We start from the raw sequence: 125,100 nt of genomic DNA, 5'->3' as shown, positions 1-125,100 counted from the left end.
CCCGCCGACTCAGCCGTGACTGGGGAGCGGTGACACAGTCTTGGTGGGGAGCCATAAAGCTGGCCAGGCCCTTAAAGACTGTTGCACTGCCTGGGATGTACATGCTGCTCGATCTACGCACATCCCCTGCTACCTTGCCCTCGGTACTGCGCCTTCTGCCACTAGCGCTGTCGGCTGGGAATTTTACCATCAGCTTGTCCGCAAGGGTCCTGTGGTATAGCAACACTCTCGAACCCCTTTCCTCTTCGGGAATCAGAGTGGGCAGGTTCTCCTTATACCGTGGATCGAGCAGTGTGTACACCCAGTAATCCGTAGTGGCCAGAATGCGTGCAACGCGAGGGTCATGAGAAAGGCATCCTAACATGAAGTCAGCCATGTGTGCCAGGGTACCTGTACGCAACACATGGCTGTCTTCACTAGGAAGATCACTTTCAGGATCCTCCTCCTCCTCCTCCTCCTCCTCAGGCCATACACGCTGAAAGGATGACAGGCAATCAGCCGGTGTACCGTCAGCAACGGCCCAAGCTGTCTCTTCCCCCTCCTCCTCATCCTCCTCATGCTCCTCCTCCTCCTCCTGTACGCGCTGAGAAATAGACAGGAGGGTGCCCTGACTATCCAGCGGCATACTGTCTTCCCCTGCCCCCGTTTCCGAGCGCAAAGCAGCTGCCTTTATGGTTTGCAGGGAATTTCTCAAGATGCATAGCAGAGGAATGGTGACGCTAATGATTGTAGCATCGCCGCTCACCACCTTGGTAGACTCCTCAAAATTACCAAGGACATGGCAGATGTCTGCCAACCAGGCCCACTCTTCTGAAAGGAATTGAGGAGGCTGACTCCCACTGCGCCGCCCATGTTGGAGTTGGTATTCGACTATAGCTCTACGTTGTTCATAGAGCCTGGCCAACATGTGGAGCGTAGAGTTCCACCGTGTGGGCACGTCGCACAGCAGTCGGTGCACTGGCAGCTTAAAGTGATGTTGCAGGGTGCGCAGGGTGGCAGCGTCCGTGTGGGACTTGCGGAAATGTGCGCAGAGCCGGCGTGCCTTTACGAGCAGGTCTGACAAGCGTGGGTAGCTTTTCAGAAAGCGCTGAACCACCAAATTAAAGACGTGGGCCAGGCATGGCACGTGCGTGAGGCTGCCAAGCTGCAGAGCCGCCACCAGGTTACGCCCGTTGTCACACACGACCATGCCCGGTTGGAGGCTCAGCGGCGCAAGCCAGCGGTCGGTCTGCTCTGTCAGACCCTGCAGCAGTTCGTGGGCCGTGTGCCTCTTATCGCCTAAGCTGAGTAGTTTCAGCACGGCCTGCTGACGCTTGCCCACCGCTGTGCTGCCACACCGCGCGACACCGACTGCTGGCGACATGCTGCTGCTAACACATCTTGATTGCGAGACAGAGGAGGAGGAGGAGGAGGGTGCTTTAGTGGAGGAAGCATACACCTCCGCAGATACCAGCACCGAGCTGGGGCCCGCAATTCTGGGGGTGGGTAGGACGTGAGCGGTCCCAGGCTCTGACTCTGTCCCAGCCTCCACTAAATTCACCCAATGTGCCGTCAGGGAGATGTAGTGGCCCTGCCCGCCTGTGCTTGTCCACGTGTCCGTAGTTAAGTGGACCGTGGCAGTAACCGCGTTGGTGAGGGCGCGCACAATGTTGCGGGAGACGTGGTCGTGCAGGGCTGGGACGGCACATCGGGAAAAGTAGTGGCGACTGGGAACTGAGTAGCGCGGGGCCGCCGCCTCCATGATACTTTTGAAGGACTCAGTTTCCACAACCCTATACGGCAGCATCTCAAGGCTGATGAATTTTGCTATGCGGACGGTTAACGTTTGAGCGTGCGGGTGCGTGGCGGCGTACTTGCGCTTGCGCTCGAACACTTGCGCAAGCGACGGCTGAACGGTGCGCTGAACTACACTGCTGGATGGGGCCGAGGACAGCGGAGATGAGGGTGTGGGTGCAGGCCATGAGGCGGTAGTGCCTGTGTCCTGAGAGGGGGGTTGCATCTCAGTGGCAGGTTGGGGCACAGGGGGAGAGGCAGGGGTGCAAACCGGAGGCGGTGAACGGCCTTCGTCCCACCTTGTGGGGTGCTTGGCCATCATATGTCTGCGCATGGTGGTGGTGGTGAGGCTGTTGGTGTTGGCTCCCCGGCTGAGCTTTGCGCAACAAAGGTTGCACACCACTGTTCGTCGGTCGTCAGGCGTCTCTGTGAAAAACTGCCAGACCTTAGAGCACCTCGGCCTCTGCAGGGTGGCATGGCGCGAGGGGGCGCTTTGGGAAACACTTGGTGGATTATTCGGTCTGGCCCTGCCTCTACCCCTGGCCCTGGCCACCGCACTGCCTCTTGCAACCTGCCCTGCTGATGCCCTTGACTCCCCCTCTGAAGACCTGTCCTCCTGAGTAAGCGTTGCACACCAGGTGGGGTCAGTCACCTCATCGTCCTGCTGCTCTTCCTCCGAATCCTCTGTGCGCTGCTCCCTTGGACTTACTGCCCTTACTACTACCTCACTGCAAGACAACTGTGTCTGATCGTCATCGTCCTCCTCACCCACAGAAAGTTGTTGAGACAGTTGGCGGAAGTCCCCAGCCTCTTCCCTCGGACCCCGGGAACTTTCGAATGGTTGGGCATCAGTGACGATAAACTCCTCTGGTGGGAGAGGAACCGCTGCTGCCCAATCTAAGCAGGGGCCCGAGAACAGTTCCTGGGAGTGTTCCCGCTCCTGAGCAGGTGTCATTGTAGTGGAGTGAGGAGGCTGGGAGGAAGGAGGAGCAGCAGACAGAGGATTCGGATTTGCAGCAGTGGACGGCGCAGAACTGCGTGTTGACGATAGGTTGCTCGAAGCACTTTCTGCCATCCAGGACAGGACCTGCTCACACTGCTCATTTTCTAATAACCGTCTCCCGCGTGGACCCATTAATTGGGCGATGAATGTGGGGACGCCAGAAACGTGCCTCTCTCCTAATCGCGCAGCAGTCGGCTGCGACACACCGGGATCAGGAGCTCGGCCTGTGCCCACACCCTGACTTGGCCCTCCGCGTCCTCGGCCGCGTCCACGTCCTCTAGGCCTACCCCTACCCCTCAGCATGCTGTATTACCAGTGATTTGATTTCACAGGCAGGAAATAAATTGGCGCAAGACTGCAGGCCAAATATAATTTTTTCCCTTTTTGGAAAACGAAAGGCCCCACTGCCTCTAGTGAATGAATAATCTAAGTTTAATAACTGTGCTGTGTCCCTGCTAATGTGTCACAGAACGTGAGGGTAGCAGAGTTATTATAACTCTGGCAGAGCAGGTATTTTTTTTCCCAATTAAGGAAAGCAAATGGCGAAGCCAGCAGTAAAGCGTAGCTGGCTGCGTATGATTTAGCACTGTTCTTCACGCAGCTCACACGTGTCCACCGCCCTTAGGACGGACAGAGGCTGGACAAATAGATTTGTTTCCACTTGTTTTTCCACCAAAAGGCAGCACTGCGTATATTCTATGAATAATAACTGTGTTGTGGCCCTGCCTATACAATTCTTTCCCTGCAGTATCAATGGAGGGTGGAATGCTCTGCAGAGGCGATTTTGAGAAGCCCAAAAAAAATGCAGCACAGCTAACAGCAGCCTGGACAGTACTGCACACGGATAAATATGGCCCTAGAAAGGACCGTTGAGGTTCTTGAAGGCTACACTCACTCCTAACACTCTCCCTGCCTATGCAGCACTTCTGTCCCTAATGCCAGGTGCAACGCTCTGCAGAGCCGATTTTGAGAAAAAAAAATGCCACTGCTAACAGCAGCCAACACACAGCTATCAGTGGCCCTAATAAGGACCTTTGGGGGGTCTTGAAGTCTACACTAACTACCAATTCTTTCCCTACAGCAGCTCCGGTATAAACAGCACTGTCCCTCATCTAACTCACCAGGCATCTGAGGCGAGCCGCGGGAGGGGCCGACTTTTATATTAGGCGAACACCTGATCTCGCCAGCCACTCACAGCAGGGGGGTGGTATAGGGCTTAAACGTTGCAGGGGGAAGTTGTAATGCCTTCCCTGTCTTTCAATTGGCCAGAAAAGCGCGCTAACGTCTCAGGGAAGGAAGTGAAAGTAACCAGAACACCGCATGGTGTTCGTTACGAATAACGAACATCCCGAACACCCTAATATTCGCACGAATATCAAGCTCGGACGAACGCGTTCGCTCATCTCTAATAAAATGTCATCGATAAAACGCCTATAAAACGAAATTCTCTCGTCATAAAAAACATTTTTTTCGAAAAAACCCATAAATAAATTAGCATAACTAGGGGCAAATTTTGTCCCCATTGCTGTGCCCCTAGTCTGCATATAAAATCCTTCATTATAAGTAAAATAGTTATTTTTAAGAAGAAAACAAATAGTTTCTAATAAAAAATTTTTGTGTAAAAGGCACGAGGGGATCACTCTCTAAAAAATATGATATCGCTTCTAGACCTAAATGGTGTAAAATATTGGAATAAAGGGAAGACACATCCAATGTCACCCAAATTGATGTGTCTCTCCAGGTGATATCTTTTAAAAGGGTTAAAACATGCCCCGTATCCTTAATATAAGACGGTAAATAACTTACGTATCTCTGCAGATATTTGTCAAGTTCTGGCACAGCAGAGTTTCTCAAAAAGGTACTAGGCCAGTCCTTTTCAATTCCACATGCTGTCATTTCTTAGGACTGACATCGGAAGTGTCACTTTGGAAGTCATGCTGAAATGGGTTGTTCTGTTTCCTCTGTCACACTCCTTTATTGTAAATTGTTAATCCAGTCCTTATTAGGGTAGCGTAAGAGATGGTCAATGGGTTAAATACACTAAGGAATTCCTATCTCGGGCTTAGGGCTCCTTCCCTCGTAATTCGCGGTGGAAATCCGCTGCGTTGCCCGGCCTTAGACTCCGGTTTACGGAGTGCGCCGAGGTCAGCTTTCTTTAGGTAAGGGGGAACTGTAGTGGCCCAGACTTGGGGCCCATACAGCACTGGTTTAGCTACCTCGTGTGATGTGTATATGTTTGTTTGCATTTCAATGTATGTCTAGGTGCATTAACTGTTGTCTTTGTGTGTTGGCCATAACAGGTCATTAAGCAGTTAATATCTGTGCCTGTTTTGTCTGTCTTTGCATGAGTTTGAAGAATTCCCCCTTCTGCCTGTCAATCACTCCAATACAGATATCTCTCCCATCTTCTATTTATAACCAGGACTGTAAAAGTAACAAGTGCCAGATTGGAGTCGGGAAATAATTTTTTCCCTTAAATGAGGAAAGTTGGCTTCTATCTAATATTTTTTTCCCCCAATGATCAACATGGGGGAATTAAAAGGCTAAACAGGATGGACATATTTTGCTATGTTACTATAGAATCATGAGCCAGAAGCATGTGTGCACAGAAGTACGTGATTGGCTAATGGAAGAATAAAAGTTGGGTTTTACATGGCCGCAAAGTGCTCTACTATTGGCTGTTAAAGCGTCAGATGCTTTCAGAAGTACGTCATGATGTACTCCACAGGAACAACATAAAAGCCTTGAGGAATCATTTGCTATTACGATCACCTGGAGAGTGCCACGTGACGCCGCTGGCCTGCAAGACGTTTCTACTGCTTCGAGGGATGCGTCGACATCTCTGCATGCCATAATGAGAAGTACTTGAAGTGCTGACCGCTTCTTCTAAGGAATATTCACAGGAGTGAGCGATTCACACTGTAAAGTTGAGTTGGCACGTTCTGCTATTTGATCCCTTTATAGCCTCCAGTAGCGCCCTGTATACCGTTGTCTTACCTCCTTGTTGTGGCACACAGACATGTTGAAGTATCCTTTGAAATAGCAAACAACAAATGTCTCGTAGGCGGTAGCGCCAAGCATCTCTCCGGAAGTCTCAATAGCGTATGATTCCTTGCAAAGTAAAGAGCCACGTGGCGCTGCCGCTAGTGAGACATCTTTTGCTCGTTACTTCAAGCAATACTTCAATATCTCTGTTCGCTGCTACAGTCTTCATAGCCTATAATACTCAATCCCCATTTTACTACTGCTTTATTAATTGTAAAGAAAGTGAAGTATCCCTTGAAGTTGCCCCAAAATATCTGTATGTGACCCCATCAGACACTTGGCAAACATCGGTGCGGTTCTGGATTAATATGTCGCAGTGCGCTGGGTCCACCTGTCCTTCTGCACAGACACCTCCCTCTGTCCTCCTTTATTTCCCATCCCCTACTTCCCCATCCTTGTAATCTCATCTGTAGTAATGGAATCTTAAAAGCTATGGACACTTTTGTGGTGCAAATTTTTTTCCCACTTAAATGCATGTGACAATCAGTTTTGTCGTAGGATTTATGTTTAATATATTTTTATTGGGATTTTCACACTTCTAAACACATTATATAACCAAAAAAAAAGAAAACATTCTGTTTATAGCATTACTCAGAGATAGAGGGAAAGAGACCTCTATGGTAGGCTCCATTTATAACTGTCTGGCCACGTCTGGATCACAACTCCACCCCCACTCCTCCTCTGAAAACCCGCTGCACTACCATCCCACCGCCAACTGAAACTGTGGCGAGTCGCGGTATACGTTCCACAGCGCCCAGGCTCAGCCACTCAACGATGATCCCTCAGAATCTTCGTCTCCCAGCTCCTCCATGTACATTAGCTGGTTCAGTTCCTGCACAAATTCCAGGATTGAGGAAGTGGCATTGCTCTGCCAGTGGCACAGGATCACTGCTCTGGCTGCAGTAAGGAAATGTCGCAAGAGACCCTTTTTGATAGTGGCAAATGAGCCAGGGATAAGTGACAGCAGTGACAGCAGTGCCAACTGCGGTGTGACCCCCGCCGTGCAATGTGATGCCCCCTCATATAGCTCAAATACTTTTTTCTAGAAAGGCTAGACGAGAGAGCAATCCCGCCAGATGTGCAGCATGGTACCACGCTGGGACCCACATCTCCAGCAATCCTCCGGGACTGAAGGAAATATTCGGTGAATCACGTCAGGGCATCTGTACTATCTGGAAAGGAGCTTAAATTTTTTTTCTCCTGCGCAGCGCAGGCCAAGGGTAGTTTATGCGTGAACGTGAAGGCTCTCTCCCAATCGGAGTCCTGCAACTCCACAGACAGATCCCTCTCCCAACCCCCGACATATTGTGGTAGGCCCTGAGTAAGCCTCTCTAGAATGATTCTATAGATCCAAGAAAGGACCCGGACCAGGGGGACGACTCTCAGAAACATTTCCTCGATGGGCTCAGGGGGGCTCCAGAAAGAGGTCAACTGAAGGTATTCCATCCATAGCAGTCTCTGCTCTGATTGAAACACATGTAATTCAATAAATGATGGGAGGCCCCCAGAGCCTGCGATCTGGCAACACCGTGTGTCCTCTTCCTCCCGCCAGCCCAAGAAGCTCCATCTTTCTTGCCCCGGTGGGAATGCCGGATTGTGGAATATGGGGGTCAGGGCTCCCCTGCGGATCGCTACATCCCCTCTGGTTGTCAATCTGTCCCATATGTCCATGCAGTTTAGTGTCAGTGGAGTATGTGGTAAGGCTGTCGGTCTATCCTCCCTCCGGATCCATGGCAGTAGTCGCAGATGAGGCCAGATCAGCGCCGGCCTCCATTCCCACCCACTGCTTTAAAGCTGCATGATGATGCCAGTCCACTATTCTGGTGAGGACAGCGGCTGAGTAATATATTTTGAGATCTGGGAGACCCCCTCCTCCCCTGGGTTTTAAGCGTGACATGGTCCAGTAACTGATACGGCTATTCTTCCCTCCCCACATGAATCTGCGGTACACTTGTTGGATCTGTTTAAAGTATTGTACCGGCAGCTTAATTGGCAGGGTCTGGAAAAGGTATAAAAATTTTGGAGTCACATCCATTTTTAATACATTTATTCTCCTGAACCAACTCAGCTGTTTAGCGGCGTACCCCTTTAGTTCCTTTGTCACTCTTTCCAGTAGGGGAACATAATGAAGGTGGTATAGTGACGAAACATCCGCCGCTATACGTACCCCAAGATATTGGATAGAGGCTGGACGCCATTTAAAATTGAATTGATCTGCTAGGTGGGCTACTTCACTGGGTGGAAGAGAGATATTCATGGCCTCCGATTTGTGCAAGTTAACTTTGAAGTTATTTAGATGACCAAAATTAGCAAATTCTTGCAAAATTGCTGGGAATGAGATGCGGGGCTGAGATACAAATAGGAGAAGGTTGTCTGCGTATAGGGCCGCCTTACAGAGCAGGCTCCCAACCTGTAAGCCCCGTACATCCGGGTTGCTCCTCAGTGCCACAGCCAAGTGCTCCATAACGATGGCGTATAAGAGAGGGGATAGGGAGCATCCCTGTCTCGTCCCGTTCCCAATAGGTACTGGGTCAGATAGAAGGCCGTTCACTCGAATCTGCGCCAACGGGTTCCCGTATAGCGCTAGAGTCCATTTCAAGAACGGTGGACCCAGGCCCAGGTGTGTCAGTGCGGCTCTCAGAAAATACAAGTTCAAGCGATCAAAGGCCTTCTCTGCGTCCACTGAGAGGGGACAGAATGGCTGCGACAGGTGTTGAGCATGACTTATCAGGAAGAGTGTCTTGTTGGTATTATCCCTAGCCTCCCTTCCTTTTATGAATCCCACTTGATTGTTGTGGATATGGGCCGGCAGTATGGAAGCCAGTCTGCCCGTTAGCACCTTGGAAAACAACTTAACATCTAGATTGAGAGGTGAAATAGGGTGATAGCTAGAGCATACCCCTGGATCCTTTCCTGGTTTGGGAAGCACTGTAATATGGGCCATAAGTGACTGAGGGGGGAAAAGGGCCGAGCGTGAAGGTTGGTTCAACGTCTCTTGTAGGATTGGAGTGAGGGTTTCCCGGAATTGTCTAAAGACCCGGGGGGTAAACCCGTCCGGGCCAGGGGCTTTCCCCGTCGGCGAGGTCTTAATAGCCTCATTTATTTCTTCAGCCGTGAACTCCCAGTCCAAGGACTCCATAGTCTCTCTTGAAATACCCGGGCGGGCCGTTTTCTGTATATAGGCATCGATCTTAGCTTTCCGGTTGGCGGGGGCCATGTCGGCCAACTGGCCCTGTATATTATAGAGGCCGTGATAGTAGGCCCTAAAAGCTTCTGTGATTTCCCTGCGGTCATGTCTTTTCTGGCCTGTACCGTCTGCTATGTGAGGTACGGATATGTAGTTAGATTTATTACGGAGGAAGCGAGCGTCCGCATTTATTAGTATGAGTAGCGTTTCATTCATCCCTGAACCGCAGGTATTTTTGGTCGAGGAGGTGTCTCAATTCCTCTCTAGTATTTAGCAGCTCGTTCTGTGTAGATGGGTTTAGTGAGTGGCAAAATAGTTTCTCTAGATTTGCTAATTTGTCTAGCAGAGAGATCATTTTGGCCACTTTCTCCCATTTTAGACGTGTCCCATGCTTGATGATGACCCCCTCAAGACACATTTAAGTGCTTCCCATTGTACCGGCTTAGAGGTTGTGTCAGCAGAGTGGTCAGCGAGGAAATTTTCAATAGTGCTGCGTTTATCCGCACTGCACAATGGATCATTCAGAAGGTTGTCGTTCAATCTCCATGACCAAGGCCTCTCTGGGGCACCTGGGATTGTCAAAGTGAGGAGAACCGGTACATGGTCTGACCAGAGTGCTGACCCAATAGATGCCTCCGGGTTCCAAGCTAGAGCGTGATGGCTCGTGACTATAAGATCAATTCGGCTGTGATATTGGTGTGCCGGGGAGAAATAAGAGTAGTCTCGCTCTGAGGGGTGAGTCACCCTTCAGACGTCCACCAATTGGAGCTGTCTAAGAGCCCTGTGGAACAGGCCGAGCTGCGAGGCTGAGACTGATGCCCGCCTCGATGAGCAATCCTGCCCAGGGTCTAGTGGGAAATTAAAGTCGCCCCCTAGCACTACCCCCCCCCCCCCTCCGCAAAATCCGCCAACTTGCCCAATATGGCCCTACCCACCTGCACAGGACTCTGATTGGGAAGGTACCACGCCGCGAGAGTGAGGAGCTCACACCACATTCGGACCTTCACGAAGACAAACCGCCCCTCTGGATCAGTCATTGCATCCAAGACCTCGTGCAGTACTGCTCTGTGTATCGCTATTCACACTCCTCTCGACTTGGTTGCCGGGTTCGTGCTGTGGTACCATGCCGCAAAACGCCGGTCCCTCAGGGCCGGAATGTGCCCTGTACGGAAATGCGTCTCCTGCAGGAATAAGATGTGATTTCAGTTTATGCATTTGATACAATATCTGACTTCTTTTTTGTGCCACATTGAGGCCCCTGACATTTAGGGAGCAGAAATTTAGTTAAGCCATAGTTAAAGAGAGCAGCAACAGCATGACGGAGGCTACCTACGATGTGCGGCGGGGGTCGCAGAAAAGTGGGAAGGAGGGGGGTCAGAGAGGCACTTACAGATAAGGCTTGACCCTTAGGGGCAGAGAGTATAGGTCACCACCGAAAGGTAACAGCCGCCTGAGTCTCATCTAGATAGGTGAAGGAAGAAGAAGCAGAGACAAGTAACTCTCTTAGGGAGAAAAGAAGAGAGAGGACAAAACCCCAAAAAAATAAAAAATGAGGGGGGGGGAGGAAAAATGGGAAGGAGGGAGAAAACAACAAACAGCAAATAATCCAAAAGATATCAAACACTGAAATGCAATTCTCTCAGCACTAGAGTATCGGCAGACCCCTCAATGGGGCGGGAGCCGCCGTACAGTCGGAGCGCACCCTTCGTTTAGCCAGTGTGAGTCTGGATAAGTCAGGCAATATTTGTAGCCGTGTCCCCTTGTGCTGTATGTCTGGTTGCTCTCGGGCTCCCCTCATTATGGCTTCCTTCAGTTGGAATTTGTGATTTCTGCACACTATGTCACGCGGTCGCCTGGATCCCTGGATCGTGGACCAAGGGCCCTGTGACATCTGTCCATTTCCAATGGGGCATCAGGTGGGACCCCTCGCAGGTTATTGAAAATGCTTCGCACGGTCGCCTCTAATTGAGGGGGCTCTATATCTTCTGAGAGACCTCTAATGCGAATGTTGTTCCTGCGACCCCTATTCTCGACGTCATCTAGCGAGTCCATTAGAAAGTGTAGCTGGTAAGATACAGTGGTCAGGGCAGCTTCATGGCACTCCATTCTGTCTGCGAGAGATGCCACGTCGCCCTCTGTCGTCAAGAAACTCTCTTCCAGATGGTGGACATCTTGATGGATGGAGCATATCTCGGCCTTGTATGCTGACTCTAGGCATGAGACATATGCTTCCATGTCCTCTCTAGTAGGAATACATTGTAATTGGGCTCTCAGTTCACAGAATTCAGTTATCGTATAGTCATGACTCGCTTGCCGAGGTGGGGACGCGTTGGAGACCCATGAACTGCCCGCTGTAGTGTCCTCTGTCTGTAGCATCCCCGTGCTTCGGCCACTCTGTGTGGCATTGTGTGGAGAAGGCTTGTTTGCATCTGGCGTTAGTGCCCTCTGTACGGGTTTATGATCCCCTCTGACTGAGATAGACAGGGCACCTCTGGGGTCTGTGCCCAGGCTTGCGGTGTGAGCAGATGCCGCAGCGGTGGGGACTAATGCAAGGCCTGCAGCCCCAACCTCTGTGGCTTGGTGGGCTAGTGAGGACAGACCCCTCGCGCAATTAGTGGACTGCTCCCCTTTTGGGGGTTGAGGGCGGACTTCCAGGTGCCTGTTGCTGGCGTGCTTGTCATCCGCATGGAGCTTGAACCCTCCAGCTGGGGTGGGAAATGTGTCCTTAATTGCCAGCTCTGCGCTTAAGGGCTGAGGAAGAGCCACCTGAATAAAGGATAGCTGAGAGCAGGGGCCGCCATTTTGTCCAGTGGCAGGGGTCAGGGGAGACAGTTCCTGCATGGGAGCGGGGGCCTGTTTCTCTACTAGGAGTTGGGAGCATTCTGCAGGGTGTCTGGCATAGGGACTCATAGGTAGCTGTGGTCTCCCCTCTGTCCCCTCCATCGTACCTCTGTTCCTGTGGTGTCCACTGCCAGAGAGCTGCGCTACACCTGCCCCTGTAATGGCTGCCCCTTGCCACGCGGGTCTTCCTGTGCTGGGGGAGCTGCCGCAGGTATCTCTTCTCTGCTCTGCGCTCTCCCCGCTGCCGCAGTCTTCTGTGAGTGCAGCGCTGGAGGAGCAGGGGGGCCTCTGTTTCCTGCATGCTGCTGTGGAGAAGCGCTGTGTCCCTGTGGCTCATCTTCCGGTCTGCCGCTGGCGCCATTTTCCTGCTCCCCACGGCCGGACTCCCTCCGCCGCCCGCTGAGGATGAAAGCTTCCAGTCCCCAGCCTGTGGGGGTTCGTGAGTGGGCTATAGGGCGTTGCTGGCTTCTGACCTTCTTGCTGCTGCCCATTGTGGTCTCCAGGTAAGTGTGTAGCCGCGCTGCTAGCCGCCGGCGCCTCCAGTGTCAGGAGCTCATAAAGGTTGCCTCCGACCTCCGCCATGGCCAGGCCACGCCCCCTTGTAGTAGGATTTAATTTAAAAAAAAAGGTTGTAATTAAATACGTTTGTCTTCTGCAGCTTCTACATATCACCGTATACATCATGCAATACGTATGGATGCGGCACTCTCTCAAACCACCCTATAAAGAGGGGAGCACTCATGGGCATAAATGCAAGCTTCAACGGATGAGGACCCACCATCCACAAATCATGTAGTAAAATTCAATAATGAAGCAGCATGTAGGGTACAAAAAATCTTCAGAAAGCAGCAGAGTTCATCTCACCAATCCTTGCTTTATTGCCAAGATATTGCATACAGCGGCAATGTTTCGACTGAACGCAGTCAGTCTTTCTCAAGCCTTGAGCCTTTAATGTGTTTTTCTTTATTGTAGTTCAAAAGTACAACAAAAAACATGAACACACCTATGGCCACTCTCACACCTGCATTCAGGAAACACAACTCAAAATTGTGGCATTTTTACTGCAATTTCAAGCGGTGGTTGCGAAAGCACTGTACAGCGATTTGTGATGCACCCCATCATTGTAATGGGTGAGGAGGCGCGTTACAAAACGCGAAAACGCAAAAATTGAGCAAACAGCTTTCAAAAATTGTGGCGTTAGAAACATCGCGTTTGAGCTCAGGTCAGGGAAACATGGTATATACACAATAAAGCAGTATTATATTGCAGAACAGCTGTATCATTTATAGATGTACAATATAGCGGCACTATTTCTGTACAGCATGTATATATTTATAGCTCCAAAACTAAACTTGTATTGTGTTTGTATGAATGGAAAATGGGCCCTCAGGATAAATTTCTCTGTTGAGCAGAGTGTACTCGGTCCAACCCTGATCACTATTGTCAACCTCACACCATTATAATCAAAGGCATAACTATGATCACCATAATTATCACCAATATCCCCATGATCTTCACAGTTATCCATATCATCACCATTATTATCATCACTCTCCCCCGTGTTTCATGTCAACGCCTATTAGAGGCCAGAAGAAAAGCCTTTCCCCAAAGACACAACTTTCATAATGTACCTTGTATCTGTTTAATCACTGGGACCTCCATGGCAATGGTCAGGCCTGTGCAATATTTGAATTTACCACCAGGAGGCAGTTAATTACAGCCTAGGTCAAGGCAGTGTAGTACTACCACTTACCACCAGGTGGCAGGACAATAAAAAAAAAAAAACAATGCTGCCTTCATCAACAGCTATCTATCTCACTTCACCATCAGGGAGCAGAATAACACAAAGTTAAGCTGCAGGCCGGATTCTGCTTTTACGATTTAACCATTTTTATTTTTTTGACCATTAGCTATATTAAAAGAAAAAAAAGTAGTGCTGAATTTCTCAACATTAGGCCGGCTGCACACGAACGGGTGGGATTCCACATGCTGGAGTCCGCAGCGCAATCCGTTCCTGTGCCCGTCCGGCGTCCATGCTTACCTGTATTTGATTCTGTGTTGTCGCTAATCAATGACACAAAATCTGCGACCTTTCCCAATGTCAATTGCGGAAGGGCCACAGGTCGGACAGCATTCATTAACTTCAATGTTAGCCGTCCGTGCAGAATCCGCATTAAAATAGAACTTTTTTCCTCTGCTTGCGGAAATCTCAATTCGATGCTGCGAGTGTGCAGGAAGGAGCTCTTTTCAATAGCATGTAATGAATGGTATTTGCTGCGGATCCGTGGTGCGGACGCCGACCGCAGATTCCGCAATGCAAATCCATTTGTGTGCAGCCGGCCTTACAGTCCACAGTGCAGGCTCTGTCTGCAGCGGGAATCTGCTACTACTTGTCAGTGATACAGGCGACTCCTACCAAGGGATACAAATTACCTATCCCCAAAAGTCTAATGAACAGGCATCAGTCATTAAAGAATTACTCTGTAATCATCGTCTTCACCATTATTACTTACAGTTTTATAGTTGTAACTGCATCTTCTTATTGTATAAGGGCAGACCTGCCACCGGGCTCCCTGTTGGCACGCCTCCATGACTTGCAAACACTGTGAATACAAATGAAAACTTTCACTTTGCCCAAAATTTGTTCTTAAGCGGGTTTCACATGGCCGAGAAACTTGCGTGAGATTTGTGTGTCATGAGTCCTTCTAGGTCATTAAATAATCTTTTCAGTCACTTCTGGATGACCACCAATATGGCTGCCGTTACATCTCTTACAATAGTTGATACCCAACTCTTTCAGTCTTTTTCATATCCGATCCACCAAGTCATGCAGTGATACATTAAAGGGGTTTCCAGTTGCAAACTATTGATGACCTATCCTTAGCTCAGGTCATCAATGGTAGATCAGGAGGAAGCAGACAGCTCCGTTCCTACGGCGGTGGCCGGACTATGAAGGCAGAGCACCGAAACGTGGCATTGACACTGATGAATACTCACATTCCCTGTCATCATCTACATGATTCGTGAAATGAAACTTCCCCAACTCAGCGGCTCCAAACGTGAGGAAATGTAGACCACCGCCACTTCAGACAATGCACTCGCCATTTATGAAAAAAAATTTTTTATAAAAAAGTCTCCAACAGGTGCTGCTGTAGCGGACCTGGTCTAGAGATTGAAGTTGATTTACTGTGAATCGGTGTTCAACAGTGAAAAATGTGGTTTTGCAAAAGGAGAGCATAGTTGAAAATCAAGGGAGACTAAATGAACATTTGTAGTATGATTTGCATAGCTAGAGCGCCACCTATTGGTGACTTTTTTTTACAAAAAAATAATTTTTTTTCATAAATGGCAAGCACATTTTCTGAAGTGGCTTTTGTCCACAGTTCTTCTTAGTTGGAGAAGTTTAATTTTGCCGACTCTTAAGCCTCTTTTTTAATTTTGTAAGATAGATAGATGAAATATGCAAATGTGTCTGGATGAGGCTACATTCACACGAGCGCGAATCTCATTGTGAGACGTACAAAACTCATACGAATATACACATGAGCGATTTTTTATTTTTGCCCCTTACAGTGATGCCGCAAGGTAAAAAAGTCGCTGCATATCCTATTTTTTCGCGTCCCTCAGAACGTATCACTCATTATTTTCAATGGAAGAGTCAAACACATCGCATGCCGTGCGATATGATGTGTCCCATTGAAGCAAGCGCCAGAGTATCGCAATTTCAGAGAAGTGATACAAGGCATTTTTGCATGAAAAACGCCTTGTATCTGCGGGTAAAAAGCACGCTGACAAGCGCGATATCTGACCGTGTTTCTTGGCCCGATATCACGCTTGCCCGTGTGAATGTAGCCTAAGTTGGTGGTTTGAACAGAAAAGTGTCAAATGAGGTTTAACAATGATAAATGTACGGTTCTGCACATGGGCCATAAAATACATGTCACCATTACACACTGAGGCCTCGGTCAGACGACCGTTTTTTGCCGCGATTTGCGGATGCGCATGCGATCTGCTCATATATAGAACCATTGCTTCGCAATGGGATCGGTCACATGGCCGCTTTTTATGCGGATGTCCGATAAATTATAGGACACGAGGAATTGCAGATCGCGCCTATCTACGTTCTGCGATTCCTTGTGTTCTATATATGCGCTCAATGGGGCCGGCGGCAGCAGCGCCGACCCCATTGAGAACATATACTATAAAGATCATTCTCCTCTGCCACAGCTGTAACAGCTGTGGCAGAGAAGAACGATGTTCGTCCATTGAAAGCAATGGGCTGCCGGCCAGCACGGCATGAATTTTCGGGAAGGGCTTAAAAATATAAGCCCTTCCCTGAAAAACATCCAAAAATGTGTAAAAATAAAAAATATATATATACTCACCTTGTCATTGCAGCCGGAGTTCAGCCGCGGCCGGCCGGCAGTTCTCTTGAACTGCTCTGTGTAGTATTCAGCAGGCGGGTATTTAAAATCCTTTAGCAACAGTGGTCTTCATAGTAATAGTAACCCCTGACAGTGGCCTCAGCAGTAATAGTAACTTCAACAGCAGCCCCAGAAGTAATAGTGACCCCCAACAGTGGTTTCCGTTGTAATAGTGTCCCTCACAGTTGCTCCAGTAGTTATAGTGACCCCCACTCCAGCTTCAACTGTAATAGTAACCCTCTATAGTAGCCCAAGTAGTATTAGTGACCCCCCACAGCAGCCCCAGTGGTAATAGTGTTCCACACATTGGTCTCCATAGTAATAGTGACCCCCACAGAAGCTTCAGCAGTAATAGTGACCCCCACAGCAGCCTCAGCAGTAAGCACTGTGGAACATGTTGGCACTATATATAAAAAAGATTATAGTGAGCCCCACAGCAGCCCTGTTAGTAACAGTGACCCTCCCACAGTAGCCCTAGCAGTAACAGTGACCCCCACAGTGGCCTTAGTGGTAATAGTGACCCCTACAGTAGCCCCAGCTGTAATAGTTACTCCCACATTGCCCAAGTAGTTATAGTGACCCCAACAGCAGCCTGAGCAGTAATAGTAACCCCCCCCCCCCCACAGTAGCCTAATTAGTAATAGTGACCCCCACAGAGGCCCTAGTAGTATTAGTGCTCCCCACAGTGGTCTCAGTAATAATAGTAACCCCCACAGAGGTCTCTGTAGTAACAGTGACCCCCACAGCAGTTTCAGCTGTTATAGTGACCCTCACAGCAGCCTCAGCAGCAATAGTAGCCCCCACAGCAGCCTCAGCAGTAAATGCTATGGAATATGTTGGCGCTAGACATATAAAAAAGATTATTATTATAGTGACCCCCACAGCAGCCCCATTAGCAACAGTGACCCTCCCACATTAGTCCCAGCAGTACAAGTGACCCCCCACTGTAGCCCCAGCAGTAATAGTGCCGGCACCTGAATCTTTTCTGACGAGCAGGCAGGTACTCGAAAAGGATGATACTCGCTCGAGTATTGTCCCTTAACAAGTATGCTCGCTCATCTCGAATAGTGACCCATACAGTGGCGCTAGTAGTAATAGTGTTCCTCACAGTGGTCTCAGTAGTAATAGTGACCCCCCCCCCCCCCCGCCACAGTGGTCTCCGTAGTAATAGTGACCCACACAATGGGCTTAGCAGTAATAGTGATCACCTCATCAGTAATAATGATGGAGTAGAGGTGACAGCGTAAATGGTGCAATAAAAATTTCTTTATTCCTCCAAACGTTTCAAAAACATACGTTTTGATTCAAAGGAGTCTATCTCCTTTGGAAACGTTGTATGTTTTTTAAAGGTTTGGAGGAATAAAGAAATAAGGAATTTTTTATTGCACCATGTATGCTGTCACCTCTACTGTGTTATTTGAATGATGAAGTGGGTCTATATTGAATCAGACCTGATATGGTGACTGTGCATGTGTATCCGTCCAGCCACATTTGGATAAGAAGTGTGCTGCTGAAATCTTTCTGCATTCTTTCCCCTCAGCAGTAATAGTGACCTCCACAGTGGTTTCAGTAGCAACAGTGTCCCCCACAGTTGCTCTAGTAGTTATAGAGGACCCCACAGCAGCCTCAGCAGTAATAGTGACCCCCCCACACACACACACACTAGCTCAGGTAGTAATAATGACCCCCACAATGGCCCCAGTAGTAATAGTGTTCCACACAGTGGTCCCAGTAGTAATAGTGACCCCCACAGTGGTTTCCATAGTAATAGTGACCCCCACAGGGATCTCAGTAGTAATAGTGACCCCATGAATAGTAATAATGAGCCCAACAGTGGTTTCAGTAGTAATAGTGTCCCCCACAGTGGCCCCAGTAGTAATAGAGACCCCTACAGCAGCCTCAGCAGAAAGTGCTGCAGAATATGTTGGCGCTATATGTAAGAAAAAAGATTATAGTGACCCCCACAGCAGCCCCAGTAGTAACAGTGACCCCACAGTAGCCCCAGTAGTAATAGTGACCCCCCCACTGTGGCTCTAGTAGTAATATTGACCTCCACAGTAGCATCAGCAGTAATAGTGACCCCCACAGTAGCCCCAGCAGTAATAGTGACTTCCACAGTAGCCTGAGTAGTAATAGTGACCCCAACAGTAGTTTCAGTAGTAAGTGTCCCCCACAGTTGTCCCAGTGGTAATAGTGACCCCACAGCAGCCCCAGTAGTAACAGTGACCCCATAGCAGCCCCAGTAGTATTAGGGACCCCGACAGTAGCCCCAGTAGTAGAAGTGACCACCCACAGTAGCCCCAGTAGCAATAGTGACCCCCCACAGTAGCTCCAGTAGTAATAGTGACCCCCACAGTGGACTCAGCAGTAATAGTGATCCCCACAGTAGCCTTAGTAGTAAAAATGTTCCCCACAGTCATCTAAGTGGTAACAGTAACCCCAATGTGGTCTCCATAGTAGTTGTACCCACCCACAGTGGCCCCAGTAATAATAGTGACCTCCACTACAGCCCCAGTAGTTATAGTGAGCCCCACAGTAGCCCCAGCAGTAACAGTGCCCCCCCCTCACAGTAGCCCAATTAGTTATATTGACCACCACAGTGGCCCCAGTAGTAATAGTGTTCCGAACAGTAGTGTCAGTAGCAATAGTGACCCCCACAGTGGTCTTCATAGTAATAGTAACCCCTGACAGTGGCCTCAGCAGTAATAGTAACTTCCACAGCAGTCCCAGACGTAATAGTGACCCCCAACAGTGATTTCCGTAGTAATAGTGTCCCTCACAGTTGCTCCAGTAGTTATAGTGACCCCCATAGCAGCTTCCACTGTAATAGTAACCCTCTATAGTAGCCCAAGTAGTATTAGTGACCCCCATAGCAGCCCCAGTGGTAATAGTGTTCCGCACATTGGTCTCCATAGTAATAGTGACCCCACCAGGGCCCTCAGTAGTAATAGTGACCCCCACAGCAGCCTCAGCAGTAAGCACTGTGGAACATGTTGGCACTAGAGATGAGCGAACGTACTCGGCCACGCCCCTTTTTCACTCGAGCACGGCGATTTTCGAGTACTTCTCTACTCGGGTGAAAAGATTCGGGGGGCGCCGTGGGTGAGCGGGGGGTTGCAGAGGGGAGTGGGGGGGAGAGTTAGAGAGAGAGAGCTCCCCCCTGTTCCCCACTGCTACCCCTCGCTCCACCACGTCATCCCCCGCTCCCCGGCGCCCCCCAAATCTTTGCACCCGAGTAGCCAGGTACTCGAAAATAGCGATGCTTGATCGAGTAATTACTCAAAACGAGTACGTTCACTCATCTCTAGTTGGCACTATATATAAAAAAAGATTATTATAGTGAACCCCACAGCGGCCCTATTAGTATCAGTGACCCTCCCACAGTAGCCCTAGCAGTAACAGTGACCCCCACAGTGGCCTTAGTAGTAATAATGACCCCCACAGTAGCCCCAGCAGTAATAGTTACTCCCACATTGCCCAAATAGTAATAGTGACCCCCACAGTGGTCTCAGTAGTAATAGTGACCCCCAAAGTGGCCCCAGTAGTAGTGATGCCTACAGTAGCCCTAGTTTTATTAGTGACCCCCCACAGTAGCACCAGCAGTAATAGTGACCCCCCACAGTAGCCCAATTAGTAATATTGACCCCCACAGTGGCCCTTAGTAGTAATAGTGTTCAAAACAGTAGTCTCAGTAGCAATAGTGACCCCAACAGTGGTCTTCATAGTAATAGTAACCCCCGACATTAGCCTCAGCAGTAATAGTAACTTCCACAGCAGCCCCAATAGTAATAGTGACAACAGTAGTTTCCATAGTAATAGTGTCCTCCACAGTTGCCCCAGTAGTTATAGTGACCCCCACAGCAGCCTTAACTGTAAAAGTTACCCCCTACAGTAGTCCAAGTAGTTTTAGTGACCCCCACAGTGGTCCCAGTGGTAATAGTATCCCCCACAGTGCTCTCAGTAGTAATAGTGTTCCCCACAGAAGCTTCAGCAGTAACATTGACCCCCACAGCAGCCTCAGCAGTAACCACTGTGGAATATGTTGGCATTATATATAAAAAAAGATTATTATTATTATAGTGACCCCCACAGTGCCCAAGTAGTAATATTGTCCCCCACAGTGGCCTCAGTAGTAATAGTGACCCCCCCATAGTAGCCACAGTAGTACAAGCAAAGCCCAAAGTAGCCCTAGTATTAATAGTAACCCCCAGAGTAGGTCCAGCAGTATTAGTGATCCTGACAGCGGCCCCAGTAGTGATAGTGACCCCCAAAGTAGCCCCAGCATTAATAGTGACCCCCACAGTGGCTCCAGGAGTAAAAGTGATCCCCACAGTGGCCTCAGCAGTAGTAGTGTCCTTCTCAGCAATAATAGTGACTTCCACAATAGCCCCAGTAGTACTAGTGACCCCCACAGTGGTTTCAGTAGTAATAGTGTCCCCACAGTTGCCCCAGTAGTTATGGTGACCCCCGCAGCAGCATCAGCACTAATAGTAACCCCCCATACAGTAACGTAAGTAGTAATAGTGACCCCCACAGTGGCCCCAGTAGTATAAGTGTTTCCCACAGTGGTCTCAGTAGTAATAGTGACCCCTACAGTGGTCTCCGTAGTAATAGTGACCTCCACAGCAGCTTCAGTAGTAATAATGTCCACCACAATTGCCCCAGTAGTTATAGTGACCCCCACAGCAGTATCAGCAATAATAGTGACCGCTCAAAGTAGCCCAATTAGTAATAAGTGACACCAGTAGTAATATTGTTACCCACAGTGGCCTAAGCAGTAATATTGACCTCCACAGTTGCCTCAACAGCAAAGTGACCTCCACAGTAGCCACAGTAGTAATAGAGACCCCTACATTGGCCTCAGTAGTTATAGTGACTCCCACAGTAGTCCTAGCGATAATAGTGACCCCCACAGATGCCCTAGTAGTAGTATTGATGCCCACAGTAGCCCCAATATTAATACTGACCCCTCAAAGTAGGCTCATCAGTAAAAGGGACCCAGACAGTGTTCCCAGTAGTAATAGTGACCAGGACAGCTGCCCCCGTAGTAATGGTGTCCCCCACAGTAGCCCTGGCAGTAGTAGTGACCCTCACAGCGGCCCCAGTAGTAAAAGTGATCCCCACAGTGGCTTCAGCAGTAATAGTGACCTCCACAGTAGCCCCAGGAGTAATACTTACCCCCACTGTGGTTTTAGTAGAAATATTGTCCCCCACAGTTTCCCCAGTAGTTATAGTGACCCCCACAGTATTCTGTGTAGTAATAGTGACCCACACAGTGGCTACAGCTGTAATATTTACCCCCACAGCAGCCTCAGCAGTAATAGTGACCCCCAGCGCAGCCTCAGCAGTAAGTGCTGTGGAATATGTTGGAGCTATATGTAAAAAAAAGATTATTATTGTTATAGTGAACCCAAAGCACCCGTATTAGTAACAGTAACCCAGTAGTAACAGTGGCTTCAGTATTAATAGTGACACCCACAGTGGCCCCAGTAGTTATAGTGACCCCCTCAGTAGTCATAGTGACCTCCACAGTAGCCCCAGTAGTAATAGTGACCTCACAGCGGGCCCATTACTAATAGTGTCCCCCACAGTGGCCTCAGTGGTAATAGTAACCACCCACAGTGGCCTCAATATTAATAGTGACCCCCCCCCCCCACACACAGTGGCCTCACTGGTAATAGTAACCCTCACAATAGCCCTAGCAGTAAAAGTGGCCCAGACAGCATTTCCAGTAGTAATAGTGACCCCCACAGCTTCCCCCGTAGTAATGGTGTCCCCCACAGTAGCCCTGGCAGTAATAGTGACCCTCACAGCGGCCCCAGTAGTAACAGTGATCCCGACAGTAGCTTCAGCAGTAATTGTGACCCCATCAGCAGTAATAGTGACCTCCACAATAGCCTCAGGAGTAATAGTGACCCCCACAGTGGTTTTAGTAGAAATATTGTCCCCCACAGTTGCCCCAGTAGTTATAGTGACCCCGACAGAAGCCTCAGCAGTAATATTGACCCCCAGCGCAGGCTCAGCAGTAAGTGCTGTGGAATATGTTGGAGCTATATGTAAAAAAGGTCATTATTATTATAGTGACCACCACAGAACCCGTATTAGTAACAGTGACCCAGTAGTAACAGTGGCTTCAGTAATAATAGTGACACCCACAGTGGCCTCAGTAGTTATAGTGACCCCCTCAGTAGTCATAGTAACCTCCCACAGCGGCCTCAATATTAATAGTGACACCACCCCACCCCCCCCACACACACACACACACACACACACAGTGGCCTCACTAGTAATAGTAACCCTCACAGTAGCCCTAGCAGTAATAGTGACCCCACAGTTGTCCCAGTAGTAGTATTGAAACCCACAGTAGTAATCGTGACCCCCTTACAGTAGCCCCAGTAGTAATAGTGACCCCACAGTGGCCCCAGTAGTAATAGTGACCTCCACAGTGGCCCCAGTAGTAATTTTGAGCCCCACAGTAGCCCAAGCTGTAATAGTGACCCCCACAGCAGCCCCAGTAGTAATAGTGACCCCCATTGTTGTTTCAGTAGTAAGTGTCCCCAATACTTGCCCCCCACAGCAGCCTAAGCAGTAATAGTGACCCTAACAGTAGCCCAAGTAGTAAAGTGACTATCGCAGTGGCCCCAGCAGTAATAGTGTTGCCCACAGTGGTCTCAGTAGTAACAGTGACCCCCCTACACACACACACGCACACTGGTCTCCATAGTAATAGGGAACCCATGAGTGTTTTCAGCAGTAATAATGACACCCTGAATAGTAATAGTGACTTCCACAGTAGCCCCAGTAGTAATAGTGACCCCAACAATGGTTTCAGTAATAAGAATGTGCCCCAAAGTGGCTACAGTAGTAAGAGTGACCTCACAGTGGCCCCAGTAGTAATAGTGACCCCCACAGTAGCCCCAGTAGGAATAGTGACCCCCATGGTGGTAGCCCCAGTAGTAATATTGACTCCCACAGTGGCCTCAGCAGTAATAGTGACCCCCACAGTGGCCTCAGTAGTAATAGTTTCCTCCACAGTGGCCTCAGTAATAAGTCACCCCCCCCCCCCTCAGAGGACTCAGCAGTAATAGCTACCCCCACAGCAGCCTCAGCAGTAAGCACTGCGAAATATGTTAGAACTATATAAATAAGGATTATTATTATAGTGACCCCCACAGTAGCCCTAGTAGTAATAGTGACCCCAAGAGCAGCCCTAGAAGTAATAATGACCCCCACAGTGGCCCCAGCAGAAATAGTGACCTCCACAGTAGCGCCAGTAGTAATAGCGACCCCAACAGTGGCCCCAGTAGTAATAGTGACCCCCACAGTTGACCCAGTAGTAATACTGACCCCCAAGCAGAACCAGTATTAATAGTGACCCCCCACAGTAGCCCCAGTTCTAATAGTGCTCCCCTACAGTAGTCCCAGTGGTAAAGGTGACCTCCCATAGTGGTCTCAGCAGTAATATTGCCCCCCACAGTAGCCCTAGCAGTAATAGTGACCTCCACAGTGGCCACAGTAGTAGTGACTCCAACGGTAGCCCCAGTAGTAATAGTGACCCCCACTGTAGCCCCAGCAGTAGTGACCCCCAAAGTTTCCCCAGTACTTATAGTGACCCCAGCAGTGGCTCCTGTAGTAATAGTGACCCCCACAGTAGTTCCAGCAGTAATAGTGACCCGCACAGTAGCCCCAACAGTAATTGTTTTCCCCACAGCGGCCCCAGTAGTAATATTGTTCCCCACAGTGGCCTCAGTAGTAATAGTGACCTCTCACAGTGGCCCCAGTAGTAATAGTGACCCCCACAGTAGCCCTAGCAGTAATAGTGACCTCCACAGTGACCCGGTATTCACTATCACAGTGAGCAGCCGCCGGCACATGTGCCAGCATAGAGTGCTATGTGTGCCACCACTGCCCTAGAAGGAGTTGTCATTTTTTTGCAAAACTCAGCATGCAGTTCCATCTCAGGCAGATATGTCAATGATTAGAGTTGTGGCGGGATTAGATGAATGGTTTTGTCACCTGAAGCCCTAAAGGTGGTTCCCACCTTGGCCTATAAAAGGCTCTCAGAGGCTCCTTGTGTGTAGTGACCTCTTCTTCCGCTTGTGTAAAGCTTGTCGATCACTAGACACCTCTACTACGCAGAGAAGAGAATTCACCCTGTTACCAGAGTCTGAGAGGGGTGCATTATTGAGATGTGAGAAGCTGGATGGTCATATCGACTAATTGCCACCACCTGGGCTTGTAGGAGGTGTTGGAACCAGTGGATATGTGAGGGCACACACTCAAGGCAACTGGGTTCAAGATGCCCTCGACAGACCACTAATAGTGAAGATCGTCTAATCGTCCGATAAGCACGAGCAGCTCCAACTGTTTCGGTGCCCTCCATCTAGAGACAGGTGGCACCATCGTTACAGGCCCTTGTGTCTGTCGGAACCATTTTCAGGTGCTTGGCTGAAAGACATTTATCTCACGGCACTCTATACTGTCTTTGACACCCAACGTCATCTCCATTTGAAGTGGTGTCATGAACTGGACTGCTGCGTAGTAGAACTGGGTTGTTTTCAGATATGAACCCAGGTTGAGTTTGGGCACTGACAACAGTTGTGTTTGTATCTGGAGACCAAGGGGTTAGCTCCTCAATAATGCTTTTGCTGTAGAGTGGCACATTGCCCAACTGCTGGTGTGATGGTCTGAGTGGCCATCATATACAACAGTCGTTCCCCCCTAGTAGTGGTATGGGGGACAATGACAGCTCAGCAATATGTTCTGGACATCCTGCAGCCACATGTGTTCCTCTCTTGGCGGCTTTCAAGAGGCAGCAGGATAATGCTTGGCCGCACAAAAAAGGTTGCCACAGAAATGCCTCCACAACATTGTCACACTTCCATGGCTGACCGGTCTCTAGATTTATTGCCAATAGAACACGTATGGGACCATCTGGGATGCTAACTTCTACAGACTACGAGTTTAAATGATCTAGGGGCTCAGTTACAGTAAATGTGAAGCAATATGCCGAAGGATACTATATGGAACCTGTATGCCTGCATTTCCACACATATCACATCTTGTATCCAAGCTAGAGGTGACCCAACAGGGTACTAGAGCCTCCATGTTCCTCCGTATCACATTTTGTATCCAAGCTAGAGGTGGCCCAACAGAGTGCCATTGCCTCCATGCTCCCCCCCCCCCCCATTCCCCCACATAACATCTTGCATCCAAGCTTGAGGTGGTACAACAGGGTACTGGAGCCTCCATGCCTGCCTGCCTCACATTTTGTATCCAAGCTAGAGGCGGTACAACAGGGTGCTAGAGACTCACTTCAAGGGGTCAGTTTTCTGCCATAAATGATCCTTTTGCTCTGATATTGTAATCACTTATATCAGTATTACAATCACACAGAGAAAGTTTCATTCCACCTGACAACTTCTATGAGAGGGATTTTTTTTACAATTAGTGTATATAAGTTATAATAGATCAAGAGGAGTACAGTATATACAGTTTCTATACATTATGGTGGTCAAGAAAATAATTTTGGTGATTAAATTGTAACATTTCAATGATCTAGAACCGTTACATGCACACATTGTAAGAAGCCCAATTCCATGCTTGTCGTTGAAATGTCCCGAAACCTTCATCTTAGAGCAGCTGGCACAACGGCAGTGCTTGGGTTTCTGTTAAACCAAGACTGGAAGAACATGTTCTAGAAAAGAGTGCGCCTCAGCCTCCACTTAGCATACCTTGTACCAGATTTACTTTATTGGAAATAACTGGAAGGACAAGCTTTTACACGAGATAAGATCACCTTGAAAAGCTCCCCCCCCCCCCCCACCTCACCCGTCATCTGCTACACTCACTAGAATAAAGAGAAGATGGCCTCAATAAAATGTGACTTCTCACCTTGTAAATTTCTCAGACAAGTTCACCCAGTACTGATATAGAGTGTTATCATCCATCAAGCTATCACTTATGTATCATTATGTGTATATTACTTGGATCATAGTATCTGGCCATTACCAGCTTCACATTTTATTGTTTCTCGTTACATATGTATCAATTACTTTTTCTGTATGTCATTTGGAAGTGTCAGTATTATTTGCAATTATTTCCCATTTCTGGCCTCTGTAATCATTTATTTTTATCCCGCATATTGTTATTTGCTGCTTTTTTTATATTATTTTAATACTTTGATCAGTTTACCATTCAATTCATGAACTTTGTGCTGCATTGGTCTCCCAGAGGGTGCTTTATAGCCTGGGGAGGAGGTGACAACTGTAAGCAGAAAATGGCACTTTCTGTACCCACACTCTTCAGATTCAGGTTGAGAAAAACATCAATAATAATAATATTACATAATTCCTTCTTAAAGGAGTTATCCAGTTCTAAACTACTGATGGCCTATCCACAGGATATGGCATAAATTGTATATCGTTTAAGGTGTGCTGCCCAGGACCCCTGCCGGTTAGCTGTTCTCTGTGCCAGTGTGTTTGTTCGCTTGGCTGATTTCTTCAGGCTTGGTATTGCATGCAAAGTCCCTATTAAAGTGAATGGGATACAACCTGTATTACCAAGGCTGACCACTGTAGTGAGTATGGAGCTGTCTGCTTCCTGCCAAAATCCGCACAGTGCACAAGCACACCAGTCCTTAGAACAGCTGATTTACAAGGGTCCCGTATGGTGGATCCGCACCAATATTCTATTGATGTCTTATCCTTAGGATAGACCATCAATAGTTTACAACTGGGCAATCTCTTTAATCCACAAAGAAGAGAAAAATCTGGAAGGTGCTTGTATTTTTGCATAGCAGTCACAAATTTGTGTGTCTGAAATACCAGATCTATGGATAATTAATCTCATTTCATATGCGGTAATGAGTACGACTTGTCAGGGTGGTACAAGCTTGGGTGCAAGTATGATGTTCCCCTCTCTAGTAGTTCTGATCATTCTTATTTCTAATTAGAGTTTTACATATTCATCTCCAGCCACTCCACAACTTGTAGTTCTTAGTAGGGGCCACAAACTCCTATATACACTGAATAACCACTTAATTACGGACCCCAACTAGTATCATGCTAGACTTCCATGGGCCCTCAGAACTGCAGCAACTCTCCGTGTTGTAGATTCCACTAGATTATGATACCATTCTGCAGACAGGAAGCTTCTTGTAGTTGCTGCACATTAGATGGAGGTGCTGACATGTTCTGACCAGCCGACAGAAAGAGGTAATTGATTTATACTGCTTGCGCCAAATTCTGCTCTCCCGTCAGCACGTTGCAATAGAAATCTGGGTTCATCTGGCCAGGCAATGTTTTTCCACTGGACAGTGATACAATTTTTGTCCTTTTTTCTCCACTGGAGTCTCACCTTTTTGTTTCTGTTAGACACAATGGAGATGAATTAGTCATCTGCTGTTATAGCTCATCTGTGCCAAGGAATGGCAAGTTGGAGCACCAGCGTTGTATTCAACTGCTCTAACTGCGCAATTCCTGTTGCTAAGAATGATTCCTGACATCCTCCTCTGACCCCTTTCGGTGACAAGTTGTTTCCATCACCAGCATCCCTTTTCCCTGGATGCTTTTTCTTGTTCATATTATTCTCGGTGTACTCTCCATGTGGTTAGCAGTGAAATCCTGACCCCAGCTTGTCTAGCACCGATGACCAGGCTTTATTGGAAGTCGCTCGTATCTCTTGATTTTCCCATCTAATGTGGATTCTCACTGCAACTGATCCATAGAAAACTTGTCACATTATTTTATGCTGCATTCAGTGCATCCTGTACCCCAGCCCTTGCAGCATGCACTCTTCATATAACACTTTACGATGTACTTGGTTGATTATGTTTTTCTTATCTTTCTCTCACCTTTTGTCAAAATATTTCAGCGCCTGGGATGTTCCATGATAAGACTTTGTAGCTTATAAATCTCTATATATAACGGTAGGATCTTATATAGGGATTTCACAACATTCCTTTGTTGGAACATTTATATCACCTTTATTGGAGGGTGGAGGAGTTAATTCACTAGGTATCAGGTGGCGCAGTGCTTCATTCTGGGGACCAGTGGATCTCCATACAGTTAATTTGCTCTCACTGTATTTTTTGACGCTTCTTCTGAATCTCCTGGTTTCTCTCTATGAATACGTGTGTAAATTGGCCCAAGTAGGTGCGCAGTCAGAACTCCATGCAAGGAGCTAATTCTTCAGAGACAACACCTGTCACAATGCACTTTCAGCCAAAACCTCTGGCTAATGGCTGATTTTAGTGGAGGATACTGCAGCCATTCAGATGAGTGGATGTCTATGTAAGGCTTTTTTCACACAGGCGTTGCAACTCTTGGCCACCCGCATCGCGGTCAAAAATCAAATGAATGAGAGAAAGCCGCAACCAGGTCACAGCTAAATCTTGCATTTTCTCGCCCATTCACACAGCCAGGTGCGGCGTATATACGCCGCAGCCCAGAATTCCGTTGGCCGGGGGGAGAGAGTTTAGCGATGCCTATGGGAGCTGCTGGCAAATGGCGGGGGACGGAGTTTAGCAGGGCTAGTCATGCTAAACTCCCTTCCTGTCCCCTTGCTGGCAGCGCCCATATGCTCCTATGAGAACTGCCGGCTGATTGCGGCCAAAAGATAGGGCAAGACCTATCTTTTCCGGCTGCGTATAAAAGTGGACGGCCAAAATCGGTAGCGTATGTGCTATCTTTTCCAGACAGCTGATTTTACGTGCCTATCTGAACGAATGCATCGGAATCCAATGCTTTAGATGGCCGCAATTTTCGGCCGACGTTTTATTACAGCAAAACAGGGCGATAAAACGTTCATGTGAATAAGGCCTAATACAAGGACAGCTCAAGTCCACCAAGATGGGATCTGCTTTTTCAGAGTATTCTCCATTTTGGCTCATAAAAGGGGATCCTGAGTGGAAGACCCCTAATATGACATATGAACACTCACAGTAGCTGTCATTATGAGATGCCCCCCTTAAAAACTTGTTTTGTCTAAACCACAGAAATCCACATGTGGCTTCAGCCTTATATCCAGACCCAGAACACGAGGGATCTGGGTATTGGGGCAAACCTCATCTCCAAGTTACGTCTACATTTACATCATTCACTTCTACTTAAATTTGAAGATCATATTAATGGATTTTTAATTTTCAGACGATTCCAATAGTTTTATATGTAATGTGTGCAGACCCAGAATTATATAAGGTGCATCATATATGAGATGCAGTATGGCCCTGCAGGTATCTGGGTGGGAGATTGTAGGACCTTCCCCATGGCTAGGCCTGGGTTGATCTTGCTTGAACCTGTAGGCATACAACTTTGGTCACCAAATCTCCACCCACTCAGCAGCTGCACCTTTTCTAATTTTATGGATGCTACTGTCCTACACCTCAAAATTATTTTTACCGATACTCTTTTCTGTCCTCGTGCCTAACAGCTCAGGTCAACAGCATCCAGAATTATCTGATGCACATGTCCTATACATCAGAGCAGGCAAGGTGTGAAGTACAGAGGCACATGAAATATTTGGAGTGCTTTGGTAATGTCCTGCTCCATTTGGAAAGTTGCCTGTTAACTTCTAGATAAACGCCCATGAAATGTTCTTTTGTGCAAGGATAATTATCCCTCATTACCAGTCAACTCGTTCAACTTTGGTTATTACAATAAGAAAGATGTGGAACAAAGGGATTCCTTATCCTGCAGTTTTGGAGAACCAAATGCACAGCTAGAGGGGCTGCTGGCAATGGGTGCCAAGGGACACCCAAAAGCCACTCTGCTATGTAAAGGCTAAGTTAGTAGTGGGCTAAGGAGATATTACTTTTGCCCCTAGTGAAGGAAAGCCTTACCATGGGCTTCCATTCTGTGAGATGCCAGCCTGATCAGTATGTAATACAGGATATCAGCCACTGTTATTTCATTCAGTGTCTATTCAGATGTAATAGCAATGTTGTAAGTTTTTTTACTGCCACATTTTTTCCAGATCGCTATGTCTGAAAAGACCTTTACAGCCAAGATGTGGTAAATACTTACTTGTGTTGTGCTGATCCTGGAGTTCATCATTAGACTTCTCATCCCCGATATCCACATCCTTCCTTAATAAACGCAGTGAGATGTAGCTAATTAAACCAAAGGTCAAAGCAATGAAGATGTAATTGGCGTCTTCAATGTTTTCTTGCCAGACACAAAAGAACATCTGTTACTTTTTAACTTCAATTTATGACTTTTGAGGTTGAAGATTTGATATAAGTGCAATTACTGACACCTCTAACCAGCTGCACACGGGGATGGCGCTCACCTGGGTTTACTTGGTATCAATTCTAAGATAACAAATGGTAAATTGGGTTTCCAGTTAGAGAAGCTATTCATGTGGATTTGACTTGCAGTAATTGTGATAACTGAAGAGTGGAAAAGATTTCATGGACGATTTCATTCCTTGAAGTGCTGAAGATAGACACAACCACCACAACAAAGGTTTAATGTGTCATTCACCTGGGTGTTTTATAGTGATGAATATAAACCTGGTGACAGGATGTTCCAGACTAAGGTTGGAGTTGTCGCATGCAGGGCCATATTTACAGTTAATGCTGCCTAAGGTAGTTTCAGTGCTCATGTCCTTTATTGGTGAGTCAAGTTAAAGTTGCTGCCCATACACTTAAAGGGGTTGTCTCGCGAAATCAAGTGGGGGTATACACTTCTGTATGGCCATATTAATGCACTTTGTAATATACATCGTGCAATAAATATGAGCCATACAGAAGTTATTCACTTACCTGCTCCGTTGCTAGCGTCCTCGTCTCCATGGTTCCGTCTAAATTCGCTGGCAGCTTGCTTTTTTAGACGCGCTTGCGCAGTCCGGTCTTCTCCTTTCAGCACGAGCCGCTTCAGTGTGCTCCCCGCTACAGCTCTTCTGCGCATGCGCAGACGAGCTGTCACTGCTCGGGAGCGCGCTGGAGCGGCCATTCTGTACCATCCTCTGTTAGAGGAAGGTGCAGAGCTGCCGAGCTGTCCGGAGAAGCCGCCCAGCTGTCCCGCCGTCCAGCTGTCCCGCCGTCCTGGTAAGTGATGGGCCGGGGGGGCTGCCGCTGCGCCGGGGGCGGGCTGCGCCGGGGGGGGCTGCCGCTGCGCCGGGGGGGGCTGCGCCGGGGGGGCTGCCGCTGTGCCGGGGGGGGGGGCTGCCGCTGTGCCGGGGGTGGGGGCTGTCGCTGCGATGGGGGGGCTGTCGCTGTGCCGGGGGGGACTGTCGCTGCGATGGGGGGGCTGTCGCTGTGATGGGGGGGCTGTCGCTGCGATGGGGGGGGCTGTCGCTGCGATGGGGGGGCTGCCGCTGCGATGGGGGGGCTGCCGCTGTGCTGGGGGGGGGGCTGCGCCGGTTACCTGCTGCCTGGCGGTGGGTGACTGGTCGGCCGTGTTCACTCCAGGGGTCCGGTCGGCGGCTGCAGGGCCTCTGGTTGTCATGGAGACACAGCTGGTAGCGTCTCGGGAGCGCGCACGTCGGGCTGCAGCAAGCGAAGGGAAAAGAGCCGGCGGCCATCTTGGGAAAATTTTTATAAGTTGCTGAAACGCTGGAACGGTAAGTACAAACCAGCTAGAAACGTCATTTACAGGGGGGCTTAGTAATGTGTGCTTAATTAGGGGGACTGGGCAAAAAAAAAAATTCACTCCTGCCTCGAGACATCTCCTTTAAGCTATTGGCCAAACTCTCATAAGGCCAACAGCTATCCTTCTCAACTCCCCCATACATGTGCACACATTGCCAAGAGTACATGAGTTTCAATTGGGGAAAGCAAAGTAAGATACTGCCAGACACCTAGATAACATACATATGGCAACAGAACCAAGCTTACTGTATAACTATGATACCAGAATTAAGCATGCTGCATAAATATGATATAAGAACAAAGCATGCTGCGTAGATATGGTACCAGAACATAGTTTGCTGTGTAAATACGGTACCAAAACCGAGTGTGCTGTGTAGAATTGGTACTAGGACCGAGTATGCTACATAGATACGGTACCAGAACTGAGCATCACTGCATTTCATATCTGCACTCAGGGGTTCTATTTTCAGGCTCAATTCAGGGAGCAGGAAAGGGCAATCCCCCTGGCCGCGTGGTTCCATCTTATGACGGAACCAAACCGCACTGAACAGACCCTATTGACTGTAATGGAGCCCGTATAGTTTCCGCTTAACTGTCTAGCTTTTTGCTGGAAGAAAAAGCACCGCATGCAGCGCTATTTCTTCCAGTATTTTGTGCTGGAACTGCGACGGAAGATGTGAAACCACTCACTGAAAGCTAAATTGCAGCTGCATACCCCTCCTCCCTCCCTCTTTGTCAATCATTTACTGCAAACTGATTTCTTAATGCAATTTACAGAGAATCTACAGGCAGAAAAAGGGAGACTGCAGGCATCCGGAAGGTGAGGATGGTGACACTTTCCCCTGATAAGATATATTACCTCTCATACTCTCACATATATTTATATGCACTCCTCGTAACCAAAGCTGCACTTTCAGAGAGAATTGCTTTGCATTCAGTTGAAACATAGTAAAAAGTAACAATGTAGCAGTAATCTTGTAGCAATGTAGCAATAACCATGTTTGTTTGCCAGAATTGTGCAACCTGAATAGATACAAATCAGGAGAAAGTCTTGAGCACAATAAGAGCTCGTTCACATGGGCATATTAGGGCCTAGGGTTTAAACACATGGGCGTGTTTTTGTCACGTTTTGTGACCGTGAAAAACGGGATGAAAGGAAAACAATGATTTCAATGGTTTCGTTCCCACGAGCGTGTTTCTCGCGCAGAATTCCTACTCATGAGAAAATATAATCCTTGCCCTATCTTCCTCGCACATATTTTTTATACATGGTCCTGCCCTATCTTTCTGTAAATCAATGGGCCTTTAGGACTGCGTATTATGTGCATGAAAAATATGCATGTAATACCGGGTTGTTACAAATGATCTTCCGATTTGAAACCCCCAGAACTCACGTTTAATGCCACTTAGATCCAGAAATTTGAAATCAATGGAAACAGAAATTTTCATTTAGCAAAACTGTCTACTGTAAGAACGTTCTTGTTGCCCAACCAATCACAGCGCACCTTTTATTTCTTAAGCTGCTGAGGCAAGATAAAAGCTGTGCTGTCATTGGTTGATATGGGCCACAAGGATGGTCTTACCGTTAGGACTTAAAGGGGTTGTCCCGCGGCAGCAAGTGGGTCTATACACTTCTGTATGGCCATATTAATGCACTTTGTAATGTACATTGTGCATTAATTATGAGCCATACAGAAGTTATAAGAAGTTTTTCACTTACCTGCTCCGTTGCTAGCGTCCTCGTTTCCATGGAGCCGACTAATTTTCGCCGTCTAATGGCCAAATTAGCCGCACTTGCGCAGTCCGGGTCTTCTTCTTTTCTGAATGGGGCTCCGTGTAGCTCCGCCCCGTCACGTGCCGATTCCAGCCAATCAGGAGGCTGGAATCGGCAATGGACCGCACAGAAGCCCTGCGGTCCACCAAGGGAGAGGATCCTGGCGGCCATCTTTAGCAGGTAAGTAAGAAGTCACCGGAGCGCGGGGATTCAGGTAAGCACTCTCCGGTGTTCTTTTTTAACCCCTGCATCGGGGTTGTCTCGCGCCGAACGGGGGGGGGGGGGGGGGTTGAAAAAAAAAAACCCGTTTCGGCGCGGAAAAACCCCTTTAAGCAGACAAACATGATTTCGTCCTGTTTTGCAGGTGTGAAAATCATGGCCACAAAATGTAATCATTGATTTCAATGCTTTCATTTTAGCCTGCGTGTTTCTCGCACGTTAATACTATGCGTGAGAAAAGATAGGACTTCCACTATTTTGCATGTAGTTTTTCTATGTGCGAGCAAAGATAGGGCAGGTCCTATTTTTCTGCTATTTTACCTGCATGAAATAGCGCAAAATTTGAAAGCAAAAAAGGATATTGACTGGTTCATGCGCTAATACACTCCATGCACCCCAATGGAAGATATTTGAAGCAGAGGACTGCGATGGGGATGACTTGTGTGCCCTCGTATGCTAATCTTTTTGGGCTTCTGGGAGAGGGAGATTTTTCATGGACGCACAAGCTACATACCATGTATTATGTTGGTTGCATTATATTGATTATTTACTTAGCATCTGAGGATGAATTCATGTCCTGCCTTAAAGGGGTTGTCCCGAGGCAGCAAGTGGGTCTATACACTTCTGCATGGCCATAATAATGCACTTTGTAATGTACATTGTGCATTAATTATGAGCCATACAGAAGTTATAAAAAGTTTTTTACTTACCCGCTCCGTTGCTAGCGTCCTCGTTCCCATGGAGCCGACTAATTTTTGGCCTCCGATGGCCAAATTAGCCGCGCTTGCGCAGTCCGGGTCTTCAGCAGTCTTCTATGGAGCCGCTCGTGCCAGAGAGCGGCTCCGTGTAGCTCCGCCCCGTCACGTGCCGATTCCAGCCAATCAGGAGGCTGGAATCGGCAGTGGACCGCACAGAAGAGCTGCGGTCCACGAAGACGGAGGATCCCGGCGGCCATCTTCAGCGGTAAGTATTGAAGTCACCGGACCGCCGGGATTCAGGTAAGCGCTGTGCGGGTGGTTTTTTTAACCCCTGCATCGGGGTTGTCTCGCGCCGAACGGGGGGGGGGGTTTAAAAAAAAAAAAACCCGTTTCGGCGCGGGACATCTCCTTTAAGGTCCTTTTAGACGGGACGACTGTCAGGCAAACGATGCCCGACACTCGTCCCCACATACACACGCCTCCATGCTGTTGCACAGGAGCTAGTATGGCTGGCTCACTCACTGAGCGGCCAGCAGGGGGGCGGGGAGGCTGCAGGGGAGATTTCTCTCCTCACGCTCCCCCACCCCTCTCCATAGATATAACATAGCGGCCATTCAATACTGAACGCTGCTATTTATACTGAACGATCAGCATTCAGCTCATTGTCCATTGTTTATGCAGCATAAATGATGGACGATGAGCTGATCGCTGATTGCTCAGTGTAAGTAGCAGCTGTTCAGTACTGAACGGCTGCTATGTTAAATCAATGGAGCAGGGTGGGGGAGCGCAAGGAGAGAAATTTCCTCCAGCCTCCCCGCTGTGAGCCAGTGATACTAGCTCCTGTGCAGCACGGGAGCAAGTATGTGCTGGGACAAGAGTCAGGCATCGTTTGCCCAACATTCGTCCAGTCTAAATGGGCCTTTAATCTAAATGATCGGAACATCAAATTGACATATCGATGTAATAGATCTCGCACTGAGTTTTTGGATGTTGTCATTGACAAAGATTCTGATAATATGCTGCAAATTGACGTTTACGTGATTTTCGGCTCCGCTGTAGCCGTGTTACGGCTGGCCAAAAATCTTCACGCCTTTGTGAAAGAGCCCTTAGGAACACTTCTAACCCTGCTCACAAGGGATGCTTCCCATGTGGTAATTGCATTGTTTGCAAAAATATATTATGATCCAGTTAATTCGAATCTGCTGATGGTGCCAGGAAATTTGAGATTTTGCAATATATCTCACGTAGTACTATGAATGTCATTTATTATGCCGCATGTCCGTGCTCGAAAATTTATGTAGAACTGACATCTCAGGAGCTGAGGATCCAGACACGCGAGCATGTGCGGCAGCATATTCTGGCAGCACGACAATGTGATGATCACTCATTACGAGAAACCATTCTCAAACATTTTAGAATGTTTCATGATTGTAATCCAAAAAGTGTATTGTGGCATCAGGGGGGAGATGTCAGAAGGGTACTTGCTCAGAAGGAATGCAGATGAATTGTCAAGCTTGGGACTCTGGTCCTTGTGGGACTGAATAATTGTCGCTTTTGCCCCTTTTGTATAGGTTTTTGTTTCTCCGTGTTTTTAAGGCCGGCTACACATGACCGGGTCGGATTCCGGATGCGGGATCCCACAGTGGAATCCAACCCTGTGCCCAGCCGGCGACCCTGAGTACCTATCGCTGTCTTCTTTCTTCTGTACTGCAGATGGTCAGACATGTGCAGCCCAGAATTTCCCGCGCCGTCACTAGGCGATGATGCGGGTCCCGCGACCTTTCTGTAATGTTCATTGCGGAAGTGCTGTGGGACGGACGTCTTCCATTGACTTCAATTGAAGCCTTCAATGTGGGGTCCGTACAAAAATAGAACATGCTGTGATCTTTCCTCCGCGAGCGGAAAATCGCAACTGATTTCCGCTCGTGAGTAGGAAAAAGCGCATTTCCATAGCATGTTATGTGCTGGATTTGGTGTGGAAGCTGTGAGGGGTCTTAAAGGGCCCGTGAGGCCTCTCCTCTCCATATAGGGAGCCCAGTCCTATGAATAAAGCATTATAGTTGGGAGCCCTGTTACAGGTTTTGCATTGGGGCCCAAGAGCTTCAGGTTACGCCTCTGATCGGGCGTCTTTTTGCTCGCAAACTCCCACGCATGTGTCTGCAGCCCCCTTTCCCTGCCATATGATCATTTGGTGGGTGTATACGAAGGTGAGGGGGTGTTTGTTTGTCACTCCTTGAGAAAGGAAGCAAAATGTTTGTCGGGTTGCCTCTGATTCCACTGGTGGATACTATACTTGTATGGGCTGTGTATGATATGCTGTCCATACGCATGCATTGTATATTGGCAGCATTTCAATTTGCATCCCTGCTCTGAGCGGGGAATTTAAAACAAAAATGATCACAGTGCGTATGTCCGTGACAGGGCCATTGGCGGACATGCGCAGTGCCATACGGAGCCCATACGTGGTCTCTGCTGACTCTATGCCGACTCTGTATGGGCTGTAATGTGTACAATGCTGTGGGAGACCCGCAACGTTGAATGCATACGCCAATGTGAATGACCCCTCATCTATATCTTTTTATTATGTATACTAATACCGAGACCTATTATGCAGTTTAATCCGTTACCCGTTGGATCCATGGTGTTAATATAGTCTCTTTGTGTTGTCTGTGTCATGTGTTATATGTATATCTTTAATAAAGTGATTGCTTGGCTTCATGCTCCCTTTGCTTTTTTGTGGGCTGCAGAGGGGGTACAGACTGGGCATTATCAGATTCTGAGTGCACAGAGGGGGCACTATCACTTTCTGGGGGCACAGAGGAAATATAACTTTGTGGGGCCGATGAAGGGGGCACTATTATTTCTAGGGTCACAGAGCAGACACAGATGAGGCACTAGCAGGGATAGAGGGGCTGCTATCACTTTCAGGGGGCATAGAAGAGGCACTATAACTTTGTAGAGCTAAAACTTTGTAGGGGCACAATCCAGAGTTCTGCTATGAGGCCCCATGAGTTCTATTACGCTCCTGCTGCTGTATAATATTTGCATATAATGCATATACCAAGCATTCATCTGTGCAGTTAGATAAAGCCTGATAAGTCATTTAGCCTGCTCACCAGCTGTCCTCTTCGGTAACATTACTCCTAGGAATTGAGGCCCAATCTCATCGGCTACCTTTGCACCTGCAATGGCCACAACACTGAACATTTCAGCTAGGGGAGAGACCTTATGGGCCCCCTTAGACTCCCGGGCCCGGTGCAACCACTTCCGCTATAGTTACGCCAGATGTGGAGGCCCTCTACTAATCAGTACGTCTACTAAACTGCAGGAAGGCAACTACATGTAGGTTCACGATTGTTTCCCCATAGGTGAGCCAACTTGTGAGATGAACATTTCTCATTCATTAAACGGAAACTTTTGCTCGTGACCTTCTGTTCAGTCCCAGAACTTCGGCTACAGGATAGAAAAGGTCATTGTAACCGATCCGCTGCAAGAAGGAGACTTCACTTCTGATGATTTGCACACAGCAAAGGAAGCCTCGTATGTGATATAAATCCTATATATAAGCTCTGGTCAGAAGCTGGAATATCAGTCTAGTACAATCGGTACAGTTATAGTTTAAGGCCTTTATGTATCCGCAGCGTTAGGACTTAAACAGATCAATGTATTTGCACACATTTTTGCGCATGTGAAACTCACGCCTGAAAACCGCGCCAAAGCGAACCTATTGATTTTAATTGGTTCAGTCTCATGAGAGTGTTTCTCGCATGCAATCCCTATGTACGAGAAAAAATAGGACTTGCCCCATATTTTTGCATATTACGCAGAAAGCTGCCATAGAAGTCTATGGCAGGTTAAAAAAAAATCAGGGAGGAGGGTACGACACTGGCATTTCGTGCACAAAAATTACAGTACTGTATGCTGGTACGTGCTTTAGATACGCTGCGTTCGAGCGCAGGTTTGCGTGGCCCCATTGAAATCAATGGGAGCGTTATACTGCAATTAGCATGGCGCTTGGGATGCCACACTAATCGCAGTAAAATGTGGCCGGTGTGAGAGCGGCATCAAGGTCTATGGGTGTTAAACAATGCAACAAACACTCTTTAGCACCCATGTATACTTTGTTTTATTGTTGCGCACTCTTGTCTTCTGTGGCTTGTGACAAAACGGACATGATTTGGGCATTCTTGAATAATTTTTTTTTTTTGCATGCATGAAAAACGGATGACACACAGATGTATAAAAAGGCATATATGCAGCAAAAAAGCCTGTAACATGCACATACACACAGCGAAAATGAATATGGCCGTGTGAATGAGGCCTTAATGTGGAGATGCTGGATTAGAGGGCAGTCTGCTGTAGACCGCCATAGCCAATTAACCCATAAATGTATAGTTTACAGTGCTTTCATGCTGTAGCTATGGATACCTCGGTCAGGGATTGTTCGTGCCGCGCCTCCCCATCCAGCACAGGTACAGACGCCGCTGATGAAACTTTTTTCAAAAGAACATTTTAATTGTCAGGAGTGGCACCGAGAACATGGAGCGAGTTATGAGAAAAACCCAACCACCCACAGGAAATAGCTACAACGGGTACACGACGGATGCCAAGTCTACAACCTCTATCTATAAAAACCCGCAGATACTCCACGGACCTGACTAATCACCCTGATGATCCCTATAGTCATTCCCACTGACACCCTGACCAACGCAGCTCCCACCCTCACATATAGTATGTCTGCTGCACTGTGTATCTAAGCCTACTCCAAGTGATACTCTCTTCTGAGCTACTGTATCTAATCTTATCATGTGTGATACTGACTGCTGAGCGACTGTACCTAAACCTATAGTCTGCTGAGCTGCAGTATCTAATCCCATCTTGTGATACTGTCTGCTAAGTGTGTATCTAAGCGTTTCCTGAGTGATATAGCACTGCTGTGACTAATCCTATTTTGTATGATACTGTCTACTGAGTTGCTGTATCTAAGCCTATTCTGTTTGATATTATCTGCCAAACCATGTATCTAAGTATACTGAGTGATACTGTCTTTTGAGCCACTGTATGTTAATCCTATCCTGTGATACTGTCCACTCAGCTGTGTATCTAATCCTATGAAGTGTGATACTGTCTGCCAAGCCATGTATCTAAGCTTAGCTTGAAAGATACTGTTTTCTGTGCTGTTTGTATGTAATCCTAACATGTGGTAAAATGCTACATATAAAATGCAGCGTTTTACAGCGGTGGACTGGAGTATCGCAGCGTATTGCACTGTTTTTTGACTGCGCATAACGGGGTATCTCACGCGCGGCGTTATGCGTCGGCTTCCTGATATTTTTGTTTTAATTTCCCTCTCTGTCGCTTAACGATGTTGCGTATAAATACCACACAGTGCTTATAGAGAATAATAGGGCTAGTACACGGTAAAACAGAAATATGCGCCAAATATACGGTAACATAGAACATGCTGCAGTTTTTTTACACACATATTATATGCAATAAATAAACGCTGGTGTGACCAGAACGGTGAGAATGTATGTATCTACAGCGTATTATATGTGCATACATCATGTGCGTAAAACGTAACTCATATACGCTCGTGTGAGCCTGGACTAACTTGTGTGATACTGTCTGCTAAACTACTGTATCTAATCCTAACCTGTGAAACTCTCTACTGAACTATGTATCTAATCCTATATTGTGTGATACTATCTGCTGAACTGATGTATCTAATCCTATCATGTGTGATGCTGCGTGTTTGATCCTATGAGTGATGCTATCTGTCAATCCAAGTATTTTAGGTCATCCTGAGTGATACTGTCTGCTGAGCTGCTATATCTAATCCTAAAATGTGTGATACTGTTCACAGAGCTGTTGTATCTAATCTTAGCATGTGTGATACTCTCTATTGAGCCTCCGCATTTCATCCTATCAGATGTGATACTGCCTGCTGAGATGCTGTATCTAATCCTATCATGTAGGATATTGATGAGTGGTGAATCGAAGGCCGGGCTCACACGACCATAAGCGCATTTTACCGCTGTGGAACCAGCAATGAACCGGCCTGTCTCTGTGTATGGCGGCAATTTTGGACTGCAATGCAGTACATAGGCAATGTAATTGTGTACAGCGTTGATTATGCGCCCACAGAGAACAATGGGCTCATTTGTGCCTAATGATAATAACAATTAGGTGCAATGAATATTCACAAATGTGAATGGATCAATGAAAACCAATGTACTTTCACTGACTCCATTCACTGCGTATTACGCGCCCAGATATCGCGGCGAAATTATGCTTTTATGAACCCGGCCTATTCCTATCATGAGTGACGTTGATTGCCAAGCCATGTAACTAAGCTCATCCTGAGTGAGGGTGCGGGCAGACGAGCGTAGGCGTATTTACGTTCGCACGAGCGCAACGTATAATCGCCCGAGCGATCGTTTTTCGCCAATCACGACCAGAGCTAGAAAGCGTATTTTCGTTTGTTCCTACTTTGCAAACGGTCTTTTCGGCGATCGAATATGCGTTGGCGCGTATTTCGGTCGCATATGTTCCGTTTTTTTTCGAATTGCCGTTTTTACGCGCCGTAAAATCGCCCATGTGAACGAATACATTCGAAACCATTGCCTCAGATGGTCACGTATATACGTTTGGTCGCAAAAACGCGCCGTTTATGCGCTCGTCTGCCCGCACCCTGATACTGTGTACTGAGCTGCTGTATCTAATCCTGTCATGTGTGATATTCTCTACTGAGCCTCTCTATAAGGCAGAATGCTGTGGAATCTGTGGGGGGCGTCTGCCTGCGTGTTCTGCAGCAGTATCCGTCTACGGTATATAGGATGCAATGCAAAAGTGATTGCTCCACAAAAATTAACTGCGATTTCTGCTCGCGGAGGAAAAATCTCAGCATGCTCCATTTCAGAGCGTATTCCGCTAAAGTCAATATAAGCCAGAAAGGTCGCAGGACCTGCGTCTACGCCTAGCAATTGTGCGGGAAAATCTGTACTGCGCACCGGAACACATTCGCAGTACAGAAGAACGAAGACACAGACAGGTATGCAGGGTCGCCAGCCGCAGGCACGGGTGGATTCCATGCAGGATTCCCCATATGGAAACCGTGCATGCCTGTGTGCATTCGGCCTAATGCTGCCTCTTGATCTGGTGTATCTAATCCTATCATGTGTGATACTCTCTAATGAGCCTCTTTATAAAGCCTTGTTTAGACGCAACGATTATTGCTCAACAGATGCCTTTTGAGAGACTTTTGAGCGATCGTGTGCATTTAGAGGGCAAGGTGATCGCTCAAACGGACGTTTGATTGACAGTTTTGAGCGATCACTTTGCGCTCTGAGTGGGGTATGCAGAAGACAAGTGGGGCCACTTGTCTTCTGCATCCAGCTGTTCTCTTCTCAGAGTGCTCAGCTGTTGTACAGCTGAGCGCTCTGAGCAGGGTATGCAGAACACAGCTGGAGCGCTGTGTTCTTCATACCCCGGCTGTGTTCACTGAGCGGGATACAGCTGAAACAATAGTATCAGCTGTATCCCGCTGTGAACGACTGATAAGACTGATTGTTGTCTCTCAGCATGCTGAAAGAGAATGAACAGCAATGTCAGTGCAGGTAGACACAACGATTATCGCTCAAAAGACGGCTTTTGAGCGAATTTTGAGCGATAATCGTTGTGTTGAAATGGGCCTTTACGCTGCCTGTTGATCTAGTGTATCTAATCCTATTATGTTTGATACTCTCTACTGAGCCTCTGAATAATGCTGCCTGTTGATCTAGTGTATCTAATCCTATCATGTATGATGCTGTCTGCTGAACTGTTGTATCTAATCCTATCATGTGTGATACAACACTACACTATATGTTATACAATGTTACTGGATCATAAGTCTGGGGGCCGCGTTCTGCGGAGATGATGTGTTTAGGCCAAGAGATGATTGTGTAAGACTGAAATACCACTGAAGGAATCTGGAAATACTTTAACAATTAGGACTTTTCACTGTTAAGAAATCTGACCTGTTGGGAGGTGCAGGTATCTATGTAGGTGTCCGGTCACAAAGGAAGGTACTCGGGTCCTTCTAAGTACAGCAGAAATATTTGTCGTGTACCAGGATGGAAGGTGCAATAGTCTGCAGAATGGAAAATAAGTTGAAAACTATTACTGTGGTGAGGATGATTCACCGCCAGTGGCCAGAGATGATCTGTGAGGGTCTGGATCCACCGCTGTATCCATGCAAAGATGGAGAACTGAGCGCCCCCATCTGCAGCCTCTGGACATCCCATGTATCATTTTTCAGTTGCCCGTTCCTTTATGTATAATCTACTGTATATATGTTAAAGGGACTCACTTCTTGTGTGATAGGTTCTACTCACCTCCACAGACTAGATAATATTAACAGTTTTTTTTTCTTCAAATGCTCACTGATTATGCCAGAATCCGTGTTTTCCAGCCACGTAGGCAAAAGAAATGCCCATCTTGGAACAATTGACAGTAATCCCCCCCCCCCCCCCCCCCCCCATGCACAGAAAATCTTCTTTCTAGGATTTTTTTTTTACTCGCACATGCCCTGTAATGTCTGCACATCCTCTGGCGTGTCATAAGAAACAACACTTTTACATATTACGGTGCACGGTGTGTGCTATACAAAAAATACTGACCCCACACATTACACACAGAGGACATTACACACACAGCTCTACTACATCCATCCTGATTCCCACACATGACACACACAGCTCTACTACATCCATCCTGACCCCACACATTACACACACAGCTTTACTACATCCATCCTGATTTCCACACATGACACACACAGCTCTACTACATCCATCCTGATCACACACATTACACACACAGCACATTATACACACAGCTCTACTACATCCATCCTGACCCCACACATTACACACACAGCTCTACTACACCCATCCTGATTTCCACATATAACACACACAGCTCTACTACATCCATCCTGATCACACACATTACACACACAGCACATTATACACACAGCTCTACTACATCCATCCTGACCCCACACATTACACGCACAGCTCTACTACATCCATCCTGACCCCACACATTACACACATAGCACATTAAAGATACAGCTCTACTACATCTATCCTGATTCCCACACATTACACACACAACTCTACTATATCCATCCTGAGACCACATATTACACACAGCTCTACTACCTCCATCCTGATTCCCATACATGACACACACAGTTCTACTACATCCATCCTGATGCCACACATTACATACACAGCACATTACACGCACAGCTCTACTACATCCATCCTGATTCCCACACATTACATACACAGCTCTACTACATCCATCCTGATTCCCACATATTACACACAGAGCACATTACACACACAGCTTTACTACATCAATCCTGATTCCTACACATTACACACACAGCTCTGCTACATGCGTCCTGCATAAGAGGGACATGTATGAAGACCGCTTGGCTATCCCAGTTTAATAGGCACATTCTTGATGACCATTTCCCTTTAACCTCTGCCTTTAGAGTTGATTGGATGAAGGATTGTGATACTGTGCAGTACTGCGATGACCAGCTGTGGTGGCTGATGGCAGAAGTGGAGGTCTTCTGGGAACATAGGGACACGGAGTGGACCCAAGAGGAGCCGAGGCAACATGAGGGGACACTGAGATAGATGACTAAAGGAAGGAGCAGTCAAGAAAAAAAAACAATCTTGGAACTAATAGAGTCTGAATGGTAGATTTTCATGTGGTCTCCTTAGACCTGATGTTGGTCTACTGAGTAGTTAGGTCTGGTGTCTCTTCTGTCTTGGATGGCTGCAGGATAATGGAGGTCAGCGGAGGTTTGTAGACTAGGGCTCAGGAACAATTTGCCCATTCAAGAGATTGTTTTTCAGTTGGAGATTGGGGGAAAGACAGAAAGCCTGCGAGGAGCAGCTGTTACAAGGTCTGATTGTCACAGGCAGCAAACGCTAAGCCAACTAGTCACCATGTGGAAGGATAGTGTTGGGGAGGTAGGCCATGGTGGAGGATGAGGCTACATGCACATGGACGAATTTAAAGTTGAACCTGACATCCTTAGGCACAACTTGCATCGAAGAGCACACGGACAACCAGTCCATGTGCTGTCCGATATGTGGGAACTTTCACTTGTACATGTATTAGTCTCATCCAAAAATCGGACATGAAGAGGACATGTTGCAATTTTTTAACTCCGACTACTCATCCAAGTAAAAAAAAGCCCATGTGAACACACCCATTCAAATGAATGGGTTCTACTTCTGTCCCATTTTTGGACTTAAAAATCAGTCCGAAAGTTGGACGGAAAAATTGTTTGTGAGCATGTAGCGTCAGACTGTATTCAGACAGTTGTATGCAAGTTGCATCCAAGAAACTCGTGCACAACTCGCTTTGGACAGCATCTGGACACCCGTCAGTGTGCTATCCAATAGTCACAGACTTAGCACAGTGAATGTATAATTCTCATCCATGAAAATGAATGAGAATGGGACATGTAGCTATTTTTTTTTCTCATGGACAATGATGTGAATAGCATCATAAGCTGAAATACACAACCATCTGGAATACACGGACAGTACGTGGTTCAAATATACGACTGTCTGAATAGGCCCTTATATGCAGGCTGCCACCCAAGCACCAGCGCATCATCAGCATGGGAAGACTTAGATCTGGCAAAGTCTGCTGTAGCAGTGTAGCCTGGAGGGAGAGTGATGGGGAGACTATAGCTCGGTCCAGTGGGAACTGAGAGATGGAGCAATCTGTTGGGGCCAGTAAGGTGCTATAGCGAAGCCTTGTCCAGTTGTGGGATGCATTGGACTAAGCGAAGCTGCCCCTAAATGAGATGGTGAGATATGAGCCCTTGAGAGCAGGGCTTGGTGACATGTGAACCTGTACTCTTTAGGACAAGGTCAGGCATTGAATTAAAGGGCTCTAGAGAATAAGGTCTGAGATGGACACGGTAGGTTCCTAGAGGATAGAGCCTAGAACTTTACTATTTAGGGCATATTCACAAGGCTAAACTTTTACATGGATTTTGGTGCGTATTCCACACTGAAATCAGCATCATATCCACATCCTGATTAGAGATGAGCGAGCACCCAAATGCTCGGGTCCGCGTTATTCGAGTTGAGCTTTTCGTAAAATTCAAGAGCTCTACTCGAGTTACGAACCCTATTGACTACAATGGGAGACTCAAGCATTTTTGTATGTGGGACGCTGGGTCCCGAGCTTTTTTTTTTTTTCTTGGTTCGTCTCTCTCACTCTCCCCCTCTCCCTCTCTCTCTCCCCCTTTCCCCCTCACCCCCTTCCTGCCCGACCAAAAATTTTCAAATGACGCACGCTGCGTCGTGGCAAGGAGGGTCCAAAACAGGCACGTCACAGCGGGGAGGAGCCAAAAGCTGGGGCGGGGTCGAACGCGATTTGATGCTCGTTCGAGTAGCAACATGCAGATTGCTTCCATTGATGGGGGTTTTATCTGCATGTGGATCCAGTGGACCGCAAACTACAAATCCAATGCCGAATTCTGAGGGTCAGTTTCAGATTTATACCGCACATTTTCTTTCGAATCAGTATTAGATTTTTCAGCCTGACGAGTCTGTTGTCTGAACGTGCCCTAACTGTTCTGCAACATTCAAGTATAGCACCATCTTGTGTGATCAGAAACCAGTGAGCTTCCATGCCTCTTCTGATAACTGTAACCACTAAGCTGCCTGGTTACTGCAGCTACAGTTGTGTTCATTGCATTTGAATTCTCTTCACAGGATCCAGTCGTCAATCGTCTTCTGTATTGAATGGGTTGTCCAGTTGTAGATAATTAAAAAAAAATTGCTGAAAATGCGTTAAAACAATAAAAGCAGGAGAATGGCATGTGACTGCTGCGGCTTCGGATTGGTTACAGCGGTCAGGTGGTAGCTGTTCGTAAAGAAATATTGAGAAGATCGCAGGACTTGCAGGGCTGGATCGCCACAGGAACAAACGGCTGCCTTTTTTGTTTTAACATATTTGCAGTAATTTTTAAAAACTTGTCCGCACCCCGGCAACCCCTTTAAAGAAGAAAGCCACATTCAGGGACTGTACAGATAAGTGCACTGGTTACCACTGCTCTCCGGGTAGTAGGATGCAATGTGGAGACTCCAGCCCTGACATTACACAGAGACGAGAGCTCAGAACTAGATGCAACTGGCTTGTGTTTAGATTAGCTTAAATTCCTGAAATACGTCTAGCAGCTGGATGCAGCCACCGGAGACCGGTTTACTAAGAAACGCTGAATATCATATTTCCAAACCAAATATCGGGGAGGAGGCAGCTGATTCATGTTATATGATAGAACACACTGGGGTGCATCTGCAAAAAGAGATATATACATGCATTAACAGTCATCATCTCAAATCAGCAAACCAGAATCAGTGGATGTTATATATGAAAATGCCTGAGAATGGCTACAGTGATTATGTCATCAGTGATTTGGGAAGTCACCAGTATGATGATATCACCAGTGGGTTGGGATGTTACTGGTATGATGGTATCACCAATCGATTGGGACTTTACTAGGACGATGATATCACCAGTGTGTTTGGATCTCACCGGTATGATGGTATCACCAGTGGGTACTATCATGTATCACCAGTGAATTGGGAGTGCACCAGTATGATGATGTCACCAGTGGGTTGGGATGTTACTGGTATGATGGTATCACCAATCTATTGGGACTTTACTAGGACGATATCACCAGTGGGTTGGGATGTCACCGGTATGATGGTATCACCAGTTGATTGGGACTTTACCAGGACAATGATATCACCAGTGGGTTGTGATGTCACTTTTATGATGATATCGGGAGTGGATTGGGATATCACAAGTATGATAAAGTCACCAGTGGGTTGGGATGTCACCAATATGATAGTATCGGGAGTGGATTGGTATATCACCAGTATGATCAAGTCACCAGTGGGTTGGGATTTCACTAGTATGAAGATGTTACTAGTGGGTTGGAATGTCACTACTATCATGTATTACTTTTATGCTGGGATGTCACCAGTGGGTTGGTATGTCACTAGTATGATATGTCATCAGTGGGTTAAAATATCAGTATGATGATGTCACCCATATGATGGTGTCACCAGTGGGTTTGGATGTCACCAGTGGGTTCATATTGTAATTTGTATGTTTTTTATCTGGTGTGTAGTTTTACATTAAGGCCTGCGTCACATGGGCGTAAGCGCATTTACACGCTTATTTGCCCAATGGGCACTGCATATTTGCACATGCATGTATGTGTTTTACAGGACTTTTGCGTGCACAAATCATGCATATTTGTGCGCGCAAAAAACATGAAACCATGCTCCCATTCATTGAAATGGGCAATCAGTGTAATTAGTTCAATATGTGTTCTTTCCCTGATGACACCCCTCTTGACCCATATCACAGGCCTCTCACCAACTAAGCCAGAAACCTACTGCACACTGATGAGGGGCAAACACCCCAAAACAACTGTCTGTATGGTTTTCCGACTTGGTTTCCTATTCCCAATGATTGTTTTACAGGCTTGTTAAAAAGTCGTACATTGATTTGAAGGAATACTTCAGAGGTATTTTCCATCTTCCTGATCTATATAAATTACCAAGAGGCGCGTGCATGGCCCTATAAGTCTCCTCACTCAGTTTTGAGGTGTCTTCTCTCACCCCTTCTGCGTGCTCTCCTTGGGGAGAACTGACGCCATCATCCAACCCACTCACCTCCTAGGTGTCTCCACACACTTTTTGGATGTTCTCCCTTAGGAGAGATGACACCCCTCTAGACCCACTTTTCCTGAGCATATGGACAGGAAAATAGAGCATTCTGTGTATCTTTTTGCGCAAACAAAATGCATACGAAAATACACTTATGTGAACGAATGCATTGAAATCAATGAATTCTATTCATTGAGTGTAATACACTTTGCAAATACATTTGTGTAAATCTGGCCTAAAGCAACCCTCTAGGCCTGGAGATACTGCTTCTCTGCCTACCTGATATATACTGTGCATAGCATGCATTGGTAGTCAAAGACACTACATGCTGATCTGACTGGCCAGCACTGCTCATGTAGGCAGCATGGGTTAATCAAACCAGGTGTACTGTCTCCGACTAATGATGAACACTAGAGATGAGCGAACGTACTCGGATAGGCACTACTCGTCCGAGTAATGTGCCTTATCCGAGTACCGCTGTACTCGTGCTCAAAGATTCGGGGCGCTCCGCTGCTGACAGGTGAGTCGGAGCGGGGCAGAGCGGTCGGGAGAGAAGGAGAGAAAGATCTCCCCTCCGTTCCTCCCCGCTCTCCCCTGCAGCTCCCCGCTCCGCAGCGCGTCCCGAATCTTTGAGCACGAGCACAGCGGTACTCGGATAAGGCACATTACTCGGACGAGTAGTGCCTATCCGAGTACGTTCGCTCATCTCTAATGAACACTAATGCATAGTCTGCATCAGGCAGTCAGAGAAGCTGTTGTGACCATCTCTGTTTCTCCAGGCCCAGAGGGTTGCTTTAATGAGCCCTTTAAGAAAAGTCCCTGCTAGGAGTTCAGGCAGCTGCCGAACTACAAGTGGTAACCGTGCCGAACATTCATGTTCTTCTTCACTGGAGAAACATATTAATGACACATCAGTGGCTGAAGAACATGGGGAGCAGTGTGGAGCAGGTAGATTTATGAATAGATGCCTATTATACTATGTATCATCCTTAGGCCACTCATGCTCTCAGCAAAGCGCCGCACTTTTACTTTCGTTTTCGTTGCCTCTGACAGCAGCTCTTAGCACACCCCATCATTGATGAGGTGCGCAAAACACAGATCGCGCACGAAAATCGCGTTGCTGGAAAGCACCGTGTTCGAGCACATGTCCGCTAGCCTCTATTGAAATCAATGGGAGTGTTATACTGCGATTACCGCAGCGTTCAAAACGCTGTGTTAATCGCGGAAAAAAACCGGATGTGTTAGAGCGGTCTTGGGCTGGTTTCCCACGGAAATACGCCTCATATCCTCGGGGGAAAGTGCACTTTGACAAGCGTGATATCGCGCTCGGCTGATTACTACTCAGCATTTTCTTAGTTATATCCATCTCTAAGCCAGCAGTAGAGCTCACATGTAGATGATTTTCATTGATCGTTCGCTGATTCCAGAACAGCAAAATCTGCTTTGGTTACTAAATGTAACCCAGTTGTCAGTCTTACATTTCCAGGAGGAAGAACAGAGGAACAGCACAATGCAGAATTCAAAATCAAAAATGTTCCAGAATTGCTGTTTTATGGGGAATACAAGTACAGACGTAGCATCCATTCTCACAGCCAGCGCTGCACTAGTTACATACTGCAACTATTCTAATACTAAGTGTTGAATGGCACACGACGTTAAAGAGTGTCTTGCTCACTGACCAGCGGAATGCGTCGCATACCCTTAGGCTGGGTTCACATGGGGCGGGTTCCCGATGGAAATGTCGCGGCTTGGCCGCAGCAAAAAACGCGACATTTCTGTCGGGAGAACCGCCGCGGAAAAAGCTGCAACAGCTTTGAAGCGGCCCGACCGCTCGCTCTTCCGCTTCGGCTGGCCCTCCCATAAAGGAGAGCACGGTCGCAGCGTAAAAAGAAATAGACATGCTGCATTAGGAAAATCCGCGCCGCAGCAGCGGCTTCTACCGGCTTAACCGCAGCGGGTTTGCCGTCCCGTGTGGAATCTCGTCCACATGGCTGGCTAATCCCGGGATTAGCGGCCGCATGGGGATTTGCCGCAACAAAATTCCGCACAGAATTTCCGCAGCAAATCCGCCCCATGTGAAGCCAGCCTTACAGTTGTGTTCTTGCTAATTCCTGTGCAGTTTTTAGTTTTGTTTTAGCTCAGCCACTTGGGAAAGGGATTCACTGAGCTGCCTGCTGCAGTCGCCACCTTCCTCCAATACTAGATAGTAGAAGTGCTGATGTGTAAAAGGCTGAGTGGCTCTGTCAGGCAGCCAGAGTACTGGACTAATCTCCACCCCCTCCAAGTCTGTGATGTGGCCGGGATGGGGAGCTGGGTGAGTAGACAGCACAGAAGTGTTGGTAATACAGCGTTAAGAGCACTGCAGAAAGTAGGCTCCGCCCCCTTGAAGACATAGCAATGATGAGCTTAGTGCATCACCGCCGAGAGATCAGCTCCCTCAAAAAGGAAGAATACAGGCTAAGCCCCACCCACCGTCCAAACATTTTAGGTGCAGTAAGTCACCATATTAAAAGCTAGAAGCTGCACCATAGAGGGGTGTGATGCAGCACAAAAAGAGAAAGGGGCATCAGCCAGGCAGCACCGCAGTACCAGATTTTAAAATGGGTGAGGAGGTAGTTTCCCTATGGTGGGATGTGGCCAGGCAAACAACCTTCCAGAAAGCCTGAGAGGGCCCTGATGACTTGGGGGCTGAACCTGATGCATGCTACAAGGAAGGAGAGGGAGGATACTTTCCCACATGGAACTAAGTCCCAGAAGAGGGCAGCACCATGGACCACGCACTTGAGACCGGTCTCCCATGGATTCAGTGCGCACACTTTTAGGGACTACGAAGAAGTGACGAACATGGACTGGGGGAGTATCTCTCCAGATGGGACCATGATAAATGAGAATTGTGTCGGACTATGTTTGGTTAAGTGAGTTCATAGGAGTAGCTATGTCGAGTGTAGTTAGTGGGCAGTGCTTTGTATAAATATTATTTGTGACAGTAGGACAAGGCACTTTGGTAGTAGCGGTGTTCTAGCTAAGAAAAGTGTACTAAGACAGCAGTAATGTATTAAAGATTTACTGTTGCACCTAAGGTGTATGGAGTCCATGATACTGTGGAACTCCGCAAATAGAAAGAGTTGAGTAATGGAGATGGATAGTTACAAGTGATGTTCGAAGTGCCTGCTCATTCCGATATAGATAAATATAGGCTGGGCTCACATGGCCGGATTTCGATTGCAGATTCCGTGATCGCCATCTGCATGGGCGATCCATGGTAAAATGCGGGCATTGAAAAGGCATTTTAGCTTCTTCATTCCTCTCGCGGATACAAATTGCGTATTCTGGAAGCTGAAGAAACATTGCAGCATTAACTATTTTAACATTGCGTATGGGCTGCGCGTACCCGCGTCATCACTAAGCAACGGCACGGGACATACAAATAGCTACGGTAGCTGCCGCGGTCATTCACAATACAGTAATACCGGTACGCAGTGTGACTGGCCGTACTGTCAGTATGTATCCTTGTTAAAACCATAACATTTAGCTAATTTGAGCCCTCCTATGGAGTGATACAAAACCAAGTTGCTTGTTTATTAACCCTTTGCAATCCACTGTCTGACATCTGAAGACATTATGATTTAGGGCTGTACAGCTCCGATGTTGGAAGACATCCGTCGGGGTTCTCTTACTGTATATTGCCAGCCTCTCTGCTGTCGGAGCCTATCCAATGTGTCACCTCATGCAGTACTGGCTTTAGCCAGCATATAGCGCTGTTGTATAATAGCAGAAAATAAGTAACCCACCCTAGGAAAACCAGGATACAAATTGGATTGGAATGGGTTAAAACGTATTTTTCACCTGCAGACTTTGACTTTCGCTAGAACCTGACGCTGGCCAGTGTAAGAGCCTTGGCGGCCGGGTCAGGCTATGGCTGCTACAGTGGTAGTTAACCAAGTGAGCCACTAATAGGCTACTAGCGAAAATGATCAGTCTGAACCTGGTGCAATCCCATACAATACAGTTCAGCAGCTGTTTTCCTTTTAAGATGGAATCAGACTCCCTTACCTCCGGGGCCCCTATGCAGCTGCACATGTGGTTTGCCTGCCCCCTGGAAAGGAAAAGAATTTGCGCTTTCTGTGATAAACCTCCAGCGACCTCAGAAGATGTGTAAATATGTAAAGGAGAAACTTCAATAATGTACGAGAACACGAGTCCCTGATGAGAGCAGATGTCGCTAAACAATCTATTAAAGGGCCAGTTCCAGCTCATGTAAGTAAAGCTTCATTGTTGCATAAGGAAAAGTTTTGCAACTTTCTGATAAAACTTTGTGTTTTAATTGTCCCGCTCACTTTTCAAACTCACTGCTTACTGTCAGCAAATGGAGACTGGCCCCGTTCATCCACACACCAATTACCTATTATCAGTGATAATATCCAGAAGGCACAGTTGCATAATAAAGTACGGTGTGAGAGCCTTCAGCTGTCAGGACATGCTGGGAGTTGTAGTATTCCAACTCATTAAGAGCCACAGATTGCAGAGCACTGTTGCACATTGTGTAAGAGGTGCATTGAGAAATTGTAACATCTCTTCGTGACGTTTTGTTCTATTTGGGGAAATATCGCTCCAAGCAATTGTGAGGTGGAACATAAGTGTAATAACAGAAGTAACGTGCACTTAGGTTTTAGGTTAAGTCCTTCCATTTGTGGTTCTACCTCATATGTTAAATATTAAAGAGAGTTGGAAATTGCAAAAGATCAAATTGATCACAAGGAATGTCACAGCCCAGAGCCCGGCAGGTATAGGGGCAATTAATATATAACTTCCAGATTAATGTATAACTCCTTGAAAAAAAAATATACCGCTAGGTCCTAATAACCGTCCATCAAAGTTGAACATAAGAGGTTGGGGATCCCTGAGGGGACAACAGGAGAGAAAGTTATGAATACAGCAGAAATTGGGATGTCACTTCTCTGGGCTGCTACATACATTAATCCTGAAGTAATCTGTACTGCTGAGGACCTAGCTCTTTCCACTCCTCATATGTAGTCCTGCTAATAGTCACCTGTAGTAACCAAGTGAATAGAGGTTATTGGATCCAGGAGAACCTAATGCCCTTCACTGCTGGTTGCTGGCAGCACCCTGCTCATCCATCACCTGGTTAGAACAGAACAACTCAAACTCCCAAGGAAGTGGAAAGTAACATAGCACCGATCTTGGAGGCTCCACCCGTCAGTGCTATTCTTAGCAATGTTACTAGTAGCACATTGGGACGCGCTCTACTAGTTTATATACTAAAGAAATAATTTCCTGCACCATTAACCATTCAGTAATAAACCAACATTCAGCTGCTCATTAATATTTGCTTCAAGACTTCAGCTCACTAAAAAGGTTAAGAAGCAACATAAAGGTTCTGTAACAAAAAGGGGGCAATTCTGTCCTAAAATCCAGCAGCACTAATGGGTTCGGTGCAGCCTTCATTCACAGCAGAGGGAAAAAAAACAAACTTATAGAAAGATTACACAGCGCAGGATGATCACGCTTGCTACATTGTAACATTTAGTTGCATGATTTATCAAAGGGAACCTGTCAACCTAACCAGGGGCAACATGAAATACTGACAGGCTCCCTCCTTAGGGCTCCTACCCACTGGTGATTTTTTTTCCTTTGCGTTTTGCTTTTTTTCTGAAGAGCAATTAGTATAGAATGTGTTCTTGTCCATTTTTTTTTCGGTCCGTTGCAATTTTTCACATAGGAACTGTCAGTTGCATATGTGTCCTTATTTTTCTCTTAATGCACCCATGAATGTCAATGGAAATTAATGGACAAGGCGCGAAAAAGGCGCGGAAAACACGCCAAAAACGCTGCGTTTTTCACGCACGAAAATCGGCAACGCCAGTGGGTAGGCACCCTTACAAAGAACTACATAATAATGGCTTTAAAAAGTGCCAGGCACAGGGAGAAGTGTTCGCTGGGCAGTGCCCCTCTGTCTTATCCCCGCCCAAACTGATTGACAAGTCTCTCCTTACACACCAACAGGGAGACAATTGTCAATCAACCCGAGTCCAGCAGATACATTTCCCATTCCAAACTCATGAGTGTTTGGTAAAGGATTATTCTGATGGGAAAAATGAGATCATTTTTTTTAAGCATCCATTGACTTGAATAGATGACTGACATTAAGAGCTCCTACACACGACCACATGCATAAACCGCGGCATGAGTCACGCAGCATTTTACTGGTGTGTGAGCCGGCAGAGATCTTGTATGGCAGCGAGAGCACTGTGCATGACCATGTATCTCACACATGCAATCATGCAGTGTGATTGGTTTTTTTTAAATTCTCAGCTTTGTTTCATAGCAGGGTTGTGTATATATCAATACCCATACACAATGTATTGCATACACTGCTCATAGAAAGGATTAGGGGCTCATGCTGTGTGATATGCAGTGAAACAGAGCATGCAGCAATCTTTTTCACACACATATCTACAGGCTAAGGGCTTATTTAGACAACCATATATCAGCTCGGTTTTCACACCGAGCCGATATATGGTGTCCTTGTCTGCAGGAAGGTGGAGGGGGGGGGATGGAAGAGCCAGGAGCAGGAACTGAGCTCCCGCTCCTTGCCACTATTTGCAATGGGAGGGGCGGGACGGGGGCAGAGCTAAGCAACGTTACTTAGCTCCGCCCCCACCCTGCCCCCTCCCATTGCAAATAGTGGAGAGGGGACGGGAGCTCAGTTCCTGCTCCTGGCTCTTCCATCCTCCTCCCCCTGCAGGCAAGGACACCATATATCGGCTCGGCGTGAAAACCGAGCCGATATACGGTCGTCTGAAATAGCCCTAAGGCCTCTTTCACATGGACTACAAATCAGTGCTACAAATCGCATGTATGTGAAGCCCATGGTTTCCTATGGGTTCTTACAGACTACAAAACATCTCTCATGTGAAAGAACCCATGGGCTTCACATACATGCGATTTGTAGCCTATGTGAAAGAGACCTAATGTGAATGGATCAAGGAAAGTCCATGTACTTTCATTGACTTCATTCACCGCGTATCACGCACATAATACTGAAATGACGGGCGTGTAAATGAGCTGTAAGAAATTGGACATGCTGTATTTAATGAACAAGTGATCTCTGGAAAAACAAAGAACAAAACTAAAAAAAAAAAAAGGGTTGTCTGTATAGCATTGCTGACTATGTGCTGTGAGTTGCAAACATGCACAGATGTGGAAATCACCCATGTGAATAAGCACTGCAACAGTTCTTTGCTATAAGCGAGCCTGTCACCATTTCATGCTGGCATGGTCAGGGCAGCATAAAATTACTGATCGGTTAACTTCATAGCTGGCCATACACGTTAGATGAACACGTTTTTGCAGATGCCACCATACACATTAGTCCATATGAGCCCGTAAAGTTGTTCAAATTGGCCATGCATGGGCAATGACACCAGTTGACACCATTGCTAGATGAGAGATGTTTTTGCTTTTTTTTTTTTTTTTTTTTAAAGGAAGATCATTCAGGAAAAGAGAACGTTTGTGCGACTCTCAGATGAAAGTTTCAAGAATGCTTGATTTCTTTTCAGATGACAGTGTTAAAAGGACCTTTTTCAGTGGGTAAATTTAACTAGAGATTGTTTTAGCCGGCCTATATGTTGAAACGATCACTTTCCAATGCGTATCGGCAGCTTAAGCTCTGCCTACTGTTATTCTGAAGTCCATCGAAGAGATGCGGATTTGTATACCTGTTTAGAAAGGTTCAGTGCCACAGGCTGAAGGCACATGACGGAGCATTGCATCAGCTTATTTGTATAGCAGTGGAAGCTCAACAGTGGCCCCAAATCAGATATTATGGAGGAAAATCAAGCATATTGGAGTTGACCATATCTGGTCAGGACTCAAAGATGTTATCTTGTAACAGCCCATTTTTGAAACACAGCCTGGCAGTGCCCTGAAAGGGTTCCCAAAGGGTTGGGCAGCTGAGGCTGCACATGCACTGCTGGAAAGAGCAGTGAACTAGAGTTAGTGTGCATGCGCAGCCTCTGCTGCCCCACATTTTGGGATATGGCTACACTGCTTTTCAGATATGAGCTGTTGTGAGACAACCCTGATACACAGGCTAACAAGCAGTGATGAATGCTCATTTGCCCATCTGTTGGCACCTGTCTACCGAAGTAATTTGCTCTGTGCAAAAAAAATAAATAAAAAAATTGCTTTATTCACTTTTCTCTATTGAAGTCAACACAAACTGGTTTGATTCCTGGGACGTCTGGTAAAGTGTCACTAAAATACCCTAATGGGTGGGAAAATGTTGGCCCCTCCTGTTAAAAAGAATGAACTGACCATACCCAATTTGCTTCCCATCAGGCCTTGTGCTCTAGCATTACTGCACAAGACATGATTCTAAAAGGTTCAGCTTGAGATAATGCTATGTCAATATGCATCATGTCTCCATCTCCTTTAGGGTGCGGGCAGACGAGCGTAGGCGTATTTACGTTCGCACGAGCGCAACGTATAATCGCCCGAGCGATCGTTTTTCACCGATCACGACCAGAGCTAGAAAGCGTATTTTCGTTTGTTCCTACTTTGCAAACGGTCTTTTCGGCGATCGAATATGCGTTGGCGCGTATTTCGGTTGCATATGTTCCGTTTTTTTCGAATTGCCGTTTTTACGCGCCGTAAAATCGCCCATGTGAACGAATACATTCGAAACCATTGCCTCAGATGGTCACGTATATACGTTTGGTCGCAAAAACGCGCCGTTTATGCGCTCGTCTGCCCGCACCCTGCCAGCCAGACTAACATCCATGTACTGACTATCCTACAGGTTTTCCCCATAACGAGAAGCACTGAGCAGTGGTTCTCATGGTTAAAAGCAACCCTCCAGGCCTGGAGAAACAAAGATGGACTGACCAGCTTCTGCCTGCCTAATAGACTAATGATGTCTACTAATTAGAGATGAGCGAACGTACTTGTTTCGAGTAATTACTCGATCGAGCACCGCAATTTGAGTACTTCACTACTCGGGTGAAAAGATTCGGGGGTCAGGGGGTGGCGTGGTGGAGTGGGGGTAGCAGCGTGGAGCTCCCCCCCCCCCACTCCCCTCTGCAACCCCCGCTCACCCACGGCGCCCCCCGAATCTTTCACACGAATAGTGAAGTATTCGAAAATCGCGGTGCTCGATTGCGAAACAATAGATTATACCTACCTGATAATCAGGTTTCCAGGAGTCTTCACGACAGCAGCAATTGAGATTGCCTCCTCCTGATAGGACAGGAACACACTGAGAGGTTAAAAGCTCCCCCCCTTCCCCACTTTCCTCAGTGGATTCTAACGAATTGCCGGGGTAGGAGCTCAACTTAAAGGGGTTGTCTCGCGAAAGCAAGTGGGGTTAAGCACTTCTGTATGGCCATATTAATGCACTTTGTAATATACATCGTGCATTAAATATGAGCCATACAGAAGTTATTCACTTACCTGCTCCGTTGCTGGCGTCCCCGTTGCCATGGCTCCGTCTAACTTCGGTGTCTTCTTGCTTTTTTAGACGCGCTTGCGCAGATCTATCTTCTCCATTCGGCTTGGCTCGGCATCACCGGCATTTTGGCTCCGCCCCTTGTATGCGTCATCGCGAAGCTCCGCCCCTGTCACATGTGCCGATTCCAGCCAATCAGAGGCCATACAGAAGTGCTTAACCCCACTTGCTTTCGCGAGACAACCCCTTTAAATTTCTTCCCTTAGGCCGCCTGCAGACGAGCGGGTCGGATCCAGCAGCGAGAAATCTCGCCGCGCGATCCGACCCCAGAGCCTGCAGGGGCGAGCGCGTACTCACCCGCGCCTGGCGGCCCCGGCTCTTTGATGTGCCGGCTGCCGCGCAGCCGGCGCATGCGCAGACCGGAGCCGGCGGCCAGGTGAGTGCGTGCTCCGCACAAAATTAGAACATGCCGCGGTTTGTTTGCCGCGCGAGATTTCGCGCGGCCAAACCGCGGCCGTCTGCATAGGAGTGCGTATTGTAATGCACTCCTATGCAGACTTTCAGCGGCGGAAATCCCGCGGGAAATCCCGCGGCGGGATTTCCGCTCGTCTGCAGGCGGCCTTAACCGGGGTTTTTTGTTGATTATAAAATTATATTATATTATATATTTATTTATTTTTTATATTATATTCTATAGTTTCTTTTCTATCCATTTAGGGGGGGGGAAGGTACGGGTGCTGTCGTGGAGACTCTTGGAAACCTGATTATCAGGTAGGTATAATCCATTTTTTTCCCCCAGTCGTCTCCACGACAGCACCAATTGAGACGTACCAACTAAAGTTTATTAGGGTGGGATTGCTGCCGAGAGGACTTTGCGGCCGAAGGCCATGTCCTCGTCCTGCTGCACTTTTACCCTATAGTGTTTAACGAACGTGTGGGGTTTCTTCCAGACTGCGGATTTGCATATCTGCTCGACCGAAGCTGAGCTATGTTCGGCCCATGAGGATGCTACTGCCCTTGTAGAATGGGCTTTAAGAGCTAAGGGGATTTTCTTCCCGAGGGCCTTATAGGACTCTATGATGGCCAGGCGGATCCACCTGGCTATGGAGTTTTTTGCCTCTTTGTTCCCTTTATTTGGGCCACTGAACTGGATGAACAGGTTGTCGTCCCGTCTCCAGTGGCTTGTCGCATCTATGTAGCCTAGGACTGCTCTCCTGACATCCAGGCAGCTTAGGATTTTTTCTTCCTCGTTTTTAGGTTTGCTAAAAAATGAGGGAATTATTACGTCCTGGGACCTATGAAAATGTGATACCACCTTTGGCACAAACGCCGGGTCCGTTTTAAATACTAATTTGGAGTCCGAGATTTTTAGAAATGGGTGGCGAATGGACAAAGCCTGAAGCACGCTAACCCTCCTCGCAGACGTGATGGCTACTAGAAAAACAGTCTTGATCGTAAGCATTTTTATCGGTAGTGCTTCGATCGGCTCGAATGGTTCCGCTGACATGGCCCTTAGAACCCAATTAAGGTTCCAGTCTGGAACAAGTTTTATGGGTCTAGGCCGTAATCTAGCTGCTGCTGTCAGGAACCTGTTGACCCATCTATTGTCCGCGAACTTTGTGTCACATATGGCGCTAAGGGCTGCGACCTGGACCTTCAGGGTACTTGGAGAGAGGCCCATCTGTAGGCCCTCCTGCAAGAATTCTAAGATCAAAGGGATGCTCGGGATAGAATCCCCGGAATCCCTTCCCTGTCTCCATGAGGAGAACCTTCTCCAAACCTTCTGGTAGATAAGGTGGGTCGTCTTTTTTCTGCTGGACATTAACTTTTCTACCACTCTTTGTGAGAATCCCTTCCCCCTTAGTGAGGATTCCTCAAGAGCCATGCTGTTAAGTGGAGCTTGTCTAGGCTCGGATGGCTCAGTGGCCCTTGCGATAGAAGATCTGTCCAGGTCAGAAAGGTGACTGGGTCCTGGACACTCAATGTTGTCAGAAGACCGAACCAACTTCTCTTGGGCCAGAAGGGGGTCACCAGGATTAGCTTGCATACCTGTGTTCTGAAATGTTGTAAGACCCTGGGGATCAGCAGTATCGGAGGAACCGCATACGCTAGCCCCTTTCCCCAGTCCTGGCGTAGTGCTGTAGGACGATCTCCTGGCCGGAGGGAGAAGAAATTGCCTACTTTGGCGTTCTCCCTGGTTGCAAATGGGTCCAATTGTGGGGACCCCCACCGGTTGGTCAGGATTCTGAATGCCTCCAGGGAGAGAGACCATTCTCCTGGGTCTATCTGCCTCCTGCTGAGGAAGTCCGCTTTTTGGTTTAGCGTCCCTTTTAAGTGTGTTGCCGTGATCGAAAGGATCCGGCCCTCTGCCCAGTGGAAGATTTTCTGCGAGATGTTTTGCAGGGCAGGAGACCTTGTGCCCCTCTGGTGCCGAATATGGGCGACCGTGGTGGTATTGCCCGACAGTATCTTTATATGCTGGTTCCGTAGCGAGTTTCCTAACTGCTGTAGGACCCGCCATACAGCCTGTAGCTCTCTGTAATTGGAGGATTGTTCTTTTATCCTTTGGGACCACGGGCCCTGAAAGAACTGGTTCCCCACATGCGCTCCCCATCCCCAGGCGCTTGCGTCCGTTGTGATGTGGGTGGCTGGGTTTTGTAGCCAATGAACCCCTTCCTGCAGGTTCGCTGGGGATGTCCACCAACGCAGGGATGTTTTCACTGTGTTTGGGATATACATTTTTGTCCCTAGCGAGGACTGCTTTTTGTCCCATGTGGATAGGACGGAGGCCTGTAGAGCTCTGGTGTGAGCCTGGGCCCATGCTACTCCGGGAATGCATGACGTTAGGCTTCCCAAAAGAGACATGGCTTCCCGAATTGTGCATGATCGTTTCTGTAGGAAGGATCTGACCAGCCTTTGGATTTTTTGTATTTTTTCCTCGGGCAGGCAGGAGCATTGTAATTCTGAGTTGAGCATTATGCCCAAAAACGTCTTCTTCCTGTCGGGGTCTAAGCTGGATTTTTCCCAGTTTATGATCCATCCTAGAGACTGGAGGAGTTCTAGCACTATCTCTAGGTGCTTCGTTAGTAGTTCCCTGGACTCTGCTATTATTAAAATATCGTCCAGGTAGGGTATTATTAGGATCGACTTTTTCCTCAGGTAGGCAGCTACCTCTGCCATAATTTTGGTAAAAATTCTGGGTGCTGAGGAGATCCCGAAAGGCAGGCATCTGAATTGGTGGTGCTCTATTCCTTTGCCCATATCCACTGCGAACCTTAGGTATCTTTGGGACCCCTTGTGGATCGGTACGTGGAAATAAGCGTCCTTCAGATCGATGGATGCCATGTAGGCCCCTTTGGGAATCAACTTTATCGTTGAAGAGATGGACTCCATTTTGAATTTTCTGTACTTGACACAGGTGTTTAAGGGCTTCAGATTCACTATCATCCGCTGTTTCCCGCAGGGTTTTCTTACTAGGAAGAGCCTGGAATAATGGCCCCGAGTTTCCTCGTTTTGCGGTACGGGGGATATTGCGTTTAGATGTTGCAGGTCCCGAACGCTCTGCCTTAGTAAGTGTAACTGTTGCCCTGAGCCTCCTGTGATAATGAATTTCCTTCTGGGAAGGGACACCAGTTCTATCCGGTATCCCTGCTGTAGGATCTTTGGGATCCATGGGCCTTCACAAATTGCGGCCCATTGGTCCACGAAGTTCCCCAGCCTTGCCCCTACGGAACTGGCGTCAGGGTCTCTGCTTGGGCTCCCCCTGGTGGGGATTAAAGAGGATATTTCTCCGTCTGCCCCCCTTGGGGTAACTCCAGCGGCCTGTCTTGCCCTTGCCTCGGTAGGCCTCGGGCTGTTGCCCTGGGGTTCGGAAGAAGGTCTTCCCTCTCTGCGGTTTTTCTTCCGGGAATCCCTTCTTTTTGTCGGCCGCCTTCTCCAGGATTTTGTCTAGGTCTGGTCCGAACAAAAACTGACCGTAGAACGGGAGGGCGCATAGTTTATTTTTTGAGGCTAAGTCGCCTGACCATGATTTCAGCCATAGTACTCTTCTGGCTGAGTTAGATCGGGCTGTAGCTTTTGCCTAGAGTTTAACCGTTTCGGCTGCGGCATCCACTAGGAAATTTGTTGCCGTACGCAGGATAGGTAGGGAATTTAGGATCTGTTCCCTTGGCGTTTTATTGGTTAAGTGTAGCTCCAGCTGTTCTAGCCATACCCCCAGAGTGTGTGCCACGCAAGTGGCTGCGATCCCCGGCCCAAGTATGTTTGCCGCTGCCTCCCATGATTTTTTTTTAGAAGGCCTTCGGCTTTGCGATCCATGGGATCTTTTAATTGTGCGGCGTCCTCAAAGGGCAGGCTCGTCCTCCTAGCTACTTTGGCCACTGGGACGTCTACCTTGGGTACCTCCTCCCAGCTTGCGCAAACTTCCTCCTCGAATGGGTACCTTCTTTTTACCCCTCAAGCGGAGAAGGAACCTGCGTCTGGTTTCTTCCACTCCTTTTGGATAATTTTAATGATGTTTTTGTGGACAGGGAAGGTATGTTTACACCTCTCCCCTAGTCCCCCGAATATCTCATCTTGCAGGGTTCGTGGTTCTCTGGGCTCTTCCATTTTTAATGTAGCCCTGACTGACTTAATCAATTCTGTTAAGTTGTCCTGATGGAAAAGGTATCTTTTGTAGTCCTCATCGTCTGAGGACTCCTCGGTCGCCTGTTCCTCTTGCTCCGATCGAACTCTCGGAGTCGGAAGGCTCGTCGGGAACATACGCCTTTTTCTGGCGTTTCTCTGGCGGCACCAGCTGTGACGTTAGGGCTGATCAAACCTCCTCCTTCACCAGCTTCCTAACGTCATCCATGAATCCCCCCGATTCCTCTTTGACTAGCCTAGCTACGCATGCCTTGCATAGAGGCCTCTGGTACGTAGCTGGCAGTCTCGTCCCGCACTCCACGCATTTTTGGGGTTTTGTTCTGGGGGCGGGAGGGGGAGAATGTCTTTTTTATCCCCCTGACAAAAAAAAAGGGAAAGTATTTTTTGCGGGTAAATATGCAATTTTGTCCATATACAATACATTGGATTTTGCATTTTTTTGCCGCACTGGTTACTTACGGCCGCTAAGGCTGAGGTTTCAGCTATCTCTGGGGCTGGAGCACTCATTACTGTACCAGTGCTGCAGACACCCTGCGACCTGTAGTGCTGGTCCACCTTCTGGCTTCTCTCAGGTTCCTTATTTTGAATTTCCGCGCTCCTGCGCTAAGCCCCGCCCCCTCCATGCGGCTCCTGATGCGAGCGTGATGACGTCACCATTATCGTTTGTTCCTACTTTGCAAACTATCTTTTCGGCCATCGAATATGCGTTGGCGCGTATTTCGGTCGCATGTGTTCCGGGTTTTTTTCGGGTTGCCGTTTTTACGCGCCGTAAAAATCGCCCGTGCGAACGAATACATTCAAAACCAATGCCTCAGATGGTCACGTTTATACGATTGGGCGCAAAAACGCGCCGTTTATGCGCCCGTGTGAACGCACCCTAAGGACGAGTAGAGGGGGATGATTACCTCACGTGATCTAGACTCTATGCTTCTTATAATACATCCCAGGATTGTGTTTGTCTTTTTTGCTGCTGCACCACACTGTTGACGCCTATTTAGTCTATGATCTATTAGTATACCCAACGCTTTCACATGTGCTGCTGTTTAGCCCAATTCCTCCCATTCTGCATGTGATTTTTTTCCCTTGTTTTTCTTGCCCAGATGTAGAACTTTGCATTTGTCCCTGTTAAATACCATTGTGTTAGTTGCTGCCCACTGGTCAAATTTGTCCAGATCTTTTTGAATACCCCCGCTCTCCTCCAGTTGTAGCTATCCCTCCTAGCTTTGCATCGTCGGCAAACTTGACAAGTTTCCCCTCAATTTCCTCCTCCAGATAATTTTTAAAAATGTTGAACACTGGGCCTAGGACAGAGCCTTGCGTTACCCCACTTTATTCATTCATTAGCTTGGATGTGCAGCCATTTATGACCACTCTGAGTACAATCATCCAGTTGTGAATCCACCTAACAATTACCTTGTCAATCCCATATTTGGTCATTTTTTCAGTAAGTATGGTATGAGATACTTTGTCAAATGCTTTACTAAAGTCAAGATATAGTATAACTACAGTATTTCCCTGATCACCACAGTCAGTAATTCGGTCATAGAAAGAAATTAGTCTGGCATGACTTGTTTATTACAAACCCATGCTGGCTATGGTTACTCCATTCTTATCCAAGCACTTGCATATATGCGGTTTAATAATTTGTTCCAAGATCTTTCCTGCTATAGAAGTCAGGCTCACAGGCCTGTAGTTTCCTGGATCCACCTTTTTTCCATAGGTTTTTATAAGACAAACTTGCATGGCTTATGATCTATTCTTGATCTGCAACATGTATGATGAATCCACTGATCATGGATATATAGTGCCGCAAACTTCAGCATTTTACAAGCTCCTTTGGTTTATAAACTCCTTTAATACACTATAAATCCATTTGCAGCAAACTATGTTTATTTGAAGATTTGCTCTTTAATCAATTAAAAAAAGAACAGGAGGCAAAGTCTCTTCAGTTTTGTACAAATAGGTTTATTTGTATTTAATACAGATTCCAGTTCTAGAATAGTTCTGTACAATATCAGTAGCCAGTGCAAAATATGCTTCATCCATTACATGTACAAAAAAAAAGTGATTAATAATGGCAGTAATGGTTCAGTCATCTGTCCAATCAGCAGTTCAATCACTCCAATCTCATTGCATAGAGAGTGTAGAAAGTTCTGATTTAATGCAAAAGAAACTTCTAAGCACATAGCTTAAAGGACCGCCGCCCCCCCCCCCCCCCCTCAGGCACCGTAATGAAACATCACTAGGAAATACGCAGTTAATAAAGACAACATCCCCAACACCTTCACTCCAATAGTCTCTTCCTGGAAAGAGTAGATGTCAGCACAGAAGGAAAATTAAAAAAAAAAAGGGGGGGGGGGGGTAAAGACACAAGGTACTAACCATCGGATGTAACTAACCACCCCCATCGCTCAGACCAGCTGAGGTCCTTTCCCCGTGCATAAAAATGAATAATGTAACAGCTGGAAGGAGAGAGCAGAACAAAAAAAAAAAAAAGCTTGATATGTAGATTACGCAGTTACATACCTGGGACTATACTTCAGCCACTATTACAATTCTCTGGTGCAACCATTTTATTGCACTCTTTGGATACAAAGCACCGAAGTTGAATCCTTGATCAGATGTCCCAGCTCCAGTTTCATCCAATAATTAAAAGGGACTTGCACCATATTTTCATGACATTGTGTCATTTTGTTAAATTATTCGAGTTCCCACCCCAGAGAAGCGTCCATGTCTACAGGGATCACATTCTGGTTGCGGGGAGTCTCTGCTCGGCTGTCTGACTTCCATATTAGTGTATGGTCTTTGAATACCTGACCAGGTGGAACAGGAGTTTGTAGGATTCCTTTCCCAGAGAAACAGACATCTAACTACAATGTGCCCAATGACTCCTTTGAGCGCAACTACTCCAGCGTTTCGCCCAATCTACACAATGGGCGGCTCATATATTTGTGATCATAGGACACCAATCACCTGCAATGCACAGTGGTCACTATCACCAACAAAGTAAGTTGCCTGCAAGATAATGCCGGGCACAAAATCCTGAAGCTACAACCCATTATCAGCTTGTAATACCCGATGCAGAAAAAGTTTAATTGGGGAACAGCAAGCCTTTCCCAATCTGCTGTACCAGTTCCAAGACCCAAGTTTACCAGATGTCAGCGTTGTACATTATACATTCATAGTAACATAGTTCGTAAGGCCGAATGAAGACAATGTCCATCTAGTCCAGCCTGTTTATCCTCCGGTGTTGTTGATCCAGAGGAAGGCAAAAAACCCCAAGAGCAGAAGCCAATTCAAGGAGACCAAAGAAACCCGACCTGTGTGGTGTGTGCAGAACCTTACGGGTACGAATTGTGCGATAGACTCCAGATCGTGCAAAGCTTACAAGAAATCTACAGCTACGAAGAAAAAGGTCTTTATGCAGCATAAGTGGCAATTAAAAGGATTTCCCACGTCATGTATATTCAACACTGGCATAAAATGATACATTCATTTGTGGTCTTCACAATCATGTGTTTACAGCAGGCATTGTGGTGGCATCCATGTACAGCACCACCAGTGCAGGGACCCCGCACTGCTTTCTACAATGGATGTGAATGGGCAGGGAACCTACCTGAATGGCACAATAGATTCTATATATGTACAATTCCTTCTGTCAGAAAGGGGTCCTGAGAGTTTCACATACAACAGAACAACATGGGGGACACATCCACATATGTAGCTGATCCAGGGTTTGAAAAGCTTTGACTATTTACATTCTCACAGGTCGCAGACATTAATACAAGGTGTGGATCACATATTTACATCTGTACAATTCACAGCACAGTCGCGAGGAGTCCGCATGACGCCTGCCGGGCACCAGGTCTACACACTTAAAGATTCTTATACAATTTCTGCATTCCTGTTGCTACACGCTGATGGGGGCACCAGGAGTTTGTTCACCCACTGTACAGCATTAGAGTCTTAACCACGACCATTTTTTAGGATTTCACTTTAAGATGACGTGATAACCAGCACCGCTCTCCGCTGCAAAACAAAGAGAACAGACATTAACACAGAAAATGGGGAAGATTGAAAAAGACCACCCAGGGGCTCCGAGGACCCACCTTTCAGAGTGCTGAGCATGAAGCAGGACTCATCCTGGAGGTTCTGGATCATCTGAGGAAAAATTTGAAGATAGTTAAGATGTATAATTTGAAGAGTCATAACACCTCCCAAAAATCAGATTACTGGAGCCTAGTTGTCTAGAAGGAATCCCAACCCGTTATTAATCCGGTCTACTTTGAGGGCTGACTTTCCATCTCCTTCCCCGTTCAGGGGGATGCTCAGTGGAGTATTATCCTTCTTTTATACATTGCTAGCATATGGAAAGGAGCAATGAAACATCAAAAGGTGTGGAAGTCAAGTATCAATGCAGGACCTCAAACTGTTAAATTGAAGGAAACTGTGTTCTAAGCACTAATTGTGTACTTATTTAAACTTACAGCCACACCTCAAACCCTCCAGCACTATTGCCTTGAAGCAAAGCACACTGTCAACCATCTGATATACAATGCTGCATCAATTACATAGTCAATCATAAGGACTTTATGGGACTGACAGTGAGGGACATTCCTGGCAGTGTCACAGTTCACACATGAGCAGAATCCTCATATTTAAGCTGAAATTTATCTTGACACCATTTTGCAACTCACATTTAATATGTTAATAGAAGGTTAGCCATCCTAGTACTGATCCCGAGTTACATCCTGTATTATCCTCCAGAGCTGCACTCGCTATTCTGCTGGTGGAGTCACTGTGTACATACATTACTTATCCTGTACTGATCCTGAGTTACATCCTGTATTATACTCCAGAGCTGCACTCACTATTCTGCTGATGGAGTCGCTGTGTACATACATTACTTACCCTGTACTGATCCTGAATTACATTCCTGTATTATACTCCAGAGCTGCACTCGCTGTTCTGCTGCTCCAAGTGAAAAATCAACAAAATTCTATTTGGTGTCTGCAAAGAGCTTTCTCGGGCGATTTGGATTCTGGAAGGGTCTTTGCACTAGACTACTAAATGCCCATACACCCCCTCTGGCTACAGGCATAGGTTTGTGTTTGTAGAAACCATTGTTTGAGCTCTTTTACACAAAACGATTATCGTTCAGATTGCTGGATTGTGCAAATCTGAATAGAGATCAGTGTAAATGCTACAAAGTGACTGAATGACAAATGATCATTCGTTTGCCTAATGTTCGTTATAAAATTTAGGCAGGCAGAAAAATCAGACGATTGGCCTGTGAGCAGGTGGTGGTTGGTTCATCTATGAACGACTGCCTGTTTACTGTGAATGGGGATGGATGCCCGAAACATTTTAAGCCCACACAGCTTCCATTCTCTGAGCGATCTTCGCTGTGTGATTCATCCGATTGAGCGAACGAGTGAACATTAGAGTTAGCTAGTTCGCTCGTGCAGCCGGTTTAGACAGGCAGGTTCATCATTGGCTCATTAAGTCCTTCACAGTTGCTGTATTAAGTAAATGACAACCTTAAATTTTCAATCCTTAGGTAATACGAGCAGATAGGGGCTTCCAGACACCTGCCGCCACGCACCTCCGTAACTATTAAAGGGGTTGTCCCGCGGCAGCAAGTGGGTCTATACACTTCTGTATGGCCATATTAATGCACTTTGTAATATACATTGTGCATTAATTATGAGCCATACAGAAGTTATCAAAAGTTTTATACTTACCTGCTCCGTTGCTGGCGTCCTCGTCTCCATGGTGCCGACTAATTTTCGCCCTCCGATGGCCAAATTAGCCGCGCTTGCGCAGTCCGGGTCTTCTCCTGTCTTCTATGGAGCCGCTCGTGCAGAATGCAGGCTCCGTGTAGCTCCGCCCCGTCACGTGCCGATTCCAGCCAATCAGGAGGCTGGAATCGGCAATGGACCGCACAGAAGAGCTGCGGTCCACGGAGACAGAGGATCCCGGCGGCCATCTTCAGCGGTAAGTATTGAAGTCACCGGAGCGCGGGGATTAAGGTAAGCGCTCCGGTAAGCTTTCTTTACCTCCCTGCATCGGGGTTGTCTCGCGCCGACCGGGGGGGGGGGGTTGAAAAAAAAAAAAAACCCGTTTCGGCGCGGGACAACCCCTTTAAGGTGTTTGAGTGGCTGCAGCTAAATAATCTGATGTCTTCGGCCAGCTTAATAAGGATGGTTTTGTTTAGATCAGTTGATACACTTGGGGGATATGTCATATTTCCAGCATGTAAATGTTATGGGGTGTGTGGTAGTGCAAGAGTTATGGCCCATTTACACGGGACGATTAGCTTTCAAATTACCACTCCAGCGGAAATTTGGATAATGGTCCTGTGTAAATGCATGCCTTGACTGAACATGAGTTAATCAGTTTTTGCATGCAGAAACTGAAAGCCGTACCTTTGTATAAACAGTTCATTTTAGAAGGACTGTCCTCTTACAGTGAAGGGAGGCAGATATGGAGAATGCTCCCCGACCCGCTCCGCCTCCATGCTGGCAGTGCTCTGAGCACAGGAGCGAGCGTCACTGGGATCAGCTGCCAGGCATGGTTTGCTCGACAGTTTGTTCCTTGTAAATAAGGCATTAATCCAGATGCAGTAACAGGTACTTACCTCTGTGCTTACAACCACGTGGATACCAGTTGGTCCCCGTCTATAGATCTGATTGATTTGCTGTGGCGAGATTGTATACAGGTTCGCAATCTTCTCCATTAACTCCAAGGCTGTCAGCTCTTCCAAGAATATTGCATGGTACACTACAGAGATCTCAACATTAGCTTGGCAGGATAAATAGAAGTAAAGATACAGCACAGCCAAAGTGGACCAGTTTAGAAAAATAAAACAAAGAAAACTCACAAACCCAACTGAGCCTCATAATACAAACGCTCTATCCAGCCACATTCCCCAATCTCTACCCAGACTAGTTGGAGACTGCAGCATCATGCTGCTTTATTTCCAGAAGGGTCAGAGAGAGGAACTGGTTTGGCAGGAAATGCATCTCCTGATGAGGTTTTAGGATTTGTAAGGTTTGATGACTTTGTTCAACATTTCCCCAGGGGAATGACATGAGCAGCATCAGACCAGACATCCAATCATCTGGAAAAGCCAATATATGGTTCCAAGAGCAACCAGTAGCATGTAACAAGCACCTTGCCACACTCCAGTAACAGCGGCATTATGCTGGTTACTTTTTAGTGACTATTTGTTATATGTGCAACATATGGTCCAGGGATGTCAGTACTGGCAATCACAAGAACACACTGCACCCTCTGCACTGTAGCATTATGCCCCACCCATCGAGGCAATAAATTGAGATACCCAAAACCGTGACCATTTTAATTGCTAAAATATGTTCAAAAGTTACCCACTAATAAAGGGTGAACAGCGAGCCGCCACCTACCACACATGGCCGAGTCGGAATCTCGTTTCTGCTGCAGGAGAGATCTGTTCTGCTCAGATTCATGGCAGACGTATATGGTTAGTCGGGGCCGCACATTCCTGTGGGGATAAAGAAAAGATGTTCATGACCAGCAACCATTAATCCTGCCCAGCACTTGACTACAGGAGATTTGTACTGACCTTCCCTTCACTGCGTTAAATAGCCGGATCCCATCAGCAGCGCCGCAGACTTGAATGAAATCTTCTTTGGTCATCTTTAATATGTCAGCGCCTGCAGATGGCAAGAATAAAGGAGGTTATACGTGTGATCCATCAATACATTAACATGTAATCGCTTATCTTCATTATAGTGCACAGGAAGGTGTGGCCCCGAAATCTTCAGCTGCCCTGTTACCCAAATCTTGAGCAACCTGAACCCGACTCCTCTGTTGCAGCGGAATCATTACAGCTGTGTCCTCGGAGGCTTCTCCGAGTGCCAGGAATGTTCTGCCAGGAACACTCCCAAGCCCGACAGCTAATAAGAGACACTTAGATTTAAACATCATGTTCATAGAAACCGTAAGAACACGCAGCAAACACCCATCATGCAGATACACGGCTCTTACGCAGTGTGATTATCAGGTTTGGCTGCTCCTTATGGCTTTCACACCTCTGAATTATTTGCACTCCGCAGTCTCCATTGCCAGATTCACAATCCTCCAGCATTTACAACCCAAGTCAATGTTTTATATATTAAATAAGGGACTTCAATACAAACTATCAGCAAATCATATACAATAGCCACAGGATGTGAAGAGAGTCTGGTAGATGTGGTTTCCACCTCTGAGAGCTGCACCACTCCAAGTTCTGGCATCCCTGGCCTGGCTGAATGAGGCAGCGAAGGTTGGTCAGGACTTACAGAATTATTCGTAGATGTGCTGTATGGTTTCCATAACTCAGCAACTATATAAACCATGCAGCTCGCTGCACTTCGCCCTCTCCACATCTCCCATTACATGGTTTCTTTAAACTTCCATAGACGTTAGTGTAGCTTGCTCGACTGTTTCCTTAAAGGGCTTGTATCAGAATTACAAGCCATTCCCTATCCACAGCATAGGGGATAACTTCCTGATTGGTGGGAGTCTTACAGTAGAGACCCCTACTGATCCCGAGAACAAGGGTCCCGTGTCTGTCATCCTCAATGCAGGCTTACTGCACCCCATGAAATTGGGAGACAACCAAATGGTGCTTGCGCAACCAGCACTCTCCATTGGCTTTCAATGGGACTACGGAAATACCCGAATAGCCATCGGCTTCATTGAAATGAATGGAGCAGAAGCCACACATCCTCAGCCAACACTCCATTCATTCTGACGTCACTGTGAGGCGGGCAGTGAAAGGCAGATGGGGACACTGGACTCCTGTTCTTGACATCACTGGGGGTCTTCTTGGAGAGTTTCCTCACAGATCATCAAGTAATCCCCCTAACCTGAAGATGGGGATAACTGAATTTGGCACAACCTATTTTCAAGGGGCTGTACCAAGAATTACAATTTATCTCCCATCTTGTGGATGGGAAATACCCATTGATTGGTGGAGGTCTGACCACTGGGACCCCCACCAATCTGAGAACAGAGGTCCAGTCAATCACCGAGTGAACAGAGCAGAGTTCTCGTTGACATGGCGCCACTCCATTCACTTTAATGACAGTGTTGGAAATTGCCGAATGACTTGAACTCCAATCTCTGGCGCTGCTGTTGAAGTGAATGGAGCAGCAGTGAGTCTACCCAACTTCCACGGTTTCTGACAACAGGGGTTGGATTGATTTCCAAGCGAATGGAGTGGGAGTCCCAGTGGTTGGACCCCCTACTGTTCATAAAGTTATCCACTATTCTGTGGATAGGGGATAACTTTATAATTAAGCACGATGCCTTTAAGTTTCCACTACCTCTACCAACTGATTATTGGAACAGTCAGCAAGTTTGTAGATGAACATTCTATCCATCAGCTTTTTCCCAAGGACTGACTAACTGTCCTATGTTTTCCGATACACAGCAGCTCAGGGAGAAGTAAAGATGACAGCCTATCAAAACAAGGACTGGACATACCAGAGAAGCTGGACAGCAGCCTGCAGTACTGAGGGAATCTGTTGCGCTGAAGCCACTGCTGCACGTCTTGGATGGTTGCCGAAGGCACAAGATGCTGTGGGGAGGAGGGGGAAAAAGAAAAATAAGTCTCCCCGGAAATAGAAAAAATATGAGTCGCTGAAAGATTATCTAGATAGTAACGTACTTTTCCTTTCTCCTCCAGACTCCAAGCGTCATTAGAAAATCCAGAAACTGTTTTCTACAGAAGATACGAATTGTTAACCCCTTAGTAATAAGACATTTTAGCAATTTTGCACACATGGTGGTTTTATGGCTTTTTTTTATTTGTAGGGTACAAGAATGTGTCTTTTATGACCCAACAGGCTGCTCCATCTCCATGCCGGCAGCGCTGAGACACATACCAATACTCGCTCCTGTGTAACAACCCTGTGCGGTGACCGTGTCTAGCTAGGTCAGAACAGGTCCAGCTGTTCTGCCATGCTAAGGGGCATCCAGCAATCATGTGATCTCTGGGTCCAGTAGGGGTTTCCCCATGGTGGAAAGGGTTGAAGGACTGACTTTTAGATTGTTGCGAGAGCTTTTCCCCCACCATTGAAAATACAGGTTTTGGTAATGCTGAAGTTACATCTCACAGATGAACAAGTACTGCCAAAAGTAAAGAAAACCTACTCTACTAAAAAAAAACAGACAACCAGGATCAGCCTCAACATACACCTACGTATATTAAAAGGTTACAGATTTTTATCATACTTACATCACCACTTCGTAGTATGGGAGGTTCCACCTGAGGGGTCGGAGAACAGTTACTAAATAAAAAGGCAAAAAAAAAAGCCAAGAATGAGAAAGAGGATGCAGACTGAAGGACAGGAGTAAGTAGCGGGGAATTAACCAAATGACGCTGTCCACAGGAGCAGTGCTGAAAACCTGCTGACTCAGCTGGAGACCAGCACCTGCAGTGGGAACCTCATGTGGAAGCGAATAGTTACACTTCCCTTTCATTGTAATGAAAGCAGCATTTCTCTACAACCAAGTGTATGACACTAATGTCTGAAGGTTTGTCACCTAGTGGTTTTAGTAGACTGACAGGAGAACATCAGAACATACCCGTCTCCGATGCTGAAGCTAGTCGGTGAGCTGTTGTACCCAGGAGAAGAGGAGTTGTTGGACTGATAAGGCAGATCTGGCCATGGGGAACACTAAGACAGAAATCGTAGCATAAAGAGACAGTCATCACACAGCCTGGTCTTAGATGGACGGTGCAGTCTCATACAAAAAAAAAACACATTTAAATGCATCGTGGTACATCCTGCAACTTTCTAATAAATGGCTTCAATTCCTCACCAGATTTCTCTGCAGTCAGTAAATGCAGACCTAGCTGAAAGCCTATCCTGACCTGGTCCTGCTCACACAGCTGCGGTGTTACAATGTATCAGTACAAGCAAGAGCCATTACTCAGGAGTTCAGGACAGGAGCAAGATCTGCGCTGCTGACTTTAGCTCAGAGGGGGATTGACTATGATCTGATACAAAACAGTGAGGACTGAGAGAAAACATTGACAACCTCTAAATGCTAAAAAGATTTCTGTCCAGGTAATTTTTTTTACTCCAATCTCATCTAGAGCTATATACAGTTTGTAGTCATTGGCAATACTATGAAGTTTGGCTACATTGTGGTAATCCAATGGATTACATATTGCATTGCTCTGCCAAGAGAAAGCCTGCATAACTGTAAATGCAGTTCTGGATGGGACTTAAAACATAAAGAAAGTATGCAAAGATTTTGATCTTCAGTAACATTTTGCTTTATGTAGCGTCTGCATACATGATCCTCACCTCAGTTAGAATGGTGGTCTCATAGGGCGGCTGATATTTTTCTCTCTCCTGTGCAGTCCGTTTTTCGATCTTCTCCCGATCAGTTTTCTGTTTCCGGTCGGCTCCTTTTGGCTACCAGAAGAAAAAAAACAAAAAACTGTGGTTTAGGCATCAAATGCAACACAGCCAGATGTTTAACACCCGATACATTTTTCTATGCAAACCTAGTCTATTATGTATCTTAAGGAGTACCACACCATCAAGTGACTTCAGAATAAGCCATCATGTGTACACTGCATAAATAGAGCAAGATCTCTTCTCCATATCTTAGCTGGTGGGTGTAGACCACTACTATAAGGTCTCCATATACTGCACACAAAGAAAAAAAAAAAGAAAAAAAAGATCCAGCTCTCCTATGTCTCTGTAGCACATCCTCATAAGTAGTAGCATCACAGTGGACATTATATAGCAGTACTGAGCAGTGTAGATGCGATTTCACTAGTCATGACACAATAAAGACTATTCACTGCAGTGTCTGTGCGAAACTCTATGCTTCTGTATTCCTCCTCCTTCCCCTCTCCACAGACTTCTATGCACAGTATGAATCCAGTACCGAACCCTCCCCACATCCTGTAATCCATCTCAGTGTTACTTCACATGACAATAAGCAGTGGACAGCAAATAAGAAGGAAGCAAGACCCCTACTTGCATCACTTTAGAGGGATTTTTCAACGCAAGTTTATTTAAAATTTTATTATTTAATCTAAAGAGTGATTTGCACTTTTGCTAGTTATCAAATCAGTACAGGTTGGCTAAAAAGCCAGGTGACCATTTAGCCCTCAGACCTCACTCCGGGTGCATCAGAAATACATTCAGGCCTCGTGTCCACGGGGAAAATCAGGCCCATGCAGATTTCTGCTGCGGATGCACTAGAATTGTCTTTTTTTCCATGTGGAAGATGAATTAAGATATAAACTCTGAGCTCCCGCATGTGTGATCCGTACCTAAATGGAGCAGGTCACCTTTTTTTCCCTGCACGCGAAATCTGCAAATCACTTAGGGCTCATGTCCACGGGCAAAATAAGAATTAAAATCCGCAGCGGATTTTAACTCTTCTCCTGCCCGCGGATCCGCATAACATAGGGATGCATTGACCACCCGCGGGTAGATAAATACCCGCGGATCGTCAATAAAAGTGATTTAAAAAAAAAAAAATGGAGCATGAAAAAATCTGGACCATGCTCCATTTTCATGCGGGTCTCCCGCGGGGACGGCTCCCGCGGGCTTCTATTGAAGCCTATGGAAGCCGTCTGGATCCGCGGGACACAAAAATCTGATTTTACTCACACGCTCCGGTTCTTCTCTTCGCCGCGGCGCCATCTTCTCTCAGTCGCGGCCGGATCATTTTGCTTCGGCCCGGCGCATGCGCGGGGCACGTCACCGACGTCATCATGCACATCCGCCAAGCCGAAGAAAGAAGATCCGGCCGCGACGAGAGAAGATAACGCCGCAGCGAAGGAAGTATCCGGAGCGTGTGAGAGGTAAGTTAATTCTGATTTATTCCTATTTTCAGCGCTCATGTCCGCGGGGCAGGAGAGACCCGCTGCAGATTCTACATGGAGAATCCGTAGCGGGCCTGATTTTCCCCGTGGACATGAGGCCTTAAAATACCACCAAGGATGCTCAATGCTTTCCTATGGGATGCAGATTTGCTCTTTTACACATGTGGATTTGCTAAATCTAGACATGAGGCCTTAATGTTTATATTACATCTAAGATCTATTAAGTGACCGCTACATGATTTATTCTAGTTAAATAAAAGTTAAAAGGTTGTTCTATCCATAAATACCTACCAATCTAGAAGGTGCCTAGTCTCACGTTAAAATATAAAAAAAGTTCAGGTCATTTTTATTGATTAATTATTCTCAAGACAGTTCATCAATAGCTGATCAGCTGGGGTCTGTCAATCAGGACACTGATCAGCTGTTTAGGCACCCGCTGTTACCAGCAACACACAGGGTTGGAGTGGAAGCAGATAGCTACAACCTTCATGGCCCATGCAGCACTCACTGACTTCAAGGAAAACTGTGCCTCCAGTTAGGAGCACCGGCCACTACACCGGAGTTGGAGCCACCTGCTTCCGCTTCATAACCATGTGTTTTTCTGGTGACAGCAGGCGCCTGAACAGCTGATTGGTTAAGGTCCCGCTGTCGATTCAGCAGATCAGCTATTGTTGACCTATCCTGGGGATAGCTCAATAAAAATAGCCTTTGGGGAGGACAATTATGTGAGGACAGGAAGGGCTATCCCCCCTGTAATCTCTTAAACATACAACCTAAATCAACATGTGGCTGAAGCTAAAGTGAAAACATGGAGCAGTTCCAGAAGAACGGGCTATACCAAAGCTTCACTGTGAGGAGCAGCAGCAGATTTGTTTGCAAGCAGGGAGCAGAGCTATGACAAGCATGTGGCCGTCGTCTCCGGCTCCTCTTACAGACATGTTTTGTTCACTGCAGCCAACAAACTGTTGATGAATCCTAAAGCCCAACAATATACATAAGAGCAACTAAAGACATTACTTCTTTTGAATTACTGACCAATGCAAGGCATGTTCATATGTGGCAGATGTGCTGCCTAAATTTGTGTATAGGGTTCTAACCCTCCACCCCCATCCTATCAGTTTCAGAAACTTTTGCAACAAGTCTGTTGTGCTCGATCATCATATTCTTGCAACAGGTTTTATACTCCAGAACAGTGGTCAGGCCTATGCTGGTTGAGGGGGGCAGTTCTCCCCCCTATCTTTAAGTGCTTATGTTACAGAGGACACTTCATAGGATGGAAGTCACTGAAGCAAGCACTGTGCAGACATTGAACAAGTGGAGACCACTGGGTGATTTCCGCTCTGAAGCTTGCAGAATAGTGAGTGGAGCTCTAGCATATAATACAGGATGTAACTCAGGCACAGTACAATATAAGCATCTTTTACTCATTTATATAGCACATATATATTCCACAGCACTATATATCATAGGGTTATGTTTTTGGAGTTATGTATGCAGTGACTCCATCAGAACAATGAATGCAGCTCTAGAGTACAAAGCAAAAAGCCTCTCAATGGTTTCAGGAAAATGTTATTTCAATTTTCATACTTAAACATGTTTTATCGCTATAGACTTTTATTCCCTATCCAAAGGATACAAAATAAAGCTCTGTTCACTGGGGGTCCAATCGCTGGGACCTCCAGCAACACTGAGAATGGCACACCCAAATGCTCTATATGAATGGAGCAGAAGTGCCCATGCTTGATTGCCACTCTATTCATTTCTATAGGATGAAGGAACATTGCTGAGTATCAATCTTTCTCCATCCCATAGAAGTGAATGGAGTAGAGCTCTAGTCATTTAGGGGGCACAGTTCTAGGGATTTCTGGGGGTCCTAGCAGTCAAACGCCCAACAATCAGATCTTTATTCCCTATCCACAGTATAGGAGATAAATGTCTTTAAAGGGAGCATCACTTTCCAAGTTCCGTTTCTCTATATATTTCATGCCGATACAGGATAGTACAAAAGATATAATCACTTCATCAGACAACATTACAGTACATACCTTGAAAACCTTGATCTGGCAGCTGGCCGAGTGTAAATGCTCCGTGTACTCTCCATTGTCGTTCTGTTTGAACGTGTCAATTTGTATCCTAAAGGGAACGCCCTTCTCACCTCCGTGCTTTCTAGGCGTGAACTCAGTGCTAATGCAGTGCACCTTTAAAATTACAGAAGAAAAAAGGTCCGTTACAGTGGGCTCACATTGAATTACTTCGGAAAGATTTTTATAATTATAGTAAAAAAAAAAAAAAAAAACACACAAAACTAAAACTGAATTCACCTTTTAGTCTATGTAGAAAAAAATGAAGAAAAATAAAGTGTTATTGTGTACATACATTACTTATCCTGTACTGATCTAGTCTGTATTATACTCCAGAGCTGCACTCCCTATTCTGCTGGTGGAGTCACAACACACACACTCGAGCTGTAATGCATGTACACAGCAGAATAGTGAGTGCAGCTCTGGAGTAGAATATAGGATGTAACTCGGGATAAGTAATGTCTTTACACAGTGATTCCACCAGCAGAATACTGAGTGCAGCTCTGAAGAATGTAATGTAGACAGGGACAACCTTCATGCAGATTCATTCTATGCATATAAAAACCTCAGAGAAGATTGTCCAATTCAATTGAACTGAAATCAATCCCCTCTTTAGTAACTCTACCTGAATGAATGCAGAGGATCGCTTGGTGGGATCCCACAAGAACTCCACAGTATTCAGCTGTGTTGGGCTCGCACGGGGATCCAAGATACCGACAGATAGTGGGATATCTGCAGGAAACGTACATTAATCGGTTGTTTATTCAGGATAAGCTTTTCGTAAAGGGTCTCATGCCAAAAAGCAGAACTAAGAGGCAAGTGAGAAGGAAAGCTACCAGATTGGCTACAACAGAATCGATGGTTGAAGTATAACAAGGTTCTCTGTACTGACCTATGTCAAGAATGCGATCCCCCGGTCTGCTCCATCTCCAACCTTCTAACTGCTGATGCTCCGTGTACTGCAGGCGCCGGTCATGGAAAACTACTCGTATGATGCTCTAAAATACAAGAGAGAAGTCAGCTGCTGTCTGGATGTGCACGACGCAGGACCGCCGCGCTCATCATCCCAGCCGCCTACCTTGATTGGTTTACTGTTCAGCTCTTGGAATTCTCCCAATTTTCTATTGTCCAGGAGGCGAATTTCGTAAGACTGTCCTGGAACAAATGAGACGTAGCCTGGTTCAGCCTTCATTAGAAATGCAGTTACTGATTTACTAGACAGATTCGCTAGGTCACATTCCCTGAAAAGTCACACAGCTGCTTCTACTAAGTACTGAGAGGAGAATATAGATATGGATATTAAGGACATGCAGCCTTGAGAGGCGAGATACACAGGACACAACTTGCACAGCACAGGGTACATCTGCAGGCACTCAACGCACAACAGTCACTTCAGAGGACAGAAGCATCCAAGCAGCCCATGGACCACCTCCTAGGGCCGACCAGCTCAATAACCGGGGAATATGGACGTTAAAGCTGAGTCAAAGCAATAACTGATCTTTTAGAGGATTCTGGATCAAGGTCTCCAATGCATGTCATCTACTACCATAGTTCATGTCATCACAAAGAGGTGTCCTCCATTCATCAGCTCAGACAACGGGACAGCCAACAACTCATACCTTACAGGCACACTGAAAAATATACGAATAGAGACAGACACTTACATTGGGAGGGGGGAGAGGGAGATGACGGCAATTAATTTCCAGGCCGACGTCCTATATGTGGCTCATACTGAGCGGTGACACAAGTCAAACCACAGGCCAAAAACTTTTTAATTGTGAGAGGCTCAAGCCGCAAAATAAGGGCGCTAATCAGATCAGAAAACCATTGGCGTGCGCTGCCAGAGCCAGGACACACGTGTGACCCTTTATCACCGACTAGTACACAGCCTGCGGATCACAGTGTTCCAGGTAACAGGCTATTCCACCCATCAATGACAAAGCAGTTGGCTATAAAACGTTCGATGCCTAGTAATTAAACTAGTACTGTGCAATTACTTTGTTTCCAGATCAGCAGCCAAATGCTTTGCCAACTGTTGTAATCAAGATGAGATAGTAATAACATAATACTAGTATCTGCTTGGTAGGACCTCACCTGCAAGCAAAGACATCGCAGGACAAGTTACAAGGCGATTCTCAGAAGAACCAGGATAATTCTTAGATTTTCCACCTGAATTTATACAACAACCTTAAGATTGGCACGGTGAGCTGTCAGAACAGGGATGAGCTAGCTCCGGGCTCAGCACCGCGTCTTGTCTATCTGGCTGCTGGTGATACATAGTAACCAGTTAAGATACAACAGATACATAGTAACCGATCGCAATGCTCCATCTCTAAAGGAGAATCGCCACCGAATCAGGGGCAGAGGACGGACAGACCTCAGCTTCATCTACAGCAATGTACAAAAGTTTTACATGTGTGGGGAAAAAAAGCTGCAAAGATGGTTGTAAAAATAGAAGCATCACTTCTTCTAGGAACACTTGCACAAAGTCAGGGATTTTGTAGGATTATAGTCAAGTGTGTGGTTAACCAATTATACCAGACGGGGGGGGGGGGGGGGGGGGGGGGATCATTACCATTTTCTTATGTAGATTGAAAGTTATTAACTGGAACATCTGTGTAGGGTGCTTAGAACTGTGTGAGGAACAGCCAAATTCTGCGACAAAAGGTGAGGCTCTGGAAGACATGTCATAGAGCATACACCATGGCAAGCCTGAGCACAGCAGGACAAGGTCGTTAAACTGCATTAGCAAGGCCTCTCCTAGGTAATGATTTCAGAATAGACTGGAGTCTCTATATGTGCTGTTCAAATTGAAGCACAAAGGAATGGGAAACGCTGATCAATAGCAGGCACAGTGGTCGGCCAAGGAAACAGAGCAGCAGATGGCACATCCTGCTTACTTCCTTTTGAAATCGGAAGATGTCCAGCAGTGCCATAAGCTCAGAATCCAGTGGGACCCAGGAACACCCATCTAATATTCTGAGACATCTGGCCAGAAATAGGTCTTCGTGGAAGAATTGTGGCAAACAAGACAAAAACATTCCGTTGTCATGGAAACAAGTCCAAGAGACTGAACTATGCACAAACATAGGAACTGGGGTGCAGAAAGATGGCAGCAGGTACTCTGGACTGATGAGTCAAATGGTGAAATATTTGGTTGTAACAGAAGGCAGTTTGTTCAGTGAAGGGCCACAGAGCAGTACAGTAAGGGGCCCCAATGCAGCCGGGGTTTGGTCAGGATTAATGGTGTCCTCAATGCTAAGAAATTTATTCTGCAGCAGACCAGCCAGCCAATGTCATTAAGAACTATTTGCAACATAAAGAACAAGGAGTCCTGGAAGCAATGTGACCCCCGCAGAGCACTGATCTCATCGAGTCTTTCTGGGATTACATAGAGACAGAACGATTTGAGCAAGCCGACATCCACAGAAGATCTGTGCTTCGTTCTCCAAGATGTTTGTAACAACCTCCCTGCTAAGCGCCTTCAAAAACTGTGTGCAAGTGTACCTAGAAGAACTGATGTGATTTAAATTTTTTATTCATTCTTTTTGCTGGTTGACAAAAACTAACACTATTTTTGAAAACAAACCTTCTTACTTTGCAGTATTTTTCCCCCACACCTGCCTAAAACTTTTGCATAGTACTGTACACAGATCAGAGGGCATTATATAGAAGGCAGGACTGCAAGTTACGTGATGGAGACGGATATTATACAGCACATGCAATCGCATCATGATTTAGTCACACGATCCGTCTATTCACTCCTATCAGGCAGGACAAAAAAAAAAATCACCCCCAGCATGAGGTGTTACTGCCAACTAGATACACATGGTCACCCACACATGTAACATGCAAACAGCACTCATGATTCTCTAAACACACAACACAATGAATAAAAATAATAAAGATTTACTGATTTATACGATCTACAATTCTCATTGGGGAAGGGGGTCAGATCGCTCTGGATCCCTACGAGCAGGTCAATGAAAATGGACCCTCCTCCGGAATATGACTCAATGCAAAAAGGTAGAGGGAGAAAAGCAAAATAGATACCTGTGAGAAGGGAGTAATTTTAGCATCACCTCCATATGTTGTACATCAGGACTTTCTCTACCCACCCACCTACACAAAGGTAGCAGGGTGCAGGTTTCTGAGTACCACTCAAGCGGGCCAATTCTTTCTCAAGTACAAGCTTTTCTCCACAGGAAAACAGGTGAAAGAAAACAGGTCAGAACTGGGAAGACAAAACACTCCCTCAGATTGACATCACAACTACACAGAAATCATAAAGAGCGGACGATGGAGAACGGTCCTGTGGAGAGACGGGGTGAGGTCATACACATTATACGGGGTCCCCAGAAATGACTGAAGTTATACAAAGGAAAGGCCACATATCCGTTTCTTCAGAGCCCACTGAAAGCCAAACGTTCAGGATACTAGTCCCCTCAGCGCTACGCCAGAGGAAAAGAGATCACTCATTTGAGATTCTTCCATTTGTGTTTTTTTAGCCAGCTGTATTCTGACAAGAAACTTGGTCACATTGCAAATCCGTTACTTAGAACCCTGAAGAAACTCCGGTTTAGACAATTATCGGAGATACAATTGTGGGCGAGAACTTGGTCCTCATCCTCCACATTGGGTGCCGGCCTGCGGCTCTCCACCAGTTCTGGAGCTACAAGTCTTATATTATAGCTCCACGAGTCAGTGGAAAGCCAAAGGCATCGTGGCCCCATTGAGACAGTCATTGCTGGGGAATACTGGCGACTGACAGGCCCGGCGCAAATCAGGAATGGGATATGACAACTTGACGTTAAGATGGAGTCTCCTGCATGTAAACCTCAGTGCAGGAAGCAACAAGAGATTCTTCATCTCGCCACCAGCTTGTTCATATCCACTATCACATGAGAAACTCTGCAAGAAAGTATTCTGTTATACTCCTAGGTCACATACACACTATAGGCGAAACGACGACATGCCCCTATATACAAGGGCTCTCCACGCTCATGGGTACAGAGTGCAGTACGGCACCAACCACCCATGTGAGCAACGCCATACCAGCTCCAGAGGAGCTCACTGGCAAGAACTGAGTGGAGCTGGGCAGGTTTGACATCCAAGAGGCCGAGGCTTCCTGTTCATGCTACACAGCGCCAATCAAGATGGCAGCAAGCTTCAAAGAAGTGGAACAACAAGGCCAAAGGTATTCTGTCCATCTTTTCTTCCAATGCAGATGTTAATTACTAAGCAGACAAGATGTCAATGGTGAGAGTTGTAGGAAACAGGGTTATGAACAAAAATGAAAACGCCACATTCACATCTGCGTCTGAGCCTCCGGTACAGATCTGGCAAGGAAGGTAAGCCGAAATGCCTTTGAGCGTTATATTATATGTTATAATCACTTATGACTTCAGAAGGGTTGGTAATCTGGGGATTATTCTGATTGCCAGATTGGAGTCGGGAAGGAATTTTTTTCCTTAAAGGGGAAGATTGACTTCTACCTCTGTTTTTTTGCCTTCCCCTGGATCAACATATGGGAGGGGGCAGAAGGGGTTAACAGGCTGAACTGGTACTATATTACTAAAATGCCAATAAATAACGTCATGTGATAACTGGGAGTTCCATTTTAACATTCACCATTTGGCTTTGCTTTAATATTTTGGCACTGTGGCTCCTTGCCCAACAATGTAGGACCCCAAACATGAGCGCACCCATCACATGAGAATCAATACTATGTAACAGGATGTCCAGCCTTTACTTTGGAAAGAGCTTTAATGGTAAGGTTGCACGGTGTTGATCTTGGCTAATAGTTTAGAAAGCCACAAGACATAACAAGTCAACCACGAAGATTTAATCTGTCAGGACGGCTTCCAACGCTGATGGATTCTGCTGGCTGATAATGACTGTGAGAAACACCGAGCGGGTTGACTTGTGGCTTTAGAGATCAACTCACAGCTTTGTGACAACGGAGCATTAGACAGACGAGGAGCTGCGGAGGAGGTGGAAGGGGTGCAACATACATTCATACAGAATCGCCAGCAGCAGCACGGTTCCCGGGAAATGGTTTATGAAGCGGAAGAACAAAGAGCAGTGAAGCACAGGTGCACAACTACGATGGCGTAAGCGGTGCCCAATCTTTTACACTAAGCGAAGGTCACATGAACTTGTCTCTGGACAGTATAATATTAGCACATGGTAGATATTACAGCCTGGAAGTTGTGTCAATTAGCTGAAACATTGTATCCCAATGAAAGCTGGAACAGAAAAAAAAAAGGTGAAGTTTATCATAAAACTAACAGTTTTCAGGCCTTTTCACACTTTACTTTCCATCTAGCGGTTCTGTAGTCAGAGCAGCAAAACAAAGAAAAGGTTTGTTTTCTTCCCCTAGAAATACATTGAAACGACAGACTTCAGTTTCAATATTTCCTGTTTCTGTTCAGTTTTTCACGCTAGAACAAATGCGCAGAATGCTGCGATTTTCCATCCGAGTCAAAAAAATTGAGTCAAAAATGGATCTGTTGCAACGGATCTGCTTTTACCGTCACGGCCAATGCAAAACGGAAGCAGACAGAAAGCCATCCGTTCTCTTTCCAATTAGCTGCTCCCATAACAGAACAGCTAGACTGAAACAAAAAGTGATAGTGTGATTTTAGCCTAAAGGAGTGAAGGCACGTACAACACAGGCCAGAAGTAGCGCAATTCAATGGGTCAGCTCACCGCATGGGGCCAATAACTGGGGAATTATCAAGCAGTTCTGACCTCGAAAGTACAAGATTTAGTTATTAGGTAATGTTTCTTGAGATGCAATCGGGTATAAGATTACATGCGGCTTGGAGTTTGAGTCAGGAGACCCACTATCAGGCTGGGACGCACCTCTGTATTATGGTTGCACAACCCAAGCCAAAATACGGTAGCGCGCTCCCAACCGTGGATGTGGTAACTATACAACACTTGACGAGTGAGAACCATTACTGTGCGAGCATCTTTCAAGACAGAAGATTAAGATTAGATTTTCAGTCTTTACAGGTGTTTTTGCAATATTTGGTAAAACTGGCTCTTGCAAGAACTTAATGCAAAACACAAGAGCCATGCACAGCGATAAGAGGGGAAATGTACCCAATTTCCACACCACAGACACAAACAGGCGCTTTGGTGCACTGGTTAAGTGTCCAGAATTTGTGTAAAGTGTGCAAGGACAATAAACAAGAGTGTAGAGGAAAGGATTGGGGGTCTTCTCCATTTCCCAACAGTGTTCTGTGCTGGGTGGTCCCAGGTGCACCCTCTATAATGAGTAGAACCATACAATAACTGCAATATGAGGAAAGTTAGGAGATAACTTCTGGAGGGTTCGGCCTGCTCCCATCCACATCCCTAGCAGGTCTTGGCATCCAGTTCATACAATTCATGCATAAAATGCTTAAATCCTGTAGGAGTGTAAAGTAAAGGGTTAACTTCAGATAACTAGAAGATACCTCATGGTATAGGGTCAATGCGCTCTTCTACTGCATGCACACGAGGCAGGGGGCGCTCCAGCCTCTTACCTTGGTTGAGATAGGTCAGAGTCTCTTCATGCAGTTTAACAGCTGGGGAAGTAGCTGCACAGACGACATATTGGAAGGGGGGCAGCTTTGCATCCGTGTCGGGGGAGAGATGAGGATTATGTTCTTCTTGCTTAAAAATTGGTAAAGTAAGGACGTCACTAGAATGAAGAAGAAAGCAGCATTTAAACTTAGGCCTGTACAGGTGATTCAGCCTCACTACAGACTTTTGGGAGGGTGTCGGGGGAATGGAAATGAAGCCTAAGACGCAACATAGGGGGAAAAAAAGCTTATAAATCTAAATACTGTACATGCAGATTTAATGACATCATCGCGTGGCCCAAATTTCATTTTGCTGCTCGGCGCGGTCAGGCCCTTACTCAGCAAGACTCCTCGCTGCAAAAGACTTTAATCCACTTTATTATGCAGATCCGACGTTACAATTAACATTCGCAGCATTAATCCCCCTGCTGGATCCCAATACTCTGAAATCTCAGTCTTAACCCGGTTACTTTTCCCCTTTAACTCTCCAAGGTCTGCGGCATTAGTAGAAAGTTGACTTTCCGCATAACTTGTATAATCCTGAACATCGTGGAGATTGATGTTGGCTGCCCATGTGCAAATGATACACGTTTAACAAAAACGTGACTCCTCATCAGGATCGATCCGGTTCAAGCAAGATCTGAAAATGGAATCTATATCAGCCAGAATGCAGCTGGGCATGCCCTCCCTGGCAGAGACCTCAAGTCAGACACTGAAACACGCAACTAAGGGGGGAGTGGAGCAGAAGAGAGAAAACTTCATATTCCTGACTAAAAAGGAACTGTTTAAGAAGCTTATATTTTCAAGTTTTGGAAAACAAGTGGGATAAATTAAGTATCACAAAACTAACTTCATAATACATTTTGGGCCAAAAATTTTTTTTTTTAAATTTGCTGCGGATTTTGTAACATATCTGCATCAAAATCCACACTAAAAGCAATGCCAAAAGGCAAATAATTCATTTTGATGTAAATGTCCCAATGCCCCTCCCCCCTTCCTTGAGCTACATGCACACAAGCGAGAATCTCATGCAAGTTGTGTGCGTTGCGAGACACACGAATATTAAGACTCCATTCTTTGGAAAGTAGTTATCCACAAGTGATTTTTCCCTCACTGCGACAATGCGGATGTTTGCGGCGGGAGGACAAGTATTGCTAATGTCCTATCTTTTGGCATTCCTTTAGGAGCTGCAATACCAAGCACTGCCACTATACAATATATGATGCTGTGCCTGGTATGGGAATACGGATTGGCTGACCCCCACAAACTATTGATGACCTATCCTGAGGACAAGTTATCAATCGTATAATCCCAGAAAATACCTTAAAGGGGTTTTTCAGGACATAAAGAAAAGTGTATATGGCCTTAAGATAAAAATGGAATATGTTCCCATTTCGGTAGCTCCTCGTCCAGCGCTGCATCCCTGGTGTCTGCCGCACGAAAGTAGCGAGCGGTCATGTGCCATTCATTGTGCCCATGACCACTCAGCCACTCAAAGGCTTCAGCAGTGATTCTTCTATGGCGGCTGAAGCCTTCAGTGAGCGGTCATGTGCGTAATGTACGGCACGTGACTGCACGCCATGTCTTCTGGGTACTGTATGGTGGGCACCAGGGCTGCACGAGGGACCGCTGGAATAGGAGCGTATACCATTTCTCTATTTTAACATTGTATGAAAATAAAGTTATGTCCTGGAAAACCCCTTTAAAGAGGTTGTTTATCATTGGAAAAAAATGGTAGCTTTTCTCCCTAAACAGTGCCACATGTGTCCAAAGGTTGTATGTGGTATTGCAGCTCAATTCCACTGACTATAATTGGGATGACCTTTGGCAGGTACAGTGTTTTTTGTATGGAAGAAAATAGTCATGCTTTTCTAACCCTGGACAACCCTTTAAGGGTCTTACCATCAACCAGCATTATTAGATGGCAGCCCGCCAGAGAGTTCGTACAGGACAGATTTAGGAGTTAGGCAGTTTGTGGTATTTTTGCATCTCATCCAAACGCATTTTATTTATTGACTGAAACACCCCAAACATTGGGATTCTCCCACCTGTTATCTTGCCCCTGGCTGTTTGGGATTTCCCGATTTCATTATAGGGACAGTAAAAGTTTCTTTCCCCCCATAATTTAAAAAAGGTTTTTGAGGCCTCTCAGTCCATTTCCTATAGAAGAGGCTAAGGTTATCGTTATTCGACAGATCCTTAGTTTCCACTTGGCTTAAAGGCATCGTCCGAATTAAAGAAAAAAAAAAGAAAACCTTCCTTCCACTGAAGACCTGTCCTCAGGTAATCAGATGATCGGCGAGAGCAAACCGTCCGGATCCCCACTGCGGCCCTCTATAGAAAGCGCATGAAGCACACCCTGCTGACCATAGTGCAGTGCCCATTGCAGCACTTGCTGGATCTGTGCCGGCAATACTAGCGGCCCTTTTATGTGGGACGATTAGCGTTCAGATTCCCGCTCTCACTGGAAGCCTCCCGTGTAAACGCATGCAGCGACTGAATAAGAATGGTTCCGTCATTTAGTTTCCGCATGCAGATAACTGTATGAGGTGCCGTTGAGTGTGAACAGCAGTCTGTTTACTGTGAATGGAGGTGGTGGGGAGGACGACACTCCGCAGCCGTCTCCACCTCCATGCCAGCAGCGCTGTGAGCGATGCAAAGGATGCTCGCCCCTGTGATGGCACACAGGAGAGAGTATCACTGGGAGGAGTGGCATGCCTAGTTTGCCGTGAAGTTACCATACCCCAGCTGTGGCATGATGTGCTTTCTGTGCTTGCCAGTGTGACAGCTCCACCGGTAATTAGATATCAAGGTAGCAGACCACAACGATCATCTATTGATGATTTATCCTAAGGACTGGTTATCAGTAGAAAGAAAGAAAAAAGGTTCTAGACAACCCCTTTAAGCTTATGGGATTGTAAAAGGATCCTTAAAAACTACATCTGCATTCAGAAATCTAACAGCCTTATTCCCATAACATGGAACACAAGTCTATTTCATGCTTACTACAGGATAAATGTAATGAGGTTTTGCGGTCACAACCCCCCACCCAGCCTTGGACTATCCCAACCTTGTCATGTCCCGGTTTAACAGCCTCTCGTTACCACAATGTTCTAGATTTTCTCATTACACGGTGTCAGGGCGGAGATCACACAGATCTTCCTCTGTTGGAAACTGATTTCATCTGCGGGATACAAGAGGTGACAAGAGGTCACCATGCATTTCAGGTCATGCCAGATGAGGACACAGACATTGGCAGCACACAATTCTGGCAAGTCTCCTCAGCCCCGATGGAGGATGAAGGACATAAATAGATCTGGCAATAGACACGGAAAAGTCAAGTTTCAGCTGCATCAGCCCATTATTCTGCCAGAAATCAGGGGAAATCAGCTAGGAGCATCTACAGAGCCTGATGCAAGGATTACATAATGTCAGAGGGAAATACCAAAGACTTCTACCCAGGAACGGGCAGAGCTTATTAACCGTTTAGTGTTCTAGAACACCAGAGAACGCTCCTGAAGGCCTACGCAAAAACTATACTACCTGCTTATGATGCCATGCATCCTCTATATACCGTACTGCCTTGTCAGACAGCGATACATTATATTACATCCTCATTAAGACCTATCGCTACAACCGGCAGAACACCGGTCACAGATGCAGCAATGAAACGGACGTCAGACTGAACCAAGGAACATGCATGCAGGAAATCCTCGAGTGCACATTAAAGGGCTTGGTGCCAACAGGGTGCATTCAGAGGGAAAACTCCGATTGCAACTTCATAGTCATTATAGATTATCTATAAAGCCTCATATGTCAGTATATAAGGCACAACATGGACAACGCAACGACTCAGAACACACAAGGCTGGGCTCCCACCACCATACAGGCCCATTTCAGGCTTCTGGCTCAGTTATGGGAGCAAGAAAACTGAATCCTAGCCCATATAGATCTGTCCCATTACCGAATCGCTCGGCCTCTTCAGAACTCTGACTATAATGGAGCTGTCTGGCTCCCATTATACCCTATAGAATTCTAGGACAGATCTGCGCCAGAGGCTTTGTTCCAGTAGGTTTTTCCGCTCCTAACCTTTTTCCCTATAGAGAATGAAAATGAATGATACTGCATGGACCCGACTGACTCCAATGGGGTCCTTCTGGACTTTGTCATGCCCTCTGACATTTTCTCCAGAAGAAATAATTCTGTGCCATTTAATTGTGGATTTTGGGATGGAGCAGCATCAAAGACCCCAAAATGAGACTGATGCATACAAACAAAGCCTTAGAAAGGGACATCCAGTATGAAGTATAGGAATTGAATTCACTTTTGATGTACCAGCAGGACAGCCGCCACGATAGCTCCCACAGGGACCATCACCCAGCTTTCCTAGAGTCCTGAATGTCAGAACTGCCAGATAACTTCAGTAACTTTTTGGCCAGAGTTGCGGTAACTTCTTTGTTATGTTCTAGAGGTCACAGCAACCCACCTGCTGCAGAACCCCGGAGAGCAATGTTCACCAGCATAATCAACAGACTCCTGTTTGCTTTACAAGCTGCCCTATCGACCCTGAAGCATCTGCTCTTCTGATGACCCTGGTGTTTTGTGTATTTGCCTAGGTAGGTCAGGGTCCTTCTTCCCACAGACAAATTATTTTTCAATCCGAATAAATTGCCAGGAAAAATAGAGAAAAATCTGACAATATGAAAGGATGGATTTATTTTGGTCAGATAAGACCATGGGACAGAAAGTCAATCCCAAAAAGAAATCTAATTCCAGGGAAGAAGAGAATACCCCTACCAAACCACTGAGAGGCAGTTGGTCATATTACCCCCTACCCAACCATCCAGCCGAGGAAGGGCGGGGAGGGGCCATCACTCCTACCCAAACACTGAGAAAAGGAAGGGGGGTGGGCACATCGCTCCTACCCAAACACCGAGACAAGGAAGGGGGGTGGGGGGGCAAATCACTCCTACCCAAACACCGAGACAAGGAAGGGGGGGGGGGGCAAATCACTCCTACCCAAACACCGAGACAAGGAAGGGGGGGGGGGGGCAAATCACTCCTACCCAAACACCGAGACAAGGAAGGGGGGGGGGGGGGGAATCACTCCTACCCAAACACCGAGACAAGGAAGGGGGGGGGGGGGCAAATCACTCCTACCCAAACACCGAGACAAGGAAGGGGGGGGGGGGCAAATCACTCCTACCCAAACACCGAGACAAGGAAGGGGGGTGGGGGGGCAAATCACTCCTACCCAAACACCGAGACAAGGAAGGGGGGTGGGGGGGCAAATCACTCCTACCCAAACACCGAGACAAGGAAGGGGGGTGGGGGGGCAAATCACTCCTACCCAAACACCGAGACAAGGAAGGGGGGTGGGGGGGCAAATCACTCCTACCCAAACACCGAGACAAGGAAGGGGGGTGGGGGGGCAAATCACTCCTACCCAAACACCGAGACGAGGAAGGGGGGTGGGGGGGCACATCACTCCTACCCAAACACCGAGACGAGGAAAGGGGGGGGGGGGGGCACATCACTCCTACCCAAACACCGAGACAAGGAAGGGGGGGGGGGGCACATCACTCCTACCCAAACACCGAGACAAGGAAGGGGGGTGGGGGGGGGGCACATCACTCCTACCCAAACACCGAGACAAGGAAGGGGGGTGGGGGTGGGGGCACATCACTCCTACCCAAACACCGAGACAAGGAAGGGGGGCGGGGGGGCACATCGCTCCTACCCAAACACCGAGACAAGGAAGGGGGGCGGGGGGGCACATCGCTCCTACCCAAACACCGAGACAAGGAAGGGGGGTGGGGGGCACATCGCTCCTACCCAAACACCGAGACAAGGAAGGGGGGGGGGGGGGGGCACGCACATCACTCCTACCCAAACACCGAGACAAGGAAGGGGGGGGGGGGGGCACGCACATCACTCCTACCCAAACACCGAGACAAGGAAGGGGGGTGTGGGGGGCACATCACTCCTACTCAAAATACAAGGAAGGGGGATGGGGGGGGCACATTACCCCTACCCAACCTGCCGAGCTGAGGAGGGTCACAGTACCCCCTACCCAATCACTGAGCCAAGGACAGGGAATCACATTACCCCTACCCAACCAGCAAGCCAAAAAGTGTGTGAGGTCACATTATCCAACTTGGACCCATAGCTTTAAAAAAAAAAAAAAAAAAAAAAAAAAAAAAAAAAAGGCCTTTTCCAACATGGTGTTCATCATATTAAATTCAGTCCATCAGCCTCTAACTACCTGGCTCGGGCACCTTGAGCTAAAGGCTATTAATTGTACAATCTGGCTACTGTAAGGATAAATGTGACTCCTGGACTGATCTGAGTGGCTGTAGTTTTCACAGTATTTCTCCATCCCTGCTAGATTAGTCCTGTTATCCTTACAGTAAGGCAGCGGGTACTGCCAAACCATAGATGCCAAACCAAGGATGCTGCCCAGCCCGGCAGTCATGAGTCACCCAGAGCATCAAGCCACAAACTAATTGGCAGCAATGATGGAAACCAATAGAGGAAGAGGAGAGCTGCCAGAAACATCACACCAAGCATCCACAAACTACACCGCAGGGCTGCATGCACTGGAGGTGGCTGTCAGGAACTGAACAGGAAGCACCCTTAAAAGGTGTTGTCTCAGCTATGATATTGCCCCCATACAGAGATTAGTTGTCCAAAGCCATATAACAGCGGGGACAAATGTCCTGGTGTCTATGATGGCGGATGTTGAAGGTAAATTGGGTGGGGGAGCCTTTTTCCTTATTCATAGGATAGGCGATAACTTAGGGCCCTTTTACATGGCACGATTTGTCAGGTACTTATATGTCCCCGTGATGATCACTCCTGCGTGAAAACACAGACGTAGTTATCGCTCAGTGAATGGAGGCTGAGGGATGGCGATTGCTCCGGCTACCTGTCTATGACTGCCTGTTTACATGGGCTGATCGGTCAGTTTTTATGCCTACAGAAACTGAACAAACGCTGTTCAGCTTCCCATGATACAGCAAGAATCTGAATGATCATCCTGTGTAAAGTGCCCTTACTGATCAGTGGGGTCTAACTGATGGGACCCCCACTGGTCCTGAGAATAGCCATCTAGGCTGTTCCTGAAAGAATGAACCAGCAGTCATACACATACTGCATTCGTTTCAATGGGACTCATGGATATAGGAAAGTTAACACACTGCGCTCTCAGTCAGGAAAGCTTCACAGCTGTCCCGAGGACCATGGGGACCAAGAGCGTACGTACGATAAAGGCAGACCATGCGATTGGAATGAAGCTCTAGGAGAGAGGAGGATCCACCTCTATTTGCAGCGTCCCGTTTGCGACTGGGTAGCAAGAACATATGTAGGACTTTCTCCCAAGAAGGAACAGGGTGCCTCAAGGGTCATATTAAAGAGCATGGGACGGGAAACAAACACCAAGCCTTTCAGTCCTGGATGGTAAAACGGACACCATAATGGGAGGCCATTTAAGTTTTTGCTATAGAGCCTCATCTCTATGTATGCCACTGGTAGGGCCCCAGTAATGCATCACCTATGCTGTGCATAACTGTTTGCTGGGGCAAATAGCTGATTAGTCATGTAAACAAGACACCAATCCTTACATTAAAAAGTTGCTGAACTTCACATTATTCATTTCTGCTTGTCGTCACTGAACGGAAACATTCTTGTTTCTTTCCAGAGACCTCATACTCAGATGAGCGCCCAGGTAGAAAGAAGTTGGATCTACTTAGATACATTGTAAAAAAAATTATCGGGGCAGGAGAGAGATGTGTCAGGATTGTCCAGCCTGGATACAATGTAACAACCCCTCAGCCGTGAGACCTGTCAGATCTGTACAAACTTTTAAATAACTTCCTTTATGAACATAGAGTGAAAAATCGAAATAGAGTGAAAAATCGAAATAGAGGGAAACTACCCCCCCCCCCCCAAACCAGCGGATGGACACCGTACCCCCAAGCACTCACCGCAGGTAGCTTCCACTCTGGTGCTGATTGTAGTGCTCAGGCTGTGTGTGCCAGAAGAGCATTTTCAGCAGACACTGACTAGGCTGCAGATCCAGGAGTCGGACACGATCCACAGAGCCGCCCTCTCCTCTGCCCCGCCGCCCCTGAGCTCAGATGGAAGAGCCGCCCGCACCTGTCTCCCCCTACAGTACAGGCACCTAAGTGTCACAGACACCCCAATACATACCGCCTGCCCCCTACAGTATCGCCCGCCTCCTAAAGCAGCGCCGCTCTTATCATACCGAGGACACCACTAAAGTCCTTCCGCACCCCGATCCCGCGGCGCCCCCGTCTACACCGCCGGACACTGAACGACTGCACCGACCAACACCAACTCAGGGCTTATATACCATCCCGCCTCCCAAAAGCTGATTGGTTAACACTATAACGTCACTCATGGGAGTTCTGTGCCGGAATACGTGACGTCAGGCTGCGCGGCGGAGCTTGAGGTATTGTACCTACTGAAGAAGAGACCGCAGAGATAAGCGGCGGTAAGGAGGAGACTGGAAGTAATAGTGAATAATACAGAGGCAATAGTGTGTAATACAGAGGTAATAGTGTGTAATAATGTTTAATACTGAGATGACCAGAGGTAATAGTGTGTAATACAGAGGTAATAGTGTGTAATAATGTTTAATACTGAGATGACCAGAGGTAATAGTGTATAGTACTGGTGTATCTTGTCTCCCCCACAAGAATGGGTGGAGACGTGGGATTGTCCTGGGGGAGGTATACATTAGGACACCTGTCACTGTGCACCTCTCCACCCATTCTTGTGGTGGAGATAAGATCCACCAGTACCTGAAGTAATACTGAGCAGTTCTGTGGTAATTGTCTATAATACAGAGGAGACCTGAGGTAATACTGTATAATACCGGGGAGACCTGAGGTAATAATGTACAATACAGGGGAGACCTGAGGTAATACTGTATAATACCGGGGAGACCTGAGGTAATACTGTATAATACCGGGGAGACCTGAGGTAATACTGTATAATACAGAGGAGACCTGAGGTAATAATGTATAATACAGGGGAGACCTGAGGTAATACTGTATAATACAGGGGGGACCTGAGGTAATACTGTATAATACAGGGGGGACCTGAGGTAATACTGTATAATACCGGGGAGACCTGAGGTAATACTGTATAATACCGGGGAGACCTGAGGTAATACTGTATAATACCGGGGAGACCTGAGGTAATACTGTATAATACAGAGGAGACCTGAGGTAATACTGTATAATACAGGGGAGACCTGAGGAAATAATGTGTAATACAGGGGAGACCTGAGGTAATAATGTATAAAATAGAGGAGACCTGAGGTAATACTGTACAATACAGGGGAGACCTGAGGTAATAATGTATAAAATAGAGGAGACCTGAGGTAATACTGTACAATACAGGGGAGACCTGAGGTAATAATGTATAATACAGAGGAGACCTGAGGTAATACTGTACAATACAGGGGAGACCTGAGGTAATACTGTACAATACAGGGGAGACCTGAGGTAATAATGTATAATACAGAGGAGACGTGAGGTAATAATGTATAATACAGGGGAGACCTGAGGTAATACTGTACAATACAGGGGAGACCTGAGGTAATACTGTACAATACAGGGGAGACCTGAGGTAATACTGTATAATACAGAGGAGACCTGAGATAATACTGTATAATACTGAGGAGACCTGAGGTAATACTGCATAATACTGAGGAAACCTGAGGTAATACTGTAAAATAGAGGGGCGACCTGAGGTAATACTGTATAATAGAGGGGCGACCTGAGGTAATACTGTATAATAGAGGGGAGATCTGAGGTAATAATGTATAATACAGGGCAGACCTGAGGTAATATTGTATAATACAGAGGAGACCTGAGGTAATAATGTATAATACAGAGGAGACCTGAGGTAATACTGTATAATACTGAGGAGACCTGAGGTAATACTATATAAAACAGGGGAAACCTGAGGTAATACTGTATAATACAGAGGAGACCTGCGGTAATGCTGTATAATACTGAGGAGACCTTAGGAAATAATGTATAATACAGGGGAGACCTGAGGTAAAACTGTATAATACTGAGGAGACCTTAGGAAATAATGTATAATACAGGGGAGACCTGAGGTAATACTGTATAATACAGGGGAGACCTGAGGTAATACTGTATAATACAGGGGAGACCTGAGGTAATACTGTATAATACAGGGGAGACCTAAGGTAATACTGTATAATACTGAGGAGACCTGAGGTAATAATGTATAATACAGAGGAGACCTGAGGTAATAATGTATAATACAGAGGAGACCTGTGGTAATAATGTATAATACTGAGTAGACCTGTGGTAATAAATTATTACCACAGGTCTACTCAGTATTATACATTATTACCTCAGGTCTCCTCTGTATTATACATTATTACTAATAATGTATAATACAGAGGAGACCTGAGGTAATAATGTATAATACAGAGGAGACCTGAGGTAATAATGTATAATACTGAGGAGACCTGAGGTAATAATGTATAATACTGAGGAGACCTGAGGTAATACTGTATAATACTGAGGAGACCTGAGGTAATAATGTATAATACAGGGGAGACCTGAGGTTACTGAGGAGACCTGAGGTAATATCTATATATATAAAGCTGAAAGCCCTCACTGACTCACTGACTGACTCGCCAAAGGTTCTCCAACTTCCCGATATCGTAGAAACATGAATTTTGGCACGAGCATAGATTATCTCCAAAATAGGAAAAGTAATTGGGTCCCAACTCGATTATTCAATTCTAGCGCAAAAGAATTGGCGTCGAAATTTTACGTACATAATCTAAATCTGTCACTTCCCAATGCCTTAGAAACTTAAAATTTGGCACGGGCATTGATTATGACATAAATAGGAAAAGTTCATAGGTCCCAACTCGATTATTCAATTCTATGCGCAAAAGAATTAGCGTCCAAATTTTACGTACGGAATCTAATTTTCTCACTTTCCGGTGTCATAGAAACAGGAAATTTGGCACGAGCATTGATTATGTCATAAATAAGAAAAGCTAATGGGTCCCAACTCGATTATTCAATTCTATGCGCAAAAGAATTAGCGTCCAAATTTTACGTACGGAATGTAATTTCTTCCCTTTCCGGTGTCATAGAAATGGGAAATTTGGCACGAGCATTGATTATGTCATAAATAAGAAAAGCTAATGGGTCCCAACTCCATTATTCAATTCTATGCACAAAAGAATTAGCGTCCAAATTTTACGTACGGAATGTAATTTTTTCACTTTCCGGTGTCATAGAAACGGGAAATTTGGCACGAGCATTGATTATGTCATAAATAGGAAAAGCTAATAGGTCTCAACTCGATTATTCAATTCTAGCGCAAAAGAATTGGCGTCAAAATTTTACGTGCGGAATGTAATTTTTTCACTTTCCGGTGTCATAGAAACATGAAATTTGGCACGAGCATTGATTATGTCATAAATAGGAAAAGCTAATGGGTCCCAACTCGATTATTCAATTTTATGCGCAAAAGAATTAGTGTCCAAATTTTCCGTGCGGAATGTAATTATTTCACTTTCCGATGTCATAGAAAGGTGAAATTTGGCACGAGCATTGATTATGTCATATATAGGAAAAGCTAATGAGTCCCAACTCGATTATTCAATTCTAGCGCAAAAGAAGTAACGTCGAAATTTTACTTACGGAATGTAATTTTTTCACTTTCCGGTGTCATAGAAACGGGAAATTTGGCAGGAGCATTGAATATGTCATAAATAGGAAAAGTTAATGGGTCCCAACTCAATTATTCAATTCTATGCGCAAAAGAATTAGCGTCCAAATTTTACGTACGGAATGTAATTTCTTCCCTTTCCGGTGTCATAGAAACAGGAAATTTGGCACGAGCATTAATTGATTATGTCATGAATAGGAAAAGCTAATGGGTCCGAACTCGATTATTCAATTCTAGCGCAAAAGAATTAGCATTGAAATTTTACGTGCAGAAGGTAATTTTTTTCACTTTCCGCTGTCATAGAAACAGGAAATTTGGCACGGGCATTGATTATGTCATAAATAGGAAAAGCTAATGGGTCCAAACTCCATTATTCAATTCTATGCGCAAAAGAATTAGCGTCCAAATTTTACGTGCGGAAGGTAATTTTTTCACTTTCTGCTGTCATAGAAACGTGAAATTTGGCACGAGCATTGATTATGTCATAAATAGGAAAAGCTAATGGGTCCAAACTCCATTATTCAATTCTATGCGCAAAAGAATTAGCGTCCAAATTTTACGTACATAATCTAAATCTCTCACTTCCCAATGTCATAGAAACATGAAATTTGGCACAAGCATTGATTGTGTCATAAATATGAAAAGTTAATGGGTCCCAACTCAATTATTCAATTCTAAGCGCAAAAGAATTAGTGTCCAAATTTTATGTATGTAATCTAATTCTCTCACTTCCTGATGTCATTTTATAAAAAGGAAGCGTTGCATGGTTACCTCCACGTGGTGTTTTCTGGGTAACGCAGAGAACTATGCAAAATGGTGAACATATCTTTTTCCTCTGTATCTCTAAAGTAACCACGACTTCATAAGATTTTCCATGTGAACACCAGATAAACACCAGTACCAAATTAACTCGGGCGAAGCCGGGTATATCAGCTAGTCTATATATATAAAGCTGAAAGCCCTGACTGACTGACTGACTGACTGACTCACTGACTCACTGACTCACTGACTCACTGACTCACTGACTCACTGACTCACTGACTGACTCACTGACTGACTGACTGACTCACTGACTGACTGACTGACTCACTGACTGACTGACTGACTCACTGACTGACTGACTGACTCACTGACTGACTGACTCACTGACTGACTGACTCACTGACTGACTCACTGACTCACTGACTGACTCACTGACTCACTGACTGACTGACTGACTGACTGACTGACTGACTGACTGACTGACTCACTCACTCACTGACTCACTCACTGACTCACTCACTGACTCACTCACTGACTCACTCACTGACTGACTCACTGACTGACTCGCCAAAAGTTCTCCAACTTCCCGATATCGTAGAAACATTAATTTTGGCACGAGCATAGATTATCTCCAAAATAGGAAAAGTAATTGGGTCCCAACTCGATTATTCAATTCTAGCGCAAAGGAATTGGCGTCGAAATTTTACGTACATAATCTAAATCTGTGACTTCCCAATGCCTTAGAAATAGAGATGAGCGAACGTACTCGTCCGAGCTTGATACGTGTTTGAGATGCTCGTTACTCGTAACGAGTACCACGCAATGTTCGAGTTGCTTTCACTTTCATCTCTGAGACCTTAGCGCGCTTTTCTGGCCAATTGAAAGACAGGGAAGGCATTACAACTTCCCCCTGCGTCGTTCAAGCCCTATACCACCCCCCTGCTGTGAGTGGCTGGGGAGATCAGGGGTCACCCGAGTATAAAAATCGGCCCCTCCCGCGGTTCGCCTCAGATGCGTTGTGAGATAGCTGAGGGACAGTGCTATAGTGTTGGAGCTGCTGTAGGGAGAGCGTTAGGAGTTAGTGTAGGCTTCAAGAACCCCAACGGTCCTTCTTAGGGCCACATCTAACAGTGTGCAGTAGTGTGGAGGCTGCTTTTAGCAGTGTTGCACTTTTTTTTTTTTTTGGTATATCGGCCGTGCAGAGCATTGCGCCCTGCAGTAATACTCCAGGGATAGAATTGTGTAGGCAGGGCCAGAAGACATATATTATTGATTGTATATACGCAGTGGTCCTTTAGAAAAAAATATTTGAAAAAAAACTATTTGGCCTGCCTGTCACTCTGCTCAGTGTTCTGGGTCTGTGTCTGCTGCGGGTTGTAGTTCTCAAAATAAATACGCAGCCAGCTAAGTGTTACAGCAGGCTTGCGCAAAATTATTTCCTGGCTCTGAAATCACCGGTCTGTTGCAGTTAATAACAGTGCAACACTGCAGTTCCGTGACACACACATCAGGGACAGAATTGTGTAGGCAGGGCCAGAAGACATATATAGATTGAATATACGCAGTGGTCCTTTTGAAAAAAATATTTGAAAAAAAACTATTTGGCCTGCCTGTCACTCTGCTCAGTGTTCTGGGTCTGTGTCTGCTGGGGGAACTCTACGCTCCACATGTTGGCCAGACTCTATGAGTAGCGTAGAGCTATAGTGGAATACCAACTCTAACATGGGCGGCGCAGTGGGAGTCAGCCTCCTCAATTATTTTCAGAAGAGTGGGCCTGGTTGGCAGACATCTGCCAGGTCCTTGGAAACTTTGAGGAGTCTACCCAGGTGGTGAGTGGCGATGCTGCAATCATTAGCGTCACCATTCCTCTGCTATGCCTCTTGAGAAGTTCCCTGCAAAGCATAAAGGCAGACGCTTTGCACTCGGAAACAGAGCCGGGGGAAGACAGTATGTCGCTGGATAGTCAGAGCACCCTCCTGTCTATATCTCAGCGCGGTGAGGAGGAGGAGGAGGAGGAAGATGAGGAGGAGGGGGAAGAGACAGCTTGGCCCACTGGTGAGGGTAGACATGCTGCTGGCCTGTCATCCTTTCAGCGTGTATGGCCTGAGGAGGAGGAGGAGGAGGAGGAGGAGGATCCTGAAAGTGATCTTCCTAGTGAGGACAGCCATGTGTTGCGTACAGGTACCCTGGCACACATGGCTGACTTCATGTTAGGATGCCTTTCTCGTGACCCTCGCGTTACACGCATTCTGGCCACTACGGATTACTGGGTGTACACACTGCTCGACCCACGGTATAAGGAGAACCTTTCCACTCTCATTCCCGAAGAGGAAAGGGGTTTGAGAGTGTTGCTATACCACAGGACCCTGGCGGACAAACTGATGGTAAAATTCCCATACGACAGCGGTAGTGGCCGAAGGCGCAGTTCCGAGGGCCAGGTAGCAGGGGAGGTGCGGAGATCAGGCAGGATGTACAGCACAGGCAGGCCAACACTCTTTAAGGCCCTTGACAGCTTTATGGCTCCCCAGCAAGACTGTCACCGCTCTCCAGTCAAGCCTGGGTCGGCGGGAGCACTGTAAAAGGATGGTGAGGGAGTACGTAGCCGATCGCACGACCGTCCTCCGTGACGCCTCTGCCCCCTACAACTACTGGGTGTCGAAGCTGGACACGTGGCCTGAACTAGCGCTGTATGCCCTGGAGGTGCTTGCTTGTCCTGCGGCTAGCGTCTTGTCAGAGAGGGTGTTTAGTGCGGCTGGGGGAATCATCACGGATAAGCGTACCCACCTGTCAACCGACAGTGCCGACAGGCTTACACTCATCAAGATGAACAAAGCCTGGATTTCCCCAGACTTCTCTTCTCCACCAGCGGACAGCAGCGATACCTAAGCAATAGGTAGGCTGCACCCGCGGATGGAAGCATCGTTTTGTATCCCCATCAAAAACGGGGACCTTTTCGCTTCATCAATCTGTGTATAATATTCCTCCTCCTCCTTCTGCTCCTCCTCCTGAAACCTCACGTTATCACGCCGAACGGGCAATTTTTCTTAGGCCCACAAGGCTCAGTCATATAATTTTTCTAAACAATTTTTATACGTTTCAATGCTCATTAAAGCGTTGAAACTTTCACCTCCAACAATTTTTATTTTAACTGGGCTGCCTCCTGGCCTAGTTACCAATTAAGCCACATTAACCAAAGCGATTAATGGGTTTCACCTGCCCTCTTGGTTGGGCATGGCCAATTTTTCTGATGTACATTAGTACTGTTGATACAGCAATTTTTGGGGGCCCTCGCCTACAGTGTAATCCAATTAATTTTTTGCCCACCTGCATTACAGCTGATGTTACATCCGCTGTGTTGGGCACTGCAATGGGATATTTTTATGTACCGCCGGTGGCTTCCTGGCACCCACCCATGCTGTGGGTCCACAGGGAGTTGTAAATGCATCTGTTTCCACTTCTAAAGAACCCCAGTCTGACTGGGGCATGCAGTGTGGGCCGAAGCCCACGTGCATTAAACATGACATTACTACCTCAGCTGTGATGGGCAATGCAATGGGATATTTTTATGTACCGCCGGTGGCTTCCTGGCACCCACCCATGCTGTCGGTCCACAGGGAGTTGTAAATGCATCTGTTTCCACTTCTAAAGAACCCCAGTCTGACTGGGGCATGCAGTGTGGGCCGAAGCCCACCTGCATTAAGCACGACATTACTACCTCAGCTGTGATGGGCACTGCAATGGGATACATTTATGTACAGCGGGTGGGTTCCAGGGAGCCACCCATGCTGTGGGTGCACACGGAATTCCCATTGCGGAGTTGTACCTGCCTGTGACTATTTATAAAAAACCGCGGTCTGACTGGGGCGTGCAGACACCTTGACAGAATGAATAGTGTGTGGCACATAGGTTCCCCATTGCTATGCCCACGTGTGCAGCTCCAGATGGAGGTGGCACAGGATTGGATTTCTCATTGCTTCTGTACAGCATTGTGGGCTATCGCCCCGCCACTTTTAAAGAGGGTCGCTGCCTAGCCGTGCCAACCCTCTGCAGTGTGTGCCTGCTTTTCCTGTGGCAGACGCACTTATAAATAGACATGAGGGTGGTGTGGCATGAGGGCAGCTGAAGGCTGGGCAGGGACAGTTTGGTGTGCGCTGTGGACACTGGGTCGTGGGGGGGGGGGGGGGAATTGGCAGCATGTAACCCAGGAGAAGTGGCAGCAGAGTGTCATGCAGGCAGTGATTGTGCTTTGTTGGAGGTAGTGTGGTGCTTAGCTAAGGTATGCCATGCTAATGAGGGCTTTTCAGAAGTAAAAATTGTTGGGAGGGGGGGGCCACTCTTGCCGCTATTGTGGCTTAATAGTGGGACCTGGGAACTTGAGATGCAGCCCAACATGTAGCCCCTCGCCTGCCCTATCCGTTTCTGTGTCGTTCCCATCACTTTCTTGAATTGCCCCGATTTTCACAAATGAAAACCTTAGCGAGCATTGGCGATATACAAAAATGCTCGGGTCGCCCATTGACTTCAATGGGGTTCGTTACTCGAAACAAACCCTCGAGCATCGCGAAAAATTCGTCTCGAGGAACGAGCACCCGAGCATTTTGGTGCTCGCTCATCTCTACTTAGAAACCTAAAATTTGGCATGGGCATTGATTATGACATAAATAGGAAAAGCTAATAGGTCCCAACTCGATTATTCAATTCTATGCGCAAAAGAATTAGCGTCCAAATTTTATGTACGGAATCTAATTTTCTCACTTTCCGGTGTCATAGAAACGGGAAATTTGGCACGAGCATTGATTATGTCATGAATAGGAAAAGTTCATAGGTCCCAACTCGATTATTCAATTCTATGCGCAAAAGAATTGGCGTCGAAATTTTACGTGCGGAATGTAATTTCTTCCCTTTCCGGTGTCATAGAAACAGGAAATTTGGCACGAGCATTGATTATGTCATAAATAAGAAAAGCTAATGGGTCCCAACTCCATTATTCAATTCTAGCGCAAAATAATTGGCGTCGAAATTTTACGTACGGAATGTAATTTTTTCACTTTCCGGTGTCATAGAAACATAAAATTTGGCACAGGCATTGATTATGTCAAAAATAGGAAAAGCTAATGGGTCCCAACTCCATTATTCAATTTCATGCGCAAAAGAATTAGCGTCCATATTTTACGTGCGGAATGTAATTTTTTCACTTTCCGGTGTCATAAAAAACGTGAAATTTGGCACGAGCATTGATTATGTCATAAATAGGAAAAGTTCATAGGTAACAACTCGATTATTCAATTATAGCGCAAAAGAATTGGCGTCGAAATTTTACATACGGAATATAATATTTTCACTTTCCGGTGTCATAGAAACGGGAAATTTGGCACAAGCATTGATTATGTCATACATAGGAAAAGCCAATGGGTCCCAACTCGATTATTAAATTCTAGCGCAAAAGAATTGGCGTCGAAATTTTACATGCGGAATGTAATTTTTTCACTTTCTGCTGTCATAGAAACGTGAAATTTGGCACAAGCATTGATTATGTCATAAATAGAAAACGCTAATGGGTCCCAACTCGATTATTCAATTCTAAGCGCAAAAGAATTAGTGTCCAAATTTTATGTATGTAATCTAATTCTCTTACTTCCTGATGTCATTTTATATAAAGGAAACGTCGCATGGTTACCTGCACGTGGTGTTTCCTGGGTAACGCAGAGAACTATGCAAAATGGTGAACATATTTTTTTTCCTCAGTATCTCTAAAGTAACCACGACTTCATAAGCTTTTCCGTGTGAACACCAGATAAACACCAGTACCAAATTAACTCGGGCGAAGCCGGGTATATCAGCTAGTTGTATAATACAGGGGAGACCTGAGGTAATACTGTATAATACAGGGGAGACCTGAGGTAATACTGTACAATACAGGGGAGACCTGAGGTAATACTGTACAATACAGGGGAGACCTGAGGAGATACTGTATAATACAGGGGAGACCTGAGGTGATACTGTATAATACAGGGGAGACCTGAGGTAATACTGTATAATACAGGGGAGACCTGAGGTAATACTGTATAATACAGGGGAGACCTGAGGTAATACTGTATAATACAGGGGAGACCTGAGGTAATACTGTATAATACAGGGGAGACCTGAGGTAATACTGTATAATACTGAGGAGACCTGAGGTAATACTGTATAATACTGAGGAGACCTAAGGTAATAATGTATAATACAGGGGAGACCTGAGGTAATACTGAGGAGACCTGAGGTAATACTGTACAATACAGAGGAGACCTGAGGTAATACTGTACAATACAGAGGAGACCTGAGGAAATAATGTATAATACAGGGGAGACCTGAGGTAATACTGTATAATACTGAGGAGACCTGAGGTAATAATGTATAATACAGGGGAGACCTGAGGTAATAATGTACAATACAGAGGAGACCTGAGGAAATAATGTATAATACAGAGGAGACCTGAGGTAATACTGTATAATACAGGGGAGACCTGAGGTAATACTGTATAATACTGAGGAGACCTGAGGTAATAATGTATAATACAGGGGAGACCTGAGGTAATACTGTACAATACAGAGGAGACCTGAGGATTTAATCTATAATACAGGGGAGACCTGAGGTAATACTGTATAATACAGGGGAGACCTGAGGTAATACTGTATAATACAGAGGAGACCTGAGGTAATACTGTACAATACAGGGGAGACCTGAGGTAATAATGTATAATACAAGGGGGACCTGAGGTAATACTGTATAATACAAGGGGGACCTGAGGTAATAATGTATAATACAGAGGAAACCTGAGGTAATACTGTATAATACAAGGGCGACCTGAGGTAATACTGTATAATACAGGGGAGACCTGAGGTAATAATGTATAATACAGGGGAGAACTGAGGTAATAATGTATAATACAGGGGAGACCTGAGGTAATACTGTATAATACAGGGGAGACCTGAGGTAATACTGTATAATACAGCGGAGACCTGTGGTAATACTGTACAATACAGGGGAGACCTGAGGTAATACTGTATAATACAGGGGACACCTGAGGTAATACTGTATAATACAGGGGAGACCTGAGGTAATAATGTACAATACAGGGGAGACCTGAGGTAATAATGTACAATACAGGGGAGACCTGAGGTAATACTGTATAATACTGGGGAGACCTGAGGTAATACTGTATAATACTGGGGAGACCTGAGGTAATGCTGTATAATACTGGGGAGACCTGAGGTAATGCTGTATAATACAGCGGAGACCTGTGGTAATACTGTATAATACAGCGGAGACCTGATGTAATACTGTATAATACAGCGGAGACCTGATGTAATACTGTATAATACAGCGGAGACCTGAGATAATACTGTATAATACTGAGGAGACCTGAGGTAATACTGTATAATACAGGGGAGACCTGAGGTAAGTGTATAATATTGAGGAGACCTGAGGTAATACTGTATAATACAGGGGAGACCTGAGGTAATACTGTATAATACTGGGGAGACCTGAGGTAATGCTGTATAATACTGGGGAGACCTGAGGTAATGCTGTATAATACAGGGGAGAACTGAGGTAATACTGTATAATACAGCGGAGACCTGTGGTAATACTGTATAATACAGCGGAGACCTGATGTAATACTGTATAATACAGCGGAGACCTGAGATAATACTGTATAATACTGAGGAGACCTGAGGTAATACTGTATAATACAGGGGAGACCTGAGGTAAGTGTATAATATTGAGGAGACCTGAGGTAATACTGTATAATACAGGGGAGACCTGAGATAATACTGTATAATACAAGCGCGACCTGAGGTAATACTGTACAATATAGTGGAGACCTGAGGTAATACTGTATAATACAGGGGAGAACTGAGGTAATACTGTATAATACAGGGGAGACCTGAGGTAATACTGTATAATACTGAGGAGACCTGAGGTAATAATGTATAATACTGAGGAGACCTGAGGTAATAATGTATAATACAGAGGAGACCTGAGGTAATAATGTATAATACAGGGGAGACCTGAGGTAATACTGTATAATACAGAGGAGACCTGAGGTAATAATGTACAATACAGGGGAGACCTGAGGTAATACTGTACGATACAGGGGAGACCTGAGGTAATACTGTATAATACTGAGGAGACCTGAGGTAATAATGTATAATACTGAGGAGACCTGAGGTAATAATGTATAATACAGGGGAGACCTGAGGTAATAATGTATAATACAGGGGAGACCTGAGGTAATAATGTATAATACAGAGGAGACCTGAGGTAATAATGTATAATACAGGGGAGACCTGAGGTAATACTGTATAATACAGAGGAGACCTGAGGTAATAATGTACAATACAGGGGAGACCTGAGGTAATAATGTATAATACGGAGGAGACCTGAGGTAATAATGTATAATACGGAGGAGACCTGAGGAAATAATGTATAATACGGAGGAGACCTGAGGTAATAATGTACAATAGAGGGGAGACCTGAGGTAATAATGTATAATATAGGGGAGACCTGTGGTAATAATGTATAATACTGAGGAGACCTGAGGTAATACTGTATAATTCTGAGGAGACCTGAGGTAATACTGTATAATACAGGGAAGACCTGAGGTAATACTGTACAATACGGGGGCGACCTGAGGTAATACTGTATAATATAGGGGAGACCTGAGGTAATAATGTATAATACAGGGAAGACCTGAGGTAATACTGTATAATACAGGGGGGACCTGAGGTAATACTGTATAATACAGAGGAGACCTGAGGTAATACTGCATAATACAGAGGAGACCTGAGGTAATACTGTATAATACAGGGGAGACCTGAGGTAATACTGTATAATACAGGGGGGACCTGAGGTAATACTGTATAATACAGGGGGGACCTGAGGTAATACTGTATAATACAGGGGGGACCTGAGGTAATACTGTATAATACAGAGGAGACCTGAGGTAATACTGCATAATACAGAGGAGACCTGAGGTAATACTGTATAATACAGGGGAGACCTGAGGTAATACTGTATAATTATGAGGAGACCTGAGGTAATACTGTATAATACAGGGGAGACCTGAGGTAATACTGTATAATACAGGGGGGACCTGAGGTAATACTGTATAATACAGAGGAGACCTGAGGTAATACTGTATAATACAGGGGAGACCTGAGGTAATACTGTATAATACTGAGGAGACCTGAGGTAATACTGTACAATACAGGGGAGACCTGTGGTAATACTGTATAATACTGAGGAGACCTGAGGTAATAATGTACAATACAGGGGAGACCTGAGGTAATACTGTATAATACAGGGGAGACCTGAGGTAATACTGTATAATACAGGGGAGACCTGAGGTAATACTGTATAATACAGGGGAGACCTGAGGTAATACTGTATAATACAGGGGAGACCTGAGGTAATACTGTATAATACAGAGGAGACCTGAGGTAATACTGTATAAGGCCTTAGTCAGACGGGCGTTTTTTCGCGCGAATTGCGCACGCGATTCGCGCATATATAGAACTAATGGTTCGCTATGGTATCGGTCACATGTCCGCTTTTTATGCGGATATGCGAAAAATTATAGGACACGACGATTCGCAGATCGCGCCTATCTGCGTTCTGCGTTTAATGTGCGCACCAAAATAATTTACTGCAGCTAGCTGCGTTTTTTCGCTGGCGAACACGCCGCACTGTACTACCGTCATCTGGTGAGTGTATAGTATTCTAGGATGTGCGAACTTGAATGAAATGGCAAAGGCTGACAAGGTGCTCGTAATATGGAGGCAACATCTTATCCATGCTTTACAATGTGTCATTTTTAAGGGCGCCAACCCACTGGCGCGCGATTTTCGCTCGGTTTCTGCGGCGTTTTCGCGTAATTTTCGCGGCTTTACCGTTAATTTCCATTGACATTCATGGGTGCATTAAGAGAAAAATAAGGACACATATGCAACTGACAGTTCCTATGTTAAAAATTGCAACGGAGTGGAAAAAAAAAACGCAAGTGGACAGGAACACATTCTATCCTAATTGCTCTTGAGAAAAAACGCAAAGGAAAAAATATCACCAGTGGGTGGGAGCCCTGAAAGAGCAACATTTTCGCTACTCTCCTTTACCGCACAATAGAACATAACTAGTCAGCAATCCTTATTGGTTTGTGTGTGTGTGGGGGGGAGGGGGCTTTGTCTGAACTTGGGCGAAAACCAGAGCAGTTATAATGCAGCAGCGCACTACAGGGTGTAAGTAAGTTGCTAGTGTGCTAATGACAAATGCTACTTAGTCCCTTTTGCCACAGCCAAAACACATGTACCCCGCAGAAATACACATAATAACGGTTTAAAGACATACTTCCATTTCACAGGAGAATGGCACATCGCCTGCAGAATGCTGCCCTCGTCTGTAATAATGTTTGGACAGGATTCAGGTGTTTCACACCTGATGAAGACGCTCCCCATTGACCATGAATATGTAAATGCAAGCGATAGCATTCGCCAAAAGATCTGTCATTCAAAGTATCCTCAACTGTTAGCGATTAATTATTCGTAAATGTTCCCCGCCTCTACCCCTTATATAAATCAGCTGATGCCGTGGGGGTTGTACGGCTGATATTTATGTGGGCATGGACAAAAGAACATTGATCACACTTGTGCGGCAATACCCAGCCCTATGGGACCCGCGCACCGGTAAACATCTTATGTGGCGCGCGGTCACCCGCGACCTTTTTGGCCGCAGCTGGAGGAGTTTGAGTGAAGAAACAAAACAGACTAACAGTGAGTAAACTTGAGATTCTCCAATGATCATAGAAAGCGAAATGTCTTAAGGCTCGCTCAGTTGGTGCGCAAATTCGTTGAACGAAAAATCGTTACACTGTTTAGTCGTTGTTTGAGGGTATTCAGTGTCTTTAACTGTTTCCTATCCACTGTCTGCTGTCTACAGACAATAAGATTGAAGGCTATACATCTCCTATGTAGGAAGACGTCCAGCGGGGTGTTACTGTATATTGGCAGCCTCTCTGCTGTCGTTGCCTATCCAATGTGTCACCTCATGCAGTACTGAATCATGGCAGCATATTGTGCCATTGTACTATAGCACACATAGTTTGTTCCCTTGAAAAACCAGTATACCAATAGGTTAGGAAAGGGTTAATGTTTGGGTCCCTTGGGTGTGTCCTTAAAAGTGTGTGTAGTGGTAATTAGTGGCCTGACTCGCATGCAATAGGCAAATGAATTGTCAATGTGCCATAAACGTTACTGTTATTTACACTGTTAATTTCTGTTTGCAGTCAGCTCTGTCATGACCAAGTGGCGGCCTATCAGAGATGCATTTCGTAGGAGCCTGCAAAGGCGTTTGGAGGAGGGCCCCCTCCTATAAGTATGCTGGTGCGCTCAGATTCCTCCTGCCAACCATGCAGCTACCACGGTACGTTTCCTGGAATAACCCCCCCCCCCCCCCCCCCCAAATTGGTGATGTGGCCTACATCTATAAGCTTCTTTAGAACCGTCATAACCTTATGGTTGCATGTGTTTATAAATGTCATTCGAAATTATTGGTTTGTCCTCCATGCCTTGTCTGCAGCCACAAAAATGATATCATATTGCGCTATATTTTGTAGGAGCTTCATTAATCATTGAACTGTTACTTTCACATAGTATTTAGCATTTGTGGTGAACTAGCAAAAACAAATGTGAGCTTTGATGTTGTGGCAACTGTTCCAGCCGTATTCTTACTAAATAGTCTCCTCCCTTTTGTCCGTAGGAGATCCAAGAATGTGGGGGGACGGACGTCCGAGGATGGTTCCGTAAGTGCCTCATCAGACGAGACATGGCTGAAGGTCAGTGGGCAGCTGCAGAGGATCTGGGCGTACCTGGAGAGGGCTCGGGCAGACCCGCCCAGGAGCACAAGACCACTCCAGAGGGCACCGGGCCACGTGCGCCCCCCCCCCCCCCCCCCCCCCCCCCACACACACACACACACAAGTACCAGCAGCCGTCCTGCAGGCTCCCCCTCCGAGGAGGAGGAGCGTCCCGTCTTTCCCGCAGTGACACCCAGGCGTCGGGGCTGGCGTGCCCACCGCGGACGGCCTCCCAAGCGGCGGCGGTACTATTAGTTTGGTTTATTATGATTTGGGTGACGAAACCCGTTTGTTTGCTTTGTAGATACAATAAATTTATTCTTTTCACACATTTGTGCATTGTTTTTTCACTCCTTTTTAACGATAATAAGGGCTGATTAACACGTTGCCGAACCCATTGCACAGAGAAAATGGCAGCAATACCGCTGTGCTGCACCGTACAATTTTGCCGCGATGTTATCTCACCAATAATAAACAGCAAGTTTTAAGTAAAAAAAAGTCTGCGCTCGTGGGAAATGCAACTAAATGTAATAGAGTGAAAAAAAAAGTCCGTTCTGCGAGAGACGGAATAGGTAACAAATAGAATGGCACTTACTCGGGAGGAGGGGGGTGTATTGGACAAGAAGCCCCCTCTAAGTGCTGACTCCTCTAGATCCTCTCGATCACGGATGGTATTTGCAGCAGGCAAGTTGGTTTTTCCAATTTTATTTATGAAATAAAGTTACAGGTAGGCAACGTGTTTCGGTGCGACAAGCACCTTTCTCAAGCCTATACATACATCTTGTATTTTTGGGAAAAATTTGTTTTTTCTCTTATAGCTGCATTCAAAGTCCTGTAACTTTTTAATTTTTTTATGTACGGAGCTCTCTGAGGGCTTATTTTTGGCGAGACGAGCTGTCGTTTTTATTCGTACTATCTTGGGGAATGTCCGGCTTTGTTGATCACTTTTATTGCATTTTTTGGGAGGGCAAATGCTAAAATTGAGCATTTTTCCTCTGTTTTTTAGGGTTTTTTTTACCGCTTTTTGTTGTACAAAATAAGAAGCGGATTCAACTTTTTGTACACGTTGTAACAGACGCGTCAATACCCAATATGTGGGCTTTTAATTTGTTGTTCCCTTTTTTTTTTAGGCTAATATTAGAAAAAGCATAAATAAAGGTTTTGATGCGCTTTTTTTTTTTTTTTTTTTTGGACATTCTTGTGTTTACACTATTTGCAGCACTGTGCCTATGATCGCTGTGATAAGGCATGGCCATGCCTTATCGCTTATACAGCGATCATAGGCATAGGCAATACAGGATGCGAGAGCCGGCCGGAGACACAGATGGGGCGTGCTCCCTCTATGAACTCTTTCCCTGACGCGATCTATTTAGATCGTGGCAGGGAAGGGGTTAACAGCAGGGGGTGCATCTCCGATGCTCCCCCGCTGTTGCAGCGGGACGCCGGCTGTGACTGACAGCCGGCTCCTGCTGCGAGATAGCGCAAGGTCAGTAATGATCTCGCGCTATCCCGATGATGTATCGGTACATCCTGGGGAGGGAAGGGGCTAATGCACCCCCGCTGTTGCATTGGGGCGCCGGCTATGACTGACAGCCGTCTCCCGATGCGGGCTAGCGCTAGTTCAGTCATGATCTTGCAATATCCCAATGACGTAGCGGTACCTCATGTTGCAGGAAGTACCCCTCTACCAGGAGGTACCGTGACGTCATGGGTAGGAAAGTTGTTAAGGATGCGTTGCTTATAGCTCTAGAATGCCTTTAAATGTTATTTTAATGTTCCTGATGTCATTATAATCCGAGTTGTTCTCACTTGTTCCCAACATTAACAAGTGTTTGTGTTACTGTCACCACAGATGCAACACCCAGTCACAGGGCGGATTCGGGCGAGGAGCAACAGCCCTCTCCAGCCCGCGAGGCTACACCTCCACCTTCACCAGAAGCCAGTCAGGAGGAGGCAGTCGGTAAGTGAAATAAATGTTCTGTGCTACTTTTATCAGCTCTCACTTGACCACCAAAATACGGCTCGCACACACTTGCAAATGCGTGAAGGTTTATTTGAATGCAATTGGTTGTTCGCATTAGGGATGCGTATCCGCAAATCACGTGAGGGGTCGCCGCTTTGCTGAAATATCGGCACCTAGCTGCAATTTCTGCAAAAGGGACCAAATCAAGGGAGCTGTTCACGTTGCCACTGCTGTAACAGCTGTGGCGGAGAAGAACGATGTTTGCCCATCGAATTCAATGGAGTCGCCTCCATTGAAAGCAATGGGCTGCTGCCAAGACGCGGCGGAACTCTGCCAGCCTGAAAAAGGTTTGTATCCTTTTTTTCCCCCAAAATGCTACACATTTGCGGGAGGTTTTTCAGGGAAGGGCTTTTAGTTAACACCCTTACCCGAAAAGTCTTTATGCGCTTGCCGGCAGTCCATTGCTTTCAATGGAGCCGACTGTATTGCCGGCTCCATAGAATTCAAAGGCAAAACATTGTTCTTCTCTGCCACAGCTGTTACAGCTGTGGCAGAGTAGAACGATCTTTAGTATATGTTCTCAATGTGGCTGGCATCGGCCACATTGAGCGCATATATAGAACACAAGGCTTTGCCAAATGCAGATAGGCGCATTCTGCAAATCGTTGTGTCCTCTTATGTTTTGCACCTCGGTGTAAAAAAATTACATGTGCCCGCTCCCATTGGAATGCATTGGGTCTAGAGATCTGCATATGGGCAGCGCTGGTGCAGATCGGACACAAAAATACTATTGTGACCAAGACCTCACGTGATTGTCAATGGGACTTTCTAATGTTTACAACGCTATGCCACAACAACGCTGGGGCGTCCATTCCATTTTGCTAACATGAAAAGTCTCATTGTCAATCGTGTTAGCCCTAAAAAAACTTTGCAAGTATGGGTGACATGTAACTCAGATTTTGGGTGAATACACACACACTTTTGCTAAAAAATGCAACATTAACTGGTTTATTTTCTGCAGGGGGCTATGTGAAGTGTCACATTAAAATGGCAAGGCGGGTAAAACTCAAGATCGCGCTACATAACGATTTTGCACTAACTCCATTGTAACATTACAAGTCCCATAGGCCCCTGCCAATGACACAATTGTGCAACATTGGCTGTGCGCGAGAAATATGGTGTGGGTAGTCACCCTTTGATGTACCCTCCAAATCTAATCAAAACTGGTTTTTTTTTCCCATGGTCAGCTCCAGAACCCCCTGCATCAGAAACATCAGCAGAGGGGTCACCATGGAGCCTGCCTTCCCTGATGTCCCCACAGCCACTGGTGGAGGTGGAGCGCCCCAGCATGGACCCTGGCCGCCCTGTGACAGGTAAGGATGACACACGTGGGCCTACACACACTAACATCCTGATCACATTTTTCGCCCTCTTTTTGTAGTACACACATTCTCCTGAATAGGCTACATCAAATGTGCACACAGACTCTGAGCCAAAGCAACACATTTACACATGCCTGATCGCTTCTCTTTCTCTTTTGTCACAGCGTGGAGAGATGTCCCCCCAGATGAGAGGGTGGCCTGGTACTTCCAGGAGATCAGTCTATGCCACCTGCAGATCGTCTAGGCCACGCTGCAGAAAATCGGAGTCCGGGAAAGGCTGGCCAACCTCCATCAGTGGGGAGTGCATCACTTGCCGACAATGGAAACGAGGTCGCTCCCCCGCCAAGCAAGCTCCCCACAGTCCCAAACCACACCATCGCCCTCGGACCGTTCGCAAATCTGAAGCTGTTTGTAGGGGTGCCGAAGGGTCCGTGGTTGCCCATCCTGCCTGCTGGTCCATCATCTTTCCAGCCGTGTTTACGACGTCCCAGAAATTTTGAGCCATGTTGGCTCAGCCCCACTTAAAGCTATGTAAGCCATGTTGGCTAAAAAGCATTTTTTTACAAATTAAAAAGAGTTTAGCATAAAAAAATACAAACCACCATGTGTTTTTCTTTCTTTAATAATAAATGTTATTTGTCACATGCACAAGGTAATCAAGATTTAAGACTAATAAACACACATAGTATGCTCGTAGGCAACTCAGGCCTCTAACTTGGAACTCTTGCGTTAGGTTTTATCACTTCTCTTGGACGCTACCAAGGGTCCAGCAGAGATCCATTGTTACAGGCTGCATTGAGTGGTTTGTCTTGCATGTTGCGGCCAGCATTTCAACCCTCAATACTCATTTCAAACACATTTCACACAGTGGGACATGTGACTAGAGTTAGAGAAAACACACAGTTAACGGGCTGAGTCACACCGCCGCATTGGCGCCGGGGTGCGGGTCACGATGCACCCCTGTGACTGAGCCCTTAGGTGTTTGTAGTCTCTATTCTGTACAGGAACACCCCCCCCCCCCCCCAACTCAACAAATGAAAACACAAAAATCCGTTTACGGGTTCCCTTGGCTAAGGGCCCCAAACGAGGTATTAGTTTACTACATTGCCCTACTTCAGCGAACTGTTTTAAAAGCGTGCCAAATTTGGAAAGGCCCTTTCCTATATGGAGCTGAAGGTGGGCAAGTTAGTCCAAGCTCGCAATCCGCGTCAAGGATCCTCATTACTTGCGAGTCCCTAACTAAGAGAATGTGCTAATAATCACCTACCTAAAAAAAAAAAAGGGACACAGCCAGCTTAAAAAAAATATATATACAATCTTGAGAAACCAGCTCATCGCCTTCCTAGAGCATGTTCCAACTGCCACGCAAGTGCTCCCTGTGGAGATAGGAAATACTCCGTGAAGAGGTCCCTGACTAGGACAGCCGATTGTTCTGGCCTACCATGCTGCACAGCCTCCTCCAAAACTTCGCCCCCAAAAGCTGTGGGTAAAGGCTGCGGAACATTCAAAACTGTATCATGTTGCCGGCAGAAATTATGTAGAACCACACAGGCCCTAATTACCGCTGACACGTTGTAAGGAGCCAGCTGAATGGTACTTAGTAACACTCGCCAACGATTAGCGAGAATACCAAATGCACATTCCACATAACGCCGGGCACGTGTGAGGTGGTAATTAAAGACCTGCCTCCTGGTGTCAATGTTTCTGCGAGCAAAGGGCCGCATGACATTATTAGACAGGCCAAATGCCTCATCCGCCACAAAGACAAATGGGGCTGCTGTACCTGACGACCCAGGAAGGGCCTGAGGCGCAGGAATAGAAAGCTGCTGTTCCCTCATCCGCCTACCCATTCTGGACGTGCGGAAAATGCGCGCATCCCCAGCACTTCCAAAGGCCCCAATATCAACCAGCAGGAATCGATAGTTACTGTCAGCAACAGCAAGGAGGACCACCGAAAAGAACTGCCGATAGTTGAAATATTGCGACCCCCGAGTTAGGTGGCTTCAGGACACGAATGTGCTTCCCGTCCAACGCCCCAATGCAGTTTGGGAACTGCGCAGCGCTCATAAATCCCTCGGCGATGTCCAGCCAATCTTGACGAGAGGGAGGAGCCATCACCAAAGGTAGAAGACACTGCCAAAGGACGTCACAGGTCTCCCTGACGATTCCCACAATGGTAGAGCGGCCAATCAGGAGCTGCAAAGCGTAGGAATCCCCAGTAGCCAGAAATCTGTGGGAGAAGAGGAGAGAAGAAAAAGGTTAGAACTTTGCTACATGACATGCACTTTCTATATTTAGAAAATCATTAGAGATGAGTGAACGTGCTCGGCCACGCCCCTTTTCCTCCCGAATACCACGATTTTCGAGTACTTCCGTACTCGGGCGAAAAAATTCGGTGGGTGAGTGGGGGGGGGGGAGAGAGAGAGGGCTCCCCCCTGTTCCCCGCTGCTACCCCCCGGCGACCCTGAGTACTTTTCACCCGAGTACTGAAGTACTTTACAATGGCGGTGCTCGCTCGAGTAATTACTCAAAACAAGTACGTTCGCTCATCTCTAAAAAGCATAATTTAACCTAAAATACTGCAAACATAAGGGCTCCTTCACACGGGCGACAAAGTTGCGTGCTTTGGGAGCATTGCTACAATCATAGCACTCAAGTGCTGTCAAACACACAGCAGCAAGATGTGGCAAAACAAAGGATGGCAATCATTAAAAATGGATGAGGAAGGGGTGTGGCTGATATACGTTGGCCTTGTCTGCAGGGGGAGGAGGATGAAAGAGCCAGGATGAGTAACTGAGCTCCTGCCCCTTTCCCACCCCTCCACACTATTTGCTCTCAAAGTACCACTGCTTAGCTCTGCCCCCGTCCCGCCCTTCCCATTGCTATTAGTGGTGAGGGGCGTTTAAAGGGCAGGAGCTCAGTGCTCCAGGGATGTCCACTATCCCTCTTCCATCATCCTCCACCTGCAGACAAGGACAACGTATATCGGCTCAGCGTTAAAACACAAGGCGATATACGGCCGTTAGAATAAGCCATAACATTTATAGACAAAGGTACAAAGGCTACACGGGGAAGGGATTACATAAAACGACAGATGATGTGACCTTGAGACTGAAGAGAACTTACCGCAGAGTGACCAGGAGTCTTTGCTCAGCAGAGATACTGTCACGCATGTTGGTATCTCTGTGCGTAATCCCCGCACGCACCACCTCCAGAAGTTCATCGAACATGGTGACCGGCAAACGAAAGGCGGCAGCAAAACGGTCCGGGTACTGCCTCAGGTACGCGTACTGGGAGTGAAACATCCCAATACGATCCCGCTGCTCCACCAGCGGATGCACCCAGTACCTCCTAGTCCTGCTCCTCCTCCTCCTGACCGGCCCAGGACTATCGCTAGCCCTAGATTGGTCACTAGAAAGGTAGCCAGACACATCCTCTGGCAGCCCAGCAGAAAGCCTAGATAGATGCACCAGCAACCAGGTAGAGAAAATATCATCTCGCGACGACATCTCGCCAACTCCAGTAGTGTCACACACACCCAGGAAGAACCAGAAGCAGAATGAAGAACAGGCCTCATTAGCAGCTATTTAAAACACCTGCTATTAGGCTGCCGCATGATTACTTCGAAAATAAAAGTTCCGGCCAGTCTATAAAGATTCATGGGCATTTTGATATGCACGGCGAAAAATGTGCGAAAAAGTCCCGCGAAATAAAGTACCGGCCGTGCTAGGATTCATGCGCAATTTGATGCGCACGGCGATTTTACTCCGGTCAGACGGGCGTTTTGCAGCGACGATAAACGCGGCTAGGTGCAGATTTTTCCGGCGATTTTTCGCCTCCGGTCACGCGATTTGCGCATGCGCATCCGACATGCGATGCGCGAAAAAACGCCCGTGTGACTAAAGCCTTATACTGATGAGACCTAAGATAATGATGCATAATACGGAGGAGACCTGAGGTAATACTGTATAATACAGGGGAGACCTGAGGTAATACTGTATAATACAGGGGAGACCTGAGGTAATAATGTACAATACAGAGGAGTCCTGAGGTAATAATGTATAATACAGAGGAGACCTGAGGTAATACTGTATAATACGGAGGAGACCTGAGGTAATACTGTATAATACAGGGGAGACCTGAGGTAATAATGTACAATACAGAGGAGTCCTGAGGTAATAATGTATAATACAGGGGAGACCTGAGGTAATACTGTATAATACGGAGGAGACCTGAGGTAATACTGTATAATACAGGGGAGACCTGAGGTAATACTGTATAATACTGAGGAGACCTGAGGTAATAATGTATAATACTGAGGAGACCTGAGGTAATACTGTATAATACTGAGGAGACCTGAGGTAATAATGTATAATACTGAGGAGATCTGAGGTAATAATGTACAATACAGGGGAGACCTGAGGTAATAATGTATAATACTGAGGAGACCTGAGGTAATAATGTACAATACAGGGGAGACCTGAGGTAATACTGTATAATACAGGGGAGACCTGAGGTAATACTGTATAATACAGAGGAGGCCGAAGGTAATAATGTATAATACAGAGGATACCTGAGGTAATACTGTACAGTACAGGGGAGACCTGAGGTAATACTGTATAATACAGCGGAGACCTGAGGTGGTAATGTATAAAACGGAGGAGACCTGAGGTAATAATGTATAAAACGGAGGAGACCTGAGGTAATACTGTATAATACAGGGGAGACCCGAGGTAATAATGTATAATACGGAGGAGACCTGAGGTAATACTGTATAATACGGAGGAGACCTGAGGTAATACTGTACAATACAGGGGAGACCTGAGGTAATACTGTACAATACAGAGGAGACCTGAGGAAATAATGTATAATACAGGGGAGACCTGAGATAATACTGAGGAGACCTGAGGTAATACTGTATAATACAGGGGAGACCTGAGGTAATACTGTATAATACAGGGGAGACCTGAGGTAATACTGTATAATACAGGGGAGACCTGGGGTAATACTGTACAATACTGAGGAGACCTGAGGTAATACTGTACAATACAGGGGAGACCTGAGGTAATACTGTACAATACAGGGGAGACCTGAGGAAATAGTGTATAGTACAGGGGAGACCTGAGGAAATAATGTATAATACAGCGGAGACCTGATGTAATACTGTATAATACTGAGGAGACCTGAGGTAATACTGTATAATACAGGGGAGACCTGATGTAATACTGTATAATACTGAGGAGACCTGAGGTAATACTGTATAATACAGGGGAGACCTAAGGTAATACTGTACAATACAAAGGAAACCTGAGGAAATACTGTATAATACAGAGGAGACCTGTGGTAATACTGTATAATACAGAGGAGACCTGGGGAAATAATTTATAATACAGGGGAGACCTGATGTAATACTGTATAATACAGGGGAGACCTGATGTAATACTGTATAATACAGGGGAGACCTGAGGTAATACTGTATAATAAAGGGGAGACCAGAGGTAATACTGTGCAATACAGGGGAGACCAGAGGTAATACTGTATAATACAGGGGAGACCTGAGGTAATACTGTATAATACAGGGGCGACCTGAGGTAATACTGTATAATACAGGGGCGACCTGAGGTAATAATTAGAGATGAGCGAGCACCAAAATGCTCGGGTGCTCGTTACTCGGGACGAAATTATCGCGATGCTCGAGGGTTCGTTTCGAGTAACGAACCCCATTGAAGTCAATGGGCGACCCGAGCATTTTTGTATATCGCCGATGCTCGCTAAGGTTTTTATTTGTGAAAATCTGGGCAATTCAAGAAAGTGATGGGAACGACACAGCAACGGATAGGGCAGGCGAGGGGCTACATGTTGGGCTGCATCTCAAGTTCCCAGGTCCCACTATTAAGCCACAATAGCGGCAAGAGTGGGCCCCCCCCCTCCCAACAACTTTTATTTCTGAAAAGCCCTCATTAGCAATGCATACCTTAGCTAAGCACCACACTACCTCCAACAAAGCACAATCACTGCCTGCATGACACTCCGCTGCCACTTCTTCTGGGTTACATGCTGCCCAACCCCCCCCCCCCCCCGCACGACCCAGTGTCCACAGCGCACACCAAAGTGTCCCTGCCCAGCCTTCAGCTGCCCTCATGCCACGCCACCCTCATGTCTATTTATAAGTGCGTCTGCCAGAGGAAAAGCAGGCACACACTGCAGAGGGTTGGCACGGCTAGGCAGCGACCCTCTTTAAAAGGGGCGGGGCGATAGTCCACAATGCTGTACAGAAGCAATGAGAAATCCAATCCTGTGCCACCTCCATCAGGAGCTGCACACGTGGGCATAGCAATGGGGAACCTATGTGCCACACACTATTCATTCTGTCAAGGTGTCTGCATGCCCCAGTCAGACCGCGTTTTTTATAAATAGTCACAGGCAGGTACAACTCCGCAATGGGAATTCCGTGTGCACCCACAGCATGGGTGTCTCCCTGGAACCCACCGGCGGTACATTAATGTATCCCATTGCATTGCCCATCACAGCTGAGGTAATGTCGTGCTTAATGCAGGTGGGCTTCGGCCCACACTGCATGCCCCAGTCAGACTGGGGTTCTTTAGAAGTGGACACATGCAGTTACAACTCCCTGTGGACCCACGGCATGGGTGGCTCCCTGGAACCCACGGGCGGTACATAAATATATCCCATTGCATTGCCCAACACAGCTGATGTAACGTCAGCTGTAATGCAGGTGGGCTAAAAATTCATTTGATTACACTGTAGGCGAGGGCCCCCAAAAATTGGTGTACCAACAGTACTAATGTACCTGAGAAAAATTGCCCATGCCCAACCAAGAGGGCAGGTGAAACCCATTAATCGCTTTGGTTAATGTGGCTTAATTGGTAACTAGGCCAGGAGGCAGCCCAGTTAAAATAAAAATTGGTTGAGGTGAAAGTTTCAACGCTTTAATGAGCATTGAAACGTATAAAAATTGTTTACAAAAATTATATGACTGAGCCTTGTGGGCCTAAGAAAAATTGCCCGTTCGGCGTGATTATGTGAGGTTTCAGGAGGAGGAGGAGGAATATTAGACACAGATTGATGAAGCAGAAATGTGCCCGTTTTGGATGGTGAGAGAGAACGTAGCTTCCATCCGCGGGTGCAGCCTACGTATTGCTTAGGTATCGCTGCTGTCCGCTGGTGAAGAAGAGAAGTCTGGGGAAATCCAGGCTTTGTTCATCTTGAGGAGTGTAAGCCTGTCGGCACTGTCGGTTGACAGGTGGGTACGCTTATCCGTGATGATTCCCCCAACCACACTAAACACACTCTCTGACAAGACCCTAGCCGCAGGACAAGCAAGCACCTTCAGGGCATACAGCGCGAGTTCAGGCCACGTGTCCAGCTTCGACACCCAGTAGTTGTAGGGGGCAGAGGCGTCACGGAGGACGGTCGTGCGATCGGCTACGTACTCCCTCACCATCCTTTTACAGTGCTCCCGCCAACTCAGCCTTGACTGGGGACCGGTGACACAGTCTTGCTGGGGAGCCAGAAAGCTGGCAAAGGCCTTGGAGAATGGTCCCCTGCCTGCGCTGTACATGCTGCCTGATCTCTGCGCCTCCCCTGCTACCTGGCCCTCGGAACTGCGCCTTCGGCCACTAGCGCTGTCGGATGGGAAGTTTACCATCAGTTTGTCCACCAGCGCCCTGTGGTATAGCATCATTCTGGAACCCCTTTCCTCTTCGGGAATGAGAGTGGAAAGGTTCTCCTTATACCGTGGGTCGAGCAGTGTGTACACCCAGTAATCCGTAGTGGCCAGAATGCGTGTAACGCGAGGGTCACGAGAAAGGCATCCTAACATGAAGTCAGCCATGTGTGCCAGGGTACCTGTACGCAACACATGGCTGTCCTCACTAGGAAGATCACTTTCAGGATCCTCCTCCTCCGGCCATACACGCTGAAAGGATGACAGGCAAGCAGCATGTGTACCCTCAGCAGTGGGCCAAGCTGTCTCTTCCCCCCTCCTCCTCATGCTCCTCCCCCTCCTCCTCCTCCGGCCATACACGCTGAAAGGATGACAGGCAAGCAGCATGTGTACCCTCAGCAGTGGGCCAAGCTGTCTCTTCCCCCTCCTCCTCCTACTCAACGCGCTGAGATATAGACATGAGGGTGCTCTGACTATCCAGCGACATACTGTCTTCCCACGCCTCCGTTTCCGAGTGCAAAGCGTCTGCCTTTATGCTTTGCAGGGAACTTCTCAAGAGGCATAGCAGAGGAATGGTGACGCTAATGATTGCAGCATCCCCGCTCAGCATCTGTGTAGACTCCTCAAAGTTTCCAAGGACCTGGCAGATGTCTGCCAACCAGGCCCACTCTTCTGTAAAGAATTGAGGAGGCTGACTCCCACTACGCCGCCCATGTTGGAGTTCGTATTCCGCAATAGCTCTACGCTGCTCATAGAGTCTGGCCAACATGTGGAGCGTAGAGTTCCACTGTGTGGGCACGTCGCACAGCAATCGGTGCACTGACAGATGAAACCGATGTTGCAGGGTCCGCAGGGTGGCAGCGTCCGTCTTGGAGTTGCGGAAACGTGCGCTGACCCGGCGCACCTTTCCGAGCAGGTATGACAAGTGTGGGTAGCTTTTCAGAAAGCGCTGAACCACCAAATTAAAGACATGGGCCAGGCATGGCACGTGCGTGAGGCTGCCGAGCTGCAGAGCCGCCACCAGGTTACGGCCGTTGTCACACACGACCATGCCCCGTTGGAGGCTCAGCGGTGCAAGCCAGCGGTCGGTCTGCTCTGTCAGACCATGCAGCAGTTCGTGGGCCGTCTGCCTCTTCTCTCCTAAGCTGAGTAGTTTCAGCACGGCCTGCTGACGCTTGCCCACCGCTGTGCTGCCATGTCGCGCGACACCGACTGCTGGTGACGTGCTGCTGCTGACACAGCTTGATTGCGAGACAGAGGTTGCGGAGGAGGAGGAGGAGGGTGGTTTAGTGGAGGGAGCATACACCGCCGCAGATACCACCACGGAGCTGGGGCACGCAATTCGGGGGGTGGGTAGAACGTGAGTGGTCCCAGGCTCTGACTCTGTCCCAGCCTCCACTAAATTCACCCAATGTGCCGTCAGGGAGATATAGTGGCCCTGCCCGCCTGTGCTTGTCCACGTGTCTGTTGTTAAGTGGACCTTGGCAGTAACCGCGTTGGTGAGGGCGCATACAATGTTGCGGGAGACGTGGTCGTGCAGGGCTGGGACGGCACATCAGGAAAAGTAGTGGCGACTGGGAACCGAGTAGCGCGGGGCCGCCGCCGCCATCATGCTTTTGAAAGCCTCCGTTTCCACAAGCCTATACGGCAGCATCTCCAGGCTGATCAATTTGGCAATGTGCACGTTTAACGCTTGAGCGTGCGGGTGCGTGGCGGCATACTTGCGCTCGCGCTCAAACACTGGCGCTAGCGACGTCTGGACGCTGCGCTGAGAGACATTGCTGGATGGGGCCGAGGACAGCGGAGGTGAGGGTGTGGGTGCAGGCCGGTAGGCACTCGTGCCTGTGTCCTCAGAGGGGGGTTGGATCTCAGTGGCAGGTTGGGGCACAGGGGGAGAGGCAGTGGTGCAAACCGGAGGCGGTGAACGGCCTTTGTCCCACCTTGTGGGGTGCTTGGCCATCATATGCCTGCACATGCTGGTGGTGGTGGCTCCCCAGCTGATCTTGGCGGGACAAAGGTTGCACACCACTGTTCGTCGGTCGTCAGGCGTCTCTGTGAAAAACTGCCACACCGTTGAGCACCTTGACCTCTGCAGGGTGGCATGGCGCGAGGGGGCGCTTTGGGAAACAGTTGGTGGATTATTCGGTCTGGCCCTGCCTCTACCCCTGGCCACCGCACTGGCTCGGCCTGTGCCCACACCCTGACTTGGGCCTCCGCGTCCTCGGCCGCGTCCACGTCCTCTAGGCCTACCCCTACCCCTCAGCATGCTGTATTACCAGTAGTGCAGAAGCAGAATGCTGTAATTAAATGTGCCGCTTATTGGCCTGTGGTTGGAGGCTGACTTCGCTTACGGAACGCACAGCAGAGCCAGGAAATAATTTTGCGCAAGCCTGCTGTAACACTTAGCTGACTGCGTATGAATTAGGAGGACAACTACACCCAGCACAGACCCAGTACACTGAGGACAATCACAGGCAGCCCAAATAGATTTTTTTTTTCCCAAATGTTTTTGGAAAGGCCCACTGCCTATATTCAATAAATATATGTCTTCTGTCCCTGCCTCACCACCACTACTGGCCCTGGAGTATGTATAATTACTGCAGGGCGCAATGCTCTGCACGGCCGATATACAAAAAAAAAAAAGTGCAACACTGCAAAAAGCAGCCTCCACACTACTGCACACGGTTAGATGTGGCCCTAAGAAGGACCGTTGGGGTTCTTGAAGCCTAAAATACTCCTAACACTCTCCCTATAGCAGCTCCGGCACCAGCAGCACTTTCCCTCCTCTATGTCAGAATAAATCTGTGCCGAGCCGCAGGAGGGGCCGATTTTTATACTCGGGTGACACCTGATCACGCCAGCCACTCACTGCAGGGGGATTGTATAGGGCTTGAACGTCGCAGGGGGAAGTTGTAATGCCTTCCCTGTCTTTCTATTGGCCAGAAAAGCGCGCTAACGTCTCAGAGATGAAAGTGAAAGTAACTCGAACATCGCGTGGTACTCGTCACGAGTAACGAGCATCTCGAACACGCTAATACTCGAACGAGTATCAAGCTCGGACGAGTACGTTCGCTCATCTCTAGTCGGAGATCCTCAGTATTATACGTTATTACCTCAGGCCTTCTCAGATGTATCTAAGATTTCCTATAACACCGGTCTCAGATGAGTGTATTTTAGCTTTCTATTTGATCTGTGGTTTACGGACCATAAAACGAAGCTAATGTAACTCTATATATGGTGGCAACCTGGGGTTACTTGCTTACAGGATCGCCATCTTTTCCATTTAGGATGGTTGGCACTACTGGCATAAAGGTTTAGGAAACTCAGATTTTTTTAAACTTTGACTTCGACAACTTTTATTCCACATCACAGCAAACACTTGCTACATACAATGATTTCAGGTTTCACAACCCACAGGGTCATTATCCCCCACCCAAGGCGTCTTGAGGGCGTCCTCCTCTGTCAGACCATGTGAGGGGCCCAAACTGGTCCACGCTGGACCTTAAGAGCCAAGTTCCGGATGCTGCCTCTCTCCCTGGTTGCAACCAACTTCCTCCTGAGTGTCGCAGGAACTGATCCTTTTATCTTACTTTCTGCCACACCCACAGGTGTTCTCTCTATTATTTCAGATGTAGTGACCCAGAGTAGTGTCCCTCTATCATTTTAAGTCTGTTTGTCTTTAACTAAGTTTGTTTGTCTAGCTGTCCTGAGTGTGGTGTGATTGGTAGTTTGGAAGAATGGGGAGGAGTTGTGAGTGAGAGAGTTGAAAGAGAAGTGTGTTGTTGGTTATCGGAGAAGGAGGTGCGCGCAGGAGAGACGGGCTAATGCTCCTGCCGGGCCTAGGCCACGGTTAGGTCTCTGCTGCTAGAAGGCTTGTCTCCTCTGCGGATGAAAGCACAGGAGATGCTGCGTAAGAGTTGGTATGAGAATGCAAGTGCCGCATGCGCCCCTGCTGAACTGCATCTAGAGGGGAAGTGCAGAAGCCCGTTACAGCTAACAGCTAAAATGAGATTGATTTGAAAGATCGGGTAACGCAAGAAAGTGTGCTTCACATAACGGCGACTAAGGATTTGTGTGTTTTTGGAAAAATAATTTTCTGTTGTCAAGTGTGTTCAGAAAAGGTAGAGCTCAGAAATTTGGGCTGCCTGTGACCGTCCTCAGTGTACTGGGTCTCTGCTGGGGGTAGTTGTCCTAATTCATACGCAGCCAGCTAAGTGTTACAGCAGGCTTGGCAAAATTCTTTCCTGGCTCTGTGTTGCCTGTTACATCACCGCTGTATTCCTGTCCACAGTGAAACAGTCTGCAGTAATTTTACATTGTCCAGGGCCAGTAGTGGTGAGGCAGGGACAGAAGACATATTTAGTGTATATAGGCAGTGGGCCTTTCCAAAAACATTTGGGAAAAAAAATCTATTTGGGCTGCCTGTGACCGTCCTCAGTGTACTGGGTCTCTGCTGGGGGTAGTTGTCCTAATTCATACGCAGCCAGCTAACTGTTACAGCAGGCTTGCACAAAATTCTTTCCTGGCTCTGTGTTGCCTGTTACATCACCGCTGTATTCCTGTCCACAGTGAAACAGTCTGCAGTAATTTTACATTGTCCAGGGCCAGTAGTGGTGAGGCAGGGACAGAAGACATATTTAGTGTATATAGGCAGTGGGCCTTTCCAAAAACATTTGGGAA

General features: G+C 46.7%; 2 protein-coding genes across 5 annotated transcripts; one reads left to right on the top strand and one right to left on the bottom strand.

Annotated features, from left to right (window-relative positions):
- Positions 1-64,382: 64,382 nt before the first annotated feature.
- Positions 64,383-93,325, bottom strand: TFCP2L1 (transcription factor CP2 like 1). 2 transcript variants are annotated; one of them, XM_066575338.1, is made up of 16 exons: positions 92,965-93,325; positions 84,941-85,098; positions 78,484-78,560; positions 78,298-78,403; positions 78,031-78,137; positions 77,370-77,522; positions 73,784-73,894; positions 73,056-73,147; positions 72,706-72,757; positions 72,136-72,189; positions 71,952-72,045; positions 70,045-70,135; positions 69,866-69,963; positions 69,079-69,221; positions 66,548-66,599; positions 64,383-66,467 (listed from the first exon to the last, which is right to left on the bottom strand). In XM_066575338.1, exons 1-16 carry the CDS (start codon positions 93,024-93,026, stop codon positions 66,430-66,432), a joined length of 1,488 nt encoding a protein of 495 aa, XP_066431435.1. In that variant the 5' UTR covers positions 93,027-93,325; the 3' UTR covers positions 64,383-66,429. The 2 variants fall into 2 exon arrangements, with proteins under 2 accessions (XP_066431435.1, XP_066431437.1); XM_066575340.1 differs by lacking the exons at positions 84,941-85,098; positions 92,965-93,325 and adding an exon at positions 79,500-81,438.
- A 52-nt stretch (positions 93,326-93,377) lies between these two features.
- Positions 93,378-113,248, top strand: LOC136576229 (uncharacterized). Of its 3 annotated transcripts, none has more exons than XM_066575341.1 (6): positions 93,378-93,494; positions 108,819-108,955; positions 109,292-109,367; positions 111,241-111,348; positions 112,599-112,724; positions 112,898-113,248. In XM_066575341.1, exons 3-6 carry the CDS (start codon positions 109,358-109,360, stop codon positions 112,975-112,977), a joined length of 324 nt encoding a protein of 107 aa, XP_066431438.1. In that variant the 5' UTR covers positions 93,378-93,494; positions 108,819-108,955; positions 109,292-109,357; the 3' UTR covers positions 112,978-113,248. The 3 variants fall into 3 exon arrangements, 1 of the variants encoding a protein (XP_066431438.1); XR_010786318.1 differs by having other exon boundaries at positions 93,470-93,554; XR_010786319.1 differs by lacking the exon at positions 93,378-93,494 and adding an exon at positions 106,960-106,980.
- Positions 113,249-125,100: the final 11,852 nt, after the last annotated feature.

Source organism: Eleutherodactylus coqui, chromosome 8, assembly GCF_035609145.1.
Source record: "Eleutherodactylus coqui strain aEleCoq1 chromosome 8, aEleCoq1.hap1, whole genome shotgun sequence".
In the NCBI taxonomy this organism is placed as follows: Eukaryota; Metazoa; Chordata; class Amphibia; order Anura; family Eleutherodactylidae; genus Eleutherodactylus; species Eleutherodactylus coqui.
This window is presented reverse-complemented; position numbering and strand designations above follow the sequence as displayed.

Bases quoted from the DNA above. Each gene is read 5' to 3' on its own strand.
- TFCP2L1 (XM_066575338.1), bottom strand. From the start codon at position 93,026: ATGCTCTTCTGGCACACACAGCCTGAGCACTACAATCAGCACCAGAGT. The intron at 78,138-78,297 runs GTCAGTACAGAG...CGTTTCCTGCAG, and splicing joins GGATCGCATTCTTGACATAG to ATATCCCACTATCTGTCGGT. The intron at 72,758-73,055 runs GTATGTTCTGAT...CTTTTTATTTAG, and splicing joins AGCTTCAGCATCGGAGACGG to TAACTGTTCTCCGACCCCTC.
- LOC136576229 (XM_066575341.1), top strand. The intron at 111,349-112,598 runs GTAAGTGAAATA...TCCCATGGTCAG, and splicing joins CAGTCAGGAGGAGGCAGTCG to CTCCAGAACCCCCTGCATCA. The intron at 112,725-112,897 runs GTAAGGATGACA...CTTTTGTCACAG, and splicing joins CCCTGGCCGCCCTGTGACAG to CGTGGAGAGATGTCCCCCCA.